The following is a 144,179-nucleotide window of genomic DNA, read 5'->3' on the forward strand; positions in this document are numbered from 1 at the left end:
CCTCCTCTGAGTCGCCCTGGGAGACGACGGACGCTGCAGACCCGTCGAGCCGCCCAATCCTGAGCTGATCACTTTTTAATAAAGGCATTACACAGGAGAAGAAGTCTCCTGGCCCTGTTTATTTCAGTAATAGCAAAAGGCAACCAAAAATTCGGTCCTCAGAAGCCACAGCCAAAGAGACAGCGTCGAGCCCGGGATCGGTGCTGGGTGAACCTGGATCTGACCTCTATCACATCGGATCTCCTTCTGTTCATAAATGCCGTTTCCAGCAGGGCTGTTTTATACAGTTTGCTCTGCCTGAGGCAGAGGTGCCCCCATTCCTTTTGTCACCCCGCATTTGCATGAAGTTTCTTTTCACTGTACAGGGCTGGACAATTGCTGTGTGGTGGCGGGCGCTGATCATGTCAGGAGAAGTCTGTATTCGGATGTATGCTCTTGACAACTTCAGCTGTCTTGATTGATGATGCTTATCAAGTGCTGATCGTCCTTGGGTGTTCCTGGATGGTTCCAGGGGAAGCCCATCTCCGCACCAGCCACATCTTTTATTAGTTAACAAGGCATTCTTTCCTGCTGCCACCAGGAGTTTCACAACTTCAGAGTGGTAATCTGTCTCTGGGCTGTCCGTGGTCTGAGGCTCTTTGGATTTTTGTTACATATTTAATTTATTTTACAATTTTTATTTTATACATTTTCCACACAAGCATGAATTACTTTACATCACATATTGCACTGGTATGGCTCACCAAATTTCTTTCTTGTATTCCACTCCATCTAGATCATGCATGCTTCATGAATTAGAAAATACTCCCCATAAGGATTAAGAAACATACTAATTTTCTCCTAGATATCCTGGCATCTAATGCTAACAGTTATAAAGATGGCATCTTCCTACGGTCCGCCAATTGCTGAACAAGTCTTGATTACTTGCAGGTTTTCCATTACTGCTCCCTCAAGTACTCCTCCCTCAGCCTGCCAGGGGCATGCAGGACAGCCCTTCAAGAGGGGGAAAGAATTTTTAACTACTGCTTTTGCTCAGCATGGATTTTTGAAGGCTTCCCCCTTTTTTCACATCCTTATTGCATGGCTCAACATGTTTTCAGGGAAACCTTTAAGTTTTGAAGGAACTACATCTTCTTTCTCCCAGTGAAGTTGCCTCTCTTGAAATGAGAAGACAATTTCATACAAAATGCAGTTGTTTGCTTATATTATTTACAAATACTTCCCCTGCTCAGGTAAAGTGCTAGTCTGCCTTTTGGCAGCTGCACCACACTCTTGACCTTCTTCAGCACCAACCCTGGCAGAATTCAAGAAGCGTTTGGACAATGTTCTTAGGCACATCGTGTGACTTGTGTCCCTTGCGGGGCTGAGAGCTGGACTCGATGATCCTTGTGGGTCCCTCCCAGAAGAGGACATTCAGAGACGGCTCGGTGGCTCTCTGTGCCGACTGAGGGCAGCAGGGTGACCTGGGGCACGCCGCCCGCGGCCCGCAAGCCGCGCTGCCGCCCATGGCGGCCCGGGTGGGGCTGACCGCCGCAGTCGGGGCGGCGCAGTGCGCCTGCGCGCCGCCAGGGGGGCCAGTGCGGGGGAGGAGGGCGGGCCCCGGCCCTGTGTTTTGAACGGCGCGATGCGGGTGGCTCACTATTTGGCAGGAAGGTGAGGAGGCCTCTATCCTGGCGGCGGAGATCGCGTAGGGAGAGGGGGATCCAAATGTGGCAGAGGCGAGCTGGAGGCAGCGGCGGCGGAGGGGGACAAGCGAGACGAGGGGAGCGGCCGTGCCCGCCGCCGCTGCTGCTGCCGCCGCAGAGAAGCTGAGCGGCCCGGCTGGGAGGGGCTGAGCGGCAGCCCTGGCACCCCCGGGCGCCCGCCCCGCCAGCAGGTGAGCGACCGGGGCGAGGGAGGGGACGGGGGGATCGCAGCCCGTCGCGCCGCCCTTGGCCTGGCCCGGCCCAGTACCGGGTAGAGCCGGAGGGAGTCGCTGTGGGGGGACCGGCGCTCCCAGGCCGGCCGCGCCTCGCCTCCCTCGGGCCTCTCACTTCGTGGATCCCCCGCCCTCTCCGCCCGGAAGCCGCGGGCGGCATCGGGGCCGCGGAGGCTCCGGTCTGGAGGTGTCGTCTCTGTTCTCCCTTTCCCCGCAAGCTCCCTGGCTGCTTGGCAACCCCCCCCGCCCTTCCGGGCTCCGGGGCTCTGCCGCCCTCCCCCGGCACGGCCCCGCGCCGCATCCAGCCGTAGGGGAGCGGTGCCCTCCCCCTTTCCCCGCTGCGGAGCTATTGTGTACGGGCTGGGGCCCGCCGAGGGGCTGCTGGCGGATAAGCCTTTCCCCGGGGAGGTGGAGGCGGGAAAGCGGGACGAGGGGGGCGTGAGGGCGGCGGGGGAGCCGGGGCCGCGGGAGACAGCGCCGGCGCGGTGTGTGCGCGCCCCGCTCGCTCTGCGCTGCTGCGATCCTTTGTCTGCTGTGCCGCTTTCCCCTCCTCCCTCGCTCCTTTCCTCCCTCCTCCCTTCCCTCTCCCTCCCTGCGTTCCCCTCTCTCGCCCAGGCTCCAAGCGCTGCTGCAGCTGCAGGTTTGTAAATACTGGACCAACACACACACACACACACAACATGGCTGACGCTCGCCCTGCTCCTCCACCAGGGTCTCCGCCTTCTCCCTCAGTCTCCGCTGCTTAGCCGCTCCACCGTGTAGGCTTTTGTTTCTTACCCCCTCCCCCTTCATCGCCCATCAAAAAAACAAAAAAAAAAAAAAAAAAAGGGAGAGGAAAAACAATTCACCCTCCTTATTTGCGCGCATGGCGGGATTTCAAGGGTAAGGATCCTCGCTTTGGAAGCTTTCTCCTTTCGTTTTGCTGTTTACAACAAAATGAAACCTAAAATCAGAGGTGATTTGGGAACCTGGCAAGGCCTGGGGCGAGGGAGGAAGGGAGGGAAGGAGGGGGAGAACTGGGTGAGCCCTGCTGAGAGAGGCTTGATTGGAATGTGCGTATCTTTTTCTCGTGTTGGGTGGGGGGTGGCTGATGCACCAAAGTGCTGGCAGAGATGAGAATACTGTGTTACACTTGGCAGAATGAACTAGGGCCTTTTCTTTCGTTTCAGGACGATTTGGTATAAGGGGTCAACTCTGGACAATCACATTAAAAAGATCTGAACTAGTTATGTCAGAATGGGCATTGTGTAGTTAATACCCGTAAAATCGGCGTTTTGGCTTTTTCGCATTTCCTGTATCTCCTTAGTATCTTAAACAGCTTGCGAAACATGGAGCACGTAAACCGGAATTTACACTTGTCAGGTCTTCGTGTTGCTAGCTTTCTGTCACAAATTAATTTGCCCTTGTGATGACAATAGTACAAACCGAAGCATTTCCTTTTTCCTAAAAGGAGTGCTTTCAGATTTTTTTATTTTGGGGTTTTTTTGTTGTTGTTATTGCTTGTTTATTTGTTTGGTTTTTTGTAAAAAAGGCATGGGGACGTGAAGTTAAGTGAGCTCCCAAATGAAAACAAGACAGCATGCTTTTGACCTCTTTAGTAGTGCAAGGCAAATGCTTAGTTCAGTACCCTCCACCTCAGTTATTCAGAGCACCCCCTTCTGGCTTTGATAAATATGGCTTATTTTTTGCTGCTTGTGACGTAAAACCAAAACACTTGAAGGTAGTTCGAGCGTATCTAAAGTGATCTGCCATGAAACAGATTTATTTCTAGTTTGTAAATTAAGGGTGAATGCTGAAGGTGTTACAGCATGATGCTTTATATTTGCTTTCTAGTCATGTTACTGTAATTCCAAGTGTTTAATTTTTCAAGGGTCATACTTAAAGATACAGTCTTTATTTATACACATGGATAGCCATAGGTTTCTGAGCACTGCTCTTAAGTAACAAATGTCCTAGCTATGTCGTCTTTTGTCTGCTTTGCTTCAGAAGCTTCTAGTGGAGAAGCATTGGAATGGCACAATCTTGCTGCTTTTACTGAGATAGAAATTGCGAATTAAATACCGCATATGAGTACTTCTTTCTGCTGCATTTTCCATCCCCATTAATAAGCAGTGATTAGCAAGCATTGATTATGGAGAAAATAATATACAGAAGGAGTTTACAATAACATAAAACTTAAAAGAAGTAATCCAAATTACAGTATCATTTTGGAATGTGTATCTACGTCATGGCTTCTGAGGCAACTGTTTTAATTCTAGATGGAAAAGTCAGAGCAAAAGTCTATAGCCTGATACATCAGTAGATTCCTGCAACAGGCAGTTATTTTTTTTTTACATTTGTCAGTCTGAAGGCAATATTGCCTAAACTAGAATAGTTTTATCAGTTGTAGTTAATTTGTTATTTATTATGATAACTACTGCATTTTGAAATTATGCTCACCTACTAAAAATGTGAAATGCATTTAAGTATGCAGCTCCTCCCTCCAAGGCATCAAGGCCTTCAGATGCTTGAGCCAATTCTTAGGCTGAAGAGCAAAATAGAATAAAAATAAGCCATCCGCAACAGAGTTTAACTCTGTTACATTGCATTTTTGTTGCTAGAGCTAAATTTTTTTCTGTAACATTTGTCTGTATTTCATCATCTTTGTGAAGTTTCTTGCCTCTTTTTGTAGCATCTTTACTTCACCTTGCATTGTATTATTTTCTGTGACACTCAGAAGGTTTTTCTTCCTGTCTTGGTTGTGTTGATTTAGTCAAAAATCAGTGTTGTGGGGATCAGAGCCCAAAAGGAGCCGATGTAGTTGAAGAACCTGCCAAATCTCTGCATCTTCACTTAGTGAAGACCCTCCAGTGTTTTTGCCTTTGGGAGTTATGTTAGGCTGTATTCAACCAAATTAAAAACCTGAGACTAGTAAGGCCTTCTTTTCAGAAACTGTTTGGCAAATGATACTGAGGAAAAGGAAGACTGCAGTAAATGCAGTCTCAGTGATCAGCTTGCTGGGAGAAGTTAGAAATTGACTGTTTTTTCAAAGTAGGCATGCTTTTCAGTAGGTCTTTAATCAAGTAAATCATGACTTGCTGTAGTTCTAAATATTTATGAAATTGCCAAGTACCATACAGTCCTAAAGGTAATAAACATTTAGTACATTCTTATTCAGTACTTTATATTTTCTTAGTCCAAGTATTCTTTCCCCCTCTTCTTACCCAGTATCTTTCCTTGCTATCTGTTACCAGACTGCACTCTTTGACGTGTTCAGATCTGTAAACCAATAGCTGATGCAAGAGCTGTGTGTTAATGTAATGCATGATTTGCTTACTGTTTGACAAATTAAATATTTTTAGAAGGATTCTATTTACTGAAGCTAAACACAATTTTTTAACCTTTTTTTTCCCCTTTCCAAAGAATGAAGCCTTTTGCTGCATACTTCTCGTCATTCCATTTTGTTTTTCTTGTATCCTTTCTTTTTTTTTTTTTTTTTTTGACCTGGTAAGAGAAAGTTTGATTTCTTGATGGTGTGGCATGGCAATATGTTTTCATAGGTGACTAAAACCAATTCAGCAAACTGGTTTAGAAAACCATCTTCGAAAGCTGTGCATTGAAGCTGAACCAAAAGAGAACGCTCTTACGGAAAGTTGTTTCCTGTTGTGTGGCTAGATAGCTTGTTTCTCATGACAGGAGTGAGAGAATTTTTTGTTTGTTGTTTGTCTTGTGTTCCTTCTCTTACTGCTCTTTGGAGGTTAGTGATTTTATGATGGAAGGCCGAATGCTGATCTTTCTTGACACTGGTTCTCATAATGAGTGTCTCCTGTATATCAAGATGTGTCCCACTTGTCCAGATGCTATCTAGCTGTTATTGTGCCACCTGCCTTAAAAGAATGGAAGCTGACTTTGCTTTATGAATGTGTAGACTTGTTTCCGTCTGATGTGGATATATATTGAGACCCTTAAAACAGTGCATTTAACTGGTTTGTATTTAGCTGTGAACAGTTGATTCTAGAGACAAAAGGGCCTCCTTACAGACCCGTTTGAAACAATGGTGAAATAATTTGAGCTAACTGCTTTCACCACGTGGTGGCTGAAGTTAACTTGCTGTTATATAGTAAAATGTGAATTTGCTAAAGACGTACAGAATTCAGGAGGTGAATGGCTTTCAGTTTGTGGGGGACGGTTCTACAAATCCAGGTTATATTTTTTCTTATTTATTTTCGGTAACGTATGTCATGAAACTGCTGTAAATCTATGTTAAATGAGGTCTTGAACGATTGACTTGGAGACTTCACTATTGTAATGATTCCACAAAATGAAATATATGAAAATAGTAATGATGACCTGTGGTATCTACTAGCTATAATTGTTACTTTATTGTATTTTAATTTCTGCAGTTATTGCACCTTGGTTGAGAGGTTCTTGAAATATTTTGATGAATTCATACTCTTTTTGATAAGACTTAAAAATGTCTAAAACTTGATTAGCTCTTTGATTGGGTTCAGTTAGGAGTTTTTTTAGTTGGTTGGTGGTTTTTTTGGTGTGATTTTCTAATGTTACTGTGGAATATTCCAGTACGCTATTCAAGTTCTGCACCTACAGATACTGGTGAGAGTAGGTGCTTATTTCAAAAGCAGTTCTGTGGATTCCAGTGATATAGTAAATACTTGACTTTCTCAGAAGGGGTGCTGAACTCCAGACCATTTGTTCCATATGGCATTTTGAACAACATGGAGCTGTATCAATTAGTTACTACTTTGTAGCATAGTAAGCTGTTCTAGCTGGTCTGTGCCGTCGTTCTGAGGTCTATAAAGTGTCACCAACACAGACTTCAAAAAAACCCATAAACAACTGCAGAACAGGCAAAACCCAACTGCCCAACTTCTTTTCCCATGAACTTCTTTTAATCCAGTTTAAATGTAAAAGGGAGCTTTGCGAGATTATGATTTCTTACTCTAGGTGTATAAGGACAGAAAGAGTCATTAGATGTCAAACTTTTGGTCTATTTGATTTATTACAATCAAGTAATTATGTGTTTCAGAACTGTTTCAGTTTTACTAATTTAGTGTTTATGTTTCCTGAATGGAAATCATTGGTAGTTGCATTGAATCAAGGCAGCTCAAGACCAGTATATTATCTTGTGAATTTAGTTGAAATTTTTGAATAGAGAAATTTTCACCTTTCTAGATTTAATGGGTTTTTTTTGAGCTGAGTAGCACAAGAAAAAACGTATTCTAGATTAGTTCTCCAGCGAAAATTCCATAAAGTTTTGTTGAATAACTTGTTTGTATACCTTGACAAACATGATGTTTGTTGAAGTCTGGAGCTCTGCTTCTGGTTCTTTTAGTAAGCAAAGGTTAAGTACCTGCCATGGACTGGGAAGTATTACGTGTATTCTGCTGCATATCTGTAACTTAGTTCTGGTTTTAATTGTGCACTTAGAAGTGTCTGCAGATTAGACTTTCTTCAATTTTCTAGGAATTATAAAAATTGGTAAAAATAATGCTTCAAATTTGGCGTTTGTGTAATTCATTAAATTATACTTGGAAAAGAGTTGACTGATTCTGGACAATTGCTTGGCCATCATGTTTAATAACCACGTGTGGTCTAGACAATGAGCTAAACATCACAGTGAAGCTAGAAAGGAGGGAAACAAGTTAGAGATCAATGTACTCCTTTTTTCTCAAAGCATTCCAGTTGCAGAGACCTTTGTTGAATGGATGCAATTACTTTTTTCTTCAGAAATCCCCTTTGGAAGTTCTTTGTCTTGTTGGTGAAAGATGGCCTACAAACTCATTAATTGCTTAGGTGTCAGTGGAACTAAAAATGAGATATTGTGGTGCTGAGATTTTGTGAGATGTGATAGGCCAAAATCTGTACTCTGACAAGTATGCCTTCAAAAGCAGTTTAACAATGTATTCTGACTCTCATGTGACTTCACAGAAATCTGTTCTTGAGTGCTTTTAGGGTTAAGGGATATGCAGGTGTTAAATATACTTGGAAACCACAGATTGTTGCATATTCTTACAGTTGTTTGATGATAGGCAGAGCAGCTGGCCTCTGGGTCATCACTCCCTACTGCTGAAGGGAGGAGTGAATAAGCACAGAAATCTTCATTTCCTAGACTGCAGGAGTACATCTCAGGTGAATTACATCTCTGTCTTATGCACTTCTTTTTGTCAGTAAAGTATACATACTGTTAGGTGCCAGACAGAAGACCAGAGGGAAAGCGGACTTTCCTGTTTGCTCAAGTCAGGGGAAGTTTCGCTCCTGCCTTCAAGTATGCCTTCACATACCTATGTGTCTTGGTTTGAAAGACACTGTCTGCTAAGGAAGGCAAGAGTGTTCCTTGGAATGCAAAATATTATGCGCTTCCCACTGAATTATTATAATTTTGAAATTAAGAGCCTTTCAGGCAAAGATACGAGAAACAGAACAGCAGCTCTTTTCCAGTGTGTATAGCGAGGCAGGCCAACAGCGGGGGCAGCGACAGCGAAGCAGAGCGGAAATCCCGTGGCAGTCTCCTCCCGCTCTTCAAGCGCTTTCCCATCGGTGCGGTTCCGGTGGCGGCCGGCAGGGGCGCTGCTGGCTCCCGGCGGGCCGGGTGAGGGCAGCGCTTCCCCCCCGCCTGCAGGGGGCGCTGTGCGCGGGTCCGGCTGTGTCTCCCCGCGCCGACAATGGCGGGCGGAGCCGGCAGGAAGAGAGGGAAAAAGGGGCTTCCTTTAGGAACCCCCAGGGGCAGCCATCCTCCCCTCTGGATAGCAGAAGGAGCTATTGCGGGGGTATCGGAGCAGTAAGCTGGGAGGGTAGGGATCAGCAAAGTCCCGGAGTGGTGGATGAGATTTATCAGAAACTAAGCAGCTGTGGCTGGAACCACGGGGCATTCTGGATGTTCGGGGGTGCAGCGCTACAATGTAGCAAAAACTCAGTGGCAGGAAAAAACCAAAATGGCGGGGGCGGGAAGTGGCAGCCTGACTCTGAGCAGGGCAGGGAAAAGGCTCCTTGGGAAGGGAAAGCAGTTGGGATCCCGGAGTTTTCTCCTGAGGTACCTCAGCAGATGGTGAAAAGTGCCTTTTTTAGTGAGTTTGGTTGGTAATAAGGTCCTAGTTCAGTGTCTGCTCTCACCAGCGGAGAAGCGGGACTGGGCTGGGCCCCAGCGGCGGCAGCTAATTCCCTCCCCCAAGCTGCAGCTCCAACCATCCTCCTCCAAAGCCAAGTGCAAGAGAGCTAGGAGCTGCCCCAGTCCCTTCTCTTTGCAGCACAATTCTCGTGGCATCTCTGCCTTTCCCAGAGAAACCCAGGGAGAGTAGCCAGCTGGACCCCTCCCTTGAGCTGTGGCCACTTCTCTTGTCCCTCATAAGTACCCAGTCGTTACTGTCTCCTAGCAACACATACGGGAGAAAATTCCCCGGGAGAAAGAAACAAAAGGAAGAATCTTAAAGCCCTGCACTGTATTTACAGTGTCTGTACCTGTGGCTTGTGTGGAAAGAGATCAAACAGGTTAATGTTACTTCGTGGCAGTAGGGATATGTGGCTGTATTAACAGTAGATGAAAAGTACTTTTTCCAGTGCTGTAACCTTGGCTAACCAGAAATGAAATAGACATTACATTACAGACAGTTTTAGACTAGAAGCTTGAAGAACTGAATTTGCATGGATTTGTTTGAGACAGGCTTTTTGTTTTGCTTTAAGGTATAATTTAATTGAAGAAGGAAGAGTGATGGTGTGAATAAGCATCCCAGGTTTTGATTGTACTTAAGCCTCTAATCACATTTCTAGGAGAGTTTGTGTTTGGGTGATGGTGGTGCAATATGCACTGGCATGAACTAAAAGGGCAGAGGTGTGGTTGTTGTAGTGTGTGCTTTGATTATCTCCAGGACAGACTCCTAAAAAGCCTCACCTGATTTCATGGGGAAGAATATCCTGCGTCCTGAGATCCTGTTTGCTGGAAGATGCCTCACTTTTTCTCTTCAGTTTCTATATTTCCCATTCTCTGCTGCCCAGTTGAGTAGACTCAACTTTGTTTCAAGGACCACAGGACAGTTTAGTCCTCCCTACAAATAAGCATGTGCATTTTCAAAAGGGAAGATGGATGTGTTTGTTTTTTGGGAGGATTGTTGTTATTACCAATACCTAGGTTAATGCAGAATCTTAGGAAATACACTTAAGTGTTTATTGGTGAATCTAGTTCAGATCAGATATAAAACTTTTCAAAGAGAAAATGAGTTTATAAAGCAAAAAAAGAGACTTTGTTTATCTGTTGCTGTTGCTAGAAGTTCTACCTCCAAGTTCTATAATAATTAATTTACTTTCTCATTTAATTTCTATTTGTGTACAGTATAGTAGTTTCAGAGCAGCAGTTGTTTTGATCACAACTTAACCATCAAACTTGAAGAAAGGAAGGCAGGTTTACTGTGGGTCAGACACAGTACGGTAAACAAGTAATTCCAAGGTGATTGTCATTCTGGAAGCTTTGACTTGCTTCTTGTCATGATTTTAATACCTTTCTGTACCTAGAGAATGAGGACAGCACAGTGTTTTAAGTCAGCTATACTCAAATGCATGCAGATGTTGTTTTAAAGTTCATTTTTTCACAGTCCAGTAAATAACTTCCCAGAGTAGCTTGAAATAGTTTGTCATCTGCTGAAATACTTCACATCTGCTAATTTGTTTCCTGAGTATGTAAATACCATCATCAAAAGTAATATTTTGTAGTACCATAAAATCAGAAGTAATATTTTGTGCATTTTTCTTCTGTGCTTTTTAAGAAATACTAGTGGCATGAGGGTTGGTGTGTTCCGATGTCCCTGCAGCTTTTAGGGAGAGTCGCTGGTTTCACAGCTGAACTTACCTCTCTGTTGCCTTGCTCCTTACCAACACTCACACACACATACACACTTATGCAGGATGCGTTGTGTTTTTTCACCAAAAATGTGAAAGAACAGTACTCAAGCAAAGAAGATACCATGGTACATCACAACGCTGCTGATGGTTCTCATCTTAGAGAAGAATATATGATTGGTGATTTAATAAGTACCATTGTCTTTGATGATGAATCCAGTTCTGACTGAAGTATTTAAATTAATATTGCAAATATCTGACATAAATTTTCTACAGCTAATTTATCTTCTTTTAGAGTAAGTTTTTGTTCTTTCACTGACCCTCCAGACTTACAGAAACCAGTGTAGTTAGCTGCAATTGGAGCTTATATAATAGAATGCTGAATTTTGTTTTCAGTGACTTGCTGTTATGCAGATTGCAACTTTGACACCTGTGGCAGCTATTTACCATTTAAATGTGATAATCTCTTTAGGCCAAGGTTTTTAGACAGTGAGTGAATATTCTTCAGTTGATCTGGAAAAACTAACATCTCATTTTTCATTAGTAGCCATGGCAAGAGACTGCCATGTGTAACAGCAAGTGTTTTCACTTAAGTGGTTTATGAGCCCACTGTAGACTGTTACATGGATGCATTTGAGAACTGATGTAATATAAGCTAAAATGGCTGAATAGGAAGAAAATAGGTAAGATAAATTTGGTTTAAGACTGGCTGCTCAATTTTTTCAAACTGTAGATTAAAGCCAAGAGATAATTTTCTCTGAATCCTTTTTTCAGTTTTGTTCTTTTTTAGTTTTTTTTCCATTGTCATTGCAAAGGTAGGATGAAAAATGCTATTGATTTGAATTGTCTAACTATGTAAGATTTTTTTTAAATGAGGTGTATAATGAGAAATTTTCCTGTGCTTGGAATATGCATTTAGTATTCAGTGTGATCATGTTTCAGTTTGCAAAACTGGTATTGTTTGCTCCTTCATTGCAGTAATTTGCAAAAAATGTGTCCATCTTCTTCTGACTAGAAGAGGCCAAAGTTTGTCAATACTTTCACTCTAATTCCTCTTCCTGCTGTTGGCTGATTTAAGAAACAGAGCTACATTTTTATTAGAATAGGGGCAATCAGTGTTTGTGTCCAGTGGAAATCCAAGTTAATATCTGATTTATTAAATACTGTCTGTTATGTTTGTAGCTACTGTGATGTTGGTATGGGAGAAGTTTGCATACATGTTTCTGAAATCTTTGAATAAATGATCTTGTGGCTAATCTCGTCATAGTTTTGGTTGTATAGAAAGCTCTAATGTAGGTAACTGTTTTCTAACCTTATCCCTTTTCAGTATTTTGCAGTCCTGCTCTTTTTATTTTTTAAGTGCGGAATTACTACTTACATGTCAATATTCTCACTGGTTACTTAGGTTGGGGTTCTTAACAATTAAATTTTGACATTCCAGCCAATGCTGTGAATAATATCCTTATAAGAATCTTGAATGTTTATGCACTTTGTTTGCATTAGAAGTTGATATGTGGTTGTGTTGCACAAGAATTCCTTTTACAAGTATTTGTATCACAAATTCTTACATTTGTTTTAGGATTTTTCTTTTATTATGCCTAGGTTTAATTTAGTTTTGCAGTGACATCTTCTCAGGATAGTCAAACACATCAAAGAATAATTTGTTACTTACAATGCACAGACTAGAAGGGCTCCATCTAACAGAGATCATCCCCCTGCCCCTAAAAACTATGCTGCTTGTATTTCCTCCATGTTTGCAGGCGTATGTAGCTGTGCTGGTGGCCTGCATTGTGGGGAAGTGGTTGTGATGTACTTAAAATTATGCTTAGAAAGATCAGGCAACCTTCCCAAGAGTTATAAACACAGGAGTTTGATTTGCCATGATTACTAAACCTAACAGACTTATAAGTGCAGTAACTTACCACTCCGTTACTTTCTAACAGAAGCGTTGGTATGTTTGCTCTAGGCTTGCTCTTCCAGAATGTTGGAGTGATCCTTTTGGCTTTGGAGCAATCCTCCTCTGAGTAGCACAATAGAAATTAAACCTAGTCTTCTGACAAAGGCCAACTGAGGTATACTCCTTGAAGAGGCACGAGCAGAGAACAGTGAAGTGCCTTACTTTCTTAAATAGATGTTTTTCCTCCATGGTTTCCAGAGACTTGTTGTAAATGTTTCCAAACCAAATTCAGTACACTTGCTTAGAGCTGTAATAAATTATTCGTGCCACTTCTCTCTGTAAGAGCATGACTAAGAAAATAATTGCATTATAAAACTGGAAGTTCACTTGCATTCACCACAGAGTGGTAGCAAGCACAGTGATTGTGCAGTGCTGCTTCATATCCTGGGCAACTGTTATTTTTGTGCATGAGTTTTTGGTTTTTTTTATTGGAGGGAGGGGAGGACAGTTGTTTACAAGGAAAGAATATTTTAGAACCACAGAGTGGTTTGGTTTGGAATGGATCTTAAAGATCACCTAGTTCCAACTCCTCTGCCATAGACAGGTACACCTTCCACTAGACCAGGATGCATAAGGGCTTATTGAGGCAGACTTTACACTTCAGACAGGAGGCATCCACAGCTTTTCTGAGCAGCCTGCGCCAGTGCCCCACCATCTGCACAGTAAAGAGTTTCCTCCTGACACCTGATCTAAACCTATTCTCTCTTACTTTGAAGCCTCTCCCTCATGTCCTGTTGCTCCTTGCCTTGATAGTGTCTTTCTCCAGCCTTCCTGTGGCAGCTGAAAGGCTGCCATAAAGTTACCCCAAAGCCTTCTCTTTCCAGGCCGAGCAACCCCACCTCTCAACCTGCTCTTGTAGCGATGTGTTCCAGCCCTGTGATCATCATGAAAACTAACCCAGTTGGCATTTGCCATGATGCAAAAGTGTGCTGCTTAGGATGGTTGCACAAGCCTGTGACAGCTTCTTGCTGTGCCAGCGGTGCAAGTTCTTGCCCTGTGGTTAAATGCAAAGGTATTTGCAGTAGACTGGACAATTAGGAGTGGTTTAAAATTTACCTTTGGATAGAGTGATGTAAGGGAGGTTATCATGACTGAATAAGTACTAGATAGATCTGTTTATATTTTTTTAAAAAGCCTTATTTTGTAAGATTAAGCATGGAGGACCATGTAAGTATGAAATGATCAGGCTGTAGGTTAGAACATACACAAGGTTAAATCACCAAGTATTTTTGCACTGCCTGTAAAAGTGTGGTTTAAAAAGAAATTGTTCTTCAGTGTCTTGGTATATTGTGCAAAGTCATAGGAAGAATTGTAGCAGTATAGTAAAAAGAAATAATACCTTTTTATTACTAAATAGATTGTAAACATTGTCACTTTTTAAAACTGTTTGGCTAAACTTTGATAGCTGATGATGATTCCATAGTAGAAGGACAGAATAGTACTGAAATTAAACCCTGTGTTCTGTTAGCTTAGGCAAATAATTAATTAATAAAAGAGGTTGTGCTTTTTCATGCTGCTTGAGAGAAGAGTAGACAAGAGCTATAAGAAAAGTCCTTTAAAATGTGCTATGTGTGTCTTCATTGTTCTTTTACTAAGGTCTGCATAATGTTGCAGTAATGGAAATTTTTTTTAAATTAGTTTTGCTCTACCATCTTATGTATAGGAAAACAGATACATTTGTTCTTAGCCATTAGAAAATGGACCAGAAATTTATTTTAAAACCACTGCATGATTTAGTGTAGAACTTGAAGGTTTATGTTGACAAGCATATTTCATTTGTTGGTTTTTGTTTTTTTGTTTTTTTGGTTTTTTTTTAAGGAAGTTCTTGTAAGCTTATTTGGCATGAATCAGTTCTTTTATCCCTTCATTAGCTTCATTTCTAGTCAGTAGAACAGCCGAAATGTGGGTTTTAATACCAGATATATGAAATTTTCTTTTGCAATTTTGTGTTTAATTTTTGGAATTTATTTTTTGAACCAAGAGACAAGCAAGGAGTGCTTCAAAGGGCAAACATATGTCAAAATGTCAATGAGTCCATAGCCAAATATTTAATCTGATTGTAATATTGTCTATGTGGGGAGCAGATCAAATAAGGAACTATTACAATTTAATCAGTTTAATTTTAGTAAAATGCTCTGCTTTTGCACAGCTTCACTGTTAATACCTTGTAAAAAGCCAGACTAAGCCTACAAGGTTTTCTGAAATTATTTTCTGGAGAACTTTCCTTTGTTTTCTGGGTTATTTATTTATGAATGCTTAAAGTTGTAGTCCTGCAGTTTTCCTTTACCCTGAAAGTTTTTGTGAATCTCAAAAACATATTTAGTGTGCATATTTATTGAGCATAAACTTAAAAACTGAAATTAATTGAGTTTTTTTTATTTTGTTTTAGCATTCTGGATATGGCATGCATATGTTATTTTCTACTTTCTTTTGCCTCATTAATCTCATTTTTCTTTAATTTATCACTGTTTTTGTCAGTGGGTTGTTTTTGGGTTTTTTTTCCCCCTGTGCATGTTGATAACTAGCGGTTCCTTTTCAGGCAAAATCCTATGCCTGTTTTTAATTGCAGTCAGCAGCTGATGTCTGGCTTGGTGACTATGTAATGTTGTCACTGCTTCTTACTTGTAATCAACCCATATGACTTGACTTGGCTTTTAAAAATCAGTGGTTTTGGATGCAAACCTAATAACCACAGATGTATGATGCCTTTAGGAATAGCATTTAATAGAGGTTTTCTGCCACTTTTTCTGAAGAATTTTAGGACCATATAGAGCAACATATAAACAAAATTAAGTAAGTTTTGATTGCAGGTTCCCAAACTCTTTCCAATTGATGCAAAGGCCCAGACAATGGAAGAAGCCTTGATCTGTGAACTATTGAGCTGTGCCAGCTGAGATGGTAATCTCTTGCAGGTGCAACTGTCTGTTCTTTATGGGAAGACTGAGAACTTTTAAAACCTCTGGACAGAGGTGGATTAATTCCTACACAGCAATAGGAGGCTGGATGTTTCATTAGTTTCTCTAGTGCCTTTTTTATGGAAAAAATAGAATGAAAAATAGATAAAGCATGATTAAATTACACCTTTCTTGTGTTGAAAGTGACGTTCCCTTTGCCCTTCTTTGTGCATTTTTAAAATTCCAGAGGTAGAAAGACCAGCTGGTCTTTGGTTCATTTATTTGGTAGGAGAGGGGGACAATAACGTGATTATGTACATCTGCATTTTCAGTGCAGTTGAAAAAATCGCTCAGTGTATCATGTCCATGCTGGTGTTGGAGATGCTAAGCAAGTTCCTGAGTTCAGAGGACTATTAAAAACTTTCTGCTTATGCTCCACATGAAACTAAGTATAAATGTGGTTTTTATGTTACTTTCACTCTAGTGACTCTATTCCTGATAGTTAAATTAGGGTGCAAGTCAAAAGGTTGTGCAGCTGTGGACAATTAAATAGTCACTTACTGCAGAACAGTAGGTCTGATTATTTACAGAATTTTCTACCAAAAGATGATCTTCCCAGCAGAAGTATCTGCCACTAATGGGTTGGAATGATGAAAATTTGTCTATAATTATTTGAAGGGGATTTCTCAGTTTGTGTGATGCTAATGTAAGCTCTGTATAACTGGTGATCTTCTAGTGCATTTTAGGAAACAGATATAAAAAACTATAATTAATTGATCCCCATCTTGGATTGTTTTGCTTATTAGAAGTAACAAGGCACTTTTTACTGCTGAATGCCTGAGAGTTCAGAGGTGTCCACTCTATCACTGCCATTAAGATTTGTGAAGGCAAAATGGAGAATCGTTTTGTTGAAGGTCATTACGTTAATTTTTCCGTGTGGATGATGCGATGCAGGTGTTGAGGTATACTTGTAAAATGTGATGTGATGAGTTTATAGATGCATGTATAGATGCATGCATGTATACCAGAATGTCTGTCTGGAAATTTGTTTTTACTTCATCGTTTATTCATTGCATTTAAAAAAACAACTTTATTTTTGCTCCATAAGCACCTGTAACTGAAGACAAAACCTTATATCTCAGAAGTTTTTTTTCTCAAATACAGTGAAGTATTGTGAGAGAGTTGTGTCAGAAAAGATACTGTTTTCATCAGTCAGCTAAACTTCTTCAGATGAAAACTTGTCTTAGTGTAACCTACACTTACGGGAGCTATAAATGTAAGTAATAAATTATAGGTGTGTGCTCAGAGGTAGTTTTTGTTATGAAGATAAGTTTCTTGAGCTGTAAAAGGTGTTTATAGGTAATGACTTGTTGCATGATCTCTTGAGTCCTGATAAACCATGTTTAGTGTGTCCTTGGGTTAGTTTTCATTAAAGTTCCATTAATAATTTGAAAGATGAAATGAAAGCATGCTTACAGAGAATAATTTTAGGCAGTGTATTTTAAAAATAGGAATAGAAAGTCTAGCTAAATGGTAAATAGAAAATACAAGACTTGAAAAATTTGCTTTAGCTATATTAAATTTAACCTACCCTCAAATAAACAACAGAAGAGATTATAATATTGAGGACTTTTAAGGTCTAGTTCTCTAAGATTGTATTTTATTATACGTTTTACAGGCAAGAGGAAAAGCCCTTTGAAGCTTTCACTGTACAGAGTAATACAAGAGTAGTTGGAAAAGCTATAAATTAATAAGGTAGGCGTATTTTAAGAAAACTGTTGATTTGCTTTTATTTAAGTTGGTAACATGTTTTTTAAAAGCCACTAAAAGAAAATGCTGATAAAACTAAATCACAAAATTCTAGAATATGCTGACCTGGAAGGGATCCATCAGGATCATCGCATCCAACTTCTGGCCCTCCACAAGACCATTCCTGAGAATCACGCCCTGTGCCTGCCTGAGAGAGTTGTCCGAATGCTTCTTGAACTAGACAGATTTGGTGCTGTGACCCCTTCCCTGGGGAGTCTGTTCCAGTGCCCAGTCACCCTCTGAGCGAAAAATCTTTTCCTGATATCCATCCTAAGCCTCCCCTGGCTGAGCTTCTTGCCATTTGCTCAAGGTCTGCCTCTGGTCACGAGAAGGAAAAGGTTGGTACCTTCCACTCCACTTCCCCTCATGCAGAAGTTGTAGACTGCAATGAAGTCTCCCCTCAGTCTCCTCCGGGCTGAAAAGACCAACCATAAGGCTTCCCCTCCAGACCCTTCACCATCCTTGTGGTTCTCTTTTGGATGCTCTCTTATAGCTTAATGTCTTTTTTTAATATTGTGGCTCCCAAAACTACACACAGCACTGAAGGTGAGGCTGAACCAGTGCAGTACAGAGCAGAGTGGGGCAATCCCCTTCCTCTGTTGGCAGTGCTATGCCTGATGCACCCCTGGCACCTCCTGGCTGCCAGGGCACTGCTGACTTATATTCAGGTTCTTTTGACTAGTGCCCCCAGGTCCCTTTCCACAGTGCTGCTCTCCAGCCTCTTGTTCCTTAGTCTGTACACATATTGTCCCAGGTGGAGAAGTCAGTACTTGCCCTTGTTAAACTTAATAGGTTTGGTGATCACCCGCCTCTCTAATTGTCAAGATGCCTCTCAGTCCTGATCAACATCTCCTAATTTAGTGCCCCTGTCAAACTTATTTAGTATCCATCTGAATCATGCATCCAAGTCTTTAATAAAGATGTTGAAGAAAACTGGGCTGAGGGTTCAATTTAGTTAGTTGAGAGGGTTTTTTTTTTTTTGCATAGCAGGTTTTTTATGGTATAAGGCTATAGGGATCTTAAAAATCACAGAATTTGAAGGGACCCTGAAGATCATCTCGTTCCAGCCCCCTTGCTGTGGGCAGAGACACCTTCCACTAGATCAGGATGCTCAAAGCATCATACAGCCTGGCCTTGCACACTTCCAAAGATAGAGCATCCACAACTTTTTTGAGCAGCCTGTTCTTGTGCCTCACCACCTGCGCAGTAAATTTCTTCCTGATACCTAATCTAAACCTAAACCTATTCTCTCTTTGAAGCCACTCCCTCATGTCTTGTCTTGATAAAAAGTCTTTCTCCAGCCTTCTTGTAGGTCCTCTTCAGCTACTGAAAGGCTGCTGTGAAGTTTCCCCAAAGCCTTCTCTTCCCAGGTGGGACAACCCCAGCTCTCTCAGCCTGACCTTGCAGCTCAGTGGCCCTCCTTGGCACTTTCTTCCAACAGGTCATGTCTGTGTTTTTGTCTCTGCTGGGGAACAGATCTTGGTGCAGTATTCCAGGTGCATACCATGCAGGTGGTATTAGCTCTCTAGTCCACTTGTGAGAGTGGACTGGATAGGTAATACCACCTTCCCGGACTTGCTGGTCATGCTACTTTTGATGCAGCCCAGGATGTGATTGGTTCTCTTGACTGCAAACACACATTACTGAGTCATATTGATCTGCCTCTTATCCACCAACACCCCCACGTCCTTCTCTCTGTGCTTGCTCTTCAACGGATTGTCTGCTCAGTGTCTGTATTCCTGCTTGGGATTGCTTCAGTCCAAGTACAGCACCTTGCACTTGGCCCTCTTGAGATTTATGAGTTTCCCACAGACCATCTCTTAAGCCTGTCCATGTCCCTCTGGGTGGAGCACTTCCCTGCAGCATGTGGACTGCCCTATACAGCTTGGAGTCTTCAGCAAATTTGATGAGGGTGCATTTGATCCCACTGGCTGTGTTGCTGACAAAGATGATGAGCAATTCAGATCCCAGTACTGACCCCTGAGGACACCACTTGTAACTGCTCTCCTCTTGGATATTGAACTGTTGACCACAACCTTTTTGAGTGCAGCCCTCCAGCAGATTTTGTACGTATTAAGTTGTCTAATCTATCAAATCATGTCTTTTGAGATTAGAGACAAGGGTGTTGTGCAGGACAGTGTCTAATACTTCACACAAGTCCAGGTAGATGATGTTAGTCACTCTTCCTTCAAGCACCAAAACTGTAGAAGGCCGCCAGATTTGTCAGTCATGACTTTGTCCTTGGTTATTGGCTGGTGTTGACGTGAAAATGATCCTCTACTGTTACCCAGAAAATCCAGTATAATGTTTTTCTTCGACCATCAGTGAAGATGTTGAAGAGAATTGGATTATGAAGTGATAAATTCATTATGGTGTGATAAATTCAACTTGGTTTCAGGGCCAGGATTATTTTCCTGTATTGGGTCACTGAACTACCTGCACGTTAGTAGAACTAAGGGTTAAGGCTTGTGTTACGGTTAAATACAGCTGGCAACCAAATAAATACAACTAAGCTCCGTGCAGCCACTTGCTCACTCCCACACCAGCAGGGTCAGGCAGAGAATTGGAAGGGTGAAAGCCAGAAAACTCATGGGTTGAGAGAAAGGCAGTTTTATAGGGAAAGCAAAAGCCATCCAAACAAGCAAAGCAAAACAAGGATTTAATTACTGTTTCTGATGGCCAGGTAGGTGTTCAGCATTCCCCAGGAGAGCAGGGTCATGTCACACATAATGCTTACTTGGGAAGCCAAATTACATCACTCCAATGTCCCCCAACCCTTTCCTCTTCCCCCCACTTTTACATCCTGAGCATGATGTCGTAGGGTACAGAACATCCTTTTGGTCAGTTTCGGTCACCTGTCCTGGCTGTGTCCCATCCCAACCTCCCATGTACCCCCAGTTTCCTCAACAACATGGCAGTACAAAAAGCATAAAAGGCCTTAGGCCTGTGTAAGTGCTCAACAGTAATAAAACCATTCCTGATGTTATCAGCCCTCTGTTCAGCAGAAATCCAAAACACAGCCCCATACCAACCAGAAAATTAACTCTACCCCAGCCAAACCTAGCACAGAATGTAATGGAAGAAATAAAATTCACCAGCTTGTCAGGAAGTTATAATTTAATAGCCAGTGTTCTGGGAAATTGGAGGAAGAGAAGTCAGGTTTCTTTTTAACCAAATCTTCCTTTAGAGCAGGGACATCTGCTAAATCTTCAGATCTTAACAATACAGAAAAATAAAAGGAAGATGCTGAGCTGCTGGAAAACTGGGGTAAATGGTTAGTGCATTATTTAGAGCTGGAATATTTGGCCTCTGAAATGATATTGAAAATGCCTGAAGCATTTCTAATATCAGTAGATTTTATTGTCACAGATTACCTGCTTTAGAGAGTAGAAAAAGTCTTGGTTTAACTGTGATAAAAGATAGTCTTGGAAGTAAAAAACCTAAGAAAGACAACTGTTTCGGCTTTCAGCTCTGAGAACTTTAGTAGCAAAAAAACAGTGAAGAACCTCCTGTGTAGTTAGTAATTGTAGTACAGATATGTAACTATATTTCAGTAAAGCAGTGAGTAGTAAGCAAATCAGAAAGAAGAATTTTATATGAATGCTTTTTGTAAAAGGGAAACTATTTCCCTGTGTACATAGGAAAGGAATGGATCTCCTGTAGATCTAAAGCTCATAATCCTCTTTAATTATTCTGCTGGCAAAATAACTTCGTGCTCTTTATCTAGAAATATTTGTTACCTTACTTGTTCTGAGTAGCTTCAGACTGTCCCTTGCTTAATGTGCAAGTATGCAAAGTGTATACTTTGCAAGTATGCAAAGTGTATACTTTTTGACATGTGATAATTGTGTGCTGGGGTCAGCTATATTAAATAAGTTTCTCTGGGCTTAGAGTTTTCTGCCTTTTTAAGCCATCAGAGAGGTCACTTGAGTTAACCAGTGAGCATTTCTTTCTCTTGCTTTCACATGCATGGATGCATGTGCTTGCATTACATTCTGACCAGTGTTAGTTTTAATTAGTTCTATTCCTGATAGATGATGACTTCAAGGAACTTTGAAAAATGCTTTTAACTTCTGTACTGCCTCTTTTGTTCTGAAAGTTGTGATATAATATAGTAATATAAGATCAAGTGTGTAATCAGTTGAGTTTTATGTACTGTAATGGAAAATACTGTTTTCGTATAAAGTACAAAAGCAATAAAACAGCTTAAGTAATACCTCAAATAATATTTAAAAAACATTTTCTCTTTTAGATTTCAAGAAATTGCAGTGTATGGGCCTATGTGTGCCCTGCATGTTGCTGTTGACTGGCTAAAACTTTTGAATAAATAAGTGAAAATTATGTATGACATGACTTGTCAGATATCAGTTTTCTGACAAACGTGTTTGATTCAGTACTTCTCTATGATGCTCATTTGTGAACTAAGCTACAAATATTTTTGGAGGTATAGTCACAGGCTACCCAGGAAATTGTGAAAGAAGTGACTGGATATAGCACTTAGTGCTACAATCTAGTTGACAAGCAAGATGGTGTTCTGTCAAGGACAGTTAATTTTGGAGATCTTTTCAGACCTTAATGATTCTGTGAGGTTTTTTCATTATTAGTTGGTGAACTGAATATTTGCTATAGCCCTTCTGTCAATTTGTATGGCCTAATTGATTATAAATCAGACATCCTTGGATGAAAGGCAGAAAGGGTTCATTGGTTTTAGGAGTGCACAGTGAAACATCAGTCTACTAACAAAATGGTGAAAAGAGCTGGTCAGAACATGGTGTAAATTGAGGGATTAAAATGGCTTCCTTTTATTGCATTTTGAACTAGTAAGATTAGTGTATTTGGGGAGTGGTTCTAAGCAGGCATTTAAGATTTTTGTGGTACTGCTTATTTGCAGTGCTTGTGGTTGACATTAGTATTTCTTAGTCTGGATATGACCTCAAAAATTTAAAAGAAAATTCATAATGAAACTTCAATGAAAATTTCTTAAGTCTCTTTATAAAGATGTAGTTAGGAAAAACTGATTTTTTTTCTTTCAGAAAGAAACTGTATTGTTCTTGATTAATATGTCAGACTTTGTATCAAAGGTGTGAAATTGATAAGTATAAAGAATATATCTTTGTTAAGGGCATAGGTTTTTATAAGTGGAAAAAAATTTGTGAGCTGCTAATGGATCACTTCAACTCAAAGAAATAAGCATTGAACAATTCTTATTTATGTATACTTAACCAAAGACCCACTGCACCAGAGTTTGGTAAATCCCCATGTTTTCTATGCAGCGTGGTGTGGGCTGGGTAGGATTGCAACTGTAATTTGTAGTGTTACTTGTTGCACTGGTGAGGACAACCACTGAGAATTTTTAGTTAGTGTTCTGTGATCTGCTTTATGCTTTTTTAATGCTTCTGCTGTTGACTGAAATGTAGAATTTTTCAGAGTGATGGCTATGAATTTTTTTTGTGACAAGTAGCCCTCAGTGAGAGGCCAGAAGCCACAGAGAACAGTGTACTATTAACTTTGGTTGGTTTTGCAAACAGCATAGGATAGAAAAAAAATCCCAAGATTATGGGTATGAGGAACTGTGTAAAAAAAGTTGAGCAACTGATTGAACTGGTTATGGTCAAATGACTGAAGGATTTTTCCTGTGAAGCAATGGTAGGATGACTTAAATGGAAGAAACACCAAAGGCTGAGGTCGGGGGAGGGGTAAAGAGAGAATGTAAGGCAGTTGTTGAGGAGTAAGGTGTTTTAAAAGAAGTTAGAGAATTCTTGGCTTACTTTAGTTCAATATTTCATAGTGGCAGATAGCTTTAGCAACTGTAGAGTGGCTTTGAGAGGTACAGAGACCTTCCAGTCTGGAAGGGTAGCCAGTGTATGGTAAATGTGGGCAGCCAGGCAAGCCTACATGCTGCTGGTGGCACAGACTTGTTACCCTGATACCCTCGATAGAAGCATTGGAACGTGCTTACGCGGCACCAGTAGCGACTGCTGTTGTGTGCCTGTTTCGGCTTACCTCATCTCTTAAATGGTCATTATGCATGTACTTAAAATGCTGCGAATGTGAGAGGAGCTCAAATGAACATGGAAATAATGAACTGTATTTTTATAAAAATGCTGTGCAATTATAATTAAGCAAGTGTAAGGGTTGCTCAACTTTCCACTTAATAGTTGTTGAACTCTTACTAAGTGGCAATGCATCACAGCAAGTTTAAAAGATCCTACTAAGAAAGTGCTAATACTGATATACATGATTTGGAGAAAAAGAAAAATTTCCTTGAGTTCTATAGAAAAAGTCTTTTAAAATGTAAAAGTAATTTAGAAGCCTTCTTTAACTTATCAACTAGGGGTTTGTAGGCAAAAGCTTGAGCTTGCTGTTTTTAGGGATTTGATCTCTGAATTGTATTTTTCTCAAATGTAATCTTTAGGTGAGGTTCAGGTGTTTTAGATTGTTTTTAGTATTGTACACTGCTGTTTTGTTTTGTGTTTAGTTTTTGTATTCTTTGAGCAATTTTTTTAATTGCTCTGAAATAAGAAATCTAAAATCAAAACATTGCTATCTTGGAGTTTCAACAGCTTGGGCAACAGCAGTTCCTGTTTGAGATCTGATGTTTGATCATGGGCTCTGTTTTATTTACAGTGTTCTTAGCAAAGAGTGTGCTGAAATAAGATCAGGGAAAACTGTGTCATAGTTTTAACATACATGTTGTGAACCAAGATTCTTTACATGTTTTTTGATGAAAAACACGCTATTGGGTTTCTACTTCCTTTAACAGTCCTTATTTTCTTAAAAGAATACAAAGTCACGACTTTAGGTAATTTTTAATGTAAAAAGTGATTCTGATATAACCCAAATGTAAGGACTTTAAGAGCACAGTTGCCTGTCCAGGCCTTAGAAGGAACTTACCATAAGGCAAACTTGCACAGCAGCAACTTTAGATTGCAGAAAACGGAGGAAGTTGCAAGAGGAGGGTGCTAATTCTAGGCCTGGAGGAGGCAGATCGATCCTTGTTAGTGCATCCTGGTTAATGCATCCAAGGATTCCTACTGTATGTGTGAAAAGTGTGTGAAAGAAAGCAACTGCTCATAGAGTTATCATCGGTCAAACACAGGTCTCAAGGGGGGTATGCTGCCATGCATACGTGTAACTTTTACATTGGACTTCTGCAGGAGGGCAAACTTTGGCCTGTTTAGGAGACTTATTCAGAGAGTTCCTTGGGAAGTAGCCCTTAAAAACAAAGGAGTCAAGAAAAGGTGGGCATGCTTCAAAACAGAGATCTTGAGGGCATGGGAGCAGACTGTCCCTGTGTTCCAAAAGATGAATCTATGAGGCAAATGTCCAGCCTGGATGGGCAATGAGGTTTTGAAGGAATTGAAGAAAAAAAGGAGGATGTATCATCTTTGGAAGGACGGTCAAGGTTCCCAGGAAGTATTTAAGGGGCTTGCTAGGTCATGTAGGAAAAAAACTGGGGAGGCCAAAGCTCACTTTGAACTTAATTTGGCAACTTTTGTAAAAGATAATAACAAATGTTTTTACAAATATATGAATGGTAAAAGGAAGGGAAAGACTAACCTTTGCTCTCTATTGGATGCAGAAGGGAACTTAGTAACTTCAGATGAGGAGAAGGCAGAGGTGCTTAACACCTTCTTTGCCTTTGTCTTTAGTGGGAAGATGGCTTGTCCTCAGGACTGCTGTCCTCCTGGGTTGGTAGATGGTGTCAGGGAGCAGAATGGTCCCCCCATTATCCAAGAGGAGGCAGTCAGAGAATTGCTGAGCTGCTTGGATGTTCATAAATCCATGGGCCCAGATGGGATCCATCCCAGGGTGATGAGGGAGCTGGCAGATGAGCTTGCAAAGCCTCTCCATCATTTACCAACAGTCCTGGCTCACTGGTAAGGTTACAGATGGCTGGAAGCTGGCCAGTGTGACACCCATTCACAAAAAGGGTGGGAAGGAGGATCCTGGTAATTTTAGGCCAGGCAGCTTGTACCTTACTCAGTACCTGGCAAGGTAATGGTGCAGCTTATGCTGAGTGTCATCACACAGCCCTTACAGGATGGCCAGGGTATCAGACCCAGCCAGCATGGAGGGGATAGGTCGTGTTTGACTGACATGGTCTCCTTTTATGACCAGGTGACTCAGCTGGTGGATGCAGGAAAGGCTGTGGGTGTTGTACCTGTTGTGTTCAGCAAGGCCTTTGACACTGTGTCCCAGAGCACACTCCTGGGAAAGCTGGCAGCCCAGGGCTTGGACAGGAGCACTCCTTGCTGGGTTAGGAACTGGCTGCATGGCCGAGCCCAGAGAATGGGGAATGGTCTGCATCCAGCTGGGGGCAGCCACCAGGGGTGTCCCTCAGGGGTCTGTGCTGGGGCCAGTTCTGTTCAATATTTTTATTGATGACATGCATGAGGGTGTTGAGTCTTTAATGGTAAATTTGCAGACAGCATTAAGCTGGGAGCGTGTGTTGATCTGTTGTGGTGGGTAGCAGGGCTCTGCAGAGAAACCTGGAAGGGTTGGATGGATGGGCAGAGCCTAACAGGATGAAGTTTAATAACTGCAAGTGCCAAGTCCTGCATTTTGGCCACAATCACGTTATAGGCCCCTGCAGCATTACAGGCTGGGGACAGTGTGGCTGGACAGGGCCCAGGCAGAAAGGGACCTGGGGGTGCTGGTCCACAGCCGGCTGGACATGAGCCAGCAGTGTGCCCTGGTGCCAAGAAGGCCAAGGGCTCCTGGCCTGTGTCAGGAATAGTGTGGCCAGCAGGAGCAGGGAGGTCATTCTTGCCCCTGTACTGGCTCTGGTGAGGCCACACCTCGAGTGCTGTGTCCAGCTCTGGGCCCTCAGTTTGGGAAGGACCTTGAGACACTTGAGCGTGTCCAGAGGAGGCAACGAGGCTGGTGAGGGGCTGGGAACACAAACCCTGTGAGGAATGGCTGAGGGAGCTGGGGCTGTTCAGCCTGGAGAAAAGGAGACTCAGGGGTGACCTTACCACTCTCTACAACTCCCTGAAAGGTGGCTGTAGCCAGGTGGGGGTCGGTCTCTTTCTCCAGGCAGCAGCTGACAGAACCAGAGGACAGAGTCTCAAGCTGCACCAAGGGAAATCTAGATTGGGATGTTAGGGAAAAGTTTTTTACAGAAAGGATGATAAAGTACTGGAATGGCCTGCCCAGGGGAGTGGTGGAGTCGCCGTCCCTGGATGTGTTTAAAGAAAGACTGGATGTGGCACTCAGTGTCATGGTCTAGCTGAAGTGTTAGGGCATGGGCTGGACTCAGTGATTTTGAAGGTCGCTTCCAACCTTGTGATTTTGTGTGTGAACTTGGACCGTATGGATGGTACTCCTGGAAGAATGACTTGGGGATTCCCACCACCAAGAGGCCCAGAGTGAGGAAGGATCCCTCTCCCTGTCTTCTTCTGCCTTTCTCCAGAGCTGTTCTCTGTCCCTGGAGAAATAGAGTGTGGGCCCAGTGGACTGATGTGTTTGCATGAGAATCTTTTGTATGAGAGCTGGTTTCTGTTTTGCATGAGAACCTTTTGTGTTGAAGATACATACCCTCGGTGACTGGATGAGGTAGGTGTTCAGAGACCTTAAATTGCAAGTCCAAAAAAGTGTCTAAAAGGGCTTTAGATATGTTATTATTAAGCGAGGAAGGGGTATGTGGAATGTTAAATATTAATAAAACTGAATGTTGTATCACTGTTCACAATGCAGTGGCATTGACTGAAGAAGCCCAAGGCAGAATTAAGAGAAATTGCTGCCAATCACTCCAAGACCAAGACAGTTCTCTAGGAGTTAGCACCAGTTCCTGGATTATGTCAGTACTTTGATCCTTGGGACTCAAGGATAGGGGGAGGGTAGGGGAAGTGGCTGATGAGACTTGGGTTGATGATTGCCATTGGATTTGCGGTTTTAATGATTTGGATAGCTATTGTATATTGTACGACTGTTCATGTTATTGCTTCTGTCTTTTCTTCTTCTGTTGCTTCATATACATCACCCTTGTGGCCAACCTATGAGCTGAAGAAAAGAGTCCCTGGAGCTATGGGGTGTAAGGTGTAAGGACTTAAAGAGCACAGTTTCCTGTGGCAGATTGTCAAGGCCACAGAAGGTACTTGTCTGTAAAATAAACCATCGCAGTGAAAACTTGAGGTCAGGGACAGAAGGAAAGAATTTGCAACATGAAGCTGCTAGTTCTAGGCCTGTGAGAGGCGAGATCTGATTAGCACATCCTGGTTAATGCATCAGGACAAAAATTCTCGCTGTACTAAAATGGGAAGCAACTGCATGGGAAGCAACTGCTCATATACATACCACCAGTAAAAGAAAGAGCATGCCAGAATCCTCTGTATTCTCCCTCACTCCCTCCCGTGTTAACAGTTAAGGCACATTGAAACTTCTGATCTGTAATCTCCATCCTTATTCTATGATCTTAATTTCACACTTGTCCTAATTTTGGCTAGGACAGAGGTAATTTCATCACAGTTGCCAGGAGGGAGATGCCCACACTGTGTGGGCAGGGCCAGGTTATTTTATAGCACCCCCATCATTATTAGAGGGCATGGCTTTAAATTGGAGAAAAAGGGAACATGATGCAGAATGGCCTTTATTTTGTTCTGTTTTTTCAGGAGATCAAAGGAGCCAACAGAGTAGTGTGTGGGCAGTCCAGCTGGGGGGATATGTACATTATGGTTTTTGTCTTAGGCCTGAGGAAGGAGCATGGGTGGAGACAGAATCACAGAGTGAACTGGGCTGGAAAAGACCTTTTGAGATGATCAAGTCCAATCTATGACCCGACACCTCCTCATCAGCTAAACATGGGACAGAGTGCTACATCCAGTCTTTTTTAAAACACATCTGGGGATGGTGACTCCACCACTTCCCTGGGCAGACAATTCCAGTGCCCAGTCACTCTTGTAGCGAAGAATCTTTTTCTACTGTCTAACTTAAACTTCCCCTAGTGCAGCTTAAGACTGTGTCCTCTTGTTCTTGTGGGAGAAAAGACCAGCCCCCCAGCTGGCTCCAGCCCCCTTTCAGGAAGTTGTAGAAAGTGATAAGGGTCACCCCTGAGCCTCCTCTCCAGGCCAAATACCACCAACTCCCTCAGCTGTTCTTCGTCAGGCTTGTGTACCAAGCTCTTCACCAGCCTTGTTGCCCTCTTCTGGATGCATTCAAGTGCGTCAACGTCCTTCCTAAACTTCCCAAGATGATTTGTGTACCATTGTTTTTCTTTGTCTTGGGCTCAGGGAAGAAGATGGTGGCTGTGGTAAAGTCTGCAATATTCTCCTTTGTCTGAGGAATCTGTGTGTCACTGGACATGGTAACATTGGGTCAGTTGGACTTCTATAAGCATTTTTTGCATGTGATCACCCTCTTTTATACGCTGTTGTTATTAGTATTGTTGCTACTACTGTTTGTGTCCTTAGCTCATTGCTGTTTTACTAGTGAGTTGTTGTCTCAATCCATAATCTCTGCCTTTTTGTCCCTTTCTCACTGGAGCTGTTGGAGGAAGAGAAGTGGTAGTTTGGAGCTTAATTTCCATCTGTGTTTGAGCTACAAAGAGAAATCTATTTATGAGAAGAATTTCTGTGCATTGAGCTCACAGTTCTGTGAACCTCTAGAGTAGGGTTACCTTACAATAACTGCATATTAAAGTTTCCTACACATTGATTTCTTCAAGTACGTGGACAGATAATGCAAGTTAACTATGGAATTTTTCACAGGTTGTGTTGAGATTCTTACCCATGTGCAAGGAACTGATAATTCCAGGTCTCTAATGGATCACGCTTCAGCCTCTGGTTTTGTCTGCTAGTATTCTTTAGGCAATTTGTAGTCAGGGGTTTTTTTGTTTGTTTGTTTGTTTTTTTTCATTTCCCCATTATAAAAAAAAAAAAACCAAAAAAAACCAAAAAAAAACAAAAAAAAAAACAAAAAAAAAAAAAACAAAAAAAAAAAAAACCAAAAAAACAAAAAAACCCAAAACAAGCAAAAGAAAAAACCCCAAAACCCTAGGCTGGTACAGTCTCGGCCTTTGTAACCCTGAAGCTATAAAGTAGTTGTTTTGTGGTCATACATACTTGCTGTTTTGTTTTGTGTTAAGTATGTTGAAAATGTTACCTTCCACACTAAAGGACTCACAAAGGAAGCAAGCCAGATGATCTTTCTGAGGAGCGCCCAAAGGCAGGTGAAAACAATAGCATTCTTGAGGCCAGAATTCCACATTCATGTTCTGCTGTATCCTGAGGTGTGGCATAAAATATCAAGCCAGTCACAGGAGAATCAAGAATAATGTAATCTTAATTTGTAGTTGCCCAGAAAGTCTGAAATAATTCTATTCTTTGTATGCAGTAGAATCTAGACACTTTAGAAAGTGACCCCTTGCTATGTTTAAGAAGAGTAGGCATTGGATTTTAGATACCTAAACTTTCAGGAAAGTACTTCTTGCTGTTTGGAAAGACCGTGACTCCCTAAAGCTGAACTTCAGTAATCAATTTCAGTGATGTGGCACTAGTTAGGTGTATTGACTCTTATATTGGGCTGGAAAAGAATGGGGAAGTTCCACATCTCACAGACACTTTTCACCTATGGATTTTACTCATTTTAAACTACAATACAAATTTATGTGTGAACATTTTAAGACAAACCCTGTCCTTCTTTGCTTAGTGCTTAGAATTCTGAAATTGATTTTTCTCCCAGGAATCCAGGCCTTTTCAAGGAACATCATCCACTCTTGCCATCAAATGCGATATAATGTGTTCTTCCTGTAATTTTAAGCAGTTCTCCTGCATGGTAGAGTCTAACATGATTACTCTGTGTTTTGTATGTTTGTTTGGTGTTTCTCAGTAGACCGTGAAAGGTCCAGTTTCCTTGGGGTTTTTGGTTTTTCATGCTATTGATGGATGGGTACTCTAATGCAAATAAGAAGACTTATTTTTAGTACCTTGAATCTCCCACAATGATGAGGGATACTGCAAATGCATGTGCATACAAATATATGTAAGCGTAAGGGTATGCTAAAATACATGCAGATGTAGACACTAAAAATTACGTATAAGCTTGGAGAAAACAACATATTTTTATCATTCAGCCTAAAGCGCTTTTTTCTTAAATCAGAACAAGCTGCATTCTAACATGGGGACTGAGAATCCTGTGCCTTCCTGACCTCTTCACTGGTGCTTTTATTGCAATTTAGAAGTGTAGCGAGGGTGTTCTGAAAATTAGTCTTGCAAGGTAATACTCTAATTCTATAAAGGTGTTATTAAGTCTCTGAAATTAAAAAAGATAATGGTAAATAACTTGCCCATTTATTTAAAGTACTGTTTTGTAATCCCAGCTCTAATGAAGTTTTTACTGCTGTCTTTGCAAATTAACCCAAATACACACTGTCAGAGTTTATTTAAAGTTACACCCATTGTAATGCTGAACTGGATTAAGTGAGTGAGCTGCTTTAATGATACAACATGATGGAAATGTAATGGAAGTAAAGCACAAGCTGTACTGGGTTCTCTAACTACTACATTTTGCTAATTGAGAAAGTAGAAAGACTGGAAAAAGAAAGTAAAAAGAATGGAAATTGCAATTCTAGGATTTCTCTCTGTTCTTTCCATTCATCTTTATTTTTAATGTGTGTAAGAACTTTTGAATGCAGTATTCACAGGTTACCATCTACATGTGATCTTGTAAGACTATACTAATATTTCAAGTTAATGAATTCAGACAAAATAAATCCACCTTTCACCTTGATCACCGTTCCTAACTTTAAAAGAGCTATGGTAAGGACATGCGTTAAAAGATGATAGGTTTAATGAAACTTGCTCAAACTGCTGCCTGAGATAGCAGCCTTCTGAAAGAATAGTACCCTTTTTAAAGCTACCCATGTAATTCTAAACCTCTGGGATAATTCTTCAACATAATTACTGTTCATACATGTTGTTCTACTATAGTGTTACCAAATTTATTTTAGGATTCCTACGTTATGTCAGCTTTCCTGGTTTTACTCTTGTCTTCATAACTGTGGTGTTTTAACATCAGCTGGAAACTATACTCCAAATAAGACATGTCTCTTCTCCCTGCCCTTCTAGTAAGAAAGGAGGGAAAGGCAGATGCTATGGGTTGACATAACAATTACTGAAAGCAAACAGGAGTGGAATAAGAAACATACAGTAATAGTAGCAATGCTGATAACAAAAGTATAGAAAATGAGAAGGCTTTACACAAAAAGCAGGTGTTCATCACCATGACTTAGCTTTGCCTGGCCGCCAGGGTAAAGAAAGGTTGGTGGCTGTTCTGCACTCAGTACTGTGTGGTTTCCCTGGAGAAAGACAAGATGGCAGATGCTCTTCACAGCCAGCATTACCTGTCGCCAAGGCCAAGACAACAGAAAACAATAGCAGAAAAACCCCCAAAAGCAAGGCCATCCATGTCACACTGCACCACTGTATCATTCCTGGTGGCTTCTTGAGCCAGTGACGCTACTTTTGTTGACGTCTCCACTCAACTCCTCTGGACTCTGCTCTTCTTGGCACCCAGAGCCACAGATTCCTGAGGGAATGTTCTTGTCATTCGTTTCTAGTCATGCTTACTTCAGCTTTCAGAGTCAACTGTTGGGATCCCCCTGTCACCCCAGAAATAGAGATGGATTCTGCCCCTAGATACCTTGATGGCATCAGTGTGTTGGTGCCAGTTAAAGCCCTACATTCTCATGGGTCTTATGTGCCAGGGCATCAGATCCACATTCCAGTAGACGTGATCATTCCTTTCCCCCTCCTATTCAGAGGCAGGGCATCTCTTGGTCTGGTCATGGTACTTGTTACTTCATGTAAATATGACCTGGAGGTCCCTTCAAGAGGATCAGAAATAACATCAGCCTTTTTAATCTCTCTGAGGTCTTGGAAAACTGGAGCTGCATTTATTATCAAAGAGTTTAATGTGGTGTTTATTATTCATCTCAACAGAAGTGCTGCTAGAGCAGAGGTGGGTTTTCCATCCCATTTCCTCACATGTTTTCAGTGGTCATGCATCTAGAACCACAGATTACCTTGTGGTGTGTACCCTCTCTCTCATCATTTCACAGATGAGATGCAGTCCTGTATTTGGATGGAGATAGTTTCTTTATATAGGTGGAGTTTGGTAGCCAAATTGTTCACTTTTTTCTCCTTTCCTCTATGACTTCTCTGCCAGTGAGTTGGCATGTGACCCTGGCACGCTCTGTAGGAACTTCACCACATGTTTTGTGCACATTGGATTCATCTGTATTTATAGGGGACTGCTCATTTTTTGAATCTTACAGATTACCTGCATTACAACTAATTCTCTCAGGTACTGGATACCTTGAATTGATGGTGTTCCACTTGGTTGGTGCATTAAAAGGTCATCTGTGCAAAAGTACCTCTCCATCAGACTTGGCAGGAGTTACTTGCAGAGACTGAGAGTTCCTGGTCTTTTCTAAATCCCCTGGTCAATGCGTGCATTCCAGGACAGAGATCCTAATTGCTTGGCTTCATTGCCATCTAGTGTTGCACTATTTGCCACAATATCCCAACATCAAGCAGCCAGGTGAGTAGGGCTCACCAGGCTGGTGGCTGTAATCTTTTTGTGTATCTCAGAGCTCACCCATGGATAGGGATCAGGTGATTATGTCCAGCCCTGTCTCTGCCTCTGAGAATGTGAATTGATTTGTTGAATTTTTTTTCTTCTGAGCAGGGGCAGCTACTGCTGGCATGGGTTGTTCCTCTGGTTCAGCTGCAGTTTGAGTTGCCTTGCTGCCTGTTGCTCTGCTTTCTTCTCCTTCCCCTGGGCATGCTGTCAGACACACAAGCAGTGTCTGACAAGTGTCAGCAAGTTGCATAAGTTTACGCCTCTGTGGAGCTGTCACAGCATTTTTCTTTCAAATATTTTGCCACTTTATCAAGGTCCTCTCTTTTTCAGGGGTGAACTTCCAAACCACTGGAGCAGCATGCTCTTTTAAAAGCTGGTTTATTTTCTTCACCATCCCATACTACTCATGACTGTTCAGCTCAGACTACTCAGACTGTTCAGGGCAGTTCACTGAACAGCTTCCCTAAATGTGTCTATGCTGACTCAAAACATTGTGTAGACGTAATTTATTCTAAATTTCACTTATTCTAGACTGCACTGAAGAAATTTGGCAGATATTGCAATTAGAATATGCTTTCTTTAACATCCAAATGGAATTCAGGATTCTCAAAAACTGTTGTAGGAGGCTCAAAGGAGGAAAAAAGGGTAAAAGGATGAGAAAAATAATTGTTCTCCGGCCCCTCTACAGGCTGCGTGTTATTATTAATGAATCCTCAGAGGTAGCAGCCAAGGCCAGGACCAGTGAACAGCACTGAACACACAGCCCAGATGACCTTTATTGCCATTGATGTTATCATGGCACACAGTACAGCAACAAAGCAATCCTGGTCCTTCTTTCTACTCCGTAAAAATAGCGTCATGGGGAGCATGCATAGGAACATATGCAGGGTTAAATATCACACCTCCATGAACAAACAGAGCAGTGTAACTAGTGAATTCTGTACCTAATGAGACAGATTCTTAGATCAAAGTTATTTCAACCCTTTTGTGGCTCACAGTGGGCACCAATGAATAGTGATTTGACCCCAGCCACAGATTAAACTCCAAATAAGCCTCTCTCCTTCTTCCTGACAAAGACAGACACTCCAAGGGTTAGATCACAATTTAGTGCAAGCAAACAGCAGTGATCACAATTTAGTGAAAGCGAACAGCAGTGGAATAAGAAATGCACAGTAATAGTAGCAATATTATAACAAAAGTATGCAGGAAGAGAAGGTGCATTATAGACAAAAACAGGCGTTCACCACCTCCACGTAGTTCTCTGTGGCAGCTAGGACAAGATGGCAGCTGCTCCCCACAGTTGGCTCTCCCTGTCCTGCAGGTCTGAGACAATGAAAAACAATGGCAGACCCCTGAAAGCAAGATCATTCACATTGTGCTATGCCACTGCTTTGTTCCCCGTGGCTGATTCCCACCCGAGTGCCTCTGCTTTTGCCCTCTTCACTCTGCTATGGCTTGGTTCCCTAGGTTTCCACAGGTTCCCAGCAGCGCCAGGGCTTTTAACTGTTCCACTGGGCTCAGCTGTGTTTGACACCCAGAGCTGCACTATCCTCAGGTACAGGAGTGGCAAGAGAGGGCAGTGTCCACTCAGCTGATTCCAGCAACCTCTCTGGAGAGAGGTAAACAAAGTTGTGTCATTTTTGCGGGATACTCACCTTTTCTTTCCCCCAGGGCTGTGCCCTGCCGTGCTCATGTAGATGCTATAGAATAGCCACACCCATGCAGTTCTGAGCTCCACCCCCTCCCTGCAACCCCAAGAATTTAACAGCAAACCTTTTTATATTGTTTTTCATTATGGTAAATAACTTGTCCATTTGTTTATGCTAAAATTTTTTAGTAAATAATTAGAAACTGCAGTGTGTTGTCTCTTGAATTTTAAAGACACCTTGTCAACAAAAGACTGTGCACAAATTTCAGATTCTTCTAGTCTTCTCCTGAATCATCTGCAGTTCATCACTATGGGATTGCAATGTGGAGTTAAATTTGAATTTTGTGAGTTTTATATCTGTCATGAGAGTGGTTTGTGTTGGAAGGGGCGTTTAAAGAACATCTAGTCTAACTGCCCTGCTAGTGGCAGGGCCTTCTTTCCCTAGACCAGGTCAAAGCCCCATAGAGCAGTACCAGTGCGGTGGTATGGTGTGTTTGTGTATGTGCACAGACAGTTGCACACCAGTGCTGTTTGTTTCTGTACAATTGTACACAGCACCTCTCTGGGTAGAGGTAAAACTGCAGAGGCCATGATAGTGGAGTGGTAGTTGTACTTGACTTGGGGTCTTTCAGTTCATAAACATGTTTCTGAAAAGTTTTTTTTCCGTAGTTGTCAGCTGCAAATCAGTTTTATCTTCAGATTTCATGTACTGTAACTGTACTTTCTTCTCAGACATCAGATCTTGCTATCTACACAAATTCCTAGTATAGAATAAAAGAAGCTCCTAATAACTAATATGCTGATTCAGCTGGTAAGATATTTCAAAAATTTGTAATTTGAGTTGCTGAATTCTTGTACCACAGGAAAGCATTTTGGATTTTTTTATTAGGTAATGAAAAAAGAAACCCAACAGTAACAAACTAAAACCAGCATATTTTTATTGCAATCATTACTTAGGAGAAATCTTAACAGTAAAATTGCCTTTGGGGAGGCAGGTGCAGAAGACTTGCAGAGCATGATCCTTTCTGCTCATATGATAAGGATTGGGAGTCTGAATAACAGACTAACATGCTGAATAACATACTTCATCCAGCTTGTTAGTGCTGGAATAAACTATACTACAACTTCATCTTAGACATATAGCAGTAGCTCTGAGCTAATTTATGGAAGTCACAATTGCTTTCCAAGGAATTTAGTTTATGCATTTCAGTTTAGAATGACTCCTTCCCCAGAACATTTTTGTGAAGCGCTGGTCCTCCCCTGAGCAGCTAGCAGTGGAAGTTCTCAGTGAGTTGTATACAGAAGTGTATTAGATAGCAACGTAAAAATATTAAAGCCCACCAGGTGGTGCCAGAAGGCCTGATCACTGGTGGCTCTGACAGCTGGAACAGAGCTGAGAAAGTGCAAGCCTGCCACTTTTGGCAGAAATTGTATCATCTAAATGCAAGCAATAAATGCAATTACCCTTCCTCTCCTTCCAAACTTCTCTACCCCTAAAGCATTTCCTCAGCAAATACTTTCTTCTGTGTTCATGATGGTAAAATTTAAATATGCTGGTTAGGAGCAAGGCACTTAAAATTATGATGCTTGGTGTCAGCATTAATTATCATTGGTTTTGTCTGCTAGCATCCCTCTTCAATGGATAGCAGAGCCATGAAGCTTTCACTAAACAGCATTATGCCATGTGTTGCAGTGAAATGCGTGCAATTTTATGGAAATACAGACATGAATGTTAAGTAAAATTTAGGCTAGAGAATTATTTTAGGTGGTTGTACTTATTTTCATGGAGTTAAGAGTTCATATAACCATTTTAATGTTTGTAAACAATTAGAAAGGGGATAAGATATTTCACAGTAAGAAGTCTGTGCATGTTGTTTTTTCCATAATTTCCCTTTATACTGCAAAAAATTTTTTTCATTACTTTTTTTTTTCTGTCCTTATGTCATGTCTTTCTGCCTATTTTGATAGTATGATCCCACTATTCTCAAATAGAACTGGTATGATTGACAATTTGTAATGCTAGTGTTTTTAATCTATCACTTAGTAGGCTCTGAAACACTCTGCAATAATTAGACTACTATCAGACAAAGCAGTCATCAATTTCCACACTTTTTCCTAAAGTGTGTTTTTGTGTAGAAAGGCTTGTAAAAACAGATGAGCAACACACCTGGGCTGGAGAGTAGCAGCTCACAAGTCAAAACAATGTCTGTCTTGTAAGTGAAACCTGCCGCTGCACTGATCATAACCTGTGCTGGTGGGTGTTGGAAGAATGGGTGTCTGACAAGTAGGCAGTCGCTCTTCTCTTCCAGAAGTTACTGGCAGTCTGTAAAGTCTCATCTTGTAAAGTCGATTTGGATGTGTCACTTTGTATCCAAAAAACCCCTACTTATGTATGTTGGATTTACTTTAGTGTATCTGCCACTATCAACAGAATGACTTTAAAAAGTTGATTGTTTCATAGGTCATCTTACATATTGCCAAACAAGGTGCATCAGAAGTATGTTTTGGTTTTGTGTTTCCTACTTTTATGTGAAGCATGACATTTCTTGAGACGTGAAAGATTTAAAGATTTAAAGTAAAAGATTTTTCATTTCATGACTTAATTATCTTCTCTTTATGATTTTCCATATTGGGACATCAAGATACTTGCATGTTGGCATTAAGTCTGATATTTTGTCATTTATCACTTTTAAGAATCCTAAGTTGTACAGGATTTAGTGTATTTGCAATTAAATAAGTAAGACTTAACTTACATATTCTTGAAATTCAAAGTGTTCTTAAAGCGCATCAATTTGTTTTCAGAAAATGAGGTTTTATGTGTCATTGTTAGTAACTTCACAACTGTCGCTATGCAAGTGAAATGTATTGAATTCAGAATACTAGTGTTAGGAAAGCAAAGTTCCAGTAGGGCTTGAAACTGGTAACAGTTACTGGCTTAGTTTCTAGCAAATCAGTTTAAACAGCTGGATCTGGTTTTAACTTCAGTAGCCTTGTGTCCATCCATTGGTTCAGAGAGCATAGTGAAGCACTTATTAAGTGCTAGCAAATGAATTGTGACTTTAAAAGGATTATGAATAAATTTTCTGTCTCCAAAGCATGATTTCAGTTTTGGGAATATTCTAATAAAAAAAACTTTACTGGTAGAAAACCATATTTTTTGTTGTGGTTTAATTATTTTTCTATACATAACTGCATAAGCAATGCAATCAAAATATCTAGTACTTTATATTTTCACTATGAATTGGAAACCTTGTGAGGGGGAAGTATGTAATACTGGTGTTACAAAATACTTCCCTTGAATAACAGTTCAACAGCTTACTGTAAAAGGGTGTATTATTTTCTAAATGTGAAGATTTTTCACATTTTGTGGATTTGTGAAGGTAGTGATGGTTAGTTTGTGTTTTGGAGGGATTGTTCTTTTAGTTTTGTGGGGGTTTTTAGATCAGAAGATATAAGATTACAGTTACTTCTCAACTAATAGCTTTTCCGGAGGAGAATAGTTATCTTGTATTTTTATGCAGTACCTGTGAGACTGAGTATGGTAGTATATCACAGCAGTGCTATGATTTTAGAGTTGGTTTTTCATAATCTGTGATGCTTCTATATTAATGTGTTTTGGTCCATAGGAGAATACATCAGAGTTCAGTAGAAAAATAATCCTTATGCTGTATTTGTAGTAAAGTAGTTAAGCAAACTAATTGGTTCCTGTTGGAATATTGTTCAATATTGTTGCCATGGTGGCTTTTAGCATTGTTGGGTATACACTGGTAGATTTCAGGATGAGATGAAATGTGGAAAACTAGTATGTTTCTGTAAATAATTTTTTAATTTCAGAAGTTCTTATTGACTTCCTCACTGTAAATTGCTTAAGTTAGTTCTTTCTAAAATTTGCAGATGGCTCCCTACCAATTTTTCCTAGGTGTATTGCTCGTTGTTGCTGTATTGTTCCAAGAAGTTAATGGGTACAATTCATGAAAGAATTGTCAAGTGTTAGATGTAAATGCATTTTTCTGTGTAACAGTTTTACCATACCTTGAGATGTGTCACCTTTATGTTCTGTTATTCAGTAAGGCATTAGCTTAAGCTACATTTTTCCCTTGTCTGGATCACTAGTTAGGGGCATTCTTCAGGTTTTAATGCCTGTATGAAAATTGACAACAATTTCCAAAACTGAAGTAAAAGAGGGAAGAGAGTGCTGACTCACAGATTAGACCGGGCCCCATCTCTCACAGATTAGCAGTGACATTTCTTAAGGAAGTGATCTGATCTCACTTGCCTCTTTTGTAAGCAACACTGAAGTAGGGAATTCTTATATATAAATGTTTCTGGCCCAGAAATGTTATTCTGAAATAAATTAACTGTAATGCTTAGATTTTTTTTCACATGGTAAAAATTTTCTGGTTTTAAATCCTGGAAAGAGTATTAAAAAATTGTTCTCAGTTACTTCCCTTATCTAGAGGAATGTGATGACTAAGTGCTTTAGGAATTTGATGATCTTAGGTGGAAAGAATTGCCAGAAACTTAAAGAGATCTATGAATCATCAGATCTATGAACTATTGACCTGCTCAACAAATTGCTGGTATAAGCAGTCATTGCAGTGAAATCAGTGCTTTTAAAAGCTTTTGTGTTGCATTTTTTTCACCAGACTTTTTTAAACTTGTGTGAGGCAAAGTTATTCTGCTATGTGAGTGAGAGCATATTATTTCTAACCAAATAGATTGGTTAGATACTTTGATTGGTACTTTAACCCAGTAAAGATAATACAGTTTCTTTAAGTTAGTAGTCATACCTCCCTGTGTTAAGCTCAATGGTTTTTAAGAAGCCTTCCTTTCTCTTTGTAATTGACATAGTGACCTAGAAATACACTATGATTAGGGGATAAAAGTAGCAGCCCTTGTATTTTTTAGCCATATATGTCCTGTGTTGCTGAATGTTTTCAGAATAATAAAATGTGAAGGAATATCCTGTTGCATATGAGAACAAACATTAAAGTGGGGCTTGGTTAAGGTGGAATATATTTTGTTTCAAAATCAAGCTACTTATAAACTTCATCTGTTTTATTTTTCAGAGTACTGTAATTGAAAGAGCATCTTTTACATTGGAAGAAGCACAAGTTGTTGATTGAATGGTGGATTAATAAGTGATTGTCTCATCCTAAGACTAAAAAGAAGATATCCTGGAAGTTAGAAAGAACTGGATTTTCACCCTAGTCCAGCAGCTTTGCTGCTCACTTAAACACAGATGAATGAAGACCCCATTTGGAAAATCACCAGGTCAGCGGTCCAGAGCTGATGCAGGTGAGGTGTTCTTTCTGAATGGTTGTCTTTGCTTTTAATGGATGAGAAGCATTCTCGCTTTACTGACTTCTTAAATATGTGAATGATTTTCTGCACATGTTAATAATTTTAGATGTCAGCATTCCTCTTTTAAAAGAAAATTTGCTTTTATTCTAGATCATGGTTTGAAAAGACAAACTAAAAAATTAACTAGTATATTTAAATGTAAATGCAGCAGTACAGATCTGACTGTCCTGTTTTGTGTTGTGTCAAAAGTTATTTATCAGTGACCTCTGTGGGGAAAGCAACATAATTTTTTATCACCTACCATTGTGAATTGTAGCTTTTATGAAACTCTCAAGTAACCAACTGACAAGTGCAATTGGGAAAGCTCAGTTAGCTTTTAAAATACCTATGCAACAGATGATTTGGGTGCCACCAAATACACGTTTGATTCATTGAAACATGGAACTGATACTGGAGGATTTCTCAGTAACCCTTTGGAGACTTTCAAACTTTTATTTTACCTGAGACTGTGTTAAAATTTGCTGTCACTTGTTTGAAACTGATTCCAATAGTAATGCAGTTATCTTTCAAGTAAGAGCTAGGGGTTTCAAAGGAGAGATGCAGTGCAAAATCTTAAACACTTGGTTCAGTGACCAAATGGAGACAGTGATGACTGGAGCTCCTCAGGTGTTACTATTGGGAGCAGCATTGTTTAACATCTTATTCAGTGGTAGGGATGGTGGGATTGGGTGCACTCTCAGCAGGTTTGCTGATGACACCAAGCTATGTGTTGCAGTCAGCATGCTGGAGGGAAGGAATGCTATCTGGAAGAACCTGGACAGGATTGAGAGGTGGGCCCTGCATGCCTTGGGACGTTCAACAAAGCCGAGTGCCAAGGGCTGCCTTTGTGCTGGGGCAATTCCAAGCACATATATATCATGGACAGAGAATGGACTGAGGACAGCCTTGACAAGAAGGATTTGGGGGTGTTGGCAAATATGAAGCTCAGCATGTCCCATCAGGATCACAGTCATGCAGACACACTCACAGCCCCAGTGGCCTCTCACATCCTGGGCTGCATCAAAAGCAGCATGACTAGCAGGTTGAGGGATGTGCTACTGCCTTTCTAGTCCACTCCAATGAGACACCACCTGGAGTTGTGCATTCAGCTCTGGGGCTCCTAATGTAAGAATGATGTGGGTCAGTTGGATTGAGTCCAGAAGGAGAGCCATGAAGATAATCTGAGGGCTGGAGCACTGTCAAAGGTGCAGAACTTGGAATTAGCCACAGCTTTGTACTTTTCCGGTCTCTAGTCAGCTAAATTCCCAACATTTCCTCTGTTTTCTTTTTTGAAAAAGCAAAGTTCTATGGGCTAACTGTGTCACACTCCTTGCAACACAAAAATAGGCAATTCTAACAACTATTACATTACAAGCAGTATTCTCAACTAGTAAGGTTTCTCTCTTATAAGGGATCTAAGCCAGGGAGACAAACCAAAAAGGCTATCACTATTTATAGGATATGCTATACGACAGATACAAAAAGGATTCTATGTGCTGCAAGGCTCAAACAAAACTCAGGTGTGCTAGTACAACCTACAAAAATAAGCTAAAGGAGCAGCATGTGCGCAGGTTTTATCTGCATTTATTGTCTGGTAAGTTTGCTTTCTATCTTCAAACCACAGATATACTTCAAACAAGAATGGCTCTACTCACAAATGCTTCTGATTGTCCCTTTTAAATAAAGTTTCTCTGATGTTCACAACAACACTTTGCACACAAGTTATAAAATAAACACCTAAAATAAAAGCATAAATCTATCTAACATCACTTAAACTTAATAACACTTAGACTTAAAATACTTAAATTTAAAATATTTAAACTTAACAGAACTTAACATCACTTAAACTTATCTTTACTTAAACTTAACAGAAATTAAACTCAAGAGAACTTAACTTAGCAGAACTTAAGTTTAATAGACCTTAACCTTAACAAATCTTAACCTTAACAGAACCTAAACTTAACAGATTTTCTAATCAACAGAACTTACATGTAACATCACTTAAATTTAACGGAACTTAACCTTAACAGAACTTAACTGACTTTAAAATCTACATAACTTAAACCTAATATAATTTAAACTTAACAGAATCTAACTTCACTTAAACTTAATAGCACTTAAACTTAACAGAAATTAAACTGAACAGCACTTAAACCTAACAGGACATAAACTTAACAAAACTTAACCTTAACAGTATTTAACATTTAATGGCACTTAATAGATAATTTAACTTAAACTACTTAGCAACAGATAGAACTTACTATAGAAATAGAATATAGCATTTACTATAACTTACTTACAGGTCTGACTCTAAAATACTAAGCTAAAACAACTTTCTTCATGTGTTTGCTACAGCATTTTTATACTTGAATGCACTTAAACATAAGAAGTTTGTTCAAGGTATAGCTGTGGAAAAATTCTTTTGAATTCAGTGCTTGCTTTTACATCTATCACATCCAAGCAAAGCTCAAAAAATACAAAAAACACACTCATTACATCTTACTTATACAATCACTTTAACACATCTCTAACATTTTTAAATTTTTCAAAATACAATTTCAGAGTTTGATGTTCCACCGACTGAGTTCTGTGTGCTTCTGATGTTTAAAGTCTATGTTAATACAGGTGATTTTAAGACAGCATAACGGATGCTAAGCCAAATTGGCCGAAATTTGACCCACGCAATATGCTGATTTCTCTTTCACAGTCTCTGCCAGGAAGAACAAAAAGTCTTTTTAACTTAGGTGAGGAACGTCTTGACAGCAATGCTCTTTGGTGTCGCTTGTTTATTATCACTGGTTTCTTAATTGCAGTAGGGATCTTTTCTTTTGTTGACTAGGGTCACATTTATTACGGCTGTTAGGTCTAAAACTGAAGCTTTTTGCCGGCCGCAGGGTGGAGGGAGAAGCGCTGGCGCTGGAAAAGCGCTCCGGTCCCGCGGCGCTTGTGTCGGAGCGGGCGACCCCCCCGCGCTGGGCTCCTTGTTTCGCGAGACTCGCCAGCAGGCTGACTCACTGCGTGCGCCGCACCCAGCGCTGCACCCCTGGCGGTGCGGGTCGCTCCCCCTGCGGCTGCCGCCGCTACCGCCACTGCACCCATGCCGAGTTTGCAGTGGCACAGCCCCGCAGCTGCCCCGAGCCGCGGCTGCTGCCTTGCGCTCAGAGACATGCTGAAGCACTGTATTGTACACCACCCGCCATGGCTTGCCCAATTTCTTTGCTGTCTTATCATCTTCTAACACCGCTTCCCACAGTATATCCCCAAATTTTCTCCGGTCTGAGAGTTCATGGACTGTATGTGGATTAAGGAAAACTTCTTTAGCGTAGCTGTAGGCTAACAACCCTGGTAGCTCCTTTTTTGAATCTATCCCCTTTACCCCTCGCCTTTCTAAATACGTGGCGAAAAGATCATATGCTGCTTGCCTATCCATACCTATTCGTGAGCGCGCTCTTGCAGCTTTCCAGGCTCCGGCAGACACATAATGGCTCGAGTCACCGATGTGAACCCCAAGGGTGCTTCAAAATTCCGGCACCGTCCCGGCTGCAAACAGGACCCAGCTCCAGCTTCCTCGACCGTGGCACGTCCTCCCCCTTTTTCTTTTAGTGCAAGACAAGGGGGTCAACATTCAGGGTCACCATGTGTCAAAGGAAGGGGACCAGGACACCAGATGGTTCATCACAGGTCCAGTTTATTGTAGAAAGCATCAAACACTTAAACAGCAAGTAATAAGCTTATGAATATTCTGTAAGCCAAGCGATCTATTGGCTAAACTATACCATCGACTCTTCATTCCTTTGGGCCTACGTTCTCTACTTCTCACGTCTCTCTGTCTCCTTCTTTATCATACTCAGCTAGGCCCAAGGACGCGCTATCTTGCAGGTACAGAACTTGGAATTAGCCACGGCTTTATACTTTTCCAGTCTCTAGTCAGCTAAATTCCCAACAGAGCACCTGTCTCACAAGGGCAGGTTCCAGGAGCTGTGGTTGTTCAGCTGTGGTTGTTCAGGAGAGAGAAGGCCTCAAGGTGACCTAATTATGGCTCGCTGTTACCTGAAGGAGACTTCAAAGAAAGCTGTAGAGGAGCTATTTACAAGCTCTTGTAATGACAGGACAAGAGAAAATGGCTTCGGACTGAAAGAGAGTCGGTCCAAAGGATGGCCATGAGTGCCTAAAGAGCTGGAGCTCCTCTCATGAGAAAAGGCTGAGTTGCAGTTGTTCACCCAGGAAAAGAGGAGGCTCCAGGAAGTGCAACCTTTTAGTTTTTAAGTGGTACTTACAAAGAGGACAGAGAAAGGCTATTTGCCAAAGCCTTCAGTGGCAGTACATGGGGTAATTGTTTTAAGCAGAGAGTACAGTTAGGTTTGAGTATACAGAAGAAATTTTTTACAATGAGTATGTGTGGTGAAATACAGGAACAGGTTACCCAAATGTGAGTGACTCCTCATTGGAAATATTTAAGGTTATGTTCAAAGGGATATTAAGCAACTTGATCTAGTGAAAAGTGCCTTCCCCCATCATAGGGCTGAACTAGGTAAACTTAAGAGAATCTCTGAGATTACCTAGAACAGCTGTAAAAAAAGGAAAAAAGTTGTACTTAAAGAAGTAACTTTTTAATCAGATTTGTTGAGCTTTGCTGCATTATGGATACAAATATCTTATTTACTGCCTTCCATTTTTAATGGTGGTTGCCACTTTCCAAGAAACTTTACAAACACACATAGGGTTCCAGAATAGCTACATCTTAAGTAGAAATTAGAATTTTAAGTCTTGCCTATAAAATTTCTGTCATCTGAGATTGAATAATACAGCAGTAATGTAGTCTTTATCAGGAGGAAAAAAAATTAAAATAAGAAGATACAGTGAAAGAGTGGAAATAGTCCATGTATATTATATTTTAATAATATAAAATATTATGTTAATAATATTAACATAAAATATTATTAATATTAATAATGTAAAATAATAAAATTGTTGGATTTTAGGATCATGTATGGGTAGGTAGCAAAAAACAGTTCTGGAGGTTAGAGATAAACCGGTGGTAGTGTCACGTATTCATATAGGGCAAAACTTGATGCATTAACAAAGCGCTTTTCAACTGGCTTTGATTTCATCCTTTTGTAGAGACTTATGACACTGCAGGTTGGTAGCATCGTTGACAAAGACAATTTTCAGCTGTCCTGTCTGCTTAAGAAGGAAATGGTTTTATAGATTGTTAACTAGGTGTAAAAGAAGAGGTATTTGTGATTTATAATATCTAGGCTTTTGAAATCTCTCTCTGGGAAACATACTTTGTATGTAGTTCCTTTTTGAGAAGCAAGGGGTGGGATTGAAGGGGGGAAAGAAGGCAAGGTAGATACTTAATTGTTACACAACAGTAGAGTACATGGCTGCAGACTCTTGGAGTTTGTCAAAGTATAGAGTTGCATTCCATGATGTAGTTTCCATGAATCAGACTGGGGCTCTTAGCGGTGTGCCTCCCTGTCTCTCTAATTAGTGTATTGCTGTCCCAAATACAAGAGAAATACAGCATTTTAAAAAAAAATTAATGTACTGTATATTTGACTGTAAAGTAAGACGTGATTACTCTGTGTTAACTCAATTGACACTTCTAAATCTAATGATCACCTGTATAATGCTGTATAAGTCAAAGGCATGGTCCTCTGGAGTCTTTCTTAGCTGTGTTCTTAGCTTTTTTAGCTCCCAGAGATACAGATTCCTGCTGAACTGCATGATGGTCAGGAACAATTGTAAAGCCTTTACTGGATGTTTTGAAAACAAAACAAAAAAGTACTCTCTTAGTAAAGAAAACTTTTAACACATATATGGGCATATGATGATTGAATAATATATGAGCATTTGTAGCTTTTTCACTTGGAAATCAAGTGTAAATAGTTTCAGTATTGTTTTAATTAGCTAAGAAAAGAGATAATGGATGTGAATTGCTTAGAATTGCAGTGAAATCTTTTGTGCAGAGTTAGAATTTGGCTTATGTCTGTACTTCTGACCTACTTCAATTAAAAGACCTCTGTTCTTCAAACTCATAAGTTGAGATTGAGCAATACTAGGTGTGAATCAGTGCACTGAAGTGTTTCTTAGGTCCCTGAAAGTAATTCTGAAATAGTCTCCAGAGTGGAATTACTGCTGTTCACACTGATGATTCTGGAACACAACTTTAAAACATCTAGGTTTTGCTGCCTGTTGTAAACATAGGAGATATTCAGAGAAATAAAATATAGTTGCTGTTTTCTGGAGAGCCTGTCTGATTTTCATGGATTGCCTGGAGAGTACCAACTCATGTCACAATAGCAAAACATTGCCAGTAGCTTTCTCCTGTCCTTCTTCCTATTCTCCTATAGCCCCAGCTGAAATGACATGTGTATTTCCCTTGAAGCCAATATCCGGAACAATTTTTTTTTTTTTAGTCTTGTCATACCCTATTTCTTTATCTTTGTCTGGAGTAAAGTTCAGAAACATGATTTCTAGTTTTGCTGTTGAATTTTAAGAGTTTAATGTAAGGGGTTGAATCAATGAGCCTTTGAAAACACAAGTATTACAAAACACCATATGACAGTTGAATTCTTAATTCTGTTGCTTTTGTCTGGAAGCTGGAGGTTGTGGTCAATTTCTATTACAAAAAATATGTTTCTGTGCTCTTAGTCATAAAAAAATAAAACAGTTTTATATGAAAGGGACCTTTTAAAGGTCATCTTGTCCAACTCCTGCAATTAGTGGGAACATCTTCAACTAGATCTCATTTTTTTTTTTTCATAGAATATCCCCAGTCATTACTATGCCCCAAATTTGAAATCATGCTTCAGAGACAGAAAATTTATTCATAATCCTTTTAAAGTCACAATTAATTTGCTAGCAGTTAATAAAGTGCTTCACTATACTCTCTGAACCAATGGATGGACACAAGGCTACTGAAGTTGCAGTGAAGACTTGGACACTTCCAGGAATGGGACGACCACCAACTGGGCAATCTGTGCTAGTATTTCACCACATTCAATGTACAAAAACTTCTTATACCTAATCTTCCCCTTTTTAAAATCGTTACCCTGTGTCCTGTTGCAACAGGTCCTGCTAAAAAGTCTGTCCATATATTTCTTATAGGCCCCCTTCTCGTACTGGAAGGCTGCAATAAGGTCTCTTCAGAGCCTACTCTTCTCCAGGCCAAACAATCCCAACTATCATGTGTCTTCATGCAGGAGGTGCTCCAGCCCTCCAGTGATATTTGTGGCCTTCCTGTGACCTGATTCCAGCAGGTCTCATCAGTGCTAGGACCTCTGGATGCAGGGTTCCAGTTGGGGTCTTACCAGAGCAGAGGGGCAGAATCCCCTCCCTCCCCTGCTGCCCACACTGCTCTGGATGCAGCCCAGGACACGTTTGGCTCTCTGGGCTGGGAGTGCCCATGGCTGGCTCATGTCATCCACCTGCTCCATTCTTGTGGACCAAGACGAATTCAGGAGGCAGATAGTTCTGATTTTGACCTTCTGACTAGAATATGTTAAACCTAAGGATTCTGTGCTGTCCTCTCCACATGTCCAGAGCTGCTGTAGAGGACAGAGAAACTCTTGTTGCAATTTCTACAATTGTGTAGCTGTTATGGGTTAACATAGTTTAGGTTTTAGTTAAGAAAAAAATCCATAAGCTATGGAAGTGATTCTCTGTAAGGACCTTGGCAACTTCCTTTGGACCTGACAAAACCAATCAGTTGACTAGTTTGAATATTGACAACCTGTTAAACCAGTTAAAAGAGCTGAAAATGCCTCTGTGGAAAACGTGTGTAAAAATGGACAAATCCTGGGAAAAGCTCTCTTGCCTCTAGCCTTTCAGCAGGTAGCTGGACGCTAGCCAGGCAAGGCCTCACTCTGCTGTGTTGTCTGGCCAGGCCAGTCGAGCCCTGCTCTGCCTCATGGCCCGGCCAGCCCGGCCTGCAGCACAGCTTGGCTGAGATTCTGCTGCCACCGAGTTCCAACCACAGCCAGTGGACCATGCCGGCTCCATTCAGCTTTGGATGGAGCCAAGCCAGGCTCCTTTCCAGCCATGAGCCACCAAGTCACTCTGCTGGTTCTGCAGAAAAATCATGTGGCTAAGAACAGAGATGGCTCTGCAACCCTACACAGAAATCAGCCCCTGCAACTGGAATTTAATGCAGCAGGGACCAGAAAACAGCCATGCAACCAGAGTGGCCACTGCCCGGCAAAGATCATATGGTTATCCACAGGCCCGGGCAAGATGTTAACATTTTTAGTGTACGGATGGAACTTGCAGACATCAATCCTCTCTCAAGTGAGAGAGAAGGAAAGGGTGAAGACACATACAGAAAACAACATAGAGACACCAAGGTCTGTAAAGGAGGAGATGGGAGGAGAATGAGGAGATGCCTTAGTCTGAAATTCTCTTGTATGGGTATGGTGAAGATATAATTGATACAATAATTGATACATCAGACATTTTTTTTCCCCCCCTGTAACTCATGGAATGCACTGGGGGATGTAGCATTCTAGCCACAGTGAGCAGAGGCACCAGTGTTGAAGCTAGAAGGTGTTGAAGTAGCTTGAACAGAGAGAGAGATGAGACAGATGAGAAACCTTTCCCCAAAGATGGAAGAAGAAAACATCTGTTTCCAGAGACAAAAGAAGAGAACTTTTATTTCTATACTAGAACAACTCATCCTTAAAATTGTACCCCAATAAGCTGAAATAACTCACCTATGGTGATAGTTATGGAAAAAACTACCAAAACTTGCGAGGGACTTAATGATTGCAGATTTCCAGGCAGCTGCTATTTGTGAGGATTAAAACCATGAGGGGACTGTTTCTTGTGGAAAAGTCTCCATGGCATGGCAAGAGAGACTCTTCTCCCTAAGAGAACTGAAGAAAGACTATTTTAGAGGTGGTAAACTGACTGAAAGTCCCAGGCTTTGTCTCTTTACATTGTCACTGGAAAAGAAAAGAGGGTGTGGTGGGAGGTGAAGTGTTTTGAAGGTTTGTTCTGATTTCTTTCTATTTTTCTTTTAATTCTGTTAATAAAGTTTTCTTTATATCCTTTAAAGTTTGAGCCTGCTTTGCTCTCCTTCTAATCCTTATCTCACAGCAGAAAATGAGTAAGTAATTCTAGTGGGTGGACTGGCATTTGGCCAGCATTAGACCTACTACGGTAGCCAAGCAATTCAATAGTATAACCCCATATATCCTTAAAAGGAGTTTACATCTCTCTGAGACCTATCTGAATTCAGACTGTGCAAATTAAGAGGGCAAATTGTGGTAAATCAGGTTCTGGTTAGTACAAGAGTGTGTTTAACCTAGGATCTTCAAATACTTGATATATTTATTAAACATCCAAATGCCATCACTTCATGTATTAAACTAGGAGCTTTCTTAAGAGACTGACTTATGATGAGTAGTACTTAGTTGTCTGTGTTGCCTTTGGTGTAGAGCTCATTACATCAGTGAACAAGTTGAATCTTAGCAAAATTTGAAGATCCCAAAGTGAAAACTTAGGAAACAGCAAAATCCCATTCCTGGAGGTCGGCATAACTTCTCTTCTGTACTTACTGCAAATGTTGGAGTAAATCTTTCTTCTGTGTCAATCTAGTGTTTCAGTTCTTGACTTTGAAAGATAAATCCTTCATATCTCCCTTCTTACAGGTTACAGAGTCCTTGATAGGTGGACAGAAAGCAAATTCTTGTGCTGCACCGTTCTGTTGTTTTGCTGTGTTTTTACTTGAGCTACTTTAGCCAAAATCTTATTTTTCTCTCATTAGCTGGAAATGTAAAATGTTAAGTACATATGTTCATCTTCTGTTGACGAAGTTTCTCTATTTTGTAAGAACAGTTCTTGGATTTGACGAAATTACTTCTTTTAAAATAAAACATCACCATATTTTTAATAATTTTTTTAAAATTATATTACATATCATAGAATACAGCCTCATATACAGAGAGGTAACGGAAATTATGCTTAGAAAGTTTTTTTACAGGTTGTAATAAAGTCCTAAAGTCTTATGGGTTTCTAATCATACTTTTTGTGATTTTTTTTTTGTCTTCCCAGCTAAGTTCTTACTCAATTTAATTATTTGGTTTTGTAACAGTCAAAAATTGCAAGAAGGATCTTTACTGCAGTAATTGAAAGACAAGGTCTAATTATGAATTTAAAATTTATGAACACTTCAGATATCATTACTGTTGGAAATGCAGATTCTTGACTATCTGATGAAAACTTGAATATACTAAACATAAGATTATTTTAATTATTAATTAATTATATTAGTTCTGCCATTTCTGTAACTTTGTGTATGCCCTCTTAAATTTTACATACAAAAATTAAAATAGTAAAATACTTATGAAGACTTCAAAGACTATTGGTACTGTCACTGCTTGACTCCTGTATGATTCTCTTCAATATGTATATAGTTATAGATATGCTTGGAACATGAACATAGTGCAAATTTGAAAGAATTGGTGGTTTGTTTAAGCCTATAGAGAAATTAAAGCACTTCTCTGCAAATGTTAATTCAAGCATTCCTAGTTAAAATTCTAGGCGTGTTTGTACATAAACACGAGCTGTTAGAGTTATACATGGTTCAGTCCAGCACTGTGACCAGATTGTTTTAGATTTGGCAACCAAGAAGGAAAAAATCCAAAACAGTCCAAAACAAGCTCCTGTGAAGAAATTTTAACTCCATACTGTTCAGAGGCTGTATAGTGAGGAAGACAAGGAGAATCAGAATCAAAGTCAGTTAACTTCTGGCCATGTGGTCACCATCAGGCATCACTTTAACAGGGGCTGTTTCAGTCAACCCCAGTAAATGATCCCTGTACAGGTGGCCTCTGACTGTGATCTGAGGCTGCAGTTTTCATTCCAATAACTAATTTTGATTTTTCTACCTGTACACATTACCTTTTATGTACAGTGTTCTTTTGAACGTGTTTTTCTGTCATTTTGATCTTGCATATTTCCTCTGCTGAATTCTTCATGGCTGCTCTCTTCCAGCAGAAGCCTGATTTCCGCTTTCCTCATTTCATCTTATTAAAAGCTTTCCATTTTTCAGATTCATCCCAAGTTATCGCTGGGTTGAGTGCAGTGCTCTTCTTTTAGTAAAAATTTATTTATTTTTAGTTTTTTATGTGCTCTGTTAGGCGCAGGTAGTGCTGATCTTGCTAACTCAGGATGAAGTATATTGGCATCTCCTTTTACTAACTCAAGGATGGAAGCTTAAAACAGCCTGATGATTCACTATTGTTGCTGATTGACCATTGCAACTACTGTCTCTGTTGTGTTTAGTTCAACTTCCATTTTAATAGTTGCTGTCACTCGTTAACATTCATCACTGAGCTTCTGTGTTGGGTTTGCATGGCAAGGTGCCAGGGGAGTGCAAGGGTGACTTCTGTGAGAAGTAGGTAGAAGCTTCTCCTGCGTCCAAGAGAGCCAGTGCCAGCCCGCTCCAAGATGGATCTGCCACTGGCCAAAGCTGAGCCTGTCAGTGATGGTGGTAGTGCCACTGGGCATTGTATTGAAGAACAGGGGAAAGATTCTGCCCCATAGCAGTTGCAGGAGAGGAGTGAAACTATGTAAGCACAGCAGCCCTGCAGACTCCAAGGTCACTGTGGAAGGTGAGGGAGGAGGTGCTTCTGGCCCTGGAGCAGAGGGTCCAGTGCAGACAGTGGTGAGAATCATGGTGAAGCAGCTGTGCCCCTGCAGTGCATGGAGGACCCTGCAATGAGGTGTGTGGATGAAGGAGTCTGAGCCTGCAGGAAGTCTGCACTGGGACAGGTTTCCTGGCTGGACCTGTGGCCCCATGAGAGAAGAGCCCATGCTGAAGCAGGTCTTGTGACCCTGTGGGGGGCTCACTGTAGAGCAGCCTGTTCCAGAAGGATGGCACACTGTGGAAGAGATCCATGCTGAAGCTGTTTGCCAAGAACTGTAGCCCCTGAGATGGATTCACATTGGAGAAGTTTAAAGGACTGTCTCCTGTGGGAGGGGCCCCACACTTCAGTGGGGAATAAGTAAGATGAGTCCTTCCCCTGAGGAGGGAGAACTAACCCTAACCCTTAGGAGAAAGAAAGAAGCAGCGGAGACAACTTGTGATTAACTGACGGCACCTTTGTTCCCTGTGCACTTGTGCTACCTGGGAGAGAGGAGGTAGAAAAAAACTGGGAGTGAAGTTAGGCCCAGGAAGAAGGGAGAGCTGCGAGGAAGGTATTTTTAAGATTTAGCTTTATTTCTTCTTGTCTTACTCTGACTTGCTTGGTTATAAATTGATATTCCCCAAGTCAAGCCTGGTTTGCCTCTGATGGTACATGTTGAGTGATGCCTCTCTTGACCCAGGAACATTTGGTTGTATTTTCTCTCCCTTGTCCAGCTGAGAGAAGAGATGTAGCAGCTTTGGTGGGTACCAGGCATCCAGCCAAGTTCGGTCCACGCCAGCTTCATGTGCAAATAGCCAATGTCTACCTCTTTAGAGCCTTTTCCTCTCTAGAGCCTTTTCACTGATCAGTCATAACAGGAAGTGTTTGGATTCTTTACATTTTGACATTCAATATGATGGCTTTTATGTAAGTTCTTAAATTATTTTTCAGTAATTCCAACATCTTTTATATTGTAGGTCATGCAGGAGTGTCTGCCAGCATGATGAAGAAAAGAACATCCCACAAGTAAGTTGTTGATATATTTACTAAAGAATAGCTCTCAGTAACTGGAAGTACTGTTCTAGAAATATATCTGATTGTTCCACTCTGTTTTTGAAAACTGTGGAATAATATTCAGTCTGTGTATGTGTGTAGAGTCAGACTTTTAATCCTTTCAGGGGGGTAGTAGGGTAAAGAAAGCCCCACAGATAAAGTTTTAAATGTTGTTTTGACTGTTAATATTACATTTTTTTTAATACAATTTCGAAATTCTTCTGGAATCTGTAGAGAAGGATTTTCAGGCCTAGCTTAACCATGTCTACTGTAGGATGTTTATTCTCTGGCACAGAGTTCATGCAGTCACCAGATCAAAAAAACCTGCAAATCATCCTTACTAAGAACCCAGTTGGGAAGGAATCTCAGATATATCTAATCATAGATAGCATTGTAACTATAGTGTTGGAAAAAAATTTTCATTTTTAAAAAATAAAGAATGTACTGAAAAACTTCTGTAAGGAAGTTGCTGTTAGTATGTGAAGGAAGGATACCTGCTTTTGCTACACTTTCATGGCATGTATTTTTCCATCTTCAACATCTTATATAGTGGCAGCTGAACACAGGTGAGTAGCTGTGTGAAAGTAGAGGTAACCTTCTGGATATAATTGGTCTTAGTGTCATGCAGCAAGATACCATATCTGGCTGTATCTGGTGAGAGAATTCTAAGCTGGGTAAGTGGGAAACTTGAAATGTTACCAGCTGTTTGTAAGTGTAAAGTCATATAGTGTGTATCAATCACCGGCAATTTGTTTGGCAGGTGTATTTTCCACAATTAATCTAGTTAATCACTATTAACAGTGTTAACTGTTTCCCAGGGACAACACTTGATGTTAAACTACTCTGATGCCTTCCACCAGCTCATCATTATCCATTCTTGTCTATCTTCATAGAAGGCAAAGAGAAACATTTTTTTGTCTAGGGGCAGGTAGAGTTGGTTAAACTTTAATTTCTCTTGTTCTCTTTCAACCGCTCAGAGAAAGGAGTGTATGATGGGAAGACTATCAGAGGTGGGTTGCCTTTTGTACTTGAGGGTGGCTAGATTTGTCTTTATTGTTGTGTTAATATACACTTATTTAAATAACTAAATAGGCTGTAAACTTATTAGTGTAAAAGCTTTTGTGGGACATAAGAAGTTTTGATCTTAAGTGATATAATTTTGAGGTGTTTAATTAAGCATCCAGCTCAGTTTTATGTTAATTTAGCCTAGTTCAATATTTTATTACTTAGTTAAGGTTTTTTTGTACCAAGCCAAGGTGACTTCTTGTGTGCTGCCTGAGGATGAGGTGTAGTAGTGGAACATTGTTTATAGTTTACCATAAATGAGTAGGATATGAATATGATGTAATACTGTATGCTGACACTACTCTGAGCCAACATGATCAACTGTGAGTTAGTAATGTACTTTGTCACTGATTTAGCTATTTATGTAGTTATGTCCTCATTTAAGGAAAAAGAAAAAGAAGCCTACTAGCACTCAAAGGCCATTGAGATTTTAAAGGTTTGTTTCAGGTTTGTGGCAGAGGAAGGAGCAAGGCATGACTAAGTAAGTGAGGCTGTGATAGAATGAGCAGTGTGGATGAGCCTTCTGAACTCTTTAAATAGCAGTTAAGTGTTTGTCAGACAATACCCTTTTCTTTAAAGGAAAGAGGGGCCCACAACCATTGAGTCTTTTGGAGATGATTCCAGTGGTTTTAGGGCAGTTCTTCCAAGCGCTCTGTCTTGAGTAGTGGTGATCTCTGCCAATATGAGGCTGACCTCACTAGGATCAGATCAATCAATAAATTCAAAAATGTCATTCTTTCCATGCTTAGTGTATAAGGATAGTGCAAAATCTAGCACAGGTATGAAGCAATCCTTTCTTCATAGGCTCTCCAGATTTCTTGTAGTTAGCAATTCAGAGACTTGGAGGTGTAGGTTATAATTGCAATTTATTACAAGTGGACTTAAACATTTTGAAATTTTGATACCACTTTAATGTAATGTGCTCTTGGCTTCTGCAGCATCCAGAGCTGAAATTCACAACTTAATGATTTTTTTTTTATTTTTGAAGGAGTACAGAACATACTTGAAAACTTCTGTGTTAATTAACATGCCTCATAGTCTGAATATTCTAAAAAGTATTTAATAACAATTCTCAGATCACCTTTATGTTATTAGTCATAGACATGAGTTAGATCACAGTTGTATTAAGTTTTGTATCCTATTTTCAATAACTTCTATTTTGTACCATGAGAGATTTGAAGGCATACTGACCACTGCTACTGTACTGCTTCTATAATATTTTATCATTTTCATTCCAGTTTTTCACAGTTGTGCATGTTTTGCATATCTGAGAGATGTCATTTTCTTTCATCCTTCTGGGTTTTTTTTCCTTTTGGTGTTTTTCTGAGATGACATAAGGATAAAAAACAATCAACAACAAAACTTCAATGAGTAACTTTGTAGGTTACTGGGCATTGCCATTCCTATTTTTATAAATGCTAGTTTGTGTTTTAAGCACAACTCTCTGGTAATAGCTGACTTTTCTGCTAGCAGTCCTCTGCAGTTCTGAAATATGTTGGTTTCCCAGATAGCAGTAGCCAAATTAAAGTTTGTGTAAGGACCATATAAACACAGCTTTAACATCTGGGCAGATTTCCTTCTGACTGTGTAGTCTTTAGAGCATTTCCAAAGTATCTGGTTCTGATAATGAAACTTTTTCGCATTAGGTTTTTATTTAACAGCATACAGCCTGCAAGATAAAGAAGAGGATCAGAAACTTTTGGGAATCGAAGGGCCGTTTACAATGATGATGTGTCTGATGTGTCAAGAACTACTTCCAGGACTTGCTATTTTCTGTTTATCCTGGCTTCGTTTCTTACATGTCTAATTGTTTTCAAATATTCAAGAGCAAATGTCTGTGGAAATTTTAAATACTGTATTAATGAAAGAGAAGGAAAAATTGTGTTGGACCTTCTGGATAGAACATCATAGAAGGTTATCTGAGTAACTTGATTTATTACAAAAATGGCACGCTGTTGAGGAAAGGAGATTTGGTTACTTGGTTGTCTTACATGGGAGTACATTCATAACTTACTTCCTAATAGTTAGAAACTTTTGCTTGCGTTCTTACCATGTTCAGATACAAGAAGTATGTTTTCCTTGATAATTTACTAGTTTGAGTATCTAATTTGTTATAGTATGGACCACTTCAAATGAGAAGTGAGCAGCTGTTCAGTTACGCAACCTTCAAACAAAATTTGAACTGCAAGTACATGTAGTGGGTACTTGATTTGTAATTAAATTCCTAATAATCTTTGCTCTGTGAGGCATTTTAAACCTGTTTGAACTCAGTTATGTTATCTTCTTCCATATTTTTTTTGGAATGATTGTAAAGCTTTCTACCGTATTGTTCCAAATAAATATTAAATATTATGCTTTGTAGTCAGAAAGTAAAAGTTGACTATGAGGTTGAATATCAATAGCATTATAATTTTTTTTGAAAGATGAAATGATGAGCAACATAAACTGCTTAAACTATACAAAGCAATGTCAGTTTAAACTTTTTTCATTTCTAGTAGTTTTTATTCCCTTCTGAATGAACCAGTGTTCCATTAGCACTAATTAAATGAATCGAATACAAAACAACCTCAATTTTGTGCTGAGAACCTGATCTCTGAACTTATTCTGTAATAGTAAGCTATTACTGACACTTGTTACAATTAGAAACACATATATATACTTGAGTAGAGCTAGAATCTGAAAGTACATTCTAGTTTTTGCATAAAATTAGATCCAGCATTGTGGGAGAGTTTTTCTTTATAGGAACTCAAACCTGTTCCAATTATCTGTGCTATCAAGGTTAGGAATGCAAAACTGCAGCCTGATCTTTGGAAACCTCAAATGATAACAAAAGTGAAATTTGAAAATATCCTTGCTAAGATCTTCATGATGAATTAAAATCTGGAGGTGGGACAAGTACTGAAGTTAATTGTGTATCTTGTTTTTAATAGTTATGATTACAGTTATGATACAGTGTTAAACATTCCAATATCATATTGTGAGTGTATTATTCTGAAATACTGCTTCCAGGATTTCAGTGGTATGATTGTTATCTGTGTTTTTTGGATCATCTAGGGACTTTTATGAGAGCATTAATCATATCTGGAGACTTTTTTCTTTGCTCACTATCTCTAATCTAAGGAACAATATTGCCTTCTGCAACTCATCATCTTTTAGATGTTACTTTTAAACTAGTTGTGTGTACATATTACTGCCATTGAAATGATGTGTGCTACAAGTAGTAGCTCAAAAATTTGTTTTAGAAATAGTTGATATCCAGGAGAATTTTGTATATTGTCATAATTCCCCTTAGTTTCTTCCATTTGTGTTCAAAATTGTGTTTTTAATAGCTGGATAAAACAAAACTTGTGTACCACTTTCAGTGATTTGGAACTGTCAAATAGCTGACATTACAGTTCATCAGAATAGCAGCTGTTACTTACCAGAGGGAATTTTCATGCCAATTCCATGATAATATCAGAAGGACAAAAAAGTTACTTGATCTGTTTTCCACATAAAGGAGTATCCCCTCTCTGGCCATTTACATTACATGCAGTTTTTAATTTTCCATATTAAATATGGAAGTGTTGTTGCTGTCATGTGTCTTTAAAACTACTTGGAATCAAAATTACCTGTAAATGAAGGAGCCAAAAATTTCCTCAGGTGAAAATAGGTCTGTTTTAGGGAAAACAAACATTTGGAAAGAATTTCAGTCAGCCACATAATGCTTGCACTGACTTCTTCCTTCTGGGAAGGAGTTGTTTACTGTTCTGCAGAGAGTAACAAGGTAGTAAAGTTGTAGCACTGCCAGGTAACCTTGTGTTTTGAGATTTGATCAGGTGAGTTTCACTTTTGACATTCAGTGTAGCAAGGGATAGGATTTGTTATTTTGGTTTAAGCAAACTACATTTAAAATTTACTGCTAGGAAACTGAACTTATACAGCATGTCAAAAATGTGTCACTACTTCTAAGTATGTTTTTCTTTTTTCCAATTAAATTTTATTAGCTTTATGACCTAATTTGAATAAGGTATGCTAAGCTATAAAATATATGGTCATGTAAAAGCATACGGTTATTTTCTGAGGCACATTATGTATGTACCTGTTTAATATTAATGTTTGTATCTGTGTACAGAAAACATAGAAACAATGTGGGACCAAGCAAACCTATTTCTCAGCCGCGAAGAAACATTGTAGGCTGCAGGATACAGCACGGATGGAAAGAAGGAAGTGGACCTGTAACACAGTGGAAGGGCACAGTTCTTGATCAAGTTCCTGTAAATCCCTCACTCTATCTCATAAAGTATGATGGATTTGATTGTGTGTATGGACTAGAACTTCACAAAGATGAAAGAGTTTCAGCACTTGAAGTTCTTCCAGACAGAGTTGGTAAGTGTTTGGGTTTTTTCTCCTAAATAGATATACATATTGGCTGACATTTATCACCAAATGTTTTCCCTGCAGACTTCTCCCAGATAACCCATGACCACTTAAATGTTACTGCTCAATTTCACTTTTGTCTCATGGCAGGTAATCTAAATGCTTTGATTTTTTTTTCTATTCCAACAAATTTTGATGATGCTAGTGAGTGCAATTGCTGTCTTCTGTCTTTAAAGTAGTATGCAGTACATTCTGTAGTTTTCAGATTAACATTGATATTTCTGTTAAAATTTCAGCTCTAAGCCATCTAGACTGTGTTGTCTATTTTGTGTGTCTAACAGTAATAAGGTTACATTTTTTCTTGTACAACCACCATGTACTATAATAATGGCTGGAAGACATTTTCTAAGTGAATTAACCTGATGAGTAATAATGCTTTTTGTTTTACAGAATTAGCACTTGGATTGTTAAACTGCAGGTTTTTCAATCCACCAAGTTTGATATCTACTCAAGTAAACACTAGTTTGTAAATAGAAAAAGCTCTTGCCTCTTCTAACTGCAAAGGAATTGGTTACAATCTGTAGGGTGTCGTTACAAGGAATCATCCCCAAAAGTTGAATTAATACCATCATGGAACTGCCTTGAGATAGGCCTTTTGTTTCTGCCTCTCCCTGCTCAGTGTCTAGTTAAAGTACAGAATCTCTGCTGCTTGATTGATCTCCTGTTAGCTTACATTGTGATTGTTCAATCACAGGGAATACAATAATTCATAATTATTTTAACAACATTCTGAAGTTCTTAGTTCTGCAGCACTAAACTCTCTGGAATGGACACTATTTGTTTTGTGTATGAATTTACCAACTGCCAATAAGATTTGTGCATTAATCAGCATAAAGATTATTTTTACAAAGACACATTTTGAATGAATTTCTGAAATGCTGTCATTTCAGCTTCGTCTCGAATTAGTGATGCCCACCTGGCAGACACAATGATTGGTAAAGCCGTGGAACATATGTTTGAGACAGAGGATGGCTCAAAAGATGAATGGAGGGGGATGGTTTTGGCTCGAGCTCCTATTATGAACACATGGTTTTATATTACCTATGAGAAGGATCCCGTCTTGTACATGTACCAGCTCTTAGATGATTATAAAGAAGGTGACCTTCGCATTATGCCTGATTCAAGTAAGTAGGCCACTTATGTTGGGATCCATAAAATTAGAGGGTTTTGAGGAAATGGTAAAAAAACCAGGCCTCATACAGCAGATTTGTGAACATTGCTAATGCAGCAGAAAGTTTTTTAAGCTGTAGCACAGACGTGAGAAATAGATCAATAAACCTTTGCGATTTGCCCTTTTAGGTTGCAGCAAGTTTATCTAATTTATATCTTTAGAAGGTTAATATGAATGAGTCTCTGTGCTTTGTCTCTCATAAATGAGTCATTGTGTTAGAGAAGAAGTCTCTATTGTGTTAACTACAGTTACGTGTGTTTCATATGATTGGATAGAATTATTGTCAATACATTGATGCTCTATGTGTGACTGGCTGAAACCTAGGCTGAGATGGCTTTATGCTATGCTGTAACGTTACGTTTCCTTAGGATTCCATTTGTATCAGTGAGCTGTTCACATCTGTTGTCTCCATTGTCCTAACAATGTGCTGAGACTGATGTTTGAAATAAACAACTCACGGCACTGATTTTGGGGGTCCCGTCCCTGTTCGTGGTTGTATATAACCTGCCAACGGCAAAAAGTTACTGTTTTCTTTTGACAGCTTTTTGTGTTAAACATTTAGCTGTGGTTTATGTATGGTCAAGACAGGTGACAAACAACCATCATATTTGATATTCCATTTAATTTTTTTTTCAAAGTATCACAGCTAACAAATGTAGTAGTACAAGAAAGAACATCTGTGTTAACTGCTGAAATATTTAACTTTTCATAGCAGTGACATATGCAGGGTAATACCTTTTCATAATTAATCCTAATTCTGCTGAAAATATGGGTGTGCTACCGTGAAAGACTTTACATTTTGGTTTTTTAGTGGAAATTTACAAGCCAGAAATATTCCACTGCTGTTTTCTTATAGAAGTATCATGTTGTGTGGAGTTGGCTCTTATTTGTGTCTCTGAAGCAGGTCTTGTGGGAATGAATATTTGGGGTCAGACTGATATAGTAAGAACAATTTCACTAGCTATGTGTCTTCAGTGTGAAAAACTTCTTGAGTAGTTGCTTGTGGGAAAGAAGTACTTATTTTTTGAAACTGATTTTCTCTCACATATTGTAACATTAATAAGAAAAGATTTCCTCATAGTATCTTTGCTGTCATTTTGGATGAAGTAGTCTTCTTCAGGACTTCTATTAGTTTAGGAGGCTTTTCACAGAATCAATATTATTCTAGAGATTTAGATAGTCAGTTCAAAGAAAGAGATTAGAAAGAATACTTTGGGTTTACTTCTCCTGTGTAACAAAGCCCTTTCTGACAAAAGCCATCTGGGATTTAAAGAAAATTATTGTAACTAATACATATGCAAAGCACTATGTAGCCAACCACTACAGTTATCCAATTAGTAATTCGTTTAGTTTGAGATCATCTTCTTTCAGATGCACCACTGGTAATGATCTACTGGCAGAATAAAAAAGTGGCACTTATTTGCATAATCTCTGTGTTAATGATCTGTGTTTAGATTACCATCTCCGCTGGCCCTAGCAAAAAGCAACCTCTCTGATGCTTTAATGAAGGAACCACAAATGTTAATGGAAAAAAGTGGTCTTCCTCTTCTTAAAGAAATAAAGCAAGCTCTTTCAGATTTGAATGTTAAAATAACTTGTTCTTTGTATTAACCATCAAAACAGACTAGGAATGTATTTTAAGTTTGCTTTCTTCCACCTTGGGAGTAGGGAAAGCTTAAATGCTTTCTTTCCATTTAAATCTTAATTGGTTTTAGTGCACTTTACCCTCTGTGCTTGCCAAAAGATTATTGCTTACTGATTTTCTAAACACTTCTAAGTATTTGCTTCCTTTCCTGAATGTGAGTGCTTTCCAGATACTTTGAATCATGTCCTTGACTCAACAACTGGATATTAGTATTTTGGAGTAGTATTATTCAAAATCAGATTTTAGAATATCTACAAATACTTCTATAAATTTGGTGGAACTTGCCATAATGTTATAAATAAAATTTCTAGGGTACTGTCCCTTATCAAATATAGGTTCTGAACATGTGAGAGACCAAATAATAGGTAATTTGTTTTAACCTTTTTTCTTTTTGTGAGGGGAAAATATAGTGCTGGATCTGATACTAAAACTTGGCCTACACTTCTAAGTGAAAATGTAGGAGTTGAACTTGCATCTTTGCCAGGAAATATAAAACTCATACTAAGATGGTAATAACTATGCGTGACAGTGCATTTATAGAGGAAGTGAAAAACAAAAACCTTCTGTTTGCAAGACTTTCAAAGTGCAAATGCAAGCCAGTCTATTCATTCCCTGTTGTTTTTTTTTTTTTTCTCCTTTAAGAGTTTTTTCACAGCTCTCAAAACTCAAAATAAAATTGGTAGAATCTGTAAGGGATTCTTAATACAAACTTGTAACTAAATTATTAATTTAAAAGCTTATGATTTCCAGAATAAAAGCCACATTAGATATTGCAACTGCTTTAGAAAGTTTTCCTGTATAATACAAACTACAAGTTTATCTGAATGAGGAATCAAAGAAGAGGAGTTGAGAAAGAAGATGTGGTTAGCTTTCAGTTCTCCACACAGTACTTTTTACCTTTTATCAAGTTCCGTAATTGGCTTGTATCCAATCACATGGCATGCTACAAATCACACCTTTCATAATCCAGATTTAGCATAGGGATTGTCCGGTTAGGTTTTGCCAGAGAGGAAAATAATACAGTCAGACTTTACCAAAATTACTCAAATATGGAGTCAAAAGTCCCTTTTAATAAGGAGTTGACACCTACTACCATTTCAGAAGAGATGCTTCTGTTGTAGTTAAATGCACGCATTGAACCTTTGAATAATGTGTGTGGGAAGAGGGAAGTTAAGTTAGGGTACCTTTCTGCTAAGTAGATCCAGTGCCTTTTTCTGCTCATTCAGCAGAAATTCAGCTATCTACAGCCATTTTCTACAACTTGTGCATACACCCTCCTGTCAAAGTTTTACTTCTCTTACCAAAGGGCTATTTTTGTCTTAATAACACTGAAGACAGCATTGCTTGAAGACTTTTTCTGCAACTACTTTCTACAAGCATGGCAATTGTTAAATGCTTGTCTGAATGAAATTAAGTAATCTGTTTACAAATTCTAATTGTTTTGTATGAGTTTTAAAGATGACTGTGCAGTTTTCTTTCATAGTGCAAAATTTTATTAAAATGTCTACTAAAGCATGCTGGGTTTATGTTACAGATGATTCACCTCCTGCAGAACGGGAACCAGGTGAAGTTGTGGACAGCCTGGTAGGCAAACAAGTGGAATATGCCAAAGAAGATGGCTCGAAAAGGACTGGCATGGTCATTCATCAAGTTGAAGCCAAACCATCTGTCTATTTCATCAAGTTTGATGATGATTTCCATATTTATGTCTACGATTTGGTGAAGACATCCTAGACATCATCATGAACTTTTGCCAAATTTGTGGAACTATTAAATGTAAAATTTGTAGACACAAAGACTCGACTGCTTTCCAGTTTAACGAAAGCTTAAATGTCCCTGCGAACCCACAATCTCTGCCAGCAAAACTGTTTTGTTCTGAGTAATACAAACATGACACATTTTGTGTGAAAGAACTCCTTTTCTTGAAGGAAGTCAGTATGTTTGGGCAGGAGGGAGTTAAAAGCAAAGAACAGCTGCAAATTCAAGCTGTGTAAAGTTGATCTAGTGTTGTAATCATTAATCTAAATTTTTTCATAGATTTTGACTTTTTCTTCAATCTTGCACTCACTTGTTCAACTGCCACATGCAAGTGTAGTTTGATATTTTGATACGCCTTCTTTTGTAACATTAAATTTAATTTCTTGGATACTGGCAGTCCTTGTCTTCAGGGTTGGGACAGAGGTGACTTTTCTGAAAGGTTTAAACAGTTGGTGCAGTATCAAGGAGTGCCTAGCCCAAGTAACATCAATCTGCTGTGTTTTTACACTTTATTTCAAATTTAGCTTTTTAAGAACTTGCAGTGTATGGAAATGCTTGTGCATTTTTTACTAGTCACAGGGCAGTAGGATATCAAGTGTTGGATTACGCACCTTTCAGTGAAAAGGCTTTAAGCTATAAAATTACATTTAATCTGTATAACCACTTAATTAGAATATGCAGGTTAATGGCCCATATTTACAAGTTGTAGGAACCAGTAAAATACATGCAACAAGGCTGCCTTCAATCCTAAATGTTGTACTTCTTTCTTTGTTTGTTATACACACTTCTTTAGCAAAACCCAAGTGCTTGGTGCCACAACTCTAACAGTATATATGCTACTTCAGAAGACTTTAGACTACACATTGGCATCAGTAGTCTCTCATTTAAAATCAAAACCTAGCAACCTGAATGTTTGTGTGTGGACTTAGAAGCCTAACAGTAGTTAATATTTTACATGATAAATACAATCTTACACCAGGGGAGTGGGAGGGGATGTCCTTTTGCAGTGAAGATGTAATTTTAGAGAAGGAGAAGCATTTGTTGCCTTCTGCTCAGTCTGTTGCATTCCTTTGTTTGGTTTGCTTTTAATAATTTTGGTTCAAGAAGGCATCTTCCCGGTTTATTCTTTTTCTGGCTTTTCCACTTAAGGAGTGTCTGGAAAAATCTACAATTTAAACCTGTTGTTGCCTTTTGTGGTGTACATTGTACTTGCTTTGAGGTATGCTGTTAACATTAATTTCATTCTATGAACACTAGAGTTCTGCATGCCAGTGGTGTACTATCTAATGGAAGCTATAAGGCAGTCTCAGTGGTTGTCATCTGCATAGATTGTGGATGTAAATAGCAGCCCACAACTGCAAAATCTTTTCATGGTTATAATCTTGCAAGATAGTTGTAAATGAAAATTAGGGTTTCCTTAAGTGTGGCAGCTTTTAAAAATAATGGAATTGGAACAACAGTGCAGCACAGCAACAAGGTTGTCATGTTACAATAAGGCAGAGCTCTACAAGTTTCAAGAACTGCTTCACAGAAGTACAGAAAGTGAAGACAGTTAACACTGCTGATGGAAGGAACAAATACCCTGATATCCAGCTGTGTGCCATTAGTGGAAGAATGCAGGAGCTGTTAATCAGAGGACAGAGGTGCAGATGACCTCTGTTGTGGGTATTCCTGATATTGAAGACTCAGTGGTTTAAGCCCCTTTCTGTCCATTTTTTTGCCTGATTTCATATTTTAGCCTTAAGGCTTGTGCCTCATTATGCTGTTGAATGGTAATAAATACTCTCCGTATAAATATGATACCTTAATTCTTTGTCCATTGCTACTATATTGCATTATGTCCAGTATTTCATCATGGGCAACCAAAGGCAGGCTATTGTCTTTCAGTGAATAGCTTCCGATGCAGTCCTTATGCAGTAAGTACCTGAGTCGTAAATGTTTCTTGTGTTTGAACAAAGTGAGCAGATTTGCAACACAGTGTTTTCATCCTGCAGATCTGTTGTGTTTTCTATTGACTCTTAAGAGTCCTGCATGTAAATCTCAAAGCTGAGCCTGGCTCCGTGAGCCCAAGTCCATATTTGTGGCACAGGAATGAGTGAGTGTATTAATTACACACAAGATACATGGATTACCTAGTACACTGAGCTTGGGGCTATATATCTGAGGAATAAGAGGTTTGTTTTGAAATATCTGAGGTTTAGGTCTACTGGAACACTTCTAGAATTAGGCTTGCATTTGTGGGTTTTCTGCAAGCCTGTTGAATACACTATGTATTCTGACAATTAGAGTATAATCTACAAACTGTAAATTTCACTGTCATTTTTGGATGTCCCCGTTTGTCTGTTGTGTGGATATTTTCACTTGGGGTTTTTTTGGGGATATTTTTTTTGTTTTGTTCTTTTTGGGTTTGGTTTTTTTCGATAGCTTAAACCACAGTTTTGAGGCTTGAGACTAATTCCACTCCCTGCCCATCTGCTTTGGGCTTTGTTTTAGGCTCATGTTTCAGATCTGCATGCAGTGCTTGCGTTACCCTGGTAACTAAATGTTGGTTCCTTGTTATAGGGGTTCAACATTACTTTCCAAAATCACATAGGGCTTGTGATGGCACAAGCCATGGATCTTTGTATAAAAAGTTATTCACCTTTCACATTTACCTGCTGTAGTATTGTTGTATATTGTGTGTGTGCGTGTGTGTGATGTCAGGCTGCCATGTAAAACTTAAAAGGGAAAAAAAAACCAACTTAAATGCAGACCATCCTTTTTTGCATGCTTAGAGGGTTAGAACATTCAATGTAACAAACTAAAGTTGCATGTTAAAATGTTTAGGTTTTTGTTTTGTTCTGTTTTTATTTTGTGTTCAGTTTTTTGTGAATTTGCTTATTGTGCTGTTTTAATGGTTGTTAGTAGGATTAAATGCACCGGTGAGACGAGCATAGTGCCAACGGAAGGTAATTTTCCAGTTGTATGTGTCATACAGCATTTGAAGGGACCATGTATTCTGTTGAGGAAAAAAATAAAATTTCAGTTGAATAGCAGAACACTACATTCTTCTTCTTTCTTTTGAGTGCCAAACCCTAAACTATGTTGGAGTAGAGATGGGGAAAACCCTTTTTGTTGGAATAGGTAGAAGCATTCTTTAAATGGATTGTTTAAACATAGGGGCTTTGTCTTCAGAGAGAATTGTCTAGTTGCATCAGGGTAGAATTATGGTAAAAACAGTTTCTGGTTCCTTGAAAATGCTGTGCTTTTTGTATTTTACATCATTAGTGCAATTTGGATGGTTCTTGGTATGTGTATAGTTCAGAGGTCTTCGTGTTCACATTTTTAAATTAGGTAATTAATTCATCTTTAGAGCTTGGTTTCTTTATTTTTACTTTATTTTGAGCAATGTAGACAGTTCCCTGTTCTCTGCATTTAGAAGTATAAACACTTTAAATTGTTACTTAATTCTGTAAGTAATTTTTATAATTATGATGTAACTCTATCCTTAAAACATTTAAAATAAACCTTTTATGTGCAACTTATGCCTGTAAACTTTGTTCTCATGAGCAAAACACAGAGAAGTGATTTCAGATTTTGAAGAAGCGGTTTCTTCATTTTTCTGATTGAAGGGGATTTATTATTTTAATGTTGAGCCATGTATGCTGGTATAATACTTGCCCTATGAAATATGTTTGCTTGCAAGATGGGACTTGCCTAAGGAAAAGCATACTGTTAAATTGTATTTAACTAAACACAGAAAACCCCCCCCCACCAGGGGCTGTGCAGATCTGTGAAGCAGTCTCTATTTCCAGAGCACACAAAATGTCTTGGCAGTGGGGAACTGCAGAAGCATTTCGCATGTTTCAGTGTTTTGGTGGTACATTAATTTACTTTGAATTAAAGCAGTTTAAAATTTAATAAAGTGTATTGTTCTGGTGATAAAAAACAAAGTTGATGCAAATTGGAGGTGATGAGGAAAGAAGATAACATTACCATGTTGTGGATTTTCTAAAGTCTTCTATGTTGTTTTGAAGACTTTATGTGGTTTAGTTACTAAGGCAGGCTTCCCATATTGAACAGATTTTTCTTTATTACTTTTCTGATAATTAAGGGTGCATGGCACTTAAAGGATGTGGTATAGTGGTAAACTTTGTAGTGTTAGGTTAACAGTTGGACTCAATGATCTGATGGATCTCTTCCAACCTAAATGATTCTGTGATTCTAAACCATGTTTTTGGCACCAAGCTCATTTAGTCATATACTGAAGAACATGGAGAATATGGAGAATGCCAGCATGCATACCCAAGCCTTTTCCCTTAGTTCATCATCCAGTTTATTGTATCCTGTTGCCTCTGACATTGCTCCCAGTGAAGATTTATATTGTGTACATCTGTGATTAAGGAGAGTCTAAGACTTTATTCCAAAAAGTCTTTGCACCTGCGAAAAGTAGGTGTTTATCTCTGTGATCAGTCTGTTAAATTGTAGTTAACGACAGATACTTACACTTTGTGACTAATGCCTGAACCTGTTCTGTATTACCACTAATAAACCATCCTCAGTTTGGTGGCATCTTCCTCTGTATAGAGAAAAAGAGAAGGCTTAGAAAAGCAAAGATATTTTTGTTGTCTATCACTGCAGTAATGAACTCGCTCCTGAGAGCTGGTAGCTTACAAGCTGACTTACAAGCATCTGAAATGTCTCTCAGATTTAAGAGGGTGATAGGGGTCTTACTCAGAGCTATTGTGTTAATGCTGCTGTATTGTATTTTCACATCTGTCAGGTTCCTCGTCAAAATGAACAGGTTAAATTTTCATGGGAAAAAAAAAGTTATTCGCTCACTGAGTTATTTATTTTGACATAATTTTTTTTTTATATTCATGCTATAAGCAGTGGAACCATTGATGACTTCAGGGGACTACTGCTTTCTGGAAAGGATAAAGTTCAGTAAGGATATTTTGGAGGAGGTTGGGCTGCTGTAATTTAAGATCATTAGGGTACAAAAGGAGAAGTAAAAATAGATGAAGGTAATTGGAGGTGTGTTCTTTCATCCTCAAGCACTAGATAAAAGATTTTTACTATTTCACAAACTTTGAAGCATTATTTTCAATCTGATTCATTTTTCTTTCAGTAAGTTCCTGCCTCAGCATGTTACATCATTAACCTCTTTGCCAGTATCAGTAAATTACCATTTTAATTCATTTCAGGATTTACAGCCTGAGGAAATTATCAAACTACTCAGGATTTTTTTAAGCTCTGCTCTTCCCATTGCCTTGTGAGTTTCCTGATTTCCAGAGTGCAGAGCTCTATATGCACAATGTCCACCTGTGTGTATATAACAGGATGCAGCTGAGATCTCAGCAGTGAAAGGATGTTCTACCCAGATCTGAGAGATGAGAGACAATTTTTTTTTTTAGTTAAAAAAAAAAAAAAAAAACAAAAACAAAAACAAAAAAACCCACACAACTTTACACTACTTTAAACACACATTCTTGTTGATCAAAGTGATTCCTTGTAAACAGCCACTAAGGAGAGAGTGGTCTTATTTTTCTCTTTCTTTTATGGAAGATTAATCAGTGTCAGGGCCGCACTCATCTGAGTTTTGGGCTGATGCGTTTTGTTCCTGTGGCACTAGCTAGCTACACATGATGTATTCAGCTTTGAAATGGGCTGGGGGATGACTGATTAAATTACCTTCATAAAGACCTTTACCACTGGATAAAAGCTGTCACTAATTTATTTGATTTTGCATACTGTTCACTAACTCCTCACTATTTTTAGCTTACAGAGGCAGATGTCTAACTTGAACTTCCGTTGATTTAATGAATTATGAAACATTAGCCTTTTAAGCTGTAAGAACAAAATAAATTGGCACAAACAGCAGAAGCACTAGAGAAGATAAAGTGATTAAAATGTTGTGCTTAAAGTGTTGGAAGACTGACAACAGCAGTTTTTGCAAGTAACTTTTCGATAGGATGCCACACATTTCATTATGGAAATTTGGAACTCTGTTTTGCTGGGAATGCTTAATATTCTCCAGCATTTTTCATTTAATTCAGGTTATGCCTTAAAAGGATGTCATTCTGCCTGACACAAAATCCTCTTCCATTATTATTACTGCAGCTCAGTGTATTGTCTACTCAGTGTCTCGTAGACAAAAAATAAAAAGGGAGTTACAGTGCAGTTGTGTGAAAAAGTGAGGCAGAAAACCTAACCACTCTGATTCAGAACTTCTGATGGTAGGGGGGAAGAAAATCCAAATAATATAAGGAACTGAGAATAAGATTTTATTCTAAAAGAACTGTCAGGAAGATTTAACAGGAAGATGCTCATATTATATGAGAAATGCATTGTGTTAAATTTTACTGAGAAGAAAAGAAAATTAAGATTAACGGCAATAGGTAGTGCTTTTTAATGTTGTAAATCCAAACATTATACTAGCCTTTAACTAGGCTAGGATAAGATATTACTTAAGATATTGCAAGACTAGCAGTGTGCACAGGAGAAGATTCTTAGCATTTTGGCTTCCACAGATTTGGTTTAACACATGACAGTTGTCATATTTAAAATATAATCAAATTATGCAGGTAAATGGCCCAAAATAACACTGTATGTTCTAAAAATTCTACATATTTAGTTCAACAAATACAACTCTAGCAGATGACAAAACTACAACTACCTAAAATTACTATTAATTGATACTATCTAGTCATACTCCTCCAGATAATACAAAAGCATGAAATGGAGATCTGAATTGCTTCAAATTTTTAAAGAATGTACTTTTATGTGGAAAATATCTGAAGAGTGCTAAAAACCTTACTGCAGAAAGCCTGTGCATTTCATGCTTTGTTTTGAGGTGCTCCTCTGTAGAGTACATTTTTTGCACTCAATATAGGTTCAAGATAGCAAAGATAAGAATTGCTGACACCTGTGTCCTTTTGAGTCAATTAATAAAAAAATGTATTTACTACGCTGCCACGGGCAGAAATTTGAATTCTTCAGACATTTGTTTGTCTGTAAACTACCTAATTATATCACTAAAAACATTTTGGAAATAACAAATGCAATTTCAAACTTAATTTTGGTTTTCTTAGCTGGGATTAGTCAGTACTCTTGAGTGGCAGAGTAAAGGTGCAGAGTAAGCACCAGAGAAAATCGTGCTGTGGAGTGAAAAATTACCTGCCAACTGACTGAAATCCTGAACTGCCTTTGGGATGGCACTGGGGTAGGAGGCTCCTGCAAGGTATGGCAGCAAATGAACCTGCTTATTACTGGCCTTTGGACAAGAGCTGTAAGGGTATAAATACTTAGTTCTGAAGCAGTGATCCTTTCTTGACTGGACCAGATTAAGGTTGGTCCTGACCCATGCTCTAGTGGTCTCCTTGCAATGGGATTAACAACATAAGGAAGGCTCTGTCTTGATGCTCTGGTACTGGGAAAGTCCTGTCTCACTCTGTTACTTCTATTCAAGATCCAGGGCCATCTCACAGGAAGAATTTCTGTCAGAGCCACTTGGAGAGGCAGGATTAAATGTGGTTTTACTGTGAACATGAAAGATTTCTGCTTTGAGGCTTTAATACTTCTAATATTTTTTATGTAGAAAACAGATCCAGCCTTCTAGTGGCAGGTGACATAAACAGCATTGAGGTCTTTGCCATCCTGGACTCAACCTTCTGCATCTTCTCCATGTCCTGCTCGCTGTGATCTGTTCCTGTAGCATAGCCCCAGAAGTATGTCTGGAGCGGCCATTTTTTCATAGTTAGCAGCCTTAACGATTTCTTCAATATGAAGATGACTGTGTTCAAGTAATTCCTCTTCTGAATTGTTTCAACCATAGAAGAAATTTTGGGATGAAGTTACTGAGATGTAAGAATTTAAAATAGGGGTATTAGGCGTACATGCCAAGTGTTGGCAGTAGAGAAGTTGTAGGGTGGCCTTTGTGAGAAAACAGCTGGTGCTGCCCTTGCGTAGGACACAACCAGCCTGAACAGTCCCACTACAGGACACTGCTGATCTCATCAGCCAAGCTATTAGTGCTGCCTCTGGAAAGCATTTTAGAGAAAGGGTACAAAATGCTGCAAGACAGCTGTGAGAGAAAAGTGAGTTTATGTGAGAGCAACAGAACTGCTGACACCAAGGTCAGGGCACAGTAAGGGGAGGAGGGTGCTCCAGTCATTGGAGCAGAAGTTCTCCTGGAGCCCTGTTAAAATCTGGTTTAAACCCAGAAGAGCAAAGGAAATTAAGTCTCTGTGTATAAAATAGACTTTCCATTTTATACACAGAGACTTCAGTTTATACACAGAGATTTATTTTATACACAGAGACCTAATTTCCACTTTGAAAATTGGAAATACACCCAAAAGCATGATTAAAAACAAATGAGGTTAGATGTTGGTGCAAAAAAAATTATTTTATAGTAAAAGGGAAGGGAAGGGAAGGGAAGGGAAGGGAAGGGAAGGGAAGGGAAGGGAAGGGAAGGGAAGGGAAGGGAAGGGAAGGGAAGGGAAGGGAAGGGAAGGGAAGGGAAGGGAAGGGAAGGGAAGGGAAGGGAAGGGAAGGGAAGGGAAGGGAAGGGAAGGGAAGGGAAGGGAAGGGAAGGGAAGGGAAGGGAAGGGAAGGGAAGGGGCATATGTGGGGAGATACGGAGAGAGTGGCAGGGGTTAGGTGGAAGCATATCACCTTCTAGACAAGCGACATCTCATTGCTCCCCTCCACCTGGTGTTCTTGAGGCTGCCCTGCGGCTGCCGTGCCCCCACGGCACACGGACTGTATGAATCCCGGGCATGGATGTACCTGTGGGCACTGGGGATGTCCGGGTGCCTCCCTTGCAGGCCCGGTCTGACGGCGTCCCTCGCGGCGCTGCGGCTCTGTCGCACCGCGCTGCCGTGCCCCGGGCGGGCTCTGGGAGCCCTCGGGGGATCCTGTGGCGGCCCACGGCACCCCCGGGTCCTCGGTGTGCCTGCGGCTGCTCCGGGGCGAAGGGGCCCCTCGGCCGAGCCCTCTGCACGGCCGGCATGGGCGGCTCTCAGCTGCTCCAGCTGACTGGCCTTGTCAGGCACTTAGGACTGGATCATCTCCAGAGGTCTCTTCCAATTCCAACAGTTTTGTGTTCACATGAAGGAGCAGCAGAGATGGAGTATTATGAGCAGACTACTACCCCTATTTTCCAGTTCCTTGCACCAGCTGGGTAGGAGGAGGAGGAAGAAAATTCAGGAGCAAAGTTGAGCTTGGGAAAAAGAGAGGTGGGAGGAAGATATTTTTGGCAGTCTTTCTTTTTTACCATCCTACTCCTTTTTTTTAATTTGCAAAAAATTAATTTTTCCTTGGTTAAGTCTGCCCTACCTTCAATGGTACTTAGTAAAGAATGTTTGTTTCTTCATCTCAACTGATGAACCTTCTCAACATTTTTCTCCCCCAGTTCTGTTGAGGAGGGGGACTGAGAGAGCAGCTGAGTGGGCTTCTGACAGTCATGCAAGATTAACTCACCACAATAGCAAAAGGATTTATTCTACTCAACTCTAATCAAGTTATGTATGATTTCTCTTTTCCTTGCCCAAGATGATTTTCTATGTAACTGAAAAGGATAGAATCATAAAATGTCTTGGATTGGAAGAGACTGTAAGATCATCTAGTTCCAAACCCCCACTATGGGCAGGGATTGCCCATGAAAATTACATGTGAAACCTGAATCTTTGACATCTGTCATTCTCTGCAGTTAATTGTCATTTTAGAGCTCTAAAGAACAGTCATTATTTTCTTAATTCACAGTCAACCAAAGGAACAGAAAATAGCTTTCTTAGGCTACTTTTTGGAGGGGGGAGTTGTAGTGGAGTCTTCAGCCTATTTAGTGACATCGCTTTCTCAATTATTTCTGTGCTTCTAATGATTCTAAAATCAGAGCACATGGGACTACGGGCTACAGAATGTTACATATTCTGTGTATGTCTGTGTAAGGGGAAGGTCTTTGGGATTTTACAGTGGTTAGATAAAACATGTAAATGACAGTGAATGCCAGCCTTAAAAGAACATTCCCTTAATTCAAACAGCAAAACCACAGCTGAAAAGGAGCATGCTAGACAGAAAAGTCTTGGGAGGATATCTACAAACCCATGAGAAAAGTGACTGCAGTGAGGTGAATGTGCTGTGCCGAAACTCTCAATGTGAATTCCTGCTACCAGCCACAGCACAGCTGCATTGGCAGCTTGGTTATTGGCAGAACAGTATTCTAGCTTCAGCACTGCAAAACTTACACTCGCTTCTCTAGACCCAGTCCTTTTTTTGCTAATAAATGATGACCTGAAACACAAGGTTTAATGAAATCATTCAATCTAGCTAGAAGAGGGGCTGCTAACAAGGTGAGCAGGAGTAGATGCAGGCTGTCCCTTCCACAACTGAAGACTCTATTCAAGTTTTGCCAGAGGAAGAGGTTGTGCAGATGCCAATTACTTTTGTATGCAGCTATCAAATTAATTAAAGCAACTGAAACTGCTATTATACTTATGGAGCCCCTCCTTGCAGCAGAGGGCTTGTGACAATCTGACCTTTTTCTTCAACCAAAACTCTGACAAAAATTAGAATTAAGTGGCGGTTGCTAGCAACTGTAGGGCACTGACCTACATTCTGCATGAAGACTCAAAAGCAGCTTTACACTTCTCATAAGGCACATAAATGCAGGATCTAGTGTTGGATGACTCTGAACCTGAAAACCTCTAGTCAGAGGTCTCTTCAGACAGGTCTCTTCTCTTTACTACATTAAACTGCCAAAAGGCTAGAGTGAAGTGAAAGGTGTGACTGAACTCAAATTAACTAGAGCAGAATTTTACCACAGTATTTTTCCATTTCTGTGGGTGAAAATGTTGTTTCTTATTGCCACACAGCTGCTGCTGTATTAGATGACACTGCATTGTTTCCCTGGTATACCTGTTTGGAAGTCAGAAAAGTTACAGCACTGATATTTAGACTATCTAGCACTTGGTAATTTGAGATACACTGCTCAGGATAAAAAAGATTAAAAGAAAAAATATTCCTTGAAAACTCTCAAATCCAGCTAATTTTTAAACATTTTTAAGAGCATTCTTTCACCCTTTCCATATGTGTCATTTATTTATATCAACAGTGCTTATTAAACTGGAACCCAGACCTAATGTTGTAAATGTTTACTTAAAATTTGCTATTGTGGAACTAAAGAATAACCTGATTTGTACGGGGCTCACAAGGATCATTGAGTCTATCTCCAGGCCGTGGAGAGGACACCCTGCTCTTGCCTGAGAGCATTGTCCCAATGCTTCATGAACTCTGTCAGGCTGGTGCTGTGACCACTTCCCTGGGGAGCCTGTTCCAGTGCCCAATCACCCACCGGGATAAGAACGTTATCTTAATATCCAACCTAAACCTCCCCTGACACCATTTCAGGCCATTCCTGCAATGAGATCTACCCTCAGTCTGCTCCAGGCTGAACAGACCAAGTGACCTCAGCCACTCATCATAAGGCTTCCCCTTAAGGCCCTTCACCATCCTTGTTACCCTCCTTTGGATGCTCTCTGATAGCTTAATGCCTTTTGATATTGTGGCATCCAAAACTGCACGCAGGACCCAAAGTGAGGCCTCACCAGCACAGTGTTCTCTGATAATTATTGCCTCTTATTGCTAACAATCTGTTGCTTCTAAAACGGAAAACAAAAGAAAACGAGATATACCTTACAATATCTTCTGTACTGAAATGTTTTGGTTAGTTGGTAGCTGCTACAGCTCTCATTCAGTCTTGATGATGGCAGATGTCTTTGTGGTGAGAATACTAAGCTACATCCCAGTATCTCTTACGAAGGAAAAGTAAGATTCCCTAACAGGTAACCCTTGGTATCTGCAGCAATAGGCACCAAAGAGTTGAAAGAAAATTAATAAAATAGTAAGTAATTAAAATAAAAAAGTGTTCTACTTATTTGATTACTTTTCCCACTGGAGAAAAGCTGGTATTATTTCTTTTGTGTTTGGAGGTTATGTAGGGGAAGCAGCTCCAAGAACAATCATGAAGAAGCATTCACTACATATCTGTATCACTGCTGACTATGTCATAAGATCCTGAACCCAGCTGAGGAAAAGGTGTTCCAAATATGTCAGCTCTTAGGAAGGCTATGAATATGCAATAACTACTTTAGTTGGCAGATTGTGTACAGTAAAATTTAACTTTTTTGGCTCAGTAATTTTTTGTGCACTGGCTTCTTTCCCCAGCTCATAGGTTAATGTGTTGGCTTGAGATCAAGAATGTTGCTATTCCTTTTTTTCACTACATACAGTGTGATGAGTAACTTTGCCTGCTTTCTCACCAGTAACTCAGATTATAACTCTCTCCCGTAAAGCATATTTTATGTATTATGAAAAGGAATTTTAAAAACCCAGCTATTTAACAAAATTTTATCAATGATTGCTACAAATTTAACTCTTTAATCCACAGATGTGTTTCCTTTATTCTGTGTGTTCTGATTTTCTGTTTGGCTAATAGTAACACATAATGGGATGCACCAAGGCCAGTTGCTAATATGACTTCTTCAGGGATTGCACTACATGCAGTACTGCCCAACCAGAGTTTATCTTTATTAGTTTTGTCATTTGCATGTTTTCATGGGGTTATAATTAAGTAGATGGTGCATTAATGATTAATTGTATACAGAACCAATAAGCCCTCAACCAGGTCAGACTCTCCTTTGAGTGAATTTAGTCAGCTTCTGCCTCATGGCTTCTCCCTGGATGGATATACAGCCTTCCAATATCAACTGTGTAATGATGGTATGCATTTCCTACAGAATGCCTAAGAATTATAAGCAGATTGAAACTTGGTGTTCTATAACTTTTCATTTAAAACTCCAGCATCATGCATATGACATGAGTTTTAAGAGACTGTTTATTGCAAATATTTATTGGGTCAAATTCACTACTCCGACCTGTGCCAGTGATGAAGAAGGTACATGAAGGACAGAGCAATGGGTATGTTCCTCAAAGACCTAGACAGGCTTTCAGAACCTTCTCACACTTTTTCTTGTGTATAGCTCACAGAGACATTAACTCTGCAACCATGGGTGTATGGAATTCTTTTGTTCTGAGCATGTATTTTATTTTCTTATATTACTTAGGAGTCAGCAAGTCTGAACATTTTTACTTCCAGTTCATTTCTTCTACAGGTCTTTCTCAGCATGCTACCCTATGTCATTAAAAGCAAGAGTTTATGATTCAGAGTCTTCATATTTTCTTTTTTAAATTCTCAATTGTGTGTCAAAATCTGGATATGTAATTAAGTTCAGTGTTAACTGAAGCACAACTCACAAGGAAAGTAGGATAATCTTTGCAATGTGAGCACAAATAAACTAAAAGTCTTGGGCTTAGATTAGAGACAGGACTAAATACTGTTACCTTAAAAATTGTATAGTAAATTCAATAACAAAAAGCTCTTTTCTAGCAAAATCATAAGCACAGTTTTTTTTGTGGTAGGAAGTTTTTGTTTAATTTTATCCTGGAATTCCCCAGAGGCTTCCACTGGATGAGCATTGTGTGCAGATTTTCTGATAGTGTCACATCACAGCCAACACACTTGAGACAGGCCCACAGGTTCTGCATAAAGAAGCTCAATATTTTCAGTCCAAGGGGAGACTGGGGATGGAATAAATCACCACGGTGTTAACACCACTAACAAGAACAGTCTTAGAAGACTTTTCTAACTGAAGCAGGTCTGAGTCTCTTTGGTATGAATCATAAAGCAAGGCATTTCTTTATTGGTCCATGTTAGTGTCATGGAGAAATGTCTCTGTAGTCAATTCAAGGGCAGGTGCAAGACAAGATATTCCATGTTATGCAGCATTTTCAGTGAATCTTTGATACATTTAGAGAATTGATCACCTTAAGCTTCCTGAGGGAAAGTGCCTGGTTCCTCATGCCTAGTAGCTGTTCCTCAAAGAGCTTCAAGAAGTTTAATATCATTGTCGTGTACATCCAGCTCTTCTCCCCAGGGAGATGTATGTAGTTATCAACTTTTTTCGCCATAGCTAGAGGTCTCAAAGACAGTCTCAGTATGTTCTTTTGCCATGGCATAGCCCTGTTTCTGGCTAACCAGCTTCCTAATCTGTACAGACGGAACAGTTGGAAGTTCCCTGGGTCATTGCTTCCACTCATAATACCTGAGAAAATACACTTTCACCACCAATGGAAAGAGACATTGGTAGGAATATCAACAACGTACCTATGGCAGCCTGAACTTGTATGGAAACTTTTTTCCCCATTTTTTGATGATTTTACAGGCTCCAAATGCTTTGTCTCCATCCTATTTCACAATGGTCTCACAAAAGCAGACAGTATGGCAAATCAAAAACTCAGGTGAGCCTAATTTCTCACCTGTGTTATTTTAAGAACAGGCAACCTTCAAAACTCCTTTTGTCTTTTACTTTTGACATCTGGAGGAATTTTGAAGTGGGGAACTGCACAGAACAGCACTCAAAAGCTGGAGAAAGGATTGATAGGAGACGTGACAGATGGCAGGACTACATTGTTTTAGATGTCACTTCTCTACTGGAAGTAGATGAGTACCTGGGCTTGAAAAAACATAGTTTAACCCTCCATGAAAAGTGGAGAAATACAGTACTTGAATAAAGGCTACTTTTTAAACACCTAAGCAATATTTTTGGTTTTCCAGTAGAATATCAGAACTGAAGTAACATATTAGTCCAGATATAATTGGAAATAAATTAAAAGGTCTACTCTGTAAAGATTAATTCAAAAGAACCTCTTAGAAAATAATGATGAATGAGATATTTTCTTTTAAATGTGTGAACTTTTGCACAAGAAACAAACAGTCTTTTAATTAGCAGTAAATCTTCATAATGAAAGGCAAAAGGGGTAAGAGAAATGGCAGGAATGCAGCTCCCAATTCAAAGTGACCCTACAACCAAGTTTTGATGAGCCTACTGAAAAAAACCCCAAGATTGCTGTGTTACTTCTGAGGTTCATCTTTGGGTTTTCTCTCTTTCCTCTCACATCTTCAACTATTTTAAACAAGACCATGTCCTTTTTCACTCAGGACAGCACATAGACAAAGAAAAAATTTTTTGTCAGGTCAATGGAAGAAAAGCATGTTTCAAAAAGACCTCAAAAGGAAATAAACGTGGGGGAGAATACTGGTGCTCAGTTTATTCCTATGCAAATTTAAACTGGAATTCTGTCTTGAAGTATCTCTGTTTTCACTGTTCATACCATATGGTCAGAAGATGGTCAGATGTAGAAACTGGACTTTAATTTCACTATAAACTTGTTGCAATTTACCCAAGCAAGTACTCTTCATAACTAAGGACCATTCCATAGAGATAAGTATTTGAATCATAATACATATTTGTCAAAATTTTATCTTTTCTGTAAGTAAAATTGACAGATTTTTGAGAGGCTGCAGATTAAAACAGGGGAAAAACTGAAGAGTAAATCCTAGAATGGACTTGTACACACCATTTTAATGTGAAATATTTTTAAGCTAGCTTCAATAAACACTTGAAGTATCCATTGTAAACACTAGAATTTATTTTGGAGGATACCAATAATTTTTTTTTAAGACAAAATTCTCTTTAATTGGGTTTTGCACAGTTCATGGAAAGGAGAAAATGTACCAGGTTTGATTATGATCCCATCGTGATCCTTTAATTAAACTGTAATTTAATAGCCCTACCACCAAATCATCTTTCATTTCCGTTTTTTGCAGTTTGCTTTAGGCAGGAAAAAAGATTTCTTATTTGTAATACAATTTTTATTAATTTCTAACTCAGTGTCAGCTGGAGGAAAAAAATCATTATTCAACCCAAACACACGATAAGTGCGCTGGAATAATATGAGAATTCCTCTTATCTACTGGGACAGAGAATAGACAGCCCCTTTTATATCCAGAATTCAGATAATTTTCATGTTACCAAAAAAAAGAAAGTGCAGGACGCCTGATAATAAAAATTTTATTGTCAAAATTGCTGAGGCTGGTGGCCAGACCTCCAGGAGAGAGGCGGCGAGCTCCGCGGCGCGCTGAGGGGGCCGCGGCTGGAGCTCCGGCAAGCTCGGCGCCGCGAGCACCCGCGGGGTGCACCGAGCTCCCGCGCCAGGAGGGGGCGCTCGGGGGAAGGGGCCGCGCTCCGGGGCTGCGCGGGGCGCGGGGCGGGCCCTGTGGCGGCGGGCGCTATAAAGAGGCGGCGGCGGCGCTGCCAAGGCCCGGCGGCCGTGTGGTGACCGTGTGGTGGCCGTGTGGTGACCGTGTGGTGACCGTGTGGTGGCCGTGTGGTGACCGTGTGGTGACCGTGTGGTGGCGGCCGTGTCGCGGCGCTGGGGGAAGGAGGGAGGGTCCCCGGGGAGCGCTCGGGCCCGCGGCCGTGCCAGCATGGTGGATGTGTTCAGCGGGCGGCTCCTGGTCAGCAAGGACGGCCGCAGCGTGGACCCCGAAGAGGCCCTGCAGAACAAAGTCGTGGGCTTGTACTTCTCCGCCGGCTGGTGCTCGCCGTGCCGCGACTTCACCCCCGTCCTCTGCGACTTCTACACGGAGCTACTGGAGGAGAGCGAGCCGCCCGCCCCCTTCGAGGTCGTCTTCATCTCCTCCGACCACAGCGCCGAGGAGATGCTGGGCTACATGCGCGCCATGCACGGGGACTGGCTGGCGCTGCCCTTCCACGACCCCTACAAGCAGTGAGTAGCGGCGGCCCCCCAACGGCCCTGCCCTCGGACAGCCCCAGTACCGCAGGTGCCCCGAACCCCCGCCCCTGCCCCGTTGTGCCGCGCCTGCCTTCCCGCTGGAGCGCTGGAGCCCCGGCAGCCGCGGCTGCTCGCTCGCGGGTTTTAGCCCGTCCCACACGTAAAGAACGCGGGCTTGTGCACCTCCCTTATAAGCGAAAAGGTCTGTGAACGAGAGTTCAGAGAGTAAAGACCCCATGTGTTAAAGAGATGAGTGAGGTAAAAACGAATGGCAAGTGAGGATCAAGTGATTGCTTTTCAGCACGGCGGTAATTGTTACTAAGGTTGGTCTGCATTGCCTAGGTTAGTGCTCTGGGAAAAAGGCAAAGGAAGACGCAGCAAAACTTGTAACTGAACTACTTCGAGTAGAGGAAACTGTGAAGAATTCACAGATTCAGTATTAGCTGGAGTTTAGCGGTGGCGCGCTGCACCTGGTAGTGGGGTGTAGAACTCCTGTGCTGCTCCGTTTCCAAAGTGACATTCCTGTAGGCAGCTTGCTCATGAAAACAGCAAAAGGAGAGGGCATGTGTGTAAGTAACAGGGTGAAGGATGATACCAAGAAGTGTTTTGATGACCTTAGTCAAGGATGGAGCCTCATTTGGATGACTTTCAGAAATCTGATTTAGCTCCTATAAGTATAGACTGGGATTACAGGAGGACAAGTAAGATGTTCAGGGTTACTGAAATGCCTGTAACTGGAGACTTGAAATACATGTAAATATTGATAAAGAGATTTTTTTTCCCCCTCTCTTTAAATGAGTTGATTGTAGAAATTTTTTTTCCAGGTGGTACCAGTCAAGAGGGTAATATGACTTTTAAATAGAGATTGGGTAATAAAACTTGCAGCCAAATCAATTATTTTAAGAAAGGAATCATTTCTAGTGCTTCTAGTAGCTTCTATCTTTCCTTTTAATTCTAGATCCATCCTAGTATGCTACCTGGTGTGTAACACCCCAGCTACTCAGTCAACATGGAGCATGTTGGCTAATGTTGTTTTTTCAGTGCAGTTTGACAAACTCAAGAGCAAATTACTTAAAGTCAGGAACAATTTCATCCTTTCCTGGCTCATTTCTGGATGCCCACTACCAATTTATGTTAGACCTTTTCTCCACTGACTTAAATATTGTTTTGCATAGTTCTCCAAAATTTTCCCAGGCAGTAATTGTATTTGATATCTACTAAGCATGATAGAATGCAGGCAAATTTCCATCAGGAATTGCAGCCCTTGAAGTCCCACACCCAGCAAGCTGTTTGGCATGGCCCATGGGAATGTACTTACAGCTTCATCCTCTGTGGATTAGAGGTCTATTTCTGACTGCTCTTGCTCAATGCAGAGTGGAGGCAAAGAGATCGTTTAATTGGCTTTTGTGTGGCATCCTGTAATGCCCTTCACTGGGCAAGCCGTGATGATCTCACATCATCATGGCTTGTCCTGCCAGATGATGTGAGATCGCAGTGGTTACTGAAGAACAGAATGGAGAGGGATATGAACCAGCCATGTTTTTGGAGTTGTTTCTTGTGTGTGGCAATGAAGGACTGTGTGGAGCTGTTCAAGGTGCTTAGACTGGATTAACTGGTAGTTTGGTGTCAAGGGTACTGGTGAATCATCGTAGACTTAGTGCAGATGTGTAGTCACTACTCCAAACTATAATTCTGGCTAGGTACTAGTTCTATTTAAGAATATAATTTTTAAAAAATGGGTAAGATAATTGTATTATTAATATTTTAAATTTCATTATTATTTTTAAAGTTCCATTGCAATTAATTGAGTTGGCTATTGTTTTTGACTGTGTAAAGAAGGCATTTAATATCTTCAGTGACGTTAAGATATCCTAGCTGGTTGCTTCAGTGTTTAAGGTACATAATTGCAGCATAGACTGATGTCTCTTCTAGACATAAGAGAGCCAATTTTAAGTGTGCCATCCAAAATACTTTTCAAGAACAGAAGCATTGGTGATTAATTTTTCTTAAGAAATAGCCAGCATTCATTCTTGTACTGTGTAGAGCCTAACACTGCAGTGTCAAGCCTACCTTCAGAGAAACAGAATACTGAATTCAAAGCAGGATCTCCAGGCTCTTCCATGCTGTCAGTCCTGGCTATTTCCCAGAGGTGGGACTGCACCTTTACTACCCTATGTGGTCTGTGGCATGAGTAATGGGAAATACTGCTCCTGATCCTTTTATTGTCTGAGGTTGGTGTAAATTTTTTTTGTTGCCTGAGGCACAGTATTTTGATTCTTGAAGTGGAGTGTGAAGACAGCCTGGTAGGAAGTGAACGCTTGGAAGAGAAAGGAGGTTAGTAGAGAGGAAAAGCAGATGTTGGACAGAACATCAAGAGCAAAGGGTGTTAAATAGGACTGATGTTTGATAATGGCACACAAAGACATACTGCTGTGTTTGTACTGAACCTTGTGATGAAAAGCATCAGTTTTTGTGAGAGTGCCTGGTGTGTACAGTAGTTCTTGCAGGCTTCCAGGTAGGCAGGTATTTACTGAGTTGGCCTGTACAGCTCAGTAAAAATTAGAATTATGGAAAATGCCCATAAAAAGAAAATGAAAAGGTTATATGTACATTTTATATTAGGAAGCTTTATGTACGAGGGTAGATTGGCACGGGCAGAAATACTGGGGAGGATGGGTTGTTAAAAACCAAAGATAGAATAATGTTAAGTATCTAAGCAGTTAAGAGCAATTGCTTAGTTCTTAGACTTTTTAGACTGCTATTGCAAAATCTCAGCAGACACTTTAAAACTGAATCCCAAGCATGTGACGTGCATGCTTATGACTTAAGATTTAACAATGCAGAAATTTCACAGCTAAAAGAAAATACTTACAGCTGTATTACAGGCCATACTACTAGAAGCAGATGAGCAAGGAGCCCATCCCTTTCACATGACAGCATTTCCAAGTGAAAACTGTTATAATTCAGGTGTTTTCAGATATCACATTACACATGTGTATAAAATTTACCATTTATGTTCCCAATATTATATTATATCTGCCCCATGTTGTCTCCATCTCAGGAATGCTCTTGCCCATAGCTCTTAAACCCTTACATAAAGATACCTGTGCTGTGGCTCAGCCTGGGTAGGCAGCCAGGCCCAGATGGCTGCTGGGTCACTCCCTGTCCCCACGGGACGGGGAGGGAATGTGGACGGTGAAAGTGAGAACACTTACAGGTTGAAATAAAAACAGTTTGATAGATAAAGCAAAAGTAAAGACACGCAGGCGAAGCAAGATATGAAATTCATTCACTAATTCCCATTCACTGATGGATATTTTAACAGCTTCCAGCACAGGATAGCCTCATCCTGTAATGACTGCATGGGACGATAAATCTCCTGGCTCTGAATATTGATCCCTCCTCCCTTCTTTCTTCAGCTTTTACAGCTAATCATAGTGTTGCATGATATGGAACATCCTTTGATCGTTTGAGATCAGCTGTCCCAGCTCTGCCTCCTCACAGATTCTTGTGCACCACTAGCCTACTCACTGGCACGGTAGCACAAGACGCAGAAAAGGCCCTGGTGCTGCATAAAAACTGTTCAGCAATAGCTAAATTACTTGTGTGGTATTCAGTGCTGTTTTGGCACGCACCGTGAACGGTGCTGTGAAGAAAATTATCTCCCAGCTAATGTCAGTATTTTCTAGAAATACAAAATCTGTGCTCTCAGAAACTTTCATCCAACCTTCTCTTAAGAATAAAAAGATCTAACAATGGCTATGCCTTCCAGTTTGCCTCAGTCTTAATGTCATGGGTTTTTATTTCTATTTATGGTTTAATGATAGCATGAGTTGCCATTGGAGTTAGTCCCATGGGACATATGTGGCTTGTGGAGGTGAATCATGAGATTTTTGGTCCCTATCAGAGAGAATAATATTAATAACTTTTAAAAAGTCATTTTTGTAAGCACATGTGCCTATGTACACAGTCATTAAGAAGCACTGTCTGCAGAACTCTTTCTAAGCCTTCTTCAGGTCCACCGATCTTGAAAGCTGCGCACAAATGTGAGCAAAATCTGTGCACGCTTCAGTCTGGTGTGATGCAGGCAACCTTCTGCCCTAAGGCTGTCTGAACAAGGTGCCATGCTGGGCTGGATATATGCATTCCCTTAGGAAAGTAACGTGTAAGATTCCAGTTCCATAACAAATTCCATATCTTCAGTCTCCTAGGGCTCTGTCTGTGATTAATACAATTGTGTTTATCGTTCACTGAACCAAAAGTCTTCCACCCATCTTGTCTGTCATTCAGGTGGTATGAGGTTTTGAGAAACAGCTGCTAACTTTGAAAATTTAAAAAGGTTTATTAAACCTTAACTAAAATACAACAAAGGACTGCCTAAGGAAAAACCTGCAGCGCTGGCTACATGGTACATGTGCAAACCACGTAGCCAGGTAATCTTCAAGATGGATGCTCTGTCTTTTATACCCCTGGGTGTTGCATCAGCCAGCCCAGCCCCTCCCAAAGTCTGTCAGTCAGCTCCTCTTTGCCATTTATCAGTGGAGACTTCTTTCTTGTAACTGGATTGGAGGTCCGGTGTTGCCATGCTGCCCCCCTAAGCACCAAGCTTTTCCATTCCCAACTGCCCCATGCAAGGGGCACATGTGCAGCCTTCTTTTACCTCTCCTAGATGTTGTATTTGCCCAATTATCCTATCATCAAAAAACCCCAAACAATATTAAATGTAGCAGCAACTTTAATTGAATAGCTTAGAATATATAAAATTGGATACACTTGAAATATTGACAATATAATTTGGTTAAAACAGGGGATAGTTTGGTTCCAATAATAGCGCATAAGCAAAAAAAAACAACTGTGTGGGGTATGGAGTGCAGGGTCCTTGGATCCCTGCCACCTCACGTACGAGCTTGTCAAGTGAAAATTCCCCCTTTTATGCCATGTGTCAATGCCATCTCCTCCCATTTTTGATTCATCACACTTCTACCCCTGCCTTCATCACTACCTTTACACACATGCTCCACCACTCATTTAGGTGGTCGCACCATTCTTTGGGGGTCATCTCTGATGAGAGCCTCTCCTCTTCCTCGATGTCCTTTAACTCACCTCTGTGAATTAAAGTGCATATGCGCACTGAGCTAGTATAATATAAGCCAATACTAACATAATATTATATTTAAGCATCAAAGCAATAAATCTCATATAATTAGCATTTTCCTGGGACCCAACCAGATTTTCCTTTCTTTCTGTTAATTTTTAGTAACTGTTATCTCTTGCTTTTTCCTGCCTTGCACATCTGCAGGAAAGGGGGGGGTGTGGGGGGTGGAACCCCTCCTCTCCCTTTCTTTCTTGGCATTACACCTTTTAACTGTTTTATTATTTCCAAATATTAATTACTGTATCAATATTGATTACTGTTTCAATTTTGTCAGCACGAATCATACCTATTTACCACATAGACAACCCAGGCTGTCTGATGGTCACAATACAGGGCAGGGGGAAAGAGAGTTATGGGAAGAACAGAGGACATCTAAACTCCAATAACATAACTATACATCACTAAAACGTTTCTTAATACTCACACAATAGTCATCCCTTAATTGTGAAAGCCAATTGTCTCATTATCTACCTATAACAAGTTTTACATGGCTTCTATGCATACTTGCTTTGGAATGTGTTTTTTTCACCTGTTTTAGCAGATTTTGGGAAGGTCTGTGGGGATTGTTTGTTGATTCCTTGTACATCACAATTCTCTGAGGAAGCAAACCTGGTCCATACACATTATTGCTGCTTCCATAGTATTTTCTGCATTATTGCTCAGCCAACAAAATGGCAGAAGAGTTTGCTTCACCTGTTGATTTTTCTTCTCTTAAGGAAAAATAGAGAAGGGAGGGCACGTTTCAGGTATGCCTTACCTGTGTCAGTATTTCACTTAAGTCCTATTTTTCAGTGCTTTTTTTCCTCCCAGGAAATCATTGAGAATGTCTATGTATTAGTGTCAAGCATTTTTTAGCAATGTCTGCATTTTTTTCCTACTCAAATTTCTGTGGTGTTTGAACCTCATACAGCAAATGTTCTTGCTTGTGGTGATGCCGCTCAGGCAGCATATTTCCATTTATCATTTTAAGTATGCTTTGAGAGAGATGTTGTTAGTGTTTTGGAATTTGGCTGTTCTGTTACTGCCTGTTTTGTGTCTGTCCTCTGGTTCTTCTAAAGGTGCAGAGGAGGTGTTGAAATTTTTTTCTCTGGCCACACAGATGGGTGGCTCTTATTCCAAATATTTTGATTGCTCACTGTTCTGTCTGTATAGGGCTTGTTTCTCTGAGGGAGTTTAAGGAGTATCTTCAGTCTCTTCCATTTACACAAAAAGATGGTGTATCATGCTTTCCTTAATGGTGATTGCAGGAAGTAGCACTATGGGACACTCAAGTGTATTTGTAGAGGAATGAATATCAAATACTGCTGGGATTTATAAAGTTAGAGAGTTTTGAGAAAATAGTTAAAAAGGGTAAGTTTCAAGTCGAAGTTTTGTGAACATTGCTAATACAGCGAAAAGTTTTTTAAGTAGTAGAGCAGACGTGACAAATAGCACAATAGACTTCTGTAGAACTGGCCTCATAGATTGCAACAAGGTTATTTAATGTATATCTTTAGAAGGTTAGTATAAATAGATCTCTGTGCTTTGTCTCTCATGAACAAGCTATTGTATTAGCTACCATTACGTGTGTTTCATATGATTAGATAGAATTCTTGTCGATATGTTTTGCTCTATGTGTGATTGGCTGAAATTTAAGTTGAGATAGTTTTATGCTATGCTCTAATGTAATAACTCATTAGCATTTCATTTAAATCAGAGAACTGTTAACATCTTGTCTCCATTGTCCTAACAATGTACTGAGACTGAAAGTGCTGAATAAGTAGCTCATGACACTGGTTCAAATTTGCCCCGTCTCCGTTCATTTGTAAATACCAGCCAGCAACATAATACTAATCTAAGTGAGATCCTTCTGGGCTGCAAAATGGACCCAGAACTACATCTGTTTTGGGCTAGTAAAAAAACAGTTGGAAGAGTATATCAGACTTTGCTTCTATGGACATCTTTTACATCTCCAAGAGCCTCTGCTCCTGTGGAAACTGCAGGCAGCAGTGATGAGCATTTACAGGAAGGATGCTGGAGCTCTCTTAACTCTCAGAGCTACCTTTCACTGTGTAGGCTTCCAGCTACAGCCTTGTTCATCTCCTGACATGCCCAGTGCTCTGCCTCAAACTCTGGGGAAGCCCAGGCACTCATCACTTCTGCTCTCCCATGTGTCCTGGCCAGAGTAGCCTTTGTAAAGACACTAGGGGTTTTCTTAAAATGCTCCTAATGGTGTGTTTTATTTTTCATTTTTTCCCACAGTGATCTGAAGAAGAAATACAACATAACAGCAATTCCTAAACTGGTGATTGTGAAACAAACTGGCGAAGTCATTACTGACAAGGGAAGAAAGCAGATCAGAGACAAAGGGCTGTCCTGTTTCCGGAACTGGCTTGAGGGTGCAGATATCTTTCAGAATTTTTCTAGCTAAAATGTTGACAAATAAAAGCAAGAAAAGGCATAGTGGAAAAGTTGGTAGAACTCTGAAAAGACTCTTGCTTTGTTCAGAATGAGAAGGGTAAGACCTATTTACCTTTGCTTGTAAACAAATTTTGGATTTGACTTGAAAACCAGCTATTCCAGTGTCATAAAATGCAATTATTGTTGTATTGTTCTATCTGTGATATTTAATATGAAGCACAATGTTCCAAATAATACTAAAGAACTTCAGAAGAATCGGCTGTTTAGACAGTAATAATTGAAACCTTTGAAACCTATGCAAACACTTACTTTGCTAAGTCAACACAGTAAAAATGAATGCAAAAAAACTATTTATTGATGACTTTTTTTTAGGTGATTAGCACATTTTGTTAAGAAAATGAAACTGTTTGCTTTAATAAATAACTGTTTATGAAATATGTCTCATGTATTTCCTTATCTACCTTAACAAGAATAATCAGAAAATGCCATGACTTTTAAATAGAACATATTTGCTTGTCAGTACTGAAGAAATATAATTTTAATATTCTTTTAAATATATTTTATTTTACTTTTATGGGATTTATTTATATTTATTTGTAGTTCTGCTCAGTTTTCCTTAACCATGGGTTTTAAAAGCTATAAGCTAAGTTCCAATTCCACAGGATTGGAACTAGATGATCTTTAAAGTCCTTTCCAACACAAGACATTCCATGGTTCTGTTATGTTAGCACCCAAGTTAACATCAGTCAGGTTAAGAAGAAACCATTTTCTATCTTTTATTTTGCCAAAATATGTAGAAGCAAACATCAACAATGAGACCAGGTCTCTCTGATGAATGTTCATGTTGTATCTAAAGCACAGCTTGATTTGCTGTCTCTTCGTGGTTGGCGTCCCAGCCCAGACATTCACGCAATCAATGAGCCAAAAAAACCCACTTCCCATGCAAGCTGAATGTTTGCTGATTGGAACTTAAGGACTTTAACAGAGCTGTTATTGTTTCCATTACAAGCACTTATGCTGCTAACACTTGAAGTCTGGCTGACTCAATTTGGAGCAAGCGAGCCTGCATCCACCAATTGTAGCACTCCAGTTGTGTGTATTGTCCCCACAAATCTTTTTGCGACCCCAAGGGGATCACAGTCCTCCAGCTGCACCCAGAATTGTGACTGCCTGTCCACCCCCTGGGCTATGTGCATTAGTGTAGAGGCATTCAGTGAGGCACCCGAGAGTGCTGATTCCTCTGCAGACAGTTCTTTGCATGAAGGGTCACCACCTCAGCCTTAAAACAAAACATTGATTGTGATGTCTCCCATCTGCAGTTATTGCCTTGCTGATCCCATCCACCATTATCTCTATTATTTGTTGAGGTACGTTTGCCTTACCATGAGAAAACTTAACAAAGAGGGTCTGAACTTAATTGTGTGTGAAAAAAAATTGTCTGAAGAGTGGAAATGTAAAAAGTCGTGTGTACTTCACAGTAGGTAAGAAGCAAGTACACCAGAGAAACTGGTTTTTAAATGGAAAATAATCACTCTAGAAAGTAATCATCAGAGCTGTGAGTGCTGTGCTCCTTTTAGCTGTTTCAAAAATTGCATCTGGGTATACACAGACAATTTCTAATTTGTGCCATCTCACCATATTAGTATTCATGGTCTTTCCTAATAAATGGAAAAGCTCCTTAGGAAATTTTTGTGCAAGTGAGATGTGAGCTCTCCCTGCTGTTCTGAAACCACCTAATAGCAGATGTATTTCAAATATAAGATGAGAAAAACAATTATCAAAGTTTTTCCAGAAGTTTGAAGATAGGTTACCTGAATGTGGAACAATTTTTATAGCAAAAATATCCACTGCACCCTATTATCAGATATCAGGCATTACTTCAGCCAAGATATCTTGATTCAAGATGATTGATATCTTGATTCTTGTTTGTCTATATGCACATATATGAAAGAACTCAGTATTTTATAACAGAGATGGACTTAGGGCCTTTGAGTAACAAAAGTTCCAAGTAAAATTCAGCTAAAAATTCATAATGACGAAACAAAGATATACACGCTGTAAAAAGCTTGGTGTGACTTCAGTCAAGGACTGTTGGTTTTGCTCATCAGTGTTTGGAATATCAGAAAATTGTTTTCCTTGTCAGTGCTAAAATAATCCATATTTGACTTAGATGAAGTACAGAGTAGTGGAAAATATTTTCTTATTAGCAATACCTTGTGAAATTAGAGAAGCAAATCCTAGTAGGTCAGCTGTAAGCTTATTATTACTTGGGATGTGTGTTCTTTGGAAATGGAACTCTCAGTGTACTCATCTTAGAATGTACAGAATTGTCCCTTTAACTTTCTTAAATTATTCTTCAGTTCACTGATGACTTTCTACACTCTATATTTAGTCACAGTCACCTTGAATATTAGTGAGTATCAGTACTTTTTCAGTGGAGTGAGGAAAAAACCCCTCATTTTAAAAATGCAACAATAGGCAGCAGCATAGTGATACTGGTTGATGCTGCACCTTTTTAAAGGAGTCAACTGAAAAAAAAGTAAAGAAGAGGAGCATTCTTCCTAATTCCACTGGACAAGATATTGTCCATTATTAGTAAATAATTTATGGATTGATATATGCTAAAATTGCTAAGAACCAGTGGTGTTGAATTTGTTGTAGGCTTTATGGACAATTACTTTACTATGAAAATTGGCAAGGATTGTAAGTTGATACTTTGTGAATTGATAAATAGCCTGAATCTTGTAGAGACTTGCTGCAGGTGAGTGCTGCGGGCTGTCCTGTGACTCTTATTTTAGGAAGAGGCAAAGCAGAAAGGGTGGCAAATTCAGACATGAAATAAACATCAAAAAGGCAATAATAATCTTTCTCTTTGTTAATCTTTTATTCCTTTTATTCCTTAACCCTTCTCCCAAAAAACCTTTCCTTCTTCCTCCTCCAGAGCTGCTGTTTTCAAACTTTAATAGTATTATGATGTATTTAAATGTATGTGCTTAAAAATAGGGGGGAAGGGGGTGTTAAATCTCTGTTTATTCACCTAAACTCTTCAATTATGATATTTTGGGCTGAAGAAAAAAACCTAGAGTACGTACTTGAAAATTCCTTGAAATGCTGTCATGATATCTTGATATGCATTTTTAACACTAAATCTTTTACTTTTCTTCTCAGTTGAGAGTACATGCAAAATCTCAGTAGTTCTTCCTGAAGTATGAGTTAAATCTGAACTGCAAACAGCTGTTCTGAAGGACACAAGTAGTAGTTGGTACACACATGACAGGGTTTTATTTTTGCTTTTCATTTCATTTCCACCCTGTGCACAGCCTTGTTTTGCCTTTTGTACAGCTGAGTTTTTTCTTAAAACCAGATAAGAGTTTAGTTCTTTCTGCAGGAAATATTCATAAAAGGGCAACCATAAATTTTTTCTGTAGTTTCTGTGAAGATGGACATATAAATGTCCAATACCAAAGAGAAACACTTTTAAGCCTTTCACCTCCTCAATGTCATTTAAATTTCTCTAGCAGATGAAGTTCAATGATCAGTCTCATGACTTTCTGATATCAATTAATGCTGTCAGTGTCAGGTGAAGAACTTGCTATGGAAGGTGCTATTTCTATCCAAAAACACTGCATTTAAGCATAGTGGTATAGTCCCAAAGAAATACTTCAAGGAGAACTTAAAGAAACTTGGCACGGGGGTGTTCTTATGTAGACTTCTCTCTGGGCAGTAACTGAGATGGGAGCCCTAACAATTCAAACAGATAAACAGAAGTTGTAGGCAGGTTGTAAATAGATATAAGCACTGTCCTGGAAGTGTTTGTTCTGGCTGTTCCAGTAACTCTGACTACTTGGATTTGTAGGACATTGACAAATCAATAGATTCTTAGAACAATAAACAACCATTTTATGTAGGCAGTAGCCAAAACTCCCCAATCCTTCTTGTACAAATAACCTTAAGTGCATGCAGGACATCCAAGGATGTATTTTTCAGCGATTACTGTTTTTCCAAGTGTAATGTGAGGGCACATTTCCCGTGAAAACATAAAATTTACTAATACTCTTATGCTTGGATCAAAATTGTTTTCAAAGGAAGTTATTTTATTTGAATAAGTGGGGCTTTGTCCCAGAACAAGGCCATTTACTGAGATTCTCTTCTTTGGCAGCAGCTTCAGTTTGGTTTTGAAAGGCACCCTAGCAGGACTGTCAAAGCCTTAAGTTCTCTTCAACAGATAGCATGCCTGTTTAAGCATAGCAGAGGATGTTTTTAGTAATTTTTCATTTATGCAGCAATCTCCTGGTTATGTTTATTTCTTACTTGGAAATTAATAGCAATACTGCCAGCCTTAAGTGGCACATTGGGGGTTATAATGTCTATTTCATTGTGCAAGGAACTCTGTCTCTCTGCCACTGGCTTCTCCCAGTATAATACACAATAACCCGTTGAATACCATCTCTGAAGGTTGACATGTTTGAAGGGTGCTCTGAAGCTCCAGGTGTGCTGATGCAATGCCAATGTATACACATTTTGTGACCCAGTGCAGTCTGCATAAATTGGAATGCAGCTGTATCTTGTTGGCATCACCAAAGCAAAATTCCATGGTCTACATCTAGATATGTCCTCTCTAAAACCTCATAAAGCTGCTACCACATATAGTCCTATCTGGTGAAGAGACCAGAGAATGAAGGGCAGGCAAGGGGAATGAATAGACATCTTGATTGTATCCTGGGGACCCAGTCCTGACTTTGTATATCAACACTGAAAAACACATACTCGGTTCCCTGGATCAACATGACGTGCGGCAGCTACTTGTGCTTATGAAGAGTGCTGCTTTTAGTGGTACCTTAACTAACACCTATCATTAGAAGAGTATTCACATTAACAATATCTCCATATCTATTCAAAGTTGACATGTTATCACCTCCTCCAAGAGAAATTCAAAAAATTGCACATTTAAGGCCATGCAAGATTTTGAGTATATGGAGGATTTTACTGTTTGTGGTGCAGAGGGAGAGACCAGCTGCAGAGACCAAGGCAGAAGTGTCCCACATGTGAAAAGAACAAAGACAGAACTAACTGCTTGATGTTGAACTAGTTGTAACACCATGAAAGAAGTTTGAAATTGGTTTGAAGTTGGAACTTGGCTGGAACAAGTGTGGGGTTGTGACAGTAAAATTCTACTGTATTTGTTTCAGTCATTCTACATTCAAGATGGTGTGACGTTCTTTAAAAATGACCAAGATTGACCAAAACAACCCCCCCGCCCCAAACCCCTTCATTTAGATGGTAATAAATTTCAAAACTTCAAACCTTTGACTTTTTGCTCAAGTTGAGAGACTAAGCATCAACTTTGTCTGAATCTTCTAGCAATGTCCAAACCAAAACTACTTTCTGGCCAGTATGTGAAAGCAGGCCTTGGTGTGGTCAAAAGGACACAGCAGCAACACAGATGGAGAAGCTGGACAGAGGGCTGTGAGTTCGCATGGATGCAGTTTCTGGGTTATCGGGAAGAAATGAGTACATCTGCTGAAACACATTTCCCTTTTTTAAAGATGCTGCTCTGCTCCCCTTCACAGCAGTGTGTATTTCCTGTAAATGTATGTAAACCTCAGTAGAGTTGTGGTATGCCATGGTTTGTACTGATGGAGGACTGAACCTTTCTCCTTTCTGCCCTACAGCTGTTGAAATAACCTCCTGCCTGATGAGAATCTGTGAAGTAGACTGTGTTTGCAGTATGACAGGTATTTTGTGTAAGAATGCACAATAGCCTCCTAGGCTCTAATAGGCCTCTAGTAGCCTCTAATGGGAACTTCTTAGTGATTTGTGTTCTGTTGTACTTTAAGCTTGGAAATTTCTGACCACTCAACTCTTGAGTCCATGCAGAATGTTTCTTGCTCACAAATTGAGCTGTGGTTTGTAATCTGCTTACCAGATGTGTTTTAAAAAGTCATGATACACTTGACCTTTGAAGGAAGATATTGTTTTGAGGTATTTATCTTCAATCTCAACCTAGAACAACTTGTCTAGTGGTCAGATGCCAAAACATAATATGCAGTATAAAAGAGAGGGCTCTTGAAGCTATGTTAGAAAGTATTTGTTTCATCTGTGAGAGCATAAAGAAGAGAACTTGGTGGGAACTTCAAGTGCAGTCTGGTTCTGCCACAGTTTATTTTCAGCTGTTTGTTGTTGACAAACTGTAGTTATCGACAAATAATTTGTTGCTACAGTCCAGCTGCATTATTATGAAGATAATCCAATATTGCTGGGCTTCCAGAAGCATTCTTCTGTCTTTCATGAGGGTGGTGTAATTATCATGCTGGATAGAGCTCAGGTGATTATTGAAGGGGAACATGGCTGGGTCTCTTCTTCTTAAAATAGTAAGGGAGTGGGTGTTTGAGAGTTATGCAAGCTAGCAAGAGGCACAGCCATCAGCAGCTGCTCCTGACTAGGAGGGAGAGAGGAGGAGGAGACCAGGTATTACCCTGGAGATGCTATTAACCTGGCCTTCAGGCTGCTATCTGCTGCTGTGGACCAAAGGCCAAGAGTAGCTCAAACTACAAGCAGCGGTGAAGAATGGAGGGACCAGACGTACCCCTCTGTTTCTGCATGGAACAGAGAAGCCAAAATCCAGCAACAGAATCCAAGCTTGAATCCTCATCAAATGGCAACAAAGAGACAGGCTTAGTCCTGTTATAGGGAAAGCCAAGGAACAAAAAGATTGCAAAATGTATTTGTTACCTTCTCCCTCTCCTTGCTCTGTGCTAAGGCCATGTAAGGAAACTCTGCCTCTTCAGGTGCTGTAAGATGCTCAGTTTCCTCTCTGAACACCTAAATGCTTTATCTAGAGAAGAGATTGTCAGTTCCTGAGGACTCAGGAAAAAGGCTTTTTTAATCTCACCAACTCGCTAAACACAGGGTCAGTTAATGCAGGATTTATCCCTCGCCTAGTAGTTTTATGCTGAAAAACTGCCAGTTTTCAGCATGAAATCTTTATTTTTCCACTTGTTTATCCAGTTTTTGTCATCCATATTTATCACTTTTCTACTTACCCTTTTATATTGAAGTACACTGTCTCCTAAAATTTTATGCATAGTAAGAGATAATCTAGCAGACTTTTATTTGTATTCACTGTGAGTTACAATGCATGTTAAAAGAAAAAAATGGATTCCCCTGTAAAAACTGAACATATAAAGTTAGACCAGTTACAATCTGGAAGTTAGGATAGAAAATTAAGTTAAAAATTCAATACCTATGTAAGTATCTGATTTAAATAGGCAGAACTGAGGTTTTTCAGGTTTCTCATCCTTTTAGTTTATCATAGCAGGAAATACATTTCTGTGTGTAAAACCAAGGCAATGGTAAAGCAGTGCTTCTATTTAAAATTAATTTAACATTTAATATTTTTTATTCACTCCCCTCCTTTCTTTCTAGTTCAGAGGATAACACATTATTAGTCACAGGCATATATGAAATTGTAGAGAGTACTCCGAAAGTTAGCTCATCACCACTGTCTCAGGCAGGTGATTGTCTCCAGAGAAAAACTAAATCACATTCATGCACATCCCTGCAATGCTCAGATGTCCAAATGAGACCAGACAGATTCTTGAAGAGAAATTCTCCCTTATGCTTGAACAAGGTCCATTGCCCCATTTAAATTAAATTTAGTTCTAAAAATAGGATTTAAGGGAGATTTAAATAATTGAAGAAAGGTTTTCACCACAGCACAGAAATTTTTATTTCTCCCTGGCACTGATCTCACCACAATCATTACATTGATCTCCAGGGACACCATTTTCTCAGCTTATGCCCTCTTTCTCTTTGAGAACATTTCTACAATTTACATAAACATTAACCACAGTTTCAGAAGAAAATACATTTTAAAATAGGTCCTGCAGTGTAGCAAAGAAGCCATTATTCCCATGTAAAATGTACGAGCATCAGCAATTTGATCCACATGCTCAGAAATTATGATTCTTTTAATTGGATATTGCAAGTGTGAAACAACAATATTCTTGCATTATTTTGCACCAAGTGGAAATTTTGAACTGTGTTGCTAGATACAAGAATAACAGAAAAGGCAAATTGATGGAAGTAGCAATGGTAAGAAGCAGAAAGCTTTTTCTCTTAGGACTCATAACTGCAAAAATAAATGGAAGGGAATTGCTTTTAGTATGAAACCAGGAAATAGATTCACAAATAGAAACTAGTAAGCACAAGAAAAATAGCAAACTACAGGTGAGATTTTTAAGGTTTATTTTCCAAATAAACAATAGGATTTGCCCACTGGGAAAAATGATCTGATACGAGAAACAATAAAGCAATTGATGTTTTAATTTAGTCTTGTAAAACAAGCTTTTCCTTCCAAATATTAGAGTCTGAAAAGCTGTAAAATAGGCAGGGAGACGCTTAAAATTTCACAAGCAAAAATGGCTAAAGCGTTATGCTTTTTAAAACATTTTGAAAGACTATGTCATTATCCAGCTTCATGGAAGATAAAGCACCAGTAAAAGACAGAATTATTTTCTTCTACACAACTCTTGTAGGTGGATCTGCTGGTTTTCTGTGACTGTTAGGTAATTTTTTAAAAATACTTAGTTTAATGAAAGATGATGAGCATTCTTTGTTCTTTGGTCATTGGCTGTTTTTTTTTAAAATTTCCTAGTCTTCTTTCCTTAAATTCTGCTGAAATCTTACTCTGGAAGGGTTTATTGAATGGCAAAATCTAATAATGGCACTCTGTGCCTCTCTGATCACATCCACCCATGTTTCACCACTATCACAACTCCAGTCATCCCAACACTCCTGGGAAGCAGCTGATGTAATCTATATTAATTTAATGACAGAGAAAACAAGACACAATGGAAATGTCTGGAAAAGTCTCCTGTGAATTTTGTAGCAGGAATGCCAGGACCTGAATGCAAATTGTGGTATGATTTGATTCCTAAGCCAGTGGTTACCAAACTACAGCCAGGGACTCATTGCGCAATTGTGGTAAAAAGTCTACAGATAATTCACAAATCATAGTGGCTTTTCAGTTAGAGAAGTTGTTTGTAAGAGACTGTGAGAAGTTGCACTTCCTTGGTCTGAAATATTTGGATAGAATAGCCAAAAGGCCTGTAGCTTTAATTGCTAAATAAGCTTGAGCCTTTATAAATCTGTATTTTTCTCTTAAGAGAAGTATGAATGAAAAATGGCACCATAACAAGCTGTGTTAGATGCTTACACCAACAAATGTGCATATATCCTAAAAAAGAAAAAGGAGAGAGAATACTTACTACAAGAAAAAATGTATAGTTGCAGTATAGGAAAAGAACATTTACTGTGAGAAATATGGTGAAGTTCCACAGCATACATGACACCAGACACAATGTAGGACCTAGGAAGGATGCACAGTCACTACAAGTACCTTCCAAGCCCATTTAAAGAGACAGGAGTGCTGGCTGATTTTCTTAGACATACTTGAATCCTCTTGTTCTGTGGCCACTGCGTCCACTTTTCCAGGACATGTTCTTCTCTCCTGCTCTCAGTGTCCTGTCCGGGCAGATTTCTGGTAAAAGCAGTTCATGCCTGTGGTTTTTAGCCCCTGTGAAAGAAGGAGCTAGAGTATTCGTGTGGGAGGGAGAGCAGCTGTACCTGTGCCAGCAGAGCAGGAGAAGCTGAGCAGGCACCAACTGGCTTCTGGACAGAGACCTCAGGCTGGGGACAGAAGGCAAGGGAAGATGCCCAGCTTAGGGTGAGGAATTTAGGGAGATGTGAAAGGAGTGGAACCATCCAGAGCAGGAGGAATAGATTTTTTTTTTTCTTGCAACCATATAATTCTGAGTTGGGATACACTGGAAGTCTTAGGACAAACTGGGACCAGAGCAGGAGTGGAGGCTGCATGTTACCTGAGGGTCCAGGAGGGATGGGGTTACATTGGAACAGCTGCTCCACTCCATTCACTCAGACAACTAGGCATTCTAAGGTTTGTGGGACAGAGATGTGACAAAACATGTGTTTGCCTTCTTTTCTGTTGTGTTATCCTGAAAGACAAACTGTCTGAATAGTTTCTTTCTGTGTGCACTGATCAGTTAGAGCGTACATCTCACCTTAGAGTGCAATCTCTTATTGCCCATCTCACCTTTACAACAGCCAGTTCCATCTTCAAAGCACTGCTTGGTGTATCAACAAGGTATGGCTTGTTCTCTCCTCATGTGTCCTCCATCCCAAACAACTTGAAATTGAGACAGTTTGAACAAAGACTTTGAGGGAGTAAGATTTTACTTAGTCATTGCAGTTGCTACCCACATTTGTACATGCATGCATACATGTACATGTATGCATATTTGGATATATATGGAAAATAGAAGAAAAACAAGCCCTTCTAAACCCAGAACATATCTAGTTTAATTTATTCCTCTATAGTTTTGCTGGGGTTCTTAATAGCTGCTTCCCACAGTGGATGACAAGTGGTGGGAATATTTTTCTTGTGTTGAGAATAGAATGTTTATTAATGGACAATATTCTGGCAGCCATGCTTACTACAACAATCCTATATATGCTATTAACATTGACCCACCTGTAGGCCTGGGTGCCTCCTTCATAAAGATTTCCTGAAACTGTCCTGCTTTTTTGTCTTTGCAACCATGTAGACATCAGAAACCTACCTGGGCACCAGTAATTTGCTGCTTTCTTTAAGGCAAAACCAAGCTGAGTTGTCCTCAGTCTTCCTGTCCTCAACCTGTCTCCTCCTTCTTGCTTTTGCTCATTCTTCTTCATCCCAACTGTTGAATTGTTCATCTTTTACAAGATTCTCTGAAGAGATCTGAGCAAAAATCAAAATCAACTTTCTTTATAAAATGTAACTCCTCAGGACAGCGCATTTCAAATGTCCACAACTGTCATGGCTGGACAGTAACCCACTCTGTAACATGTTTTTCGATACAATCCACAATAATTTATAAATCCTCTGACATAAACCAAAAATCACCTCCATCCCAACACTCTGTACAGTATGAATTATGCTTTTAGGAGATGTGAACTGAACTGCTTGCAGACAGAACAGAGGGGATATTTTTAAAACAAAGTGGTCTTAGCAGGATTTTACTGTCAGTGGCACAGCTCTGTGTCATGGCTCCTAGGCTAAAACACTTTTTTTTTTTTTTTTAAGCTTTTCACTCTGTTCTCTCTGAAAAGAAAGTCCTGACCCCAGATATCTGGCTTTCAAGGGGATGCTTCTGAGCCATATCCTCATAGTTATATCCTTAGCCAACACAGTGAACTTTTTGGTAAAGATTTAATCCTGGTCCTGTAGCATGCCACACATTCTCAACTCTGAATGACCTGAGCATATGGAAGGAAAACGTCAGGAGGTTTAAGCGCCTGCTGTAACGAGGCTCGCGGGATTAACAAACCCTGCCGGCCCCAGGCGGCTGCGGCGCCGCTGCTTTCCACTTCAGCCTTTTCCCACGAGAGGGCAATGTCATCCCTATTTTCCATCCCTCAGTCCCGGAGCGCTCCAGAGCTCTGCCAGCCTACGCATTGCCCCCTCTGCTGACCGATCCGCGCTCAGTTTGCTGCCTTGTTCTCATATAAATGGACCTATTTAGCATTGTGACTGTTAATCTGCAATAACGGGTCTACCATTTGCTGGCAGAGGAAATACTAGTAACTGGGAGACTGTTGCCTGGCAAAGGCACTGCAAGCTCCAAAATTATCTGTCATTATGTGAGTCCTGAACTTGTGTGCTCCTTTGAAATGTCATAATTTACTTTCTATGTAGATTTGTTTGAGGAAATCAGCTTCAGACATTAGTGCTGGCGGGCTATCCTTAAACAATACAGTTATCAAGCAGAGGAACAGGAGTCGTGGTCTTGTGTAATTGTTACTGAAGAGGAGCTGTGGAGCTGTGGGGGGGAAAGTTGTGAGGAAGAAGAGGGTAATTACTGTTCAGTGATTTGGCAAATCATCAGTGCCAAAGCTGCCCTGTAAATCAACCTCATGTTTCAATAACCTGCTGTAAGAGCTCTTCGTATATATCAGGAACAAACTATGAGTTCGTTGTTTCGAACCCAAGGTGAGTCAGTCATGCCCTACCTCTCCCCCGTGTACCTGTCTGTTTAAAAAGTGCAATCTTTACAGCTGGTTTTTGCTCTTGCCTTTGCAGGCACGCAGGACAAATTAGCAACACTGTCCATTCCAGTGATACCAGTTGTTTTGCCATCTGGCCTGTCAGCAGCGCAAGCACAATATTGCAACATCCAACTCCTCCCCATCATTCTCTCTTCACCACAGCAGCAGGAAAGATAAATGGTGTTCCAGAAGAAACATCTCAGCAGAAATCCATGCCAGTGCTACATCCCTGCGTCTCGCAGGAAGCCTTTAATATGTTTTGGGATTGAGACTACGTGAATTATCCAAGTGAGTGTGTGTCACGTCCAGGGCTAGGTATCAGAGCTTCCTGGCTCCAGGCCTTCTGTTTTGACACAGCTCTTTCTAACTGTAGAAACTGATGAATTTTCAGAATTGCAACTGTTGTGGCTTACATAAATACTTTCCCTTACTCAAAATGTGCATGCTGCAAGTTTTAAACCCCTGATGTCAAGGGGGGAAAAACCATTCCAGTTTGTGTTGCAGCATTCTCATTATTCTAATTGAGTTAAACTTTTTTTTTTTTTTTTTAACTAGCCAAAACCACCTGTCCAAAGCAGAGAAAATAATAAAATTGGACTATTTAATTTTTCTCTGAGATACCTGTTTTAATTTGGTATTTCAGGGATCAGAAAATTCAGACTGTTGGTGTTTTGAAAATGTTCCCACAGATGCCTTTTCTGCTTTCCTCCAGCCACTGTAGATCATGTTCATTCAGTGCAGTCTTGGCTGGTGTGATTTATTCATGTGCTGCAGTGGAGATGCTCTCTGGAGCATTCAGTGGCTGATGGAGATGCGTGATGGAGAAGGAACACTGCTGCCTACTGTGAGCAATACGCTGTGGACTCTTTGGGCAGCTTTGTGGTTTCCATTGTCTGAACATCCTTCTAGACTCCTGCAGAGCATCTTCTGCTACCTGAATGGTTAAAAGGATTAGAGGAGGGTCATAAACATCCACAGAGTTCATGTTACAATTGCCATTAATCTCCTCTCTTGCTTTATCTAGAGATTATTTGTTAGTTTAGTTCTCCAATATGGTAAAAGACACTGAACACATTTACAGAGCCATTTTTTTCTTCTTTCTCCCCCTTTGGTTACATTTGTTGGTGTTTGGGGTTTTTTTTTTTTTTTTTTTTTTTTTTTTTTGTTGGTTTTGGGTTTTTTTTGGTGGTGGTTTTTGTTGGGGTTTGGTTTATCAGGGTTTTTTTGTGTGTGTTACATGTATTGAAAAACATGCAAAGGTTATTTTCTGCCACTTAAGTGCAGCTCCTCAGTTGTTTATTAGTTTCATTTTTTGTCTAAGTACAGCCTTAAAAAAGTAGCAGTTAAATGCTACTTGTTTAGCTTAAAAGCTAAACAATCTCTCAGCAGTTACACCTCTGGAATACTGGCAGACTGAGGCAGGCAGGGGCCTGGCAGCTGGGCTAGGTTTAATGCACTGCGTGGCACACAGCTGGCAGCAGCAGGGCACAAGAGCCATCCTGTGTCACTGACACTCACACCTTGCACCTGGAATAACAATGATGGGAAGGAATAAGAGGTACATTTCAAATCTTCCTCTGTTCGCATGAAATAAACCATGTCTCCAACACAGCTTAGCTAAATTACTGTCCCTTGCAGTCTTGAAGCTTTAACTGTAAAGTGTGTGTTTGGGGATTAAAGCACACCGTTTCCACAGAGCATGCATTCTAGTTTTGGGGACCCCTGTTCAGATTTGGGATGTGTGATATATTGGGAATAGATTTTGTTTTGCACATGGGGGATTCTGTTTTAATAGATCTAGATTACATTGCCCATGTCATAAAAATATAGTCCATGACGTACGTGGTTATGAGAGCCTCTCAGCCAGAGATTTGGCAGGTCATACTATTGTAAAAATATTTAAACAAGGCAACAGAAAAGTCCAAATAGTGACACTGTGGTTTGATTGGATGATTTTTAAGCCACTGTAATTTTTCTAGACTACATGGATATGCTTTGAAACAGAACCTTTTGAAAGGAACCCTAAATGCACTTTGGCACTTGGAATCAAGTGATTTTTTTTAAAAAAATTGGATCCTGTTATTATTAACCTCTTGGTTGCTGGGAAAGAAATCCAGATAAATATGCCAGTCACTCTTATTTGCATTTAGATGATAGAAACTGACATGTTTTCATTTTACCTTTTACAGATAAAAGATTTCAGCAGAAGAATTCAAATGTGCACTTAGTTCTTTTCTTTAAACAGAGAACCTGGGAAATAGCTTGAAAATTATGATTTAAAAGGAGGTGTATATATATCAAAAAGACAAATGCATTTGATAGATCTGCAAATGCTGTACATTGTTATAGTTCTAAGTTTCTGAATCCTCTGAATTTCATTTTTGTTCCTTTTAATTACATCAGTATTTCTCTAATTTTATTTCTCTAATGTTTTAATTACATCAGTTTGTCTTCTTTTTAAAGAGAAAACGCATGCACAGAATGAAAGAATATGATAGAAGTTTTGTTTCTTCAGCACATTTGAAGTAAAAAGATCTGTACAAGAGATCATCCCTGCAGTGACAAGCTGTTGATTATTACCCGTGCAATGATCCCTACAAATTGTGCCGTTATCCTTCAAAAGGAACTTACGAAAATATTACAGCCTTGTGATAAGTGACATAACTCACAGTTTTCCTATCGTGACAAGGGAGACAAGTCTGTTTCTTGCCAAACCTCAGTCCTGTCTCTCTCCTGTTCATCATGTCCACTCCTGAAGCATCACTGATGGTTCCTTCCCAATTTTTACCCACTACCCACTTCCTCTCCTTACAGCTAGTGTGTTTGGCTGTGCTACAGGATAGGTTTGTGCTGCTCCTTGCCATTCATAACTGGGAAATGGTTACCTCTGGAGTGATGCAGAAGACATGTCAGTGTCTGGCAGCTGGTATTGTGTGAGTTAGCACATTCTCTTTCTGGTGGGTATCAGCTGAAGGAGGCGGCAGCTGTGATCCTCAAGATGGTGAGCCACAGCACACCACTGGGCAAAAGTGGGTAGAGCACAACAGACAGTGCCTATTAGTTAAAATTAGAAAGAAATTTTCAATTACTTGTTGTATTGACAGATAACAAGGAGATGCTTTGTCATCAGAGGAATAGTTTTCTGACACATGCTGCCAGATATTTAATTTTGGTGGCTTGGCCCCTATAAGTTTCTACCATTTGCTGGAGCATTACTTGAATCATGAGAATGAGCTGCTTGTCTTCTCTACCTGATGAATTCTTCTTCTGGTGAAAAGTAACAGAGCAATTGCCCTACAGAGGAATCAGAGCCTGAGGAATGAAGGGTGGGAGCTGGCATCAGGTTCCTGGGGAAAAGAAAGACCAGCAACATTAACTATGATAAAGCAGCTCTGGGCTTTAGGGCTTTTTTGATGAGGACATCCATGCAGTAGGGTTAGCATCCAGGTGTACACTCCAGAACCCCTCATCATCCAAGGTGTAGGACAATTCTTTAAAAAAAACAAAGTTTGGGAGAGGACAATTCTTTGTTGTGTTTTGTGCACCAAGGATCACTTCTCTGCTTAGAGCTTGCAGAAGTAAATGCAATATCATGAGCCATCCAAATTTCATTGCTATCTTGTGGAATATGGATCAGATGGATTACACTTAACAGTCAAAATCAACAGTTGATCATGATTAGTGTGACTAATTAGAGTACCTTAACAAGATAAGTGGCCTGCAAGATGAAGCCTCCACATTCTCATGGAGATTTGTTATTTTTGTGATCTGTGCTGTGCAAGCACTTAAAAAATACAGTATGAATATAAGAAAGCTGTGTCATGACCCTTACTTACAGCAATAAAGTGTTGTTTTTCTTTCTTGGGGAGTTTTTACAAAAAGCATTGAGCTCATGATCCTGTATGTTCTGCAGTGTGTATGACATTCTCAGGTTTAAAAGCTAGGGCTGAAGTGGGATGAAAAGAGAAAACTGTTTCCATTATGTATTTTGATAGATAGATAGATAGATAGATAGATAGATAGATAGATAGATAGATAGATAGATAGATAGATAGACATAGATATTAGATAGATTGATAGACATAATAAACATATAAAAATTTTTTTTATATGCAGAATCTGTACTGTGACTGAAGAGACAGTGAGAGCCATTGTCTCCTAAGGAAAAGCTGCATGCACCAGTGATGAGAGAAAGATAGTCGTACTTGTTTACTTTCTTTCTGTTTTCCAAAATTAATTTGCTCTGTGACCTCAAACAAATCTTACAGCTGCTGTTTACTGTGAATTAAACACAGGCAATGTTTTTTTAATTGAAAAATGCTTTGAAGTGAGAGGATACCAAAATCCATGGAAACCATCTAAGAAAGGTAACCTGTTGTGCTCAGATGGGGTACTGGAGATGTTGGCCTTATCATTCCCCAGAGTTTAATACCACTAGGACTACAAGAATGTTGTGAGGAGTTTCTTCATTTTATTTCTCAGATTTTAACCCGTTTTATCCTTCTCACTCCCCCAGACCTATTTTGAAGCTTCTGGCATTGATGTGGCATAGATGTGGCATACTATCAAAGCTTAAAATTAAAACAAGAAAACTACAAAAAATCACTCCAGTTTCAAAATGCATGCAATAGTATCTGGACACCATTGCCCTCTCTGTAACTGAAAACTAATGAGGATGAGCCTGGGCAGTTAACATTTCCTTAGAGATGGATTCTCTAGTCAACCATAGCCAGGCTGTGTGATGCCAACACTTATAAAAACAATTTTCTTGCAGCAAAGTAGAGAGAGGCCTCAGTGCTCTACCCTTGTTCCTTGGTTCCTGTGGACCTCCGTGGTTCCTCTATGGCAAGGAGGGCTGCTTATGCAGGAGTGACACTGCCATCACCCCTTCCCTTCTGCTTTCATTGACTCAGAGGTCAGATGCTGGTGGAAGCCTCTGGACTGCCAGCCACAGCAAAAACAGACTTGTCCAGTCAATTATTTATCTGCTCCATGGAAAAGTGACAAGGAATCAGGCCCTCTCCTGCAGCTGATTTGAACTTTGACAGCTGCCAGTAAATATCTATGCTGTGTCCCATGTCAAAAGCTCTCAGATCTCATGATGCCTTAGAGTCTGTCAGCTCTTACACACACAGAATGAACAGAGATGAACTTGCCCCCTACTGTGCAAGCAGGCTTAAGTATCCTGTGAGCATTCACTTCTACTCACCTGACTTCCAAGCCACTTCATTTTGTTCTTCTCTGAATTTCAGCAAAGTGAATACACTCTAAAAGAGAAATCTGTGGCTCAGTGAAGCACAGAGTCTGAAGTAACACACCAACTACTCCAGTTTTTTCCTTCTACCTGACCAGAGGTTGCAGAGCTTTCTTCCTTTGCTGGGAAGTCTCTTGGGAGCAGCTATTTTGCTCCACAGTGGTGTTCCCCCTTCCTTTATCAAGGCTAGTTTTCTACAGCCAGTCTTTCCTGGCAAGGGCAGCCTGGTCTGTATTGTGGGAGATAGTGTGGAGCTGCACATACAGACAATCTTCCCCTAGAAACCCTCAGAGAACTGAGAAGCCAGCATCCTTTATGGAAGGTATGATTTCAGACCATCTCCATGTCTCCACAGGAGCTCAATGCTACTGACCTGAAGAGAACAAAGGAATTTTTCTTCTTTGCTCCAGGCTAGGCACCATATGGCATTGTTCTAGGAGAAAAAGTGGGTAAAACATTACTTCTTGCTGTTTTTTAAGGGAGAACGAAATAATTATTTCAATTGTGATGCTTGATATTGCAACCATACTTTTCTTGTAAGTGCATTATCATAATATATTGATAATATCCATGATGGGTTTTCTTTTCCAACCCAACGGCAACATGTGGACCACACTTTCAAGGAATGTAGTCTGACTAAAAGAAATGTGGCACATATATTGAACAACTAACTAAGGGAATGCTCTAGGCTTGTGGCACAATCAGGATCGAGAGATTAGGCGGCAGTCTATTCATTTGCTATGTGCTTTCACTCAATATCAATTCAAGGATAAGAACGAGCCATTGCAAGGAGCACTAGAGCAGTAAATTTTTCCCTTATATTCTGGGTGTGACACAGCACACAAAATGGCAGCTGGTCTTTGAAAGAGTTTGAAGAACTCACGAATCATTTATATTCCCATGACACTGCCTCTACCATATAGAGTAGGATTCAATCATTTTCTTCAAACTGTGATTTGAGAGAGAGATGGGTATCAGAAAGGCAAGTGGTGCTGGGCTGGACATACCTTTGTTGAGTTGCCAGATGATGGTGCTTTCAAAGAGCCCCAAGTGTCTAAAGTGTCCATTAAATTGAGATTAAATTGCTGAGAGTCTTAGTCCTTGAAAATTCAGGTAATTCTGAGAAAAAGAAAAGTCATGACTAAACCCATGCAAACTGTAGTGACTTTCAAGAATTGTTGGCAACCCCAAATGTATGGTTTGTGAACTAATAGCCCACTTAATATTTTGCAAGGCCCACGGTTGGCAAATAACTTATGTCCAGTATTTCTGTGTTGTTTTTAGCATTGTACGAAATGTTCCATGCTTAGACCATTTTTCTGAAAGCAGGCATAAATTAACAAGAAAATCACATCATTTCAAGTTGTATATTTGGGTCTCAGAGTACTCTCGTTATCTGTAAGGCAATAGAGACTCAGGGCTTTGCATAGGTCACAATGCGAATCAGTGATTCAGCTGAGATAAGATGATTGACTTCCCTTTCCCTTTTTTACCCCATTTATTAGATCCCCCTGCCAGTATAAACAGTCTGCATAGCTTGGTAAGGAGGTTAAAATGTCAGGTCGAGTTCATTTTAAATTGCTTGAGCCACTTGTGGAATGTAAACTCTATGATCAAGCTTGTATTTAACCACGAATCTTCAAACAGTTCAGTACTGAGACAAAAACTGATGGCGCAGCAAGCCATGGCTGCCTGATAGATACAGGCCAACAGTGTAGGTGGGTCTTATCTTCTGCTGGAACTTCTAAAGTGATTTACTATCTCCATATAACAGATGTGCTTCATTCTCATTAAAAAAGTTAAACCCACCTGGCTACATCAGGATTAGCTAACAGCCAGCCCTGCTAAACAGGACTTGCCAGAGTATGTAAAAATAAAACCACTTAATCAGCCATTAGGAACGATGAAGAAACAGTCATGAAGTTTCTGCAATTTAGCATAATAACGAAGCAATATTCTGCAGTAAGACAAAGGGACACAGGGCATGCCCTGCTCTGAGTGGAAGGAATAACTGCACCATGTGCAAGCATTACAAATCAATACAGCTTCACTTCAGAGCAGCTAAGGCAGGGTGGTGACTGAACTCAATGCACATTAACTGCACCAGGCATAATTATCTCCAGATAAATTTGTTGCAAAAGTAAGAACTCAATGCCTTAATTTCTGCTCCTGTGATTTGCATTGTACTTTATTTCAGCCAGAAAACATGGAAATCTATATTAAGAACTAGTCTCTGCCATCAAGTTCCCAATCTGACAGGCAACAGAGACTCGTAAACAACTGGAAAAGGAAGTCTACTTGATTCTGTATTAATTCTGAGAATTGCTGTCTTGTCAGGATCAATCCTGCATTCATGCTCCAAGCCCCTTCTATCCTCACTAACTAGCTCCCCACAATGAAGCCCAAAGCAGAACTACAGCAAAAGGCAAACCTGGTTTAAAGCAGGGCCTCTGCTCGTACAAACTGTGCGGATGCAGCAAACTCAAGCCCTTTGGTCACAGTCACAGAAAGCTGCCTGGCCAGCCAAAGGCTGTTAAGCAAGCAAAGGCACCCAGGGTTTCTTGGCCAAATGCAGCACCTGGAGCAGGATTGCTGCTGTTTGTTACCCGCTCACTCCTAGAGATGCCTGCAGTCCTATGGCAGCCACACGTCAGAAAAAGACATCCTGCAGACACTGGTGCATCTCGGCAGGCTCGCCTGGACCTGTGCACAGCTGCAGGGAGCCGAGCAGATGGGCAGCCATCTCCTCCTGCAGACCCGCCTGGGGACCCTGCTGCGCCCCTCTGCAGGGACCAGCCTGGATGACTGTCCCTGCTCTGTGTCACTGCCCACAGGAGCAGAGCCTGTCGCAGACTGTGGGGTTTGGGTGGTCCCCCATGTTTAGGGGGTACATGGGCATGTGCTGTAAAACACCCTGGGTGTCAACTGCTCTTTTTATTCAAACCTTTTGTTTTTTTTCTTGTGAAGCACTAGCAGTAAGGATAGAAACCTGCATTCTCATGCTCAATAAGAGACCTCGAGGCAAAGATACCTCTCTGTCTTGGATATTTTTCCCCTCCCGTGATGTCAACAATCATAAACAACGTATTGTTTTGTTCTTCACAAGAGCTTTAAAAGGGGTCTTTGAAATTCTTCTATCTGACTGCTGTTTGCTTCCTTAAGTTATTCAGCCTCACCTGAGTCTCCTCTTCATCCTGACCACATTTCTTATAGGCACTGAGAAATCTTATAACCACACTCCTATCTCAGCCTGGCTGGCCTTTTAAATTTGGAAAGGAGAATGGTAAAAACTCGAAGCAGCTCTCAAAATGAAAGTGAAAAAAGAGAGTCCCATAAAATTTCAATGTAAGCAAAAGGAAGCCAATTTGTTATGTAAAGCAGAACATCAGGTTGCACTCTCACTCCTCTCCCTCTCACTCTCAGGGCACCCTGGAAGACTGGAAGCTATTTTTTTTTCCTCTCCTTTCCCTTCCTCTGCATAGGCACATTGTTTTCAATTGCATAGCTGGAATGGGAATCCTTTTCCCTCTGTCGTTTTTTCTCTTTCCTTTGGGCCTGGTTCAAAACACAAATTAAGACAGTCTTTTGTGTTTGACATAGCAAGTCTGTGACAGCAAAATTAAGTCTCCAGCAAGAATTGCAAGAGATGTTGTGACATCAGGAGTAAATCACTCCTTGAAACACTTCTTTCGATTTATGACTGGTTTACTTTTAAGGCTTTCATTTGGATATTTCAAAATAATTTTTATTTCTGAAAAAAAATTCAATAATATCCAAGCAGCTGGACCTTTTCTTACTAATATAATTAAAAATGACCAAAGCATTTAAGCCCGCAATTAGACCACAGTAAAACAGAGTAAATAAACTAATGAGGAATTGGAATTTTCCACCAATGCAAGCATCAAGTCACTTTTCTGTCAGACATCATGTTTCACGTCCAGAACCTAGCCCAAACATTACCAAAAAAGGACAGTTGAGGGAGCAGGATGGTATTAGATGTGAGAGAGCACTTTTGCTTCTACGAGGATTATTCTTTTAATTTTCTATATTGGTGGGAAATAGCCAGAAATTTAGGGTAGTACACAACAAGTGAGGAAGAGAGACTGAATTTACTAGTATTTCAGGAAAGCAATAACACGCTGAGACTGCAATGAGTCATTTGTACAAGATGTTAAGAGACTGTGGCATAAAAAATACATACACTTGCCTCAGTGTGTTGCTGTAGCACACCCACTACTTGAAATTTTTTTTTTAACCTTAATCTAATTAAGAACTAGTCAAGAAGAAATCATTTTAGAGTTATATCAGACCAACAGTGTGTCTACAGAAAGGAAAAAATAAGTTGTTTTTGCGTTTGCATCTCTTTTTAAAAGACACCGTAGCTTTTCATAAAGCCTGAAGGAAAGCAAAAAGGATGAAATGGATGGCAGTGTACAAAATACGCAACCAGATGCATAATTAAGGCCTAGTCAAGGGAGGAAAAGGCAGACTGAATAGTTCTGTGGGTAGAGCAGATCTATCCAGCAGTGTCTGGGAGCAGGACCTGGCCCTCAGCCACAAGCTAGAAAATGATGGCTGTGAGGATAGGACAAGACTGCACAGGATGAAATGCAGCTTAACATGCTGGGACTTACTGGTGCTAAATTAACCCAGAAGCACCTGTTTAATGTAAATTAACCACGAGGTTACTGCTTTCAGCAGCTATTAGCACAGATCATAGCTTTATTCAGTGGCCAGTAACATCAAGGGACAGGGAATCAGGGATAAAATGGGCTAGTAATTTGCGTGCCTGCTTGGGAGTTAGTCATGTCAGCCTATCTGTGAGCGCATCTGTCTGTGCCTCATAGAATAATATGTTTTTACCTTACCTCAACAAAACACAGAATGTTTGCTCCCAGACCTGCTCAAATACCTGAGAAAAGGTGCCTAAATAAAGTTTAAGTCACTCTATGAATGGTTTTATATCACATGGAAAGTCCCAAGGCTGGTATGTATGTTTCCTGGACCAGAAACATTGTTTTGCCAAGATATATCCATCTTAAAAATTAGCTCTCATCTATCATCAGCCCAAAGTGCTTGCGGGTGCTCTGCACAGAGCGTGAATGCTAACACAATCAAAACTGGCCCCACTTTCTCCTCCCTCGCTTGCACAAGCTCGCTCCAGTTCCTGCCTAGCATTCTGACTGCCCATGCTGTGCATCCCTGGCACTTGCATTCCTTCCCAAATGAGGACTGGTGGCACTTCTGACATCACTTTGCTCACTGCCTGCCTCTGTCTCCCTACTTTTCCAGTGTGGTTTGAACCTCTGCCCTTTTAATGGCAGGAGACCTGTGCTGATGTGATGCTTCCTTTTCTCTCTGAGGGCAAGCATTTAATGACATGATGGCTGCAGCCCTCTTCTGTGCAGTTCTTACCCTCAGTGGCACAGTGTGCAAAGGATTGTCCTAAACCTCTGTCATGGCATTTCCTAGTGACAAGCATTTCACTGGCTACATTAGGCCCACTGCCAGTAAGGTAATGAAGATATGAATAGCAGCAGTTTCTATTTAATTTCCTTAAGTGCAAAATTACTTTGTAGCTGAAAGCAAAAATCTTCATTTAGCAAGCCAGACTATTAGAGCAGAAGATTATAAAAATGCATTCTGGAAGGAGGTAGGGAAAGAGCAATATATAAACAATAATACAAGAGCATGTTCAGTTTTTAATGCTGTCACTGCCTCAAAGTCCATGGTACAGAAGGATGAAGTCAGCCAAGGGCAAGTTAGATATCCCTTGGGCGAGGAGGTCTTCTCAGGGAGCTCACAGTGAGCCTGTGCATGTTGGTGGTTGAGAGGCAGACAGCGCTGCAAAAATATTCCTTGCTTTGCTGTTTGTTTTCATTCCTTCCTCATCAAGATCATGGAGAAATTTCTACCCTTCCAAGGGAGCTATTAGCTCTACTAGTCCATTTACTCCTCCACATCCTGCAAAGCTCAAGGTCTCAAGGGATGACTAAGCCAATGTTTTTAAGATGCAAAGAAGTGAAATGGATATAACCTCAGTCAAAGCATGGGAGGATACAAGTGTGACCATAAGCTGGACTCTGCTGAGACCAGAAAATGTGCTCCAGGCCAGCACTGCTCTTCTTAGATGCCATAGATTTTTAGGAAATAGCAAGGACCGGAGAATGAGCCTGTCCCTTTCAGAGTAGGAAGGTAGGGTTGATCATTTGCCGTGGCACTTCTTCAGGGGCAGCTGGCAGGCAAACTGCAAACACTACTTTTTGTGTCAGGAGGAGATTTCTTTTATCAACACGTAGTTAGCTGGAGTCAAATATTTGAGTCTACATCGAATATTTTGTTACATCAGAGGATTATTGTTTTCAACATTTTATATCAATTTAGATTGTAAATGGTATTTTTGCCACTGTGTTTCCCAGAGCACACAAATTTCATTTTTGATGAAATTAATGATGCAGATTTGCTGGTAATGATCAGTTACCAGTTATTTTGTATTAATACAAAGTGATAATTTATTTTCATTAGTATTTTGCAAAAGCATATTAAGCGAATTAAATAATATGGGAGGGGAATGAAGAGGGGTGGGGGGAAGTGAATATTATAATTTTAGCCCAGTACCCTGAAAGATAAGCCAGCAGTAGATAAATATACAACTTTGTGTTTTGACAGGAATGTGCGTCTGTTTCTCATTAAGTTTGCTTGAGACAAGCAAGGAGTCAGGGTTTCCCGTGATTTAATTTGAAGAGCAATTTGGATTTCCTGTGCCTCAGCTGGAGGTATTATTGGTTTGAGACCAGAAATGCCCCAACTGTCTAAGGAGTTTCATGTTCCACAAAGAATAATACCTACAGAAATTTAAACAGGATGTCAAGAAGTGTTATATGTGGGCTCTCAGTGCTCTCCAGTGTTTCTAATACAAATTCACACGAGTTTCATTCTCTCTTTTTGCCACACAAAGTTACCAACTTGGAAAATACAATAAGCTAACAACTACTGCTCAGCATAACTCACGGTGTCATTCTGTCCGTCAGAGGAGCTAAAATTCCACATCAGATTCCCTGGAAAAGACGTGACTGACCTAAACGGCCAAGACGGTTTTTCACAGAGAGGGAGCAGAGCCCCGACAGAGAGCTGCCAAGCTCTGGTCATGCACAGTGTTCAGAAAAGTCTGAACACATTTCCTGTGACAGCAAGGTTCTTCAATGCTGCTCAGGCTCTGTACACAGAAGTAGAGACACTTTTATGCTTATTTAAATCATGGCCTGTGATCAGCATGTAATGCTGATGGTATATTTGCATGAATAATTGAACATTATTAAGAAGATAATGACCATCTGTTAGATGCTTTTAATGGATTTATTTACAAACTACACTTCACTGTGTTTTGAACAAGGAAACATGTTATTTTGAGCCTATCAGATTGTCAAGAGATTAATATATCAGCGCTTCTACGGATCTCCTCTGCAAATGAAATCTTAGTCCCAGCTGAAGTCAGTTCTGGATTTTGTTATAGGGCTAGATATAGCTGAAATTTTCACCTCTCATGCTCCCTGATGACTGAGAGAGCTCTGAAGACTCAAGTATAGGAATTGTGATTTTTTTAACGCCTCCTCTGGTAAATATTCTTGCATACAGACAGATTTTTGTCTAAAATACTCATCACTTATGTTTCCTCCTAACCAGAATAATCCACAAGACACAGGGTTTTAACTCAGCTACATCAAAAGGGGTAATGCTGATTATTATTTGCAGCTTACTTACTTACTTCCAGGAACTTGTAAAAACTATGTTAAAATTCAGTCACAGTCAGTTTTGAGGAAAAATTTGAATTGTTTCTTTGACAGTATAAACTACTGCATTTTTTCTGGTTATGTTAAACTGCACTGGGTTTTGTAAGATCATACCATCACTGGATATTTAGGAAGCTTCAAATAATTCTGTCGTTTAATGATCTAGAAATAGAAATTTACCTGTAAAACTGTTTGACTCATTGTGACTGCAGTACAGAACTCTTCATAATGAATAGAAAACACAAAATTACTTAATTAAGGCTAGGAAGATACCAATATTAGTATTTATTTAAAATTCACACATTATTTTTCCTGTGCTTTCATTGTCATTGTTGGGTCTTTTAAATGTTCGCTTTATATGCAGACATTTGAATTTTTAGGTGAAAATCAAAAGAGTTTCAGCAGAGCAGTTTACCTCATGTCTTGTGTTTTGGAGGCACTGTTGATCTCAAAAAGCAAGAAAAACAGGGTACTCTGCTACTCTATTGAACTTCTTTTAGGCTATTCCAGGCTATTCCTGGAAAGCATGCATTTTCTTCCTACTATTTACATTTTTTAGTGTATGAGATTTTAATTTTCATGTTGAGATTCTCCAGTGTTACTGATCCCACAGTTAAGACACCTCATGATTTACTAGTCTGTGTTTGTAGCTGATGGGTGATGCTTGTCATATTGTTCCACACAAATATTCTCTCAACACTGCAGCAACATTATCTAATAAAAACATGAGGAACAGAACTTCTGTACAATCTCCATGATTTTTTACTAAAAGTGGAGCCAAATACTTACAAATTCTAGTCAGGCAGCTGAAAATTTGACTTATGACATTTTCTAATAAGTAATAATTATTCATATAGAGATGGAATTCTGTTGATACATATGGGATGTAGTGATCTTGAAACAAAATTGATGAGAGCTATAATCAGATATGGAAAATATGGAAAATTTCACAAAGATATCTATTCACAACAAATAGATATTCTATCAAGTATGAGCTTCTGTTAAGAAAATAAGACAAGGTTTGTTATTTTTTTCCTATCAGCCATTGTATCTCAATTTAAAGGCTCTAGAGATCTCTTACAACCAGCATTACTGCAATGTCATCCCTGACTGGAGCTCAAAACAATTCTGTAACTAACATGAAAAGAACCTCTTTAATGATATGTGACCTGGAGGTCACAGAAGGATACAACAATACCAAGATGAAATATGACTTTGGCTCTGTATGAACAACCTTCTCTCACTTCTCCAAATCCAGATCAAGATGCTTAAGTAATTAAATGCTGAAACAGCAGTTAGAAGTGTGACCTAGCCTACTTGAGGTTAGTAATCCCTCAAGAGTCTTCAGGTTTGTAATACTTCTTGCAGTTGGTGATTTTAACCACCTACAGGTGAAATGTACAGAATCTGCAGCAATTTGCTTTGTGGAAATAACATTTGACCACTCAAAACACAGGCTGGTTTGAAACAGATTTTTTTTTTTTTTTGGCTGGTACTAGCATGTATTTTCCTGATATCTTCATAGAGCCCTGGCCATGCCATGTTCTGAGACCTTTCCTGGTGACACAGAACATCTGTTTCTGTCAGTGGAAGTCTTGGCCTGCTGTGCTCTGTGTGACCCAAGAGCCATATGTGTAATGTTTATACAGAATCGTTTGTAACACTGCTGATAACACAAGTGAGTGCTGCTTTTTCACATGCATTGGTGCATTTTTTTTTGAGCAGAGTCACACATCCCTACCCAAGCCATACTTGGGAGGTGCAGTCTGTATGTGCCTGTCTTCAGTCAAACCTTTTCCTTTCCTGGAAGGTTTCCAAGGCTTCCATATGTTAAAACAGTGCTTTCCCTTACTAAATAAATAAAAGAGAATTGATTTAGTTGGTTTTCTCTTGCTAAATCAAGGACTGAAATGAAAATGGCAAATACCCAAATATACATCCAATGACTAATGTGAGAAAATGCTTTCTTATATCCCTAATGTATTTCCATAGCTGTGCCAGAATTCTGAAAAATTCTGACAGCTGAGCTCCAGAAATACAACACTTATTCTTTATTTCATGATATCTTTCATTAATCAAAGAATGATCTCTGACCCAGAGAATTGAATAAACAGCCTTGCATGGACTTTGGTGAACTGTGGATCAGTCCTGAGGGATTATCTGTAAAGGCAGTTGCTAGGTTTTGTCCCACTTAATTATAAACATTTTTATACAAATGTCTACCAACTCACACCAGTCAGGGGAAAGCAGAACAAGACTATTAGTATTACTTTAGTGTCTACTTGAAGATGAGAGGAATCATATTCAGTGAGTTCTTATATTCCTCTATACAAAGGGTAACTGTAATCTTGAGACATTTCCGTTTAGTTTAGACAGATGAATACCATTAGAAAATTTAATTTTTGGTGCTTCCCCTGTGAGTTTCCTACCTATTCCTAAAATATCTGACAAAGATAAGCATTTATCAAATAATGTGTGCTGGAAACATCAACACTGTAGGCAGGGTGATTATTGCAATGCATGCTTAATTTGTAAAAGCAACTAAGAATACATTTTGGATTGAGATTGTTTCAGGGGTAATTGTTATGACTATTTTAACAGCCAAAAACTGACAAAATGTTTCAATTAGCACTTCAAGTCGCGCATCTGAAAGAGGTGAAGTTGTTATGATGTGGTATTAACTTTGAAAAAAATCAGATAATTAGTCCTTTTTCTGTGCATGTAACTCTCCACTATGATCCTGCCCTTTAGAATCTGGCCTGAAGAACAAAATTAACCAGCATAACAAAGATACAAATCCACTTTGCCTTATGTAAACCATGTGACATTATTTATCACAAAGACAAAGTTAAATCATACCAGTTCAAAAAAACTCAATGCTTTTTAGCACCACAGCTTTAGGATTTAAAGTCTCTGAAGAGTACAGTGAAGTGTTTAGGGAGAAAAGTTGACCTGTCTTAAAATTCACAAGCAGATAATAATTTTAAAAACCTGTGTCTCATGTGCACATTTGGAGGCCATTACAAATGTATTTTCCACTAGAAAAAGTACAATAAAAAAATAAAAATAAAATAGTCACAGCGTTCAACATTATCCATAAACGATTGCAACTTTGTAAAATATGGGAGAAACACAAGGGTACTTTGTGGGACTTTAAATGGACTTTGAACTCCAACCTTTCATTCACTCCTGTAGTGTCAGGAACACTCAGCATCAGGCAAGCTGGATTGCATGCTCATCTTAGCCCCAGGGATTTTCATTAACCTTTTTCAATTCCTAAGAAAATGAGTGCTATAATTACCAGATTGTATACTAACTGAGCCTAAGGTTGATGATGGAACATTTTGCAGCCAAGAGCACTAGTCCTAGAACTGGAAAAGAAGCAAGAATTTGCAACACAATATTATTACACTTAGTCAGAGTTGTACACAAATCTGCGAACCCTCAGATGTTGAGTATGACTGTTGAATCTGTCAGGAGTTGCAATATGTATGAGTTATTTCATTCCTTGCTCTCCATTTCTGAAAGTACATAAAATCTTTTCATTTCTGAAAGTATGTAAAATCCCACACTGAAGTTAATTAAAACACCATATTCTATACAGATACTTATATGCTTTTACAAAATCTAGTCTTCTGTTTCAGGAAGAGAGAAAGCTGAGAGGAAAGATTCTGGGAATCCAAGAGAATTCCAGCAATTCAAATAGATATTTCAAGCACCTTAATGGCAGGTTCAGACAGGAGGGAAAAAAAGGATGTGTATAATGTATGGTCCTGGCAACACTTCCTAGGATAACAGAAAACATCCTCACAACATAACCATGACAGTAAAAAATGTAAGGTCACATTACAGATAACTTAAAGTTTAGCTCATAATACTAATGCAGTAGATAGAGGAAAAATAAAAGAATGTGTAGAAAAATTATGGTTTTTTCCACAGGTGTTTCAAGAAGATGACAGAAACTGTTAGTATGAGCAAGCATAAAAATTGTATTTTTAGTTGCTCTTACACTGCTTCATAAGCCCTCAATGTGGCCTCCCTTAAATAAGCTCTACATTTTGAGTGACATTTGTTGCATGGGTATCAGTGGTGTAAAAGTTAGGTGACAGACTTCTCCTCTGTAAGGATGGAAAGCCCTTGTCACTCTCCATTGACCACAGAAAAAGCTGAAACTGTCACACAAGTGTTGAAGCTCAAGAATAAGTGAGAAAATATGATTTTTTTCTAGCACAGGGTTTTGAAATGATGACTGCTGAATATTTTTATTTTAGTGAGAGTTTTTAGAATTTTTCCAAACAGATGACTGTAGGGATGCTGAGGAAACCAATTTGTTTCTTTAGGATAAAACCAAGAAACAGCAGAAAAATTATTTTTGAAAAGACAGAAATAAACCCTATATATTCAGAAAATACAATCAGGTCTTTTTAAAGTGATTGAGGCAGCTCTATAGTCACTGGGCTATAAAACTATCTGAACGTGGGAGCACAGGTAATTTTTTCTTGATTTTAGTGTAATTTTCATTAACAATTTCTGCCATTATTTCTAACTTAGAACATGATTCATCCACTTGAAATCATTTTAAACCCTACAATTTTTATTAGATGCTTGAGTTCATTGACAAGCAACAGAAAAGTTGCAATCTATGAAAAAAAGTTGCCCCAACTTTTCCTTTCTCTGTATGTGATTAACTGTCCTTTGGAAATGATGATGATGATCAATGCAGCTCTGATTTATAAAAAGTGAGTGAGAGAAATGTAAAATAAGGAAGTAAGAAATAATAGAATAACAGTGACAACACTAGGAGTATTTTCTGGCAGACTTTTCAAAAAAACTAAGAGAACTCTGACTTGTCAACCTAGGAGGATATGCCATCATCACAGAAGAAATATCAGCCTCTGTGACTGGTTTAGGTTGATGTCAGTGCATTTAAGAGGACACACAGATTGGAGCCCTTTACATGCTTGGATCTGCTGTCAAGAGAGCCATCAGTGCTGGACTGTCAGGCACAGAAAATCAAACCCCATTGATTTAAAGTCATGCCATCGGACACTTGCTGATGTCCAGCTCTTCCAAAGCAGCTGTCAGACACATTTGCAGTGGGGTGACTAATCTGACATACAATACAGGATTATCTGGTGATCACTTCCTCGTCTTCACCTGGGGCAATACAAGAAGAAATTCCATACTTAGAACAGATATTTATGAAAAAGTGCAGAAGTGTCAGAAATACTGTGAGGTTTACAGAGGCAATAAATATACACAGTAGCTGATGGAGCCTGCTATTTTGGAGAACATGGGTAAACAAATTATTTTTGTCTTCAGTTTTTTCCAGGCTGGTTTGTCTTGGCCTACAGATATAATTCCCCATTTGAACTGAGGAAGTGCAAATGGTTGGTGTTTGGCACTCCAGCTGATTCTTTCCACACAAAGACACGTGAAAATATGAATTAAGATGTGTAACTCCAATACTTATTTTGGGAATAATTACACCTTTGTCTTCCATGTATGGTGCATGGCAGCAGAGTAGGTTTCCCACCAGACGGAGTGATGGCTGTTCTCTGGCACACCAGACCTCCAACAAACTCTAAGTGATCTTTTCCTACAGTGACAGTAACTAGACTTTGTCAAGACATTTGTGATTTGTGATTAAGACCCACTGAAATAGATTGTTCTTGCTGGTTTTAGCTACGTTATTTTTCAGAGAAGCTCACCTCAACCAATAACTTCAGAACAGTAAATGAAAATAGGGTACTGTGAAACAGCAAGAGCTGTGAGCTGTTCTCTTACACTAATATAAACCCACTAAAATACAGTGATATAAATCCACCACAGAATCAATGACTCACAGCAAAATACAAAATATAGCAATGCTTCACAGTCAGTAAAATTATCTTTAAGGTTACATAAGTTTATTTAGCGGGGATGATAAAGTGCCATGATAGCATTAATATGATTTATTTTTATAAGTAGAAAATATTTGTGATAAGTTGCTGTTAAAATTAGGGTGGGGATCAGGTTGTGTTCATCTACTTTCTATCCCATTTATTGTGTGGTAATTAGCCCACCTTATTTTCCCTTATGACATTTTAAAATCAGTTCAATACATCCTTCTTTACAAAGATTGTCATACTTGTCTAAGTATATATTGAACAAGTTCTGGCTGTTTGTTTTAGCTGCAAAACAGGTACCTGTGACAGAACTTGGTTGGCATTAATATTGCCATTCACAGCATCTGTCTTGTCAAACATCACACCAGGTAGTAGGAAAAACAAGCTTCATTAATAAGTTCACAGTGTTTATTCACAGGTCATTGGGTAAAATTTGGCAGCTGTGTTATTAAAAAGAGCAGAAAAAATGTTTGAGATGTTACCCTCTGAGTTTAAAACCTGAATCCTACTGGGTAGCTCATGGATGAGATTGCGTGGATAAATAAAATTGCTGAGAAAAATGATACTAAAAAGACAAACGTGTCTGGTTTTACCTTGCTTTGGCAGTCAAACTGTAGCAAAAGAACTAACATTTCCATAATTTGGAAATAGAAAGCTGGTGTCTTGTTCTGTATCACGCTGACAGCAGAGGAAGCAGAACAAAATAATTCCTCTCGTATTTTCTAATTCACTGTTCTCAAAAATCTATCACTCTCCTAAACTTTTAATCATGTTACTCTCTCCTGAACATTTTATCTTTCTGTAACATGCAAAGTGTAGTGGTACATTTCTGGATAGCATAATAAAACATTTGCCTATGTATTTTCAGCACAAACATGTGAGGCAGTAGATCAATTAAAACACCAATTAAAACAAGTAGATCAATTAAAGTATTAAATCAATTAAAACATCCAAGGGAGCATTTCTGGGAGTCAGTCTGCATGTGTGATAAAAGCTACATCAGGTAATACAGATAGATGCATGTGTTATTTGGTTTTTTGAAAAGGGATCTAAAAGACAGCTATCAAAGGATGCCAGTTATATGGCCTCCTTTTGTGATGCTGATTATGCTTAGAAGTATACCTGAACTCAGGGGTTATCTTTGCTTTCTTACTTAGCACACTGACCTCTAGCTTTCCCTATCTGCATATACCAACCTTTTTCTGTAGCTCACTATGAAAGGGACAAATGTAACTTCATAGATTCATAGAATATGCTGAGATGGAGGGGACCTATTAGGATCATTGAAGTCAATCCTTGGCCAAGTGCAGAACAGAATCACACCATATGCCTGGGAGCATTGTCAAAGCACTTCACGAACTCGGTCAGGCTGGGGCTGGGACCACTTCCCTGGGGAGCCTGTTCCAGTGCCCAGCCACCCTCTGAGGGAAGAACCTTTGTCTAATATCCAACCTAAACCCCCCCACACAACCTCAGACCATTCCTTTGGGTCCTGTCCATGATCACCAGAGAGAAAAGATCAGCGCCTGCCCCTCCTCCTGCCCTCCCGAGGAAATCACAGACTGCAGTGAGGTCTGTACTCTGTCTCCCCCAGGCTGAACAAACCAAGTGACCTTGTAAGGCTTTCCCTCCAGATCCTCTCTTGTCCTTGTTGCCCTTCTTTGGACACTCCCTAATAGCTCAATATCTTTTTTATATTGTACCACCCAAGACTGCCCCCAGTTTTGGGTGACACAATATCTCACCCGAGGTGAGGCCACCCCAGTGCAGAGCAGAGCAGCACAATCCCCTCCCTAACCTGGCTGGTGATGCTGTGCCTGATGCACCCCAGGACAGGGTGGCCTTCACACCAGAAAACTTGGGATTTTTAAAGAGAGAGAGAATTTGTTAGGCAGTGAGAGGAGCTCCTCCAGACTTTCCTGTCTGTTTCTGCATGAGAGATTTCCTTAGGACTGGAACTAGCACAAGCAAAACTTGTATTATATATTTCATATATAGATATATATATGCATATGTATATAAACTAGCCCAGTTTGGTTGGAGCCTGGTGCTAGTAACATCAAGGTGGTGTGCTTGATCCTTGTATGGGCCACTCACTTAAGGGCTGGATTTGATCATTCTTCTGGTTCCCTTCAAACTCATAATTTTCTGTGATGATTTGAACCTTGCAAGACTTAGAAAGATTGAGAAAGCCAAATATTGTAACTGTCAGTATAAAGCCCATCACTAAGGGTAAAATACAAGTAAGGACACACAATAAGTGTTTCTACCAAGATGTCAAAATGTAAGAAGCAGTTAAAAACCTTACTAGGCCAAATAATTTCAAATGTTAGGAGAAGAAAATTCAGACTGCAGTTGAAAAACAAATGAGTCAACTGTGAGAAGTGAGACAACTCATTTAAGAATATCTTCCTGGCGTGAAACCAGACCCATCCATACAAAGCAAAGTGAAAGGTTTGGGGAATGTACAGATGTCTGTGTACAGGGGTTTAAATTTAGTGTTTGAATTAGGCTACAGAGGCATTAATCTCTTCACTGACTCCAAGGACACTTAGGCAGCTTCATCTCTGAACGTTTTTGTCTGCTAAAGTGACAAGTGTCAGTACATATATCCCACCAACTTCAACATATTCACAGAATCTGTTTTCTTAGGCTGTTATTTCACTTCTATAACAAAAAATTCCCCTATTTTTTGGAAATTTTTTCAATATTCTTAAAGAGCAAATTATATAAAGATGCAATGGTTGCTATTTATTTAATCATAGGAATGAACAAGTGATTATTCAGGTGTAATTAGCAATTCTGCGATCATTTGAAAAACAGCAATACTGCTGAAGTTTACAATAAGAACTTCAATGCTTATCCATCAGCCAGTGGCAGCCCACATCCAGCCCAGATGAAAGGAGATCTGCAGTATGCATCTGGTTATTAGGAAATTGGGATTTTTTTTGCCTCAGATTTCTTTACATCACAGATCAGCTAAACACAGGGGGCTAGACCTAACAGTCAGTTTGATATTTCAGACACTCAGTCCCTTCAAGAGTTCCAACATTTTCATTAATTTACAGGAAAATTCAAGTGTTGGAGTCAGTGTAAATGCATTAGACTAGTAAGTCTGTGAGGTACTTACCCTGGATTTACCAAACTGATAAAATCTTAAGTAGAGAACTTCCATTTTCAACAATTCTGAAAAAAACCCCTGAATTCACTTCAAGAAGGAATTATGAAGGGTCCATTTCAGTTTAGAGAAGCTGGTCCTTTAGGAAAGTTAAGCAAAGAAAATTGCGTCAGGCAAGCTGCTTATTGATAGATAGTAATATATATATATATGTATTTAATTGACAGTTTTAAAAAATGTACATTTTCAATACGTGGTCTAGACACATTCAAGAGCAAATCCAGGGAACAAGTTTGGACAATGATCAGAGAAGCAAAGATATAAGGGCTGGTGGTTCATTTTTTTCTCCTGAATCAAAGACATAAGTGATTGACATTTGTATATGGTCTGGAATCACATCAAAAAAGTTACAGGATTTCCTGGCACTAGTCCATCTGAAAAGAGGATGTAAACTGCCTTTATTTTAGTCTCTTGTTACCTTAGGTCCGCAATTAAATAAGCCAAAGAGAAGGGAAAGAAGGGTTTCACAATTTTCTTTCTGGTTATACGAAGGACAAGTTCCCTGTTGCTCAGACAGCTGCCACAGAGGAGATTCCTGGGTGAGAAATTGCTCTGTTTACTCAGCGTGAAAATGACCTTTCTCCTGTCTACCTCTAGCCCATTGTTAATCAACCACCTCAAACAGGGAAACAAACTGGAGGATCACTTTCCTTCTTCATGCCAACACACATTTTGTACCCACTTAAAACCTGTCTGGGATGCCTGTGTGACCCAACCTACTGGCAACAGAAACATGGAGCAGTCTTTCACAATCTGGTTATCTGTCAATTAATGGACTTAGATTATAGTCTTTGTTAAAGTGAAGAAAAAAAATCAGTGTTTATCAGTGTTTGTTTATTTCACAAATTTCATTAGGTAATTAGACGACCATTTTTATTTCTAGTTAAGAAGTAGGAAAACAATCAGAATTACTGTGACTGAGCTGCTTTCAGACTATTAATTAACTACATTACCATGACCGAGCTGCTTAGAAAGTATAAATTAACTGCATTAAGATTTCGATACCAAGTTTCATAGCTGTACTGACGAGACAGTTCTGGAGGGTTTGCAGCCCTTCAAAGTTCTGCAGCCTTATGCGCCGCACAAGGAGTTTGCGCTGCCAGTCTGCCTCCGTGGGTGTGAGGAGAGCTGTCAGCATGAGCAAGGGAGAGGTGTCAGCTTTGACCAGCCCCACAAAGAGCTGATCAAGGCAGGCTCCGAGCCTTGACAGCAGTCAGGCTTTGCCTGACTTCAGTAAACAAACTGAGGTGAAGCTGGTCTGGTCAACCGGAGCTTCCCGAGGTGTCAGAGGCAGCCAATTAAATCAGGGCAAAGATGACTTCTTGGCCTTTTTGTATTAGTACAGCCAACACAGCTCATTCTTACCCTACTGAAATCGCCCTTCAAAACAGCTTGCTCATACTGAGATTGGCATAGATAACATGCTCTGAATTTTATTGAGACAGGGAGACCAACTAAGATTTCCATACATCATAAGTGGGCCAGAAAAATTTGTGCGCAGCCACTATAAATGAAAGAAAGACTAATATTTCAGTCAGCCTTCCTGTTCTGAAAATGAAATACAGAGTAAAATGAAATGCCCACATGGGGGAGTTATTGCAGAATAGTTAGGCCAGCTTCTCTGTTAAAACATGCACTCCCGGTCTTTGTAAAGAACCATCAAACTGACAGTGGTATGAAACAGAACAGTATTATTCCCTGTAAACAAAGCACTGGGCAGCTCTCATTTGTGTCTTCTTCAGGTTTGTCTAGATCACTCTTTTTTCCACACGGGTGAATAATAGTGACAGATACACAATGTAGAGTAAAATCTCTGAATGTCCAAATATGACCTGAAAGTGCCTAGGAAAATTGTTTTGCACTTATTGAAAAAGTCATAATTCTTAAAAAAAACCCCTATGTACAGCCATGCTTGTCTATCAGCTTCTGATTGAGCAAGAATTTTGAAAAGAGCCTAGTACCATCTATCATTGTTAAAATTTCAGACAACATAAACTGGAAGTGACATGTAGCTGAAAGGAACTTCACAGAGTTTGCTCTGAACACAATAGAGCTGGCTGTAGCTGTTCAAACAGCTCTCCTCATATCCAAGAGTCAGAAGCATGCAGGCACTCATCTGCCAGGGCCCTTTGAATGCCCCAGGCAAAACAATGATGCAATAGATATTGTATGTCCTCGAATCAAAATCAAAAACATGTCATCTTTGCTGGATAATTCCAAACAGGAATAAAGGCATGCAGCAAGAAAATGCACAACAGATTTTACTTTTTAAAACATCACTGTGGCAGGAAAGAGAAGCCTCATAACTATGGGGAACTAGAAAATAAGTAGGCCATAGAACAGTTCTACAACCGGTAGGCATCAGTGAGATATAGACAAATCTCTGGAGAACTGAGGCATGAGCAATTTAGGAAAAGAAGAATTTTAGGAACTCAGATCTTACATTTTGGGGACTATAAATCAAAATCACTTCAGCATTTATGTGATAGTCCACAGATGAATAAGATTCTTTGGCTCTGCAACGAGATAAAACTACAGTTTATTAGTGATCTGAAAGATAGCAAGCAAATGAAGATCACTCTGAGACTGGAAAGGCATGCCAATAGTTTTCATGTCTTTGAAAATGAAAGCAAAATTTAGAGTGTGCAATATTTACATTTAATATCAAAATTTACGACAATTATTAAAAAAACAAACCAGCCCTTGCTCTCCAAAGTAACATAATCACCTCTGACAGATAAATCATCAACTTTCCTGAAATTCCTAGCAGTTACTGTGTACTTGATACTCCTTTGGTGTTCCTGAATGGTTGAAGCTAATGTTTATAAATCATATAAACTTGTATTGCTACTGGGTAGCAAGATTTGTGATTTCATTCATTTGTTCAAATGTTTGAGTTTTTTGCACTCTGAAAAACTCATGAAGCAATGTGCTGCATTGATCTAATAAAAAGTCAGCTGGTTGCTCATATTTGCCTTAGCTCTTTCTTGAATAAAAGTCAGAAATGTGTATTCAGCAAGAAAAGAGGTGAAAGACTTTAGATGCTTTGACAGAATCTACCCATTGTATAAAAAGAGATTATTCAGGTAATGCAACTTTTAGATGAAGATAGTAAACCTTGTTTTGAAATGTTGATCACAGACACTTCCAAACCACATTTTTAAACAAGCACAAGAAAAAATCATGCCACTACAAGGCCTGAATGCAGAAAACATTTCACTGACACAATAGGTATTTATGGTATATTTATAATATATATATATATATTATCCAACCAGCTTCTTCCTAGGGGAATGAATCCAGATACAGGTTTCTGATCCCATTGTTGTGAACAGATTTGTTATTCACTGTGGATAGACCAGAGCTTATCTCAGAGTGCTCACTGTCTCAGTGGAATGTTGTGTCATAAGGATCACTGAAAATCCCCCTGATTATATAACTTTGATATGTGCCTACTCTGTGGCAAAACTTCTAAAAATTCTTCCTCCTAATGTGGCATCCAGATGATAGCCCAGTTAGACAGATGGACTAAATCTGGTGTCCATTGGTACATAAACTGAAGTCTCAGGGCCGATGGGTCCAGCCCAGTTATATCACAGAAGCCGTGGAAACAGAGATAAGGTCAGAAGTTAAGGGTGCGTAACAGCACGTATGGACAAGTGTTTAATGACGGCCCGATCCAGACATAGTTAAAGTCCATGAACACACTCATATGGCATTTGCAGGACATCAGTAGAACTACTATTTTGTTCATATTTTTTCTTCTTCTTAACATAGAGGTGATAGAGCTTTCCTATTTTTAACTATTGGTTAAAAGTAACAAAACTCTTCTTAAACTCTTTGTTACTTTTAGCCTAACTTTGAACAATCTGCGTTAGTTGTCTGTGAAAATTTCTATTGTTGCAGCTGAGTAATATATGTAAAATTTAGCTCATTTGGTTGCTAATGAAGTGTTAGACTACCACTCTTACTCATATTCTGGCTTAGCTCATATTTATTTTAGTATAAAAAAAGCAAAGGGATTAATGCATTTAAACCAGCCTTATTTGTCCAACAATGTTGTTTTGCTGTGTAAGCAATCATGCTTTTCAGCTAGAAGCTATGTAAAAACAGGAATAATTTTAAAAAATTTAAAATGAATGCTGGTTCTTTATTTTGGAGTAAGTAAAGGTTTTTCAAATCAAGACCTATCCTGTAACTAGTGGTTGGAGGGCAGTGATTGAAGGGCAGAGATCGAACCCATAAGAATAACCAGACTCAAGGAACATGACTGCATGTCTCTGGCATGCAGTGTCCTTCTTTACAGAACAAAGAGGGGCTCTCTGGAGGACTTCCAAAGGTTTGTCTCCACCAAGGGGACTTCCAAGGGTGTCTCCTTGTGTCTGCTGGTGGACACTTTGTGCTACATGGTGCTCCAAGGCTCACCATGATTTCAGTTTGACTGGCTGTGAGCTTCAGCCAAGGCATTAGAGATTTTTCATGGGCAAAATAATAATAAGAGGAAGCAGTCCTGTGATTCTTAACTAAGATGGCCAGCTGGAAACACACAGTTGTGGTGAAACTGCTATTCTCCTGGAAGTGTAAAGGACAGACTTTTCTCCAGCAGAAATTGAAATCCCTGCTTGTATGGCAGCATGTCTTCTCGGTTAGGTGCTTCAGGGCTAGGCTTTGAAGCCTGTACTACTGATAAATAATCTTCTTTTACTGACAGTAGAAAGAAGTGACCATCTTCAAGAGAGTTCATCTCTTTCTAAGACAGATGGCTAAGACAAGTTTTCTTCTTCAGGAAGAAATTTTCTACTCAGGAAGAAACTCTTTATTTTACTGTGAGGGCGGTAAGGCACTGGCATGGGTTTCCCTGAGAAATTGTGGATGCCCCGTCCCAGAGAGTGTTCAAGGACAGATTGGATGGTGCCCTGAGCAACATCAAATGTGTCTGTCTCCATGGCCTGGGGGTTGGAACTACAGGGTCTTTAAGGTGACTTCCAGCCTGGCCATTCCATGACTCTGTTCTATGATTCCATGAAGTTATCTTATTTTTCTTATTTGCCTATTAGTGAAGCCAGGGTGAGTTGTAATCAAGTTTAAACTTTTTGAAACTTTAATTTCTTCAGTTGAAAAAGGTGACTCCCATATATACTGCAGGAGACAAAAACCATTAGTGTGTTTAGGACGTATGGGGTAGTGGAATGTGAAGGGGTAATGTGGCTGGGGAGATTTTTGCAGATTTAATTTGAGTCTTCAACATTATTAAATAGACTGACTCCTCTGGTTTCCAATGTGAGTGTAAACAGACCAAAGTAAGGAGGAGCTCCACCTTTAAACAACCTTGTAAATCAACATTTGGGTTAATGACTGGTATCACTCATGGGCTGTCACAGTTGCATTTTCTTTCTTATCAGAAAGTGCCTGCAAACCCAGTTTGCCTGTACATGCACAGATTAGCCCACAGGAATTGCTGATGACTCCCTTCCTCATTTTTTGTGAATATTAAGTAGTGAGCAGCTACAACCAGTTTCTTTCCCAGTATGCCTGTCTAGGCTGAGAGACTTTTTCCTCCTCCTCTTGGAGCCCTTTCTTTGTTTAGGCAGTTTCTTTGTGTGGCTAATCTTCAACATGCTTCACCTACTTCCCATTCTCCTGCCTGCAGCCTAAGGCAATTACCTCAATCCAGCTGGGATAAAGAAAGCAGAGATTCTTCATTAACCAATGGAACAGCTTAGTAATGATCACATTTCTTCTGAAATAAATGATTGTTTGTATAATATTAGCCCTCCAGACATAAATTAAGCCTGGATAGTGCAAAAAACGGCTCAGTGAAAAAAAGCAAATTCCCTGTATTCTGTTTAGTAAACAGGGGAACATCCAAATATTTATACAACTCTTATTATGTTGCTTTTAATCTTACTAAAACGACCTTTAAAATGGAGAGTAAGCCTCATTTCAGTAAAATGATCACAAAGAATTAATTAGCGAAGAAATAAACACAGCTCTTCCACGGCCACTGGGAACAAATATATCAAGAGCACTTAAACGCTGGTATATAATCTCTCTCCTAGGCAAGAAGATCTTAGTGTAAGAGGGACTGGAATAAACAAACAAAAAAAGTTAATTTTCTTTATCCTGAAATATTTGCTAAGACTGGCCAATGATGTCAGAAGGCAACATTCAGTACACCATTAGTTTGTCAGTAACTAAATCATTAATCTGTAATTTGTGTCAGAGAGAGAAAAGCTTGAAAATGAGCTGTTTAATTGTATAGTAAATTGTTAAAGTAAACAGCAATCAGCTAATCTTCATTCTTTCTGATATTCTCTGCAATTCATACCTTAATATTAGTGCTTGATATCTTTTAATAGGCTTTTCTTCTCTTAATTTATTCATATTAAAAAAAATGTATACAGAGACAGACCTTAAGGTAAATTCTTACAGTATATAAATTAGTTTTAAACGGTCCTTGCTTGCAGCTGGAAGAGAAAGGGCATGGGCCACAAACTTTTGAAATATGACTCTTTAAGGGAAACCAAACTTCGGACTCGTAAGTTAGATTGATTTTCAGCATTCCAAGTCCTGTCATGTGGAACCAATTTAATGGCCTAGACCTCAGAAGGGGGCCAAAGGCAGAGCACCAGTGGAGGTGATGGCTGTCTCTGGCAGTTAGGTTTAATAAGGGAAAAATCTCATTGTTAAGTTGCATATTCTGTGTGATTTTCATCTACTACTGGCACAAGTCCAGTGTAATAAAAGCTATGAAATGGCCTGCTTACAGTTAAATGCCTGAGTGCGTATTTCTAGAAGACATGTTTTGTTACATTTCATCTTAATCTCCACAATCTTCTCATTGGAATGGTATCCTCCCCCATCCCCTTTCATATTTAATCCTGAGGACCCTTTCTCAGGATTTCTAAAAGTGGAAACAGAGGAGGAATCACAGCTGGAAGAAACCATACTGCTGTACATGTGAAAAAAGGCATGAAAGATGGAGAAAAAGAGAGTTCACTGTTGAGCAAGTTCCATGATTTGTCAGGATAGGGTAGTCACAGCTTGATTTGTCCTTTGAGGTACACAGGGTATTTGATTTTCATTCAGCTGAGGAGGAGAGACTTCCTTCAAAAAGAAGGCCTTGAAATTCAGAAATGCCTGGTCACCTCTACATGAAGTAGCCTCAGATTACATGAACTTCTGATTAGAATATTATGAAATTCCTTTTTTTCAACTCCAGAAAAAGTGAACAGAGCATTTGCTCATCCTCTTAAAATGTGGTTTCAAAATGGAGCAAATTGTGAGACGTCAGTTCAATGGCTAGAGGATTTCTTTTGGTGGATTCATGTCTTGGCTGCTTTCAGGAAATTCAAATCCCTGCTGCCCATGAAGATGCCAAAATCATTACTCAAACTCTTTAATGTTGTATCACTGCAACAGCTTCATAAAATAAAATTATTGAGAGGAGTAAATCAGGAATATATGTGAGTGCTCTGGGACACCACACCATGGCACTCAGGAATGAGCGTTTTCATGACCAGAACTGGCTTTGAGTGCAGGAGAGCAGAGGTAGCCTAATGTGTACAAAACCTATACTTAGGAAACATGTTAAAATGACTAAGTATCCAGTAATTTTGTCAGTTTTTTCTGTTCTAAGAAAGTAGAAGGTCTTATTGTGGTGAGACAGGAGCACAGAGAGGTGGCAAATGTGTGGTGAGTGGAAATCTCAGGTTTAAGGAACAGACCTGTCTTTGACAGAACCATTAGAAGGCATCAGTACTGCAAAATCCAGCTTAAAGATCAGATTTGAAGCTAGACAAGCCCAATCTAGAAGTGCCTTTTTTCAGTAAAGTGTTGCTGAAGAAGTTTTTTCATCTTTGCAATCATGGTTAACAGTAACAGTAGTGCATCTATAAAAAATAATGGAAGAATTGTTCTGTTCAAGCAATCTTTTCTTGCCTTTAAATCCCTAACTCTAGAACTACAGGGTGAAAATTTACAACATTGTGATTTCTGAGGTTCTGCTTAGTGGTAATGGAATGCACAGGTTTAGACACAACAGCAAGTAAATCTTGCTCTAAAAGCCACCTTCTCTTCTCTTTTGATTAACTTGAGCATCTGGAACATTATACTAACAATAGTACTGTGTTACTTAGCATGGTTATTTGCTCTACAGGAGCAAGTAATTCCTGGTATTAAAGTCTCAGGAAAACTCAGTAGGAAGTGGGATGATGGCATTCATGTAATTAAAAAGTCTAGTGGAGAGCCATGAAAATGAAAATTTAATTTCATTTTGAAAAGGTCCTTCAAAAGCAGGAGAAATTATAATTTTTGGTTAAAAATCCCTTCATCAAAATACAATTGCTTTGCTAAACATGCAAACCCCTTTGTCTTTATATTCTGGTGGAGGATGACGGATTCATGTTTTAAAGATGTAAGTAGCAATCAATTTTGCTTGAGCTTGATTGGGAGTTTGCTCACTTTTTTGATGATTGCTGCAAACGAACTGGGTTATAACAAACCTGTTTTGGCATCGAGATTACAAGTTTGTAATACATCTGTATGTTGCTTTTCTAATGAGAAAAGTGGAGATAACTTGTAACATCTGGCACCTTTTTAACAAACCTACGAAGATGAAATTTTTTTATCTTTAGCACCAGGTGTAACTCCATGACTTAGAAGATTAAGCAAAATGCTTATAGTAGTCAAACCACTTATCCCCTAAGCTTTAGACATAAGCATGTGGCTAATGCTGGTCTTGGAAGGATATGGATAGGGAGTCCTCTGAGGGCACAGAAAGTAACCACATGTTGAAAAACAGCAGAGATGGGCCTGCTGCTCTATTTGTCTTAACATTGAGCAACCTTGAACTATGTTTCCCCCTAATCCAGGGGAAAAAAGTGCACATCTAAACCAAAAGCTTTGTAATGCTGTAATAAGCAAAACTTTGTGTAATTTCAGAGCGCTGTTACTCTCTGCAAATCAGGGTCGTGGTGACACATGGTTGAACCCCTGGTTCTGAGGCTACAATGAGGTGCATTATGGTGGGGAAATTAACATTGGAAAATGAAGTGCTTGGGGATTTTAAAGCCTTCTACATTAAATGGGAAAGTTCCATTTCCTCCAAGTTGTTAACAGCCTTTGAGCAAAGAGATGTTCCAGCACACAGTTTTCAAAGAAAACCCTGACCTGACTGAAGTCTGTGGGAGGCCTGCCATGAAGGTCACTGCAGATGAGGCTGGGAGTTCTCATTAAAGAAGATCAGCTTTATTCCTGCCGTCCCTGAAAAACTCTCTTTCTTCCTTGTTCTGCAAAAACCCACTCAACACTGATGGCTTATTCAGCTTGTAAATCTGCAAATAGGCAGCAGATATTTGCTCATGATTAAAAATATGATGTCCTCTTTCCTTATGTGTGTATGTCTGTGTGCTTTTGTGATCTGAGAAACAGACTGTCACTGGATCAGAACTCCCACAGACATGACATGCTGAGGGATGATCCAAAGTGTCCCCTTTTCTCCAGATCATGAGCTGCTGACACATATTGATCGAATTCTGAACATCAACTGCTTAAAAACACAATTAACACATAAACATGTCAACAACATATCAAACCTGAACATGTCTAGAGCAGTAGTTCTCAGCCTGTGGACTGTAAAACTGTGAGGGACTGAAGTCTGCTTTTAAAGGGTCAGTGAAATGTGACAAAAGAAAGCAAATCTGTAAATGCTTTATAGCAATCAGTGTTGAAGAAGTTGGTCTATCTTCCCACTGGGAATGTTTATGGCATTCATATGTTGGAAGGATATTGAAAACTACTGAACTGGAAGACAAAGAGTTAAGAAAGCAAAGATTAATAGTGTGTTTCAGAAAAAAATCTAGCAAGTCTTTTACTCCTCAGGCTGTGTGTTAACCTAGGATAGAAAGCATAAAAAATCTAAGTGTCTTTTCATTTGGCAGGACAGTCAAAATTTCTTTAAAGCTATGTCCATGTGTCAGAGCAGAAGTTGCCCTTTTCTAGATTGGCAGGGTTATTATTATGCAGTTTTCTGTGTCCCTCTAAAGAGAACAGCCCAGAAAATGTTTTGTCTCATTTCACATATTTTCACAACTGTAATTATATGCATGGTAGCACTGCAAGTAGTTATGTTTGGTTTTTCTTTCTACATGAATATACACAGACCTTCCAGAAAGAGAGCCCTGGTTTTATGCAAGAGTGTAATTTCTTTGTAGGGAATGGAGATGGTTTCTCCCATTTAAGCTACCTGCTTCCTTGCCCTCCTTCCAGCAGACTGTAGCAATTACTGAGCCTTGAGGAAAATCTCTCCAATACAGGCCAAAAACTGCAATTTATCTGATGCCTTGGTCTCCTTTTCAACATATATTTTGGTGATACTGACCTCTTTTTTTTTTTTTTTTAATGGTTTCTCTTAAAATAAATATGCAGGATATTTGCAATGTTTTGTCTGCCACTAATTTATAGGCTTTCTAGTTGCCTTTTGAATAAACTGCTCCTTGATGTAGCTTATGGGATTCTGCCTTCCTTTTCCTAGGTGAGGAAGTACAGAGAGAAGTACCTTGCATGTAAGACAAGCTATTTTCAGCTCCATTTCTTACAAAGTGACCCATGTTTCCTTTCACAGGCAGAGTCACACAGCCAGAGCCTCTTTTCTGAACAGATGCTGTGAAACCTGGCAAAGGACCACATCTGTTTTGACTAGAGAGCTGTATTTTCTGAGAGGCAGTTGCAGAGGCAGTTTTTTGTGTTCACAGGAATGCAAATACAGTTCACTGGGTGTAGAAAATATATTTTCCTAGAAGCTGGATACAGCTGGCACCAGTGTCACTCCTAGGGATAAGGGAACATGAGCACTGCTTGAGGCTCAGGGTAAAACCATCCACCCAGAGGAACATCTCATTTAAAAGTGCTTGAATGGAGATGACAAGACACACGTTTGTAGTTAGTGCAGATCCAGGACAACTCTGTATATGGGCAACCTTTGGGTCTTATCCTTAGACCTTTTGAGATGGGTGACAGGTATATTAAAATAATTGCACCGTATATGTGAGGAGCATTAAACACAATGATAACAAACTCTGCAATGTAAACATTAACTGACAGTTATTCAATGTTCAGTATTTGTTTTAAATGGCCTGCTGGTTGTCCAGATAGATCAAGATTGCAGAGTTAAACTGTTTGTCCTTATATCCAAGACAGGTGGGAGTGAGAAGGATCAAGAGTGGCTTCATATAATTATTTTATTCCATTCTGTCTCCTTTCCAGGCACACAGCTCAGCATGCCCTCCCATTTGGGATCAGGACATGCTGTAGACAGCTCACCAAAATTTTTCACATAAGGAAAAATTTGGATATATGTAATTCTCCCTTCAAAAATTCAGTGAATTACTAATGTATTCCTATTTTTGTGAGGCATAATGTTTGACAAAATTTGTGATCTGTAAAGGAATGAAATTATGAAAAAAGTAATGAAAACAGGATTTGCTTCTTTCTTTTTTGTGTTCCTTTTCTGAATGTGTCTAGGTACCTCTCTATATTTGAGGGGTATAAGTAGAGTTTTGGAGAGTTTTCATCAGTTTTTCAAGGCTGAGTTACCATCAGCTAAATCCTTAACTGCCAGCCGAATCCTTTGCTTTCATAACAGGAAGGTGCCTGACTATCAAATAGTTGGCTGAAAACTTCAACAATCTTTCTTTCCAAAGAGTCCTATTATTAGCTGTAGAATCACTGACACAAAACATGTGGAGCTCAGCCTGCAGTGAAAGAAAAGTGAGAAAAATGCAGAGAAATATTCAGAGAAAATCCCTCCTCAGAGTAAATTCTGATCAAGAGCAATGTATTTCTTGAGCTCTAAAGTAACTAAAATGAGAAAGGCAAATTACATCTTCATCTGTTCTTGCTCTCACCAATCACCCTCCATATCCTTGGGAAGACTTTAAGAATGAGTTGGGAATCAGTTTGTTCTCACGCCTTCCCAATGGTGCATTGGATGTATAATTTAGGGATTTTTCCTAGATATCAGTGCTTTGGATGCGAGCTCTGATATGGCCTTGATAATCAATCATCCTTCACAAGGTGAAACTGAGACAAAATCTTTGGACTACTCGCTTGAGTGAGGATAGTTGGACACTTGTTCTTTATATTGAACAAAATGTCTCAGGGGCAGGCGGTCAGATGGAAATGGCCAGAGCTACAGCCTCTGGGCAGGGTGCCTTTCCTGTGAGCTGCTTTGGAAGAACAGCTGGGTTCACACGAGCTCTGCACACTCAGAGCAAGGAGGGAATGCCTGAACAAAGACATTCATACCACTGCTCTGCTGTAAGAATTGATTTTTAAATATTGCACTTAATTTCAAAGAATAACATAGAAAGGCCTTTAAACCTGAATAAATGGCACTAACAGACTCCTTTTCCAGAAAACTGCAACAGCACCAACACTACCCTTAACATTTTTTCAATGTCAGTCTTCCTCTCTTGAATTCCAGTTTTCAAGGTCCTTCCTCTGCTACATTTGGTCCAAGTTCTCCTACACTTTGGGGTCCCAACACGTTGGTGAAGCTTTAAAACTGTAGCAGAGGATGTTTTGGTTTGTGTGCAGGACTGCAGCAGGGTGCCAAGATGCATTTATTTGTGTTAATACGTGTACACTTGACAAAGCCTGAGGGCAAAAGAACTCTAAACATTCATCAAGGCACTGCTAAAGGGAAATCAAACCCAGGTTCTCTAGTAGAAGCATTTAATAAGCCTTTTCAACAGATGTTGGGAGGCAAAAAATGTTTCTCTTGTGTTGGAACTTGTTCTTAACTGCTGGAAAAGCCATTTCACCTAGGAAAAGGGTGATACCTGAAACCCACTCCTACTGAGAGAATTTTAAAAAATAGTTGTAAAAATATGATCTTTAAAGTGAAATCTTGTAAGATACAGATGCATGTTCTAATGAAATAGGGACAGGATATATCTAAAAGAGAAAAATGAAAGATGTTTTTCAATCTTATCTTCAATTGTATCTGGTTTAGTTTGTGACTTCTTAAAGTTTTATACTCTCATACTTTAAGAAGAAGGAAAATTGCCTGAATTATGCCTGTGTATTTACTATTTCCCTACTGAGTTTACTCATGCCTTATTTTTGTGACACCTGGAGTGGCATTAAAATTATAGTGAACTCAGAAAGGAGAGAGATAGGTAAAGGAGTTCTGTCAATATTTTGCACACTCAGCACCCAGTCCAATTTTTTCAGAAAGTGACATGGCCATTTCTAGCTCTGAAAGGAGGTGATTTCTCCAAAATTTCCCTGGAGAAATTAGAGGAATTAACGTCTTCGTCATTTCACATGTGAGAAGACTCATTGGGCATGCTACGCCCCAGCTGGGTGGGTGCAGTGAGGAGGCACTGGTGGCAACACAGCTGCATGTCTGTCTTTCACTCAGCTTGCCTGTGCCTCTCTTTTGGCTGGGTACTCTGCAGCCTTAGTGAAAAGCAATCCTGATATTTAAGGTGTGAGTTTAGAATAGGCTTCTCCAAACATAACGATATAAACTCCACAAATAAAGAGATGCAAACTCTTTGCCATAAAAAGTGGTAGGATTAGAAGACACTGCTTTTGAGCCACTATGGTTTCAGCTTCAATAAAACAGGTCTAGGAAAGAAGAAGAAAAAGTACAGAAAGCTGTGGCTGAAGTCTTCTTTTTCATCACGCCAAAGGCTTTTTGATCTTGTATTGGATCATCAGTTTCAAACACTTAAGATTTGTGGTAAAGAACTGTTCAGAAGTGGACACCATTTTCCTCTTTTGTTATTTTGCTTGGTGAAAAGAAAAAAAAAAGAGTGATTTAAGTGTCTGGGCTTCACAATCCAGGGAAAAATGAGAACTCCAGGAAAACACAGTTTAGGGTTGGCAGGGGTGGAAAAACAAACAAAAAACCCAGTGGGAATGAGCGAGGCAATAGGCAAAATTCATAGCGTGCAGAAGAAAGGCATATTTCAAATTAAAATGCTTACCAGGTGATTGAGGTATTTTCCCTGAAAGTTTCAATAAACATGTCCACTGAAGAGCATCAGCTGTGTCTACAGCGGCTGGTGTGAAACAAAGAAACATCTGTTCTGTATATGTTTTGGACACTTTGGAAAGCTTGGAGCCAAGACTGAGGGTCAAGAATGCTATATACACAGATATATAAAGTGCATTTCTCAAATGTAAGCAGAGCTAATATTCTGGGTCTTTGATAATATCCCCTGCAGTGAAATTGCCACCAATAGTGAGTTTGGTGTGCCTTCCCTCTGCATACACAAAAGCACAACGTGGCTCTGTGCAAAGTCAGCCTAGTTAAAAGAGGAGACCCAGCCAGCCAAAAGCTCAAGCATATCTAGCTGAGTTGAAGGTACACGTTTACCTTTAGACTCCACATAGAGTAGAAACTACAAAAGCTCTGTCTTCACTTTCACCCCCACAAAACCTGCAACTGTAACAATCATGATTATTTTCCCTAGAAAATAAACAAAAATCTGTTGCATATACTTACGATCTCCTTGCTTTGTTTGAAAAAATAACAAGATGGATGCGTGCTCACACAGACAGGGTTTCATGCTGTTTGTGATATTTCACATTTTGTATACCTTGTTTTGTCTCTTACCATCCACCCAACTCTATATCCAGTGAATTGAAAGTTGTGAGAAAGAAGATTTGAGGAAGAAAAAATAAAGATTTTACTTTTTTTCTAGTAAGTATTTAGCCTGGATGATGTTCAATCTGGCTTTGTCAGTCAACACACATCAAAATATTTTTAAACCAAGTTATATGGAACAGGTTGATGAACCAAAACAAAAGGCCTTCAGTGAGAGAATGGGATTTTCTTGGCAACATTTGTGTCAAGCTTGTATTAATGGCATAGCAGAGAAGGAGTTTAGGAAAATGAGAACATCAAGGGGAAACAGGAAGACTTAGGGGACTGTAGGATGGTTAGTTAATGAGCCACCATATGTGCTTGCACACAGCAAAGCCAGTCTTGTGCTGCAAAGGTGAAAAGGAGAGTGCAGAGCATCTTGTTAAAAGCAGAGATGAACAGAGAAAAGTATGATTCCCTATACAGTAAACCTCAGATTGTTCCACCCCCTTTTCTTCTGAGGTACCAGAGCAAAAGGTTAATAGCAGAGGACAACATGAGTGCAGAGCACTTGGAGAATCCTCAGTCAGTCTTAATTATTTCCACAGACCTATCTCACCTCAGAAAGCCCAAAACTGCCAATAGACCCTGGCTTCAGAAACCATTACCCAAATCTGGCTGGCATCTTCTTACACAGCATGGCTTGCCAACAGTGACATGCTCAGCAATGGTGGAAATAAATGGCAGTGTAGCAAGGAATAATGTCTAAGTGAGGAATTTAATCTGTGAAACACTGAAAAGAGGGGAAATAATCCAAATCTTAGTCTGTGCAATGATTCATGTGAATGACATCTGCCCTGTCTGGCTCTGAGGCCAAGATAATTAATCCACGGAGAAGAGGTTTTGCTGCACATCTTGACAAAAATCTTGGAGTAATAATGTCAACAAATGAAACAAAATGGTCATTATAGTATAACCTTTTACCTGAAAGGCAGTGGTATCACCAGTGGCTGCTCAGTTACAAGCTAGCTTTTTATCTTAAAACCGCAGAAATCTGTGTTTCCCATAGGAATCACTTTACTGGGAAGCTCCTCCTCTATTTTCACAAATGTGCTCGCTGCATGCTTGCAGATGTCTTTTGAAATGCATTTTCTCCCTGAGAACCAGAGGGATCAGGAGCATAAGGAAAGAGCATATGGTAAAGTCTTAGCCCCAGGGGGTATGCAGATTGGACTTTGCTCTGCATTTTTCATGATATATGATTCTTCCCATGGAAATAAGTTGGAGTTTGGAGAAAGGTTTTGTAATAAAATTTCAGAACAGAAAATGTTCTGAAAAACAAGTACTTTTTCAGGAATTTAATATTGCCTCCCCCAGTACATATCTGCAAAGACCTTGACTACAGTGCTGAAAAGGGTCTTATTTTTTGGAGACATTGGAGAAAGATCAGAGAATTAGACAAATATATACTAAGGAAACAGAAGTAGTTGGAAGAAGGTTTATCTTTGGAGAAACTCCCACTGTCTCACAGAAAAGAGAAAATACATCTGTCCCAAATTTTCTACTGTAAAAGTTGATAGAAAATTTTTGGTACTCTCTCATCAAATAGCATTCACCAATTTTTATAATCAATAAGTCTTTGATTTTTGGCACAATTTGAGCAGGCACTGTGCTCAAATTGTGCCAAATCAACGAGGAAGTCCTTCTGAGCCTCAAAGTCCTTTAGGGAGCTGCTCATCACACTGGAGTCCACAAGAGACTCATACATTTGGAAGAGGAGGTCAGCACCTTCAGTCATAACTGCTCAAATCACAGGCTTCAGGCAAGGAGGAGGACAACACCTTTCCATGTACAACTGCTAAATTCAAAGGTTGTTGCAGTGAACATAAACGAACTTGTATTCCTTAAGGTTTGTCTCTGGGCAAAGTTCAGATGGATTTTTCCTTGAGGCAGATAGATAGTATGGATATTTTTTATCATTGATGGTTTGCGTTTTCTAACATGGAGGCTATTATTATAAAACCTCTGGACATTTCTCATTCATGCCATTCCATATTTACTCAATCCAGCATCCATGTCAGCCAGATCACAGCAGAGATGCTTTCTAATTTACATGGCTCTTAAATGATCAAGACAGGAATGCTGACCAACAGCAGGAAGACAAAACTTATGTTTCACTTAAAAATGTGCAATAAAAAGCAATACATTGTATATGAACTGTATGAACTGGTGAAACACAAACCAGTGATCAAGCATGGGTGTATGAATCTCTAAGATAGATCCTGTATATGCAAAAATAACTTTCTTCCTTTTGGCCCCATTTAAACCTGGAGGAACTGGATTTTACTTTTTTAGAGCAGAGAGAATACAACATCAAACTTGCCAGATAGGCTGATAGTTTGGTTTAATGAAGCAGTGCTAGTAGGTAATTACAGAATCCTCTTTTGGGCAGTGTACACACATCCGTTGGACTAAGGATAAGACGTTTAGTTTGCATTTACAAGTTAAGCCTCAGCTTTAACTTTGTATGGCTTTTAAAATGCCATATGCTACCAACTTATAAACAGGCTAAGATTTCGCTGCAGAATAGCGGGCATTCTTCCACAAGACACTTCACTATAATTTATGGGTATTTAATGTACTTCCAGAGGACAAAATTATGTTTACAAGTTCTCTGAGCATGCACTAGTCATCTCAAGAACCCCAAAGTAGTTAAAACCCTAGATTTATAGTAAAATAGTTTAATATTGTTACTAAACAAAATTGAGAGTTCATGGAAAGGACAAATACAAAACACATGCTTGCAAAAATAGCACTGCTTGAGACTAACAATATCAAAACACGTCCATAAGATCTTTAATGTTTGCAAGCTGCATCTGAAGGCTAATGAGATTTCAAACTACAGTATGTCAAATTTATGAGGTGTAGAAGGACATGTCCCTTACTCTCATGTAAAATATTGTGCAATAAAGAAGTTTAAAACATTCCTGAGCTGATTTGAAATTTAATGTTATGCCCTGACTGGACCGGACTTTAGAGAAAGTAGATGGTGTTTTTCCTGCCTTCCAAATCTATCGCTCTTAATATTTTCACAGTGCCAGTGTCTGGAGCACCTAATGCCAATGTATCTTCAGCAGCATGAGCTCAAGTGACTTGATATTTACAACACAAATCTCATATGAGCTGTCAGAATTGTCTACAGGCACAGAATTACAAAACTATGAAAGGAAGGGCTTAAAAAATCCTGCAATCCTGATACAGGCTTTGTGCCCTAAAAGAGGAAGAACACACTATTTTATACATGTCAAAAATAGTTTTATTTCTTCTTCTATGTTATGCATTTGCTGGGTACACATTGTTGCCCTTTTATTTTACTTAAGAATGGTTTATATTAATGTATGACCACCAGAATACTCACTCTGCGGATTTTTTTTTCCTTTAAGTCACAAAAAAAATCCATAAATTCATATAGTTAAAGTTACTAAACCTAGAGATTAAGTCCAGAACTTTTTGAGGTGTGTTCAGTTCTTTTTACAATAAATTTAATTTCAGATCTTGACCAAGCCAGCTCCTTTCTTGCCTTTGAAAAGAACTTCTTTGCTGAAAGGTTTCTGATGAAGCTAGTTACACTAAAGATTGTACAGACCTTTTTAACATATGAAGGAAATAGATTAAAAAATAGTTTTAAATGAAAATACAACACTCCTTTTTTTTACCGAATGCTCTCTGTATTCAATAACCATGCACATAAGATTTCCATTCAGCAATAACTCACAGAAATTGTGTGAATGTGTATCATAAGGTGTGCAAGTTAGTCCAGACAATTCTTGAGCCTCCCAGGGAGACAGATACTGAAAGAGCAAATAATAACTTCAAAATCCTCTTCTGAGGCACTATAGATTACAGTTGCCAAATGGACCAAGTGTAGTAAACCTAAGAAACTCAAATTTAACTATAACTTTGGAGTTTTTTCCCTATTAAATTATAAACAGGTATACTTGTGCTATTGGAACAGCTCTCATTATGCCTTAGGCACTATTTCAAGGGCTGGAAGGAATCTGCCTTTAAAATTGTTTAATCTAATTTAGGTCTTGGGGGACCAACATGGCTTAATCTTAACCACATGACAAAAACCATGGAGTATCATTACATATAAAAGTAATTATCTGAATTTTCTGGGCTTGTAATTTTTGCTTTGGAATAATTCTGGAAATATTACATTACCTTATGCCGATGACATGTACTCTCAAACTCACTTGTCCCATAGCTTTTGTCTAAGACTGGACTATAAGTTTTGAAAGTAGAAAATGCATAACATTTCACTTGAACTGCTCTTTTATTTCCTCCTCACAGTAAGATCATGCATGCCACATTGTGTTTGAAAATCTCAAGTATCTTTTTGCAACACAAGAAGTCCACTTCCGTGAAGGCATTCCTGACAGGGACATTTTTTTTTCTCCTAGTTTAATACCTAGTTCTTAATTTCATCCTGGTGTAACATTCTAAGTGTCTGAGTTTCCTCTGTGTTGCTGCGCAGTCAAAGACAGTGTAACTTACATTGATTCCAGCACCTTGAAATCTGTGGTAGGATCTGGAAGCATTTGAATGTATATGCAAACAAGAAGTGTGCAGCAATTAATAGCACAGACAAACACTGACCCTTTTTTCCCTGGAAGTGGGAATAGGCATGATCCTGATGAAATAGTTTCAGGTCTTGATCTTTGCCTTGCCAAATGAAAGCCTGTGCTCAGAAACCAGCAAGAGGTAATTCAGCTCATCAGGAAAAGAAGGCCATGTGCTGCAACCAGGTGTCATGGCAATATTTCAGCTCAAATTGCCTCCTTATCTTCTAACTCTTAAAAAGTAAAGGGAATTGGAATGCATGTGTAAAATCCAACTGCTGACTGTTAATCTATTGGCTCCCACACTGTCATTCCTGAACACCAGCACAGTCTATAGAAACTGCATTTCATCTTTCCTGCACTTATCTCTTTCCTGGAAGCTTCTCCCATTGTGTGTTCTGGGAAACATCTAATGCATTAACAGCAAGCACAGCTGACTTGAGCAGTTCTAAAGCTGAGCATTTGTCAATTTTAGTTTGGAGTGTTATCATAACAAAATCCAGTCACTCTAGGCTAGGAATGCATGTGCTGCACACTCTATTAAATCTAACCCTTTGTTCAATGTACAATACCTTACTGCTTAAGAATGATAACAGGAAAGCGTCAAAACAAAGTCTAGAACCTTTTTAGGCCAATATCCAGCATGTTTAAAGCAAAGTCTAGAACCATTTTAGGCCAATGTCCAGCATGTTTAAGACCAGGCTTTGGCAGCATGCAGGCAGGGATTGCAGGAAATGAAGCAGTGACAGTGGAGAAAGGGATGCAGCCAGAGCTTTCTGAATGGTGACCTTTGTTTGCAGAAGCTTGAGACTTTTTCCATGCTGATGCCAACACAGCTTTGAATTGTGTTATGGGAAAAGAGAAGCTGCTGAAAGAATGCAGAGATTCACAAAAGATGGTTCAGGTCCATTCCACAGTATGGGAAGAGGGATGGATATGTGAGGGGGAATATCTAGAAGTGTATGCATCTGCGTACGTGTGTGTGTGTGTGTGTGTGTGTGTGTGTGTGTGTGTGTGTGACTAAGAGAGACAGAGGCACTTGCATAATTTGGACGTGAGCAGCATCCTTCCAGATGCACGCTGAAACAGAACTGTGCTTTGTTACAGTGCTAAAGCTGCAAATAGCAGCTGGAGGCGTTCTGAAAAGGGAAGAGTGCTCCAGTAAGGACAGCAGCATTGGTTAAATCTGGCGCAGTGACTGTGGGACTCCTAAAAGGGCTCCTGGACACGCCATGCTGGTGGTGGCCCTGGAGATGCTTCCTCCTGTCATCTGTGGCCTGTGGCAGCAGGAATGCCTCCTCTGTCCCCAGCAGCCAAAGGAGCTGGAAAGGTGTTGCAAGACTCAAAATTTGTTTCCAAGGGATCCTTGAAATAGCAGTGTAAAAACTTTGATGGCAATGGAGTGATCATTCTTTGAGAGATTAATTCATTTATTTCTTTTTTTTTCCTTTTTTTTTTTGTCTAGTGAAAAGGTAACTGTAATGTGATAAATCTCAATGCTGCTGATGAAGTTGTGAGGTTGTCTTCATAAAGCTTTACTTTGTGTCTAGATGAAAATGTCCCTGTCATTTTACGGCAGGCCTTTGCATTAAATATACTAAGAAGAGATCTGAGTAAATAGACACATAGCAGAGGAGACAAGAGGCCTTTTTGTTTAACATACATTCGAAATTTGAATGAAACACAGTAAAAGTAAATAATTTCAGCCAAAACAGTATTTTGTATTACATAGATCTCTCAAGAGTGATGGTGGAATCAGTGAGAACAGAACCCATCCCAGAAAAGATGGCTGCTGCAGTTTTTGTTATTTGACTAGTATTTAACAACACATTAGGATCTCATTTTTAAAACTTGGTTTTTTTATGTCCAAAAGGTAATTTTGCATTTTGGTCAGACACAGCATAGGTATCAGCTGAATCGACTTACCAAAAGACATAGTAAATTGTACTCAACAGCAAACACAACAATAAAATGAGGTTACTCACGCAAGGACCCAGTAAGAAGACTTAACTTCCATAATGTGACAAACAAAGGACTGAAAACCCATTATGGATGTGAGGTCAGCAAACGGCCCTGCTGCCACTGCTCCTTTTGTGACAGGACTTCAATCATTACAGAAGCTTTCTCAGCATTTAATGAACAGGACAAATGAGCTTTAGATGGGCTGGTGCTTGAAGGAGCCTCTAAGAATACAATAGTTGCTAACAGACATTGCTGAACTGCTAAAGAACCCGGGAGTGAAACCTTGGCACACTTTTCATAACGGGGTATCCGGTGAGGAAACAGGCATCCCAGGAGCTGTTTTGTGGGGCTGCTCCAGCTGGCTTTATGTACCTTTCGCACAAGATGCCGCCAGGTCACCAGCCAAAGAGGTGGCAGACACAAGGATCTGTACTGATTTCTGTTTCCTTGTCTTTCAGATCCAGCAGTCTGAGATCTCTTCCCACACAACAGCTTCTCTCAAGCTTTGCAGAGGCCTGCATTGCTTTCCGCAATTTACAGGTGGCAAAGATTTAAAAAAGGTCTAATTTTTTCAGTATTGAATTGAATGCTCTGAGGGGGAAATGATGCGCAGATGATGATTTGAAGACGTGGCCTTGCAAAGGCTGCATCCACAAAGCCTCCCAGGCAGGATGCAAGGAGGACTACTGAGGCTGTGTGTTAGATGAAGTGGGAATGGTCAGCACTTCTCACAAATTATGCTAGAAAAGGAAGCCAACTGTATTGGTCTTCACCTCAAGCACACCTTACAAAATGGCCTAGGACCTAAAACAAATCCCTTTTAAATTATAGGAAAAGATTAATCATTTGTTTTCTCTTCAGCTTGTAGCATAGAAGGCTTAGAACAGGGCAAAGAATCAAATAAACCAAAACAAAATTAAATTGAAACAAAGTTTCCTGTCCTTTTAAAAATAGTAGTTGGAACAGACGTGGCTTCTTAGGGGCCTAAACTGGTCACAGGCCTCCGTAGCTGGGCCAAAAAAAATCAGTGAAACACAGACTCACTGGACAGCCCAGGCTGGAAGGATCTCAAAAGATTGCCTGGTCCAACATTTTATTGGAAATAAAGCCTGGATGAGATTACCTGTAACTCTGTCCAGCCACAACTTGAAAACCTCCAGTGATGGGGACCCCACCACATCCCTGGGCAAGATTGTTTCAATAAATTAATATTCTCACCATTCTCACCAAAACTTTCTTTCCTATGAAACATCAAAAAGAGATCCTATACTCAGGAAGTAAATACAATCAGTACTTTTCTATTGAATTTCATAACATAGCCCCTTTGCAGTATGTTGTAAATCCACAAGAGTAGAGACAAATTGTTTTTTACACTGCAAAGGTAAGGCCTTGATTTTGCGGCTGTTTCTCAGCATGCACAAGAACCCAAGCACACATGCAAAAGGACAGGGGGATATATAATAAATAAAAGTAAAAATCTTGTACAACTGAGGTGTATGCAACATTGCTGTTGTTCTCTTCAGAATACTGTATCAATCAACCCAATTCTTCTGTTTTTCCACTAGTTAAACACTCCCCAAAGCCATGAGGTTGTGGGACCTTACTGGCCTGTCAGTTGTCATCTGCAGAAGCAGAGGAGTAAAAGAGGCTTCTGTTTGCTTCTCCTCCTGTCTTCTCCTCATCACACTTTCCCATATCACATCTGCAAAATTTTCTAACAAATGCTGCTACCTGCAACTAAATCAGCCAAGATGTGTCTCTTGTTCCATCTCATGAGCTGCCATCCACATGTGCCATCCTTTTGGATAACTGAGGTCATGTTTTTTCT

General features: G+C 39.6%; 2 protein-coding genes across 4 annotated transcripts; both read left to right on the forward strand.

The window, feature by feature from the left end:
* Positions 1–1,568: 1,568 nt before the first annotated feature.
* Positions 1,569–66,245, forward strand: SPIN1 (spindlin 1). 3 transcript variants are annotated; one of them, XM_063180350.1, is made up of 6 exons: positions 1,569–1,653; positions 39,704–39,932; positions 52,588–52,636; positions 57,843–58,096; positions 59,038–59,271; positions 62,498–66,245. In XM_063180350.1, exons 2-6 carry the CDS (start codon positions 39,881–39,883, stop codon positions 62,695–62,697), a joined length of 789 nt encoding a protein of 262 aa, XP_063036420.1. In that variant the 5' UTR covers positions 1,569–1,653; positions 39,704–39,880; the 3' UTR covers positions 62,698–66,245. The 3 variants fall into 3 exon arrangements, with proteins under 3 accessions (XP_063036420.1, XP_063036419.1, XP_063036418.1); XM_063180349.1 differs by having other exon boundaries at positions 1,591–1,876; XM_063180348.1 differs by lacking the exon at positions 1,569–1,653 and adding an exon at positions 2,394–2,800.
* Positions 66,246–79,053: 12,808 nt separating this feature from the next.
* On the forward strand, positions 79,054–87,388 carry NXNL2 (nucleoredoxin like 2). The gene is made up of 2 exons (XM_063180187.1): positions 79,054–79,392; positions 86,795–87,388. Exons 1-2 carry the CDS (start codon positions 79,091–79,093, stop codon positions 86,961–86,963), a joined length of 471 nt encoding a protein of 156 aa, XP_063036257.1. The 5' UTR covers positions 79,054–79,090; the 3' UTR covers positions 86,964–87,388.
* Positions 87,389–144,179: the final 56,791 nt, after the last annotated feature.

Source organism: Melospiza melodia, chromosome Z, assembly GCF_035770615.1.
Source record: "Melospiza melodia melodia isolate bMelMel2 chromosome Z, bMelMel2.pri, whole genome shotgun sequence".
Classification (NCBI taxonomy): domain Eukaryota; kingdom Metazoa; phylum Chordata; class Aves; order Passeriformes; family Passerellidae; genus Melospiza; species Melospiza melodia.

Excerpts from the sequence above, each read along its gene's own strand:
- NXNL2 (XM_063180187.1), top strand. The coding sequence starts at position 79,091 with ATGGTGGATGTGTTCAGCGGGCGGCTCCTGGTCAGCAAGGACGGCCGC. Across the intron at positions 79,393-86,794 it reads TTCCACGACCCCTACAAGCA|TGATCTGAAGAAGAAATACA; the intron begins GTGAGTAGCGGC and ends TTTTTCCCACAG.
- SPIN1 (XM_063180350.1), top strand. The coding sequence starts at position 39,881 with ATGAAGACCCCATTTGGAAAATCACCAGGTCAGCGGTCCAGAGCTGAT. Across the intron at positions 39,933-52,587 it reads GCGGTCCAGAGCTGATGCAG|GTCATGCAGGAGTGTCTGCC; the intron begins GTGAGGTGTTCT and ends TTTATATTGTAG. Across the intron at positions 59,272-62,497 it reads TCGCATTATGCCTGATTCAA|ATGATTCACCTCCTGCAGAA; the intron begins GTAAGTAGGCCA and ends TTTATGTTACAG.